We start from the raw sequence: 144,179 nt of genomic DNA on the forward strand, positions 1-144,179 counted from the left end.
ATGAACAATTCTCTGGAATGCTTTCTTCCTTTGTGGAAACTGCCTTCCCGGATTAGTCTTCAGCCAGGCTCGAGTAAAACTCACCTTCTCTCTCCTATCTATAGAATGGTTACTGGTTATTTTGCATGGACAACAGAATATAAGCAACATGAGACCAGAGTACTGTACTGGTGACATAAGACTCAGATAATTACTGAATATGTAACATGAAAACATGGATTTTGTATATAAAATTCCTAAGTAAGACAATCAGCCTATGAAGTCACAATTTACAGCACACATGGTAACACTCATTGAAGTTGCTGCTGGGTGTGGAAATTAGTACGTTATCCAAAAGGAAATTGACTATAACCCCATCTCCTTTTGACATGGCAATTCCACTAAGAAATCACTGAAGGTGTATGCAAACATTTAAGCATAGCGACATTCATCACAACTTTATTTCTAAGAGTGAAAAATTAGAAAAAACTTCTGAAGATCCAACAATAGTAAGAGAGTTGTGTAAACTGTTCACAGAATTCGGTGGGGCTACTGACTTGGTGTATATTTATTAACAGGCAAATGTGGATATTAAAAATAATGCACATATGTGCACAGAAATACTGTCATTGCATCACTGGGTAGTTGTATTAAAACTCATTTAAAATCGTTCACTTGTCTTTCTTAAATTGTTTAATGAAGTTCTTCAAAAGGCAACATAAAGCTTGAAAGGAAATACAATAAAATTTAAACTGCCAGAGCAAGATCGCTATACTGTGCACAGAAATGAATCCTGCTGCTGACTGGCACAGAAACCTAAAGGTTCTTGGTATAACAATTTCTCCTCTATCACTTTTGTCAATGGCTTACAAATTGTGTTGAATTTCTAAGCTGTTAATTTGCAAACCTTGTTGACCTGAACACTGGAGAGCTATGTGGACGTTTCGGGAGGGTCTTCTACATCAAGTTCAAACAGATTCTGAGATGAATGATCATAAGACGACAGTCACAGCTCCAGCAGTTTGTGTGTTCAACTGCGCAGTAATGAGGAGTCAGAGCTGTGTAGTGCAACTGCTACTGTGACCATCATTCCAAGAGAGTCGCAGGTAACATAAATTATGGAGTCAGGTTGCTTATGAACTCCTGACAAGATAAAAATGCCTGTCAGTTCAAAAACAGGCATAAATGGGTAACATCTTGAAGTTTGTACTTTACTTTCACTCAAATGTTAAAGACTTACAAATGAAAAGATTTTAGCTTCAGGCACAATTTCTTTAAGATGGCAGCAGCAAAACAGAATCTTGAATAACTAATGATCAGGCTGGTTTTGATTATCTTCCTCCACAAGCTAAGTTCTGAATTCTGGAATCTTACATTCTTTCTTGAAGTTGTGTTTTAGAACACGATACCCCACTTTCAGTTTTTTTCCTCTCCAACACAACTGAGGAATCTCAAATATTTTCATGTGCAGGTAGCAAAGGCAAAGAAACCAGAGTCTCATTTCCATTAAAATTTTCTGGGTTGTGCTGATCTAATCTTAGCCCCTTCCTTTGTTCTAAATCTCAAATAAAAACTAGACTACTATAAACAGTTTTGCACCTATTTCCCCTGAAATGTATTAAGACATTTAATTTTAATTAATAACATGCAACTATAATGGATTACAACCTGAAGAGGAAACTACCTTTATAAATATTAATTTCCAAACTGCAAGTCTTAATGTTTGGAGGATTCACAGGAAGGCTTACCCGGACGCGCATTCACACCGCCCCTCCTTACAATGCTTCATTCACGACTTCACGTTCTATTTTAATTTCCGTTTTGAGGAGCAGTATCTTTCCCTGCTCCCCCACCGAAAGCTGAACCAAGAACCGTTTAGAAATATATCAATAACAGAAGTTAAATTAAAATGTGCAGAAAATAGGTCTTTTACCACACCATACAAATAAGAAAGTACTCAATTTAAAAAATAGATCATGTCAAACAAGAGAGCACTAATGTCTAAGCTCAGAAAAACACCCTCAAAGAAAAAACCCCAAAGAACAAAAACAACACAACGACAAGACCTATCTGGACCCAAAATGGGAAGAGGAAGAGAAAGGAAAGAAAGCTCATTTCCTTTCATTAAAAATCAGAGTGAAACATCTATAGTTAAACACCTTTATTAACATCGTCAAGCAGGGATTAACATTCACATCTATTATGTCACATCATACAAATGTAAATACAAAATTACTACAGTACAATATATATTCTCTGCATGATCCAAAATATTTGGTGGCCCCAAAAAACTCTCTTTAAAATTCAGCAGCTTATCAAAAATTAAAACCGTATTCTATGTAAAATGAAGATCTGTTAGCACAGAGTTAGACTTCAAGAAGTGTCAACTGAGCACAGTTTGAAGTTGCAGGAGGATATGTTTGAAGGACACATTCTAACATAGTGTGGCAGGTACAGGAAACATCCGATTTAAAGCTTTAAGCATAACTCATACAACCTAAGTTGTCAGCAGAAAGATCCAGTTATTTATAACTAAAGCTAAAACTACTAAATTATTGCACCCAATGTTAACATGAATATTAAGTGTAAAACTGTTTTATAACATGAATTGATTAACCATGTTTAAACATCTCCTCTCACAGATGATAATCTATTAAGTAAAATTAATTACACAGTATTGTCTAATTATTATCTCCATAAAATATCATCCAATCTTCATTTGGTTACACATCCACAGAGGAAACAACAATGAAGCGATAGTGGAGAACACAGCGGAACCCCTCTGCCAGGCTGGTATGGGAAGGGACTAACACTGCCTTAGAGGCTAACCATGTCACAGGAGGCTTTCAGGAAGATAATCAGACTTGCAAAATAGCTAATTCTGCATAATACCAAGCCATAGTATAAGGGGATTCTATGGTAGGTGCACAAAAATTGTTTTAAAGGGAAAATACTATTTCCTTAATTAGTGATATAATGCTTGGCAAATAGATTTGGTTTGGTTTTAAAATGTACAACAGGTACAAAAGAAAAAAATCACCATTTGCCTTCCCTCAAAATCATGCATACATTTTTTTAAACACAATACATTCTGGGATACAAATCACAATAAACAGTTGCTATAATTTAAATGTATACCTTAAAATTAATATGCACAATAATTAGGCATAAAGATAAAGATGACATATTAAGTAACACCAACGGGGGCAAATCTACATAAGACTGAGAAAATGAGTTCTACGTCACCTGAAAAGTATTGAAGTGAATGAAACCTTCGTGTAAAATTTTATTTTTTAAGAGGCATTAGAAATATCCCCATATTTAATACAGTCTGAAGTGTACTAAGTAGGTATAGAATGCTCTTGCATGGTATTATTACCAGACAAAATTGTCACACAGCTCTCTATCAATCTGACCTTGCATCGAGATTATCCCAGACCCCTCACAACCTGAAGCCCAGTTTCTGAAAGATCTCCATGCCTACACTTCAATAACAGCACTAGTAGCGACAGTTAGTGTTTTCCCCCTTGGATTATTTGCAAAAGTAATTCAACAAGCAAAGCTGTGTGCATTTCAAATACTGCTGAAAGAAGGATTTAAACTGCAGTTATGCATGAGACACCCTTCCCCTGAGAAGGATGTTTTTGCACCGTTATCTGTTAATACATTCAATATGAATAATATAGATTAATTATATGAAGCAAAAAAACCACTTTTTTCTTTATGGCAAAGGATTTAAGTTAAATTTGGACTAAAGGGTTTTTAAGACATAATGAGTTTAATTCTGGCATTTCAGCTATGTAATATAACATAGGACAGAAAAATTTACACTTTCCTATCTTGAGGGTCTGGAGAAAAGGAGGACCAAATTGAGCTCACTCTCAAGGTAAACCTGCACACAAAGGGCTCACCAAGAGGGATTTATGCCACCCTAGTCCACTAGAACAGGGACTGGAAAATCAGACTAAATGGGAAGATTCTTCATGAATACACTAGAAAATAAGGAATATAAGTATGATGACCCTTTATAAGCATATGTCACCAAAGCAAGAAGGATACAAGAGTATTCACCTGAGATAAAACTTGTATCTGAATATTTTATAACTGAGTAGACAAAACATTTCAATAGAGGAAAGTCAGTTGAAATTATTTTAAAATATACATCTGATTCTATCTTACAATATATGCAATTTAAGCAATTAGATCAATGAAAAAGTCTTAACAAAAAAAAATCACAGTGTTTATCAATATGTTAATTACAAAATGTATGCTACGTTATTTTGTTTTTAAGATGTAATGGCTTGGTTAAGTGTTTTAAAATCTATTCTGAAATATAACTTGCATCACAAAATCAAGTAGCAATAATGTAAAGCATCAGAACTGGCTCTTAAAGATTATTTACATGTTGATTATTTGGGAAATAACCAACCAAAAAATATAAAAAAGTGATTTTTTTATACAGTATGAAGTTATTAAAGAGATCAGACAATACAAAAAAGAAACTCCTTCCTGAATAAATGAACATCTGTGGCACTAAGTTCACTTACTAATGGACTATAACATGGAACTGCCAAACATGCATTTAAATTATATTAAATACACTTTCTGTTTCCAACTTAGGTTGATCAGCAGCTTTTGTTCTGTTAGAATCCTTCAAAGAGAGAAGCTCGAACAGGAAAAAGAAGGCATATAGAAAACAGTAAACACTGACCTCCTGAGGTTCCTACAACATAAAAATATTCAAGTAGAAAATCGACATCACTGAGCAGCGGCTATCTCTGTAGCTGAGCACACTAACAGCACTTCAGTGTGTAAGGAGCAGATGAAGTAAGCCGTGCCTGAAGCATGCCAAAGGCAGGAACACTGGAATGTAACAAAGACAGACTCACAAGTTCATAGACATTCAGTCAACAGTCAAAACTATTACAACTACACCACAAGAATTTAGTCGCTTTATATATATCCCATGATGTATTAAGTTTTCAGAACAATAGATGCTAAATTGGAGCTTACCTCAAAAGATAACTTAAATGGCTTCTGCAAATTCCTATGCTATACTATGCATCTGAAATATACACTGGGAAGGAACAATAACTTTGAAGGAGAGAAACACAAAAGAACCAACCCAATCTCAGGTTGCCAGCCGTACATACTCAATTTTATTTTCTATTTTTAAATTAAATTTCCTTTAAATTTAAGAACAGGTTAAGTGACTTGAAAAATGGGCACATTCTTGTTACATATCTGCCTAACTGGAAACCAATTCTTAGTCAAAGAGGTGACAATACTGCTTTTCAGTGAATATAGAATTGTCAATTATAGGTCCAGATAACTTTACTGAAGGTTGTTTCTATGTTTGTTTTAAAGTGTTTAGAGAAGAATTTCATTTCTTTCAATTTAAAGTATTTATTATCTGTTCCAGAATATTAAAATATCTCCCATTCTAAATCCTAAAAGTATCCAAACAATTACAGAATATCACTAGAATTTAAGGATAAAACAGCTACCCTAACCAGGTTTTAAAGACTAACTAGGAAGCAAATTTTGAGCTCCCAGTGAAGCAATGGTACTGGAAAGCAAAATGCGACATACCCTTTGGATCCAACTTATAATTAAAAAAAACCCTGGACATTATAAAATATTATTTAACTTCAGGTTCTACAGACTGAAATTTGCAAAGCCAAAGTAGAAGAAAGAAAGTGAAAGGACATGTTAAAAAAAAAATACACACACACACAGAGTAACAGAAACCTTTCTGCATGCTACCATGCATTTGAAATTTCTTGAAACGGTATTTATAAATCCACACGCATACAGCTCAAACTTCAGTGCAATGGCTGTATCATTCAACACCTTTAGAAGAATAGAACCATGCAAAGAGGAGCAACTGCTTATAAAAATGGTTATTCAGAATTTATTCTGCAATGCAAAGGTGACAAACTGAAATATAAAAGGTTGTTATGGCTTAACATTTCTGTTGCAGATTAAATATGCAGCATTGAAAAATGGAAAGGTGTGGCTTCATCTCTGACCAGCAGAGTTAAAAAGAAAAATCTCTCCATTTTCCTTCATCATCATGGGATACACTGCTCAGGCAATCCAAATTAATAAAGACTTGCACTTTCATATGGACACAAGATCAAGTGTACCAGTTAGGTTTTCACATTCACAGTATATAAGAAAATACACATGGAAGGAAAAGTAAAGGGTTAACTTAACAAGGATTTATTCACAGGAATACATGTAAGTAGAGAAAAATAACAGAAAAGCTAAACAAATGAAATGAAGAGGATCCAAACCAACTTTCACTCTGTAGCTTTTTACTTACACCCTGTGTGCATATATCTAGGGCACAGAGGGCCACCAACATGCGCCAATACAGTGTAGGAACCCTGCATTACATCCATTAACTTAAACATATCTTTAAGATCATGCTTTGAACAAAAAAAGAAAGCTTAGAAGGCAATATGTTGAGTGGGAATAAACATTGAAGTATAGCAATCATGTCTTCAACTTCTACAATTGTCTTTATGTGCCAACTAACATTTATGCAGCCTCTTACAGATCTTTTACCATGTAATTTAAGTTTGAGAAGTTTCGATAAAATCACTAGTAGTATATAACCATGCAGAAAGCACATCACACTGACAGCACAGAGGCAAGGATTTTGCACAGGTATATCAGCTTTCCACATTGTGCAGGTTACACACAATACAATATCAATCTTATTCCTAACAGATCCTAAAAAGATATTTCAAGGCCTAGCTGTAAACTACAGTACTTTATATCTATATTCTTAATAAAAATAAAATCCACAAATCTTAAAAAGGAATTTTAAATGCAGGGCTATATTGAATCGGTCAACGGCAACACATACTGGCGCCCCAGCTAACTGAATGCCAATCTCACCCCATGCTGCGAGCACGCCCCCCCACGGATCAAAGGGCCCCATCACTGAGCCAGAACGCGTGCCTGAACCTTCAACTGCACTTTAGAAGTAACGTCCTGGCCTAGAAATTAAATCTAACGAAGTACAACCATCAAATTATATCCACTACATTAATGTTTTAATGCAAAATCAAGATGTCAATCTTTAGTTCGATATGCCCAGCCCCACTTCTTCCTCCCTCCCTGCCCACCCACCAAGGTCAAAGGAGTGACTCAGTTGGCATCTCACAGGGTGCTTCATTGTTTAGATTTGTTTTGTTTTATTTCCAACTTTTTTGGGGGTACCTTAAATTGTAACTTCCAAGAACCTGCTTCTACTATGGGTAGGCAAGCTGATTTTAACTCTATTAGCTTCATTTATGTAGTTCTTCATCAGCATGCAAAAACAAGGCCCCATCATGGGGGAAAATTTATCAAAACCTTTAAATTAAAAAAAAAAAAAAAGCTTCTTTACTGTCTGTATCCCCCATTCTTAGGTTTCCTTTATTGTGCGCTATAGAATTTTTTCTTTCTTATCCCTATGCGTCATTTATATGGTTCTTGTTTTGGTACAATTCCCCATAATATTCCAGAATGTACTGTTTTGTGAGTAGACTGAATAGGTTTGTTTTTTGCTTCTTCACATCCAGTGCGGAGTTGTAATTGGAGACAGATTTCCACCCACAAAGGCTCCAGATGTTAAAACTTTTCCCAACATCGACTTATACAGTGACGGCAACACCTCCCTCCCGCCCCTCCCAGTAGGGTTGGGTTGCACTGTGTTCCCTACTGGGTTGCCCTTCCCCCCGTAGAGGGTAACATTTTCCCTGGGTGCAGAGGCTCCCTCACAGTCTCCAAGACCGAAGGACCTGCAAGAAAACAAAACAATTTCAGACTTTAGCAACTGCTCCTCTTTTAAAGCTGGTGCCACACAGAATCAAGTAACCCTGCTCTTTCTACCTAAAGAAAACGGGAAATTGGACCGACTGCCTAAGATAATCTAGCCAATGATAACCCCTTGCTTCCTCTCTCCGACGGCTCTCAACTGTCACCTGCAACAGACACGAAAAGTGACAGTGAGCTGAGGACATGCAGAGAGTAGTGCAGCACTCTGAACAGAGCAAACAGGGGAAATGGGCCTTGCAGGATCCCATGAGCCTAACGCTTCATCCCCTTCCGCACACTGGGCCCAATGCAAACTGGTTATATTTTCATAAGCTACCTTACTTCAAAATTAAACAGCAGATTTTTTAGGACAATCACTTTGCCTAGTAAACATTAAAACACTATGCTTTTGCCAGTATTCCCAATATTAAGCAAACAAAAACCCAATCTAACAAAAAATAAAAGGAGCATTACTTATTTTTGGGTGTCTGATGTTTTAGCTTAGGAGGCACTAAAGGTGTTCACACTGCAGTAAGGTCACTACACTCAGCAAATATCAAAAAGCAAATTTTAACACCCGCCTTCTCAATGTTCCCGATAATTCCTCCGGCTCTATTTTACTCCATCACTTCCTATACTCTCAGGCGTCTTGCTTTTCCTGGTAAGGACTTTTTCAATGCCAGCACAGGTTTGATGATGAGAAGGACATTAAGACATCAAGGCAGATTACTGGGAGATCATAACTAGCACCTGGTAGTGGTCCTTCTACAACAAAACTCTACTAACCACTCAGGCCAAACTCTGGACACTGATGAAAGTTTGGGTGAATTTACAGAGGGTGACTGGCCCACCTGTGGAGAAGTACAAGTAACCCCTTTTCTCTGCCTCTGAAAAAGGGGAAGAAGAGTACAAGAAAGACCGGAACAAAAGCTACCAACGCACTTTTACCTCTAATTAGAAAACTGAGAAGTATTTCATACCTTGTCTTAGAACATGCTCACCACAGTTAATTCCTAATTGGTGATATAATAGAGACCACAGAGGTCATAAATCTGAAAGTGCTCAAGACTCAGTCCACTCTTGAATCTTTTGGCCCTTGATGATAAAAATCACTCTCACGATTTAACATAAAGTGAATCAAGCACTTTTCCAAAATGCTCAAGCCACAGAACAGCTACAGGGACCCAAGACCACAGTGGGACCAGACGCAGAAGACTGAGATGTTCCAGAAGCCGCGAGTCCGTTTATACGGCCTTCTAGGTTACACAACTGGGATGCTGAAATCTTCCCAGTTTAAAATCTAGCTCACAGTAAAGAAGCAAGCAAGCCGAGAAGAAGTCCGACATAAAGGGTAATTCACTGGTGTGCATCCTCTGGACATAGACTGAGTACTCTCTGGCCCTCCAGCCGTCTCAGTTCATGTTCAAAACCGAAAGAAGTGTATCCTGGTTCACATTCTTAACACTTACTGAGCCAACTTGGTGCGTTAGGCAATACACTAAGTTCTGGCATCACATATAGTACAGTATTTAATCCCTGAAACAACTCAATGAGGGAAGTGGGGTCAAGAGACCAGAATTATTCATTCAACTAAATAAAGAAAAACTCAGGGAACAAGAGTCCAAGTGGACTTGCCCCTCTACCACCCCAGATCAAACACAATCTTCCACTGCCCATTTCAAAACGCAGTGCTAGCCACAGGGTAGGTGCCCAAAAAGACAGACGTTGAAGAATGAATGTTAAATATTCTTATCTACTGAGGGCAAACCCAGTTCCAGTTTTACCTGGGTTTTCCCGAAGGCTCACAACACAGAAAGTCCCTGATACATCAGCCTACAAATCTGTGCTTCAAAAGGAAACCGTTTTCACCCCACCGCAGCGACCGTCAGTGACCTTATGGGGTGAACAGGAAAAAAGCACGAGCCGCAGCAGCGCTGAGTCATCTGACCAGCACGCCAACCTGGATGTCCTCCTGAGGATTCAAAGCGGGACCTGCAGCGTCTCTTGCTGGTTCTCTGAATGATTCTCCAGCCTCCACTTAAGTCACTGTAAAGTCCAGCATAGCTGGAGGCTGCTTCACTCGGCCTCTGTGGAACAGGCTCTACTCCATTTAGCAGCTTTCGACTGTGGTCCTAACTAAGTCTCTCCATCGTGGAAGATTCCAGACTTCTCACAACTTACCCTAATCACGGGACTGCAGCTTAAGCGCGAGATTAAACACCGTAAAAAGCTGCAAGACGCTCTTTTAAGGGAAGCGGAAACTGGTCAGAGAAACGCCTCCAATTTTCATCCCCAACTTGATTTTTAAATCCATGAAGGATCTGCAGAGAGTTAGAAAAACCATTCAATTATCAATAACAAGAGAGAAAACCTCAGATCTGCATAGCTTCTGACATCAAATATTATTGGTTTTATTATTCTAAAATTTTATCCTTTTAAGGTGGTAATTCTCACACATTGTTGGATTCTACGCCATTTCACGTCTTGCCTAAGAGCCCCTCAGAAAGTGTTCAACTCTGCCTTGAGGAGGTCGGAATTCAGCAAGTGTCCTCCTCACAGACGCAGTACTCTAAGCAACCTCTGAGTAACATGAATGAAAAAACCCCAGAAAAGGACAGAATTCACCCAAGGGATAAAATTTCTATGCCAGATTAAGTTTTTTCAAATTGGAAATAAATAAAGCTTTGGGTTTATGCTGCAACTGTAGTTCACTAATATTAGCGGCTTAAATGCGTCACAGCATTTTATTTCTCATTTTGTTATGGCTGAGTGCTGACGGGAGTCAATTAAAAGAGAGCACTACTAAAGCAAAGAACCAGATAGGTTTAACCCCGTGGAGAAAAATATCTTTAAAGTCCATGCTCTGTGGATACAGTCACTGCTGTATCTTAAGAAAAGATCAAGCCAACTCCTTTATTGATTCAGTATTGATTCGAAGACTCTAAGCGTCCTATGAAATATATAGTAAACTTTCCAACTAGGATGGTAACAGTCCCAAGATATACATTATAAAGACGACTTAGTTACCTTACAGAACATGTCTCTCAGGTCATCCTTTGGATTAATCCAGGATGCAACAGCATCACAAAAAAATATAAAATCCTGTAACAAGCAAAAATACATCTTAGGCTGATATATTTGTCAAACACAGCAAAAGAGCTATGCAAACTTCAGAATACATGTCACAATAGAATCCTAGCTTAAAAAGAGAAAACATTTTAAGAATCACCTATGATCATGAGGAATTCTAAGAGATTACTTAACGGATGCTGCTATTACTCCACCATCAAGGAACTACTGTGTATTCAGTTTATATTGGAAGTTAATGCCCTTTTGTATTTTACTTTACATCACAAAACCCGTCTAGTAAATGCTTACCATCAGCAAAGGACTGAAAGCATCAAATCAGCATCAATTTAAAAAAACCGTCACTTTTTTGGATTAAAGAATTATATAAATTCAATGATCTTACAGTTCTGACTAGCCTAGAAATAATTTTAAACTACTTAAGTGTATACCTAATAAGCTCAATTTGAAGTATTGTAATAGACCTAAATTCAAGACGTATCTTCAGATAGAAACTTAATGTCCAAAAGTGAGAAGAAAAACTAATTATGCCGTGACCAATAAGACCCAGCTCAACTCAAACAAAAAGAAGAAAAAGCCCAATGCTCAGACAATTACTCAAAAGATTACCAGGTTATTCTGACTACAAGAATAAGGCAACAACAGGTATATGCTTTAAATATTTCACTATTTTCCAATTTTGACTGTCATAATGAAACAACAGTCCAGTATACAACATTCAAGATATTGCTGATGTTCTGATATGTCAACTACTTTAAATTTTATTATTAAATTCAGAGAACTTCATTAATTTCAAAATTTACTAACATTAAAGTACATGTATAAAACACACATTTAGGCAAATAAAATGCCATGCGCCTAAAGTTCATGGTTTATTCAAATTATGATTACCTATGCCTTCCAAATAACGTGATGTTAAAAGTTAAAATATATACAAATCTAGAATTTGTGATTAAAAATTTAAATATAAGAAATAAGACATTTCCTTTTAACCGTACCCAAATAAGTATGTAAAAAGTAGAGATTTCTACCAACTCTAAAGTTGTACATGATCTCATGACCACATACATGTGTTACTTCCACCATCTTAAATGTTAATTCAATAAATAAACACACAACTAAAAAACCCAGAATGAAAAAGGATCCTTCTTAATACGGTTATGTCATCTCAGACACCTCTGAAACACATTTAACATGACACAAAAGTTCTTAAGTACTGCAAAAACAGAAAATGTCAGGAGGTTATTCTGCAACCAGGGCCATCTCTAAATAGTCCTGGCTTGTTTTCATAGTCAGACATTAAGGTTTTACAAAGGCGAAATTAGTCAAAAGATTGTTTCCAGTTCTCCTTTGTAAGTTTTCAAGGCCTACCACCTACATCAATTTGAATTTTATAAGCTGGTAATTCACAATGTTTCTAAACCCGAATTACCAAACACAGTAATTAACAGAAGACAGGAAACACCAAGGTCTCAATGACAGTGTTTGAAGCGCCCATCTCTTGGAAGGGCCAGGTCATTTTCCTGACCCTCCCATGCCGTCCTCTCCTCAAAGTTGGATCCAGAGGTGGCTCAGACTCATGTCTGATACTGTTGCCAAATAATTTTTAAAAAATGCTAAAAATGTCTAAACATAGTATGAACTAAGACAGGAAATGATAAGGATGAATCAATCATAAGCTCTCAGAGTTACAGCAGTTTCAATGGCTGATTTCATTTTCCATTTTATTCACTGCTGAGTCTCTAAGTTTGATTCTAAGTAACAGAAAGAGTACCCTATTTGGTCACTCTTTTAGGTGTAGATAACCTCAAACTCAGCAAACTGTTATTCATGGACAGGAGGCATGTACACAACAAATAAATGAGGTCCAAATGTGAATGGAAGCAGCTTTGGGTTAATGTAAGACAAGAATGTAACTGTTCTCCAAATCTGCCATTACTATGTTTTACGACAAAAAAAGATGTAGGAAATAAAAACAGGCATTATCATTTCAAAATATTAACAAATATACATTTTAATATATAATTTGTTTCAGTACCTCTAAAAAATGTTAATAAATATAATATTTTTAGGATTAAAGTGTTAAAATATTTCCTCCTTTAAAGTTTCATTATTCAGAACACTTGAAGTTAAAAGCAGAACCTTGCAAACACCTTACTTGGATCACGCCGCTGGGATTCACACTGATCATGGTACAAATCCCACGGAACGCTGAGTCCTTCTCCTCATTGTCCCTTATGTTTCTCAGAGAGGTGCACCTATTAAGTTATAGAACTGAGTTTAGTATGTAAGTAAAAAGCAGGTTCAATTACAACACTAATGGACAGTATTTAATGGAATAAGCACCACAGTATAATGTTTATATTCAAAGAATTTTCATAAAGCTTAAGTTTCTCCACTTCCTGTATGTTGGGCCCATCTAATCTCAACATAGTAGAACCTTGAAATTTACATTTTCTTATTAATAGACTGCATCTATGAAATGGACAGTTGATTTTAATCTCCCATTTAAACTATTAATGAGCTTGAGTCAGAAGTAAATTACCAATTTTTAAAACTGTATTATGACTTGTATTCCATTAAACACTACTAAAAATGACTTGAAAGATTATCAATTGAAAAGAAGCAGAACATAGGCTATACTGCCACAATATAAACTATTATTATACAACTTATGGTGTAGATGTTTAACTTTTACATTAACAAGCAAATAAGATTTTTATACATAACAAATTTAAACATGTATTTCTTAATGCAATCCAAGTTTTCAAATTAACTCTTAAAAAGAAACATAATGCAAAACCCTAAATTTATAGAATTTGCATGCATCTTTATTTTACTGGTGGATATTTAAATGCTTTTTATGTATAATCAAGCTTTTTAACACAGCAAGCATGTGACAATCTTATCCCATGCATCAATTAGTCGTTAGCCACAACATAAAATAAATATACATGACGATGCTACTGAAAAACCTCACAAACCTGATAGGACAAGATTAGTCACATGGTTGGCAATGATTAAGGATTGTGATTTTTGTAACCAACTGAAAATATATCTAAAAGTGAGATAGAAAGAGAAAGAAAGAGTGAAGAAAAATGAATTAAAAAAAAAGATTGAATAATACACACCAGGGTCTTATAAACTGCTGTAGCATGGGGGCCACCTCTTGAGGACAAACGTAACCAAGACGACCAATTGTTATTGCTAAGGTAACGCAATCACGGTTATACACCACCAAACGCCAACCAAGACATGAGCAAATGAGGGGGAGGAGAAAAATAAAGAAAAACAACAAATAACTCAGAAACAGAAACCAACAGAATTTGTGTATGATAATAAACATAAGATTTCACCAGTGCTGTTTATTACCACCCCCTAAAATAAGGGGCAGCAACATATACGGCATACTCTTGGAAAAAGAAAAACAAAAGGAATTAAAAAAACTTTAAAGATTGAGAGAACACCAAAAACCGTGACAAATTGCTTTTCTCGCTCAATCAAGTGTCAAGAATTTATCATTCTCTGGTAGCAAAAAGATGAGCAAGAAAAATGGATGGATTTAGAGATTCTTCATTCAAAGCCACTGGAAACGTCAGAATTTAATAATGAAATCTGTTTTTTCCCCAAGAAATACTGTACATATGATTACATTTCTGAATTGTCTACACTTCTCAGAAGTTAACATTTCTTTCTCACTTCTCTACATCTCTTTTTATAAAATTACCTACGAATTTAATCCAAATTTTGGTAGGTTTTGTTTTGTTTGTTAACATTTCCAAAACAAACCAGTGAATCATTTGTTGCCTGGTATCAGAATCAGCTGTCAAATTTAAGTGTTAGGGCATGCACTGAATGAATGGACTGGAAGATTGCTGTGCTATGTTAAATCTCATTCCAAAAACCCTCCAATGGTGACGGTAACAGTAACGGACATAAAAGCCCGCTAATTTCGAACCATATTTGACATAAAGGAAATTTAGACAGTCCACTTCAATGACACGTGATAGGTGGACTAAAAGAACAAATAGTTTGTCTTCGCCTCAAAAGGCATAGCCCAAAATAGATGATAAAACATTAGACTGATTACATGCTAATATTTTATTTTAAAAGATTTTGAAGTGGGAATTAATCAAACATATTCACCATCAAATTCAGGAAGTTCTTAAACTTACACTGAGCTAAAACAAGTGCAACTCAGAACTGCATCCTGCAATTCCAAGGTACGTACATATAAATACATTTATACACACGGGAAAATACAAACAGAAAACAAACCATAAGAGCTTTAATGGTGTTCTCTCAAAAACTTACAGGTCAACCTTTCATAAAAAAAGGGTGGGGGTAAAGAAAAATGTTTAAGGATTACTTGAAGCAAACTACACAGATAATACTAAAATCCAGCAGATTCATATGAAGCAAGAGAAAGAAAACCTATGTTCAAAAGACACAAACTATGCAACATTCTCATTAAACAGGCAAGTATGAACAGTCCAATGAAACATGCGATAAAGCAGATGATGGTCCATTGAGAAAGTTCAGTGTAGGATATACTAATGGGGAAAAGCAAGTAACTGCACACACTAAGGAATTGGCTTTATGAAACACCAAGATAATGGTAATTAAGTTGCTAAAATCTATAGACATTCGGCATTGACAATGATTTTACTTTAATAATTAAAACCCCACCACTCTTTCAGGTAAGGAACTAGGGAAACATTTTCCGCAGCCACTTGTGATAAGAGTAATCCAGTGAATCCCAAGTGTGTTTGTTTCTCAGTTGGATCAATTCGATCCGTCAACTTGATGGCCATTGTCAACGACCTTTTGATTTACTCATGGTAGCATCATACTTAGAATATAATCTTGTAAATAAAGCCAATTTGTTAAAGGAACTCTAACAAATTCATGAGCTGATATCCCACAAGAAACTTTAATATACATTACACTCAACATTTATTTGCAGTTATCCATTCACATTTAAAAATAAATAGGAAGTTTCTTTAGGTTCAACAGTAATTTTATAATGGCAAGTGTTCCAAATCTGAATGTCATGTATAGGTACTGCATTCTAACAAGATAAAAACCTGACAAGATTTCGTAACCATCCTATACATAGATTTCTGTACTTTTCAGCATGAAAATCTAATTTACTTTATGATATAAATAAACAGTACCCATACAGCCAAACAGCCAATATAACTGTTTCATAATTAAAAGATTTCCTTCCATACCAATAAACATAGCAATATTAATCACATTAGAATAAACTTTCTCTAACTAAAAAATAAAAAACCATATTTTGAAAACGAATTTTCTTACTTAGAAAACCTTGTTTTAATCTTTGTCTGGTATTTTGCTAAGACCCCCACTGACTATGAATATATTATTGGAATTACCTTAGAATATAAAGAAAAGGATATGCCTGATTGAAAACAAAATTTACATCTTTTATCATTATTAGCAAAAATCAGGAAGATGGAAAGGAATCACCCTGAAATGTGTTCTGTAGTATGGAAGGGCCTCTTTATTATAAACATGCTTTCTATAAATGCAAAAGAGAAACAAGCCTCCTGAATAAAACCCGACAAGGTACTGCTTAAGTTCCCAGTGTGAAGGAAAGTATACAATGAAATACAAAATACATCTGCCATCGTCAACCAATTAGCCACTATGCTGCAATCTATTTTTGGCCACATTTTTACAGATTAAAAAAAAATCATTACTTCCCAGCTCCCAGTTACTCTATGAATTAATGTGAAAGTAAAATGCATACTATTCAATAGCTATTTTAGCTGGGGTCCATTTTACGGAGTATTAAAACACCAGGATGGGAGAGAAAACTTTTTTAAAAGTTTCTGAAAACTAGTTATGGAATGCGGCTACAACAGAACACTTCATTACTGAGAATCCAAAATAGCTGTTAATAATAAGCCAGGTTTCTAAAGCTAGCTTTGCTTTGGTTTCTCTACGCATCTTAAGTGAAAATTAAAAGGCAAATAATTTTCTCTTCACCGTTAACAGTTCAGTCATATGGTACCTGTATTCTCTAACAACGTCTTTGGTGTGTTGGGTCTGTTAATGATTTCTACAAGCTGGTGCAACACCATAGGGATATAAGGCTGCATCTCTATACCTAGATCATCCCCAAAGAGAAAACAAAGAGAAAAATTTGAATGTTAAAATATCAATGGAAAATATTTTGCTCCCTTTATTAACTGTGACATAAGTTATAGAAAAATATATAAAGCTCACTTACATTAAAAAAAGGGCAACTACAAAAATACTAAGGCATCTAAAAATGTATACTTTTAAAGGGGAAACATCTTACCCATCTGGATGGAGATCTCTCCAATTGCCCATGTGGCATTATTGCAGACCGAAATGAACTCTGGGTTTAGGTTGGTTCCCAATATTGGCATGAAATCAGCTAGAAAAAAAATTTTTTAAGAACTATGTAGCAAACTTCTCAAGAGCAGTGTATTGTGCTTTACAGGAAATCTACTAGGTGGAAACTGAAATCTAGGCAAGAAACAGCCATGTTTTTAAAGGTGCTGGTAATACTTATCTTAAGAAACTGAAGGAGGCACTATGGCCACCGAACTTCATGTGAAGTAGCCCAGGACATGTAAGTTTTGGTTGATTTTAGGTGTCATTAAAGAGAGTTGGTCAGATAATCCCTCTTGCATTAGACTGAAAACATTCAAATTAAAAGTGAGGAAAATGTAATACAATAGAACTTCCTTTCAAAGCTAGTTTTTCACACACAGAAATTTTTTTTTAAATCAATGATTTTGGCTTTTAAAATAACTTTTGCCCTAGTGCACAGACTGTGATCTGTAAATATCATTTCCACTCAGAAGGAATGGAAGCTCTCAGAGAAATGTCTCCTACAGGCTAAGGGCAGGGAATGCACAAAACAGGCCTGGACAACGCTGTCATCCCAGAGAGGACTCAGGAGCTGACTGGGCAAGCTCCCACTGCCATCGGAGGGCAACGTAAGCATTCCGAGTTCATACTGACACTCAAAAACTGAAAACACACTACAGATACCTGTGGAGCATGCTGGAAAAAAATTCATCATTTTGAAAACTGGTAAATAAAGAGAGAGAATCAAGTAATTATCCTGCCTCTCCTGTATGATTTGTATTTTAGGTATAAATCATAAAATTTATTGATATGGGAAATGTCTCTACATGTGTGTTCTCACTGTTAAACAAAGCATTAGAATACCATCATTTTTTTTTTCAAACGCCCAATAAATTAGTGGATCCAAGCCTGGGTTTCTAATCTGGGTAATGCTGGTAACTGGGGCCAGCTCACTCTCGTGGGGGGTGGGGTGGTGGTGGGGGGGAGTTTCTCCTGTACTGCAGGCAGTTTAGCAACATCCTCTACCCACTGGACACCAGCAACCCCCAGTGGTAAACAGAACGCTCTGCAGCAGGGGGCGTGAATGGCAGCAAAACTGACCTGGGTTGAGAACCAGTATCTAGCAAACAACCATCATGGCTGATAACAGAGAAAAAAGAAACAACTACACACTGTGTGCCTCCTGAAGAAGGTACACGTGATCTATAAAGTTTTAAAATAAAACAGAAATGAAACCCTTTCACACAAGTTTAAACTCCTAACTACTAAATTAAATGCTAAGTACCTATAGAAGGAGCTTTCCATGAAACAAGAACTCATTACTTTCATTTAGAGGAGTGAGCTTAAACTTAATGGTTTAACACATCCTAATTAATGTTATTACTCAAAGTTCAGAAACACAGTTATTATTCAAAGCACAACGTGGAAGCATGTGAAGGGGGTCACAGGGACCAAGGTCTAGTTATAAGGTAAGTCAGTCCTGGGGATGTGATGTATTACCTGGCGGCTACAGCCAGGGATACTGTATACGTGAATGTGGAAGAGAGATCTTAAAACTTCTCATCACAAGGGAAAAAAACCTTTCTAACTACGTGAGGTGATGGATATTAAGTAAACTTACTGTGGTAATCATTTCACATTATATACATGTATCAAATCACTGTGCTGTACACCTTAAACTTATACAATGTTATGTGTCAATTATATCTCAATAAAACTGGAAAAAACCCTCAAACTCAAAAGCACAACTGTATCAAATGAAAAAAATCATTGAGGTCAATGTTTTAAAGGTTTATTAAATCATGGATCAGAAACAACCAAGGTTGGGTATAGAAATGAAGGAAAAATAACTGAAACCCCATTTAATCCATGGGTGCAACAGCAATTCAGATTACAGTATTTAAGGAATCCTTTATTGTGTTCACAAAAGGCTAAGACAAATGCTATGCTATTAAAACAGAAACAAACCATTATTTACTTTTAAAGTAAATTGTTTGAAAAGTTTCCTATGATACCTGAAAAAGTATGCTGGCTTATCATGAGAAAACTTGATTACTATTATTACTTCTGGGTACCTCTACCAAAAAGAGGCTATTCAAAAGGTATCCATGAGCCAGCACATGGTACCAAGGTCTCACAGGTGGCATGTCCTCCACGCTACAGGAATGCTTTTCCACCTTCTCTCCAGTCACACGGTGCCTACCAAAGGGCTGCACTGATGCGAGCACAGGGGAGCAAGAGACACGGGTTCCCATCCTGCCTGCCTCAATCAGTAGCTCTAACTAGTAGAATACACATTTATAAATGCCGGGATTCCATGAAATTTCAGTTTAATAATAAAAAACATAGCTGATGTAAACACCATGTTAAAAATCACACAGCAGTAGAAAATATTCATACCTATACAAGGCTTAACATGCTGAAAGCAAGCTTTTGTCAGGTCACCCAAGAGGGCGAAGGAACTCTGTCGAACTTCTGGCATTTTATCCTACAAGAAATGAGGAGAGATTAATCCGCTGTGACACAGAGAAGCAGGTTTCAGTCGGCTTTAATGTGCCCAGTCTCACCTGCATGCACTGATACATTAGCGTCAGAATGTTACTTCGGGCTACCAGCTGTTCGATGTTGCCGCCAAGTCCTTCGGCCAGGCCGCTGAGTAAATCCAGAGCCACTATCATAAAATCTTTATCTGGAGCCTCGTACTGATCTGGTTGAGCATTGTTCAGCTGAAATTAGACACAATTTTTTGAAAACTTACTTTGAATTAATTACAGAAAAAGTTCGTATACATTACGCATATCCTTAGAAAAATGTTTATGATACCAAGAAGGGAGATAAGTACAAATTTTTTAAATACCATGGCTTGTGCAAGGGTCTTCTGTACCAGATTTACACAACGCTGATACACAGGTTCACAGTACGGAAGGAAGCCAGACTGCAGGGCTGTGGCAACTGAAGACAGGCACTAGAAAGAATAAAGTACATGAAAACTTCTGGGCGTGCTTCAGATTATGATCAATGCCTCCACACTCACTCGCTAAGACCCTGAGCACTTAGGAGCCTGCCCTCCTTGCTGGCCACAGCAGGTCTATTTTCTCAAACCTCTCTTTTGGATGCCATTCCCTGCTGTTAAGTTTGCCAGCCTGTCAGGGGTGGTTCCTTGGGAAAAAACCAAGAAAGTTCCTATAATGAATGTTATCCTTCAACGACAGATTAAGTATTCCTATTTTTTTCCCTCAAATATAAGAGAGATATTTACTTATCCTCCTATCCTGATCGATGACATGGGTAGACTTTACTGGGCACATTCTGAACCCCTGCCTGAAAAGAAATCGATTTAACCATAATGATTACTCTTGTTTTGTAGGGCCCAGAATTAGCCACTGCTGTTGGTCACAGACGTTTTTACTTCACTGGCTAGGGACAACCTATGGCAGAAGTGGTAACCCCTCAAATGACAGTGGGAACAAGAGTAACAATGACTGAACTGGTTCTAGCAAGAGCAATTCATCCAGGTTTAAGTAACCACATCTGATTGTGTGTTATGTGCTATCATATAAAATTTCTTTTTGGTTAGAAAAAGTATTTAATATGCATGGAAAAAATTCAAACTAGACAGAGCAAAAAATAAAGTGAAGTCCCTCCTTATTAGCATCAAGTCCCAATGCTACTTTACATACATGTGTGAGTATATACGTGATAATATATAAAAGAATGACTATTAATTATGGCATAGCTAATATCTATATAAAGAAATATGGTAAAATAGACATATCATATGTAGATATGGAAAGATCTCCAAGATAATTTATTATCAATTAAGTAGAGAAACTTAGAAAACATATATAATCATCTCTACTTAAAGGAAAAAAAAAAGCGTTAACAGTCCATTATGCCTTTTCCATTCAACAGTGTTTCTAAGTATAGATGCACCATAATTAATGAGAGGTTACCTATTTACTCGGCATTTTAACAGAAATGGTTCAGACTGCAAATTTGTTAACACTTGACTTATCACATACACTCACTTTAGATTTGGACACTCACTTTAGATTTGGACATGAGTGTCTGACAAAACACACTGTCAGATTCACTACATGTTAGCAGCTCGGCCTACCTCAAGCAAAGGGAAGAGGTCTTTATCTTCGTCCTTTAACATGTTCCACTTCTGGATCAGCGGAGGCATTAGCATCTGAATATATTCCTATTTACAATGATGAAAAACACATAAAGCTCCACTATCATATGTAAATAAGTCCATTTTGAGTCTATGAAAATTAAAACCCATTTAGAGTAATTGTGTAAAATCGTTACAGAATGCATATTAAGACTAATTCTTTGTTCTACTTAGCACCTTTAAAAATTTTACTGTTTTGGCCTTTTAATTTACATGACCGTGTTCTGTTTTAAAGTCATCTTATATCCTTTTAGAAAGAAAACGTATACAAATATACCACTACATAAAGATTACATGAGCACAATCAGGGATGATTTGTCTAAGTTTTACACTCTAGCGACAATCTTTTCAGTCCTGGGGCCTGGGACATAATACTGGCTCTTGAGGCACCGTACGTTATAAATGACAGGTAAACTTACAGAGGCGTCTGTAGAAAAGGATTCATGTCCTTATTTAAACTGAAGAATCCATAAAACCAGGTAAATAAACACAGTGATCATGTCAACAAGGGGCACAGATTCTGAAGGGTCTGAGACATTTAGAAACCCCCTCCCAAAAACAAAACCAACATCAAAGCAAACCCACAAACCAAGTGCCCTGTACCAAGTTTTAAGTATAACCTAAAGACACGATTTTGAAGACTTTTCCTATAGCAATCATGAAGATGAAATCCCTTCAGCGGGGAGTTTTGAGCTCTATTAAAATTCTATTCCTTAGACCCTACTTAAACGAATCCAATCGCACCCTCCTCTTCCACCCTTAACACCACAAGAGACAGGGTCTCTCTGGCTCCTTAGCCACACTTCTTCGGTACCGTAGTGAGCATTTTTCACCTGCTACCCCAATTTCTAACTGTTTCATCTAGTGTACTCCCCACACTTGTGAGTCCGGTGAGAGAACAAAGCTGCCTAGGTCCAGGACTCTCAAGCTGCAGTGCTCCCCACACCTGTGAGTCCAGTGAGAGAACGAAGCTGCCTAGACCCAGGACTCTCAAGCTGCAGTGCTCCCCACACCTGAGAGTCCGGTGACAGAACGAAGCTGCCTGGACCCAGGACTCTCAAGCTGCAGTGCTCCCCACACCTGTGAGTCCGGTGAGAGAACAAAGCTGCCTAGACCCAGGACTCTCAAGCTGCAATGCTCCTCACACTTGTGAGTCCGGTGAGAGAACAAAGCTGCCTAGACCCAGGACTCTCAACCTGCAGTGCTCCCCACACCTGTGAGTCCAGTGAGAGAACGAAGCTGTCTAGATCCAGGGCTCGAAAGCTGCAGTGCTCCCCACACCTGAGAGTCTGGTGAGAGAACGAAGCTGTCTAGACCCAAGACTCTCAAGCTGCAGTGCTCCCCACACCTGAGAGTCCGGTGAGAGAACGAAGCTGCCTGGACCCAGGACTCTCAAGCTGCAGTGCTCCCCACACCTGTGAGTCCAGTGACAGAACGAAGCTGCCTGGACCCAGGACTCTCAAGCTGCAGTGCTCCCCACACCTGAGAGTCCGGTGAGAGAACGAAGCTGCCTGGACCCAGGGCTCTCAAGGTGCTGTGCTATTAAGTGGTAGATGGAAAACACTCGGAATAAAGTAACGAGGGAAATCCAGAGTATGAAGTCTTCATCCCTTTTCCCTTAGTCACCATAAAAAATGTTGGTGCATTCATGTGAGATGCTGCTGTAATTTCCTGTAATTTGCTGTAATATGAAGCACATATTTATTTTTTCATACTTTATAAAAGATAAATACACTTGCTGCCTTTTCAAGATCTAAATTCTTAAAGCACCAAACACTAAGTGTTCATATCTCCCTAAACATTTTAATTTCCGAATATACGTTAACCTATTGATTGTGACTATGCTACATATTTTTTCATCCTAGTTAATCAGAGATACTTACTGGTTTGTTTAAATGATGTCCTACTGAGTCTGCTAACGTTCCTATGGCATCGTACAGAATGAGCAGGTTCTTATGCTGGTATTTACTAAACGCAAAGACCAACGTATCAAGTATGTAAGCCAGGTAAGGAACAAGTTCTGTACAAGCCTCCTCTTCCAGGGTAGCAAAGGCACTGTAATTGTTAAAAAGAAAAAAAAAGGGAAATTACTGTTGCAGAAAAGGAACAGAATACAACAGAGATAGGAAACTAAGTTGAGAGAATATCTATTTACACTTTACACGCAGCACACTAGGTGCTTAGTTTTATTATTTCTTTCCCATTCCTTACCACTTCTTTCAAAAAGGCTGTCACTTATAGGCATCTGCTTAACTACACTGGTAAAATCTAAAACTAAAACGATGCTGACTCATATTTATTCGTTCAACACATTTATTTGGTGTTTACTATTTATTAGAGTGTTGGGGACAGAGCAACGAACAAACGATGTCCCTGTTCCCAGGGGTCTTACATTCCAGCGATCGTTTCAGACTGGTGAAATGAGAATGAAAATGCTACACTCTAACATACACCTTGCCCTTCAGATGCATGCCAACAGTCACAAAACTGTAGAAACATCATTGACACTTAGTGTGTTTGAGATGTGTAAGAACAGAGCAGTGTCACGACCGCTCACGTTTCTCCTAGTGGGAGGGGGACATGGGGTGATGTGGGTCAAAGGGCACACATTTTCAGTTATTAGAATACTTCTGAGGCTCTAAGGTGCAGCATGGAGACTGCAGTTAATAATTCGGTACTGAATACTCAAGAGTTGCTGAGAGGAGGTCGTAAGCACTCTCACCACACACACAAGAGTGAGTGACCTGCGTTAACCATGTGAGGTGATGGATGTGTTAACTATCCTGATCTTGGTAACTTTTCTACCATATATATGTATATCAAACGATCACGTGGTACACTTTAAATATACGCAATTATATTTGTCAATTATTCCTCAATAAAGTTAAAAAAAAGTTTCTCTAAGCCCTACACTATGCATTAGAGTGCACAGTGCATCTGTTACTATAAATCTGCATTATGTGAGGCTTGTCTGTTAGGACAACTGTGTAAGAAAGGAGAAGGTCCAGAGTCTCAGTGCAGTTACTTCAATTTAGACCTAAACTCGTCTGACTCTAAGGTATATCTGGCCCTTCATTTCTAAAATTAAGGTTTGTATTATTTTCTGTTCTACCCAGTTGAGAATTTCCTAAAATGATAGGCTTAAGCCAACTGTTAATGAAACTCCTGGTCATTAGCATTGCGAACCATTTCCTTCACAGCACTTGCCATTAACTGTAATTATATAGCTGTTCAGTATTCCCCACTAGCCTGTAAGTCTCGAGGGGGCAGGGGCTGTAAGCCCAGCTTTGGTATATGCCTAGCAATTAGTAGGGATCTAAAAAAACTTGCTGGATGAATAAACTGCAAGAAACTAAACATAATCTGTATCCTCCTCCTACTTAAAAAAATTCAGTGCTATCAATCCCCAAAGCCCCCTTGTTCAACTTTCATCTCATTAAGAATCAGAACTCTCCCAGATACTTTGCTTCAGACTTGGTAAAGTCCAACTCCATTTAAACTGACTTTCCTCTTTTTCAACAGTGATTTCTTCCTATTAACAAAGTCAATGGTAAAAGCAATTCTATTTGAGAAATTAAGAGCTATAAATGAAAGTGGCCCCTTTTAGAACATAAAGGTTTATTCCAGAAAACCAGAATATCTGTAGTAATGAAACTGACTGCTGGTCTGACATCTAAACAGAGACAGCCTCGAACACAATGGCCAGAGCAGCTACTCTAGCAGATGCACTAAGCGACAGATGACAGTCCCTATGGGACCTTCTGTGGAGTAATGATAGTTAACTGTAGACCAGTGATGGGAATCTGCTCAAACTTCTTACTTCCTGCAAGAGTAGGACCCTTGTCATCACCACTCCAGATGTCTGCGTGAATTAGAGTGAAAGAGAATTCTACTATTATCATAGCCACTGAGTGGAAAAAAATGAAGAACCAGTGAAGACTGATGTATAGTTAGTCACACCTGGATTTACAAAATCCTCATGTGAAAACTATAGGTACTAAAACTCCACCAATGGTTTAATACCACCATTCCACCACAAGGCTGAAATTAGTTTCTCATGGAAATACTCTCTTCCCCCACAATGCCCATTTTGTTATGAATTCATCCCACCTGCAGGCAGCTTCTTGCACTCTCTTGTTGCTATCCAGGATACGCTTTAGCAATTCTGTCATTAATGGCTTCAGGTACGTGTCTGGGGGTTGGCTGACTACCCAGTGTGCATAGCGGCTAAGAGTCCAGCACGTTATGGAACGCACAAGAGCCTTTTTATCAGAGAGGCACTGAATAAGGTGAGGAATGAGCTCAGGCAGGTATGGAATCATGCCTTGCATGCAACCTAGAAAAAAATAAATCTTTCAGAAAGTGCTAAAATTTGGTTACAACAAAATTATTTCAGTTAAATACTAAACCAACACACGCATCCATAAAAAAATATCCAGATCATCTCCACTGCAACAAATATACACTTATGTGCTGCCTAATGACGTTTTGATCAGTGATGGAGCACATATACGATGGTGGTCCCATAAGATTAGGACCTAGAGTCTAGGTGTGTAGTGGGCTGTACCCATCTAGGTTTGTGTAAGTACGCTCTCTGATGTTCACACAAAGATGCAGTTCTCACATGTCCCTCCTGTAAAGCAATGCATGACTGTGCTGTAATAATATGCCCCGAAATTGTTAAAAAAAAAAAAACTGAAATAGAGCTAACTGCCCCTATGTATCTTCCAGTAGGGTTAGGAGCTCATATTTTACGTCTGCTACACAATTGATGGCTTTCAGAAATGCTTGTAAGATACTTCAGTTTTTTGTACACAGGGGTATACAGCCAGGACAGAATAACAACCCTTTGTAGAGGATGATAACACTCTTGACTCAGCATGTTTCTTACACTTACCTATGGAACAAAGTTATTTTTTTTTAGCAATGGGGATGCTTCTGACATCTGAGGCCTCTCATTCTGTTCCCTTTAACAGAAGCATTTGCAAAATATCTGACTGGGGTTAGAAGTAAACCTACGGCTCTTTAATTAATAATAGCTAACTGGTTCAAAGTAAAAACTTATCCTAAGATGGCTTTTAGATTCAAACAGTCTTTTAAAGGTAAACGTGGATCACAGTCTTGTCTACCCCACATCAGCAACAGAAGAGCAAAGGGGTGTGTGAATTCAAGAGTGAACGGTCTTTCCCTAGAGAGTAACAATTCCTGACAGCAGCCTGGCCACAGCGGTGCCAACTGAGAACTCTACAGTTCAAAGGTAACTGTGACTTACCTTCAGCAATTGCTCCTAAAACCAAGATGCCAGATTCTTTAACAACCCATTCATGATGAAAAAGTAATTCTTTCAAAAGGGGCAGAATATGTGGCAAAAGCTCATCACGATAAACATTTGCAAGAACATCTAGGGCAGCAGCAGAACATTTTCCTAAGGAAATAGTTAATTCAAAAATATAACATTAACGTCTATTATCATTTTGTTATATATATACATAAAATGAGTATCTGTTGCATGTACACTTCATTCATACCTCTGCAGTTTCAAAGAACTCAATTAAAGAGGAGGCAGTCTGTCACATGAAAAAAATTCTATTAACAAGAATACTTTTTTATGACCAAGAATTACAATTAGCAAGCTTATTATAAAGACACTCTATTCTGTACATGCCTGTCATATGAGAATTCTTTTGTCTATATAGAAAATTAAAATCAATACTTTTCCACTCAATTTAATGCTTCTAGGACACAATGCCCACTGTTAGAATCCCACAGCACAATGTGTACGTTTATTATTTCTACTTAACATTCCTAGTGGTAGATCATTCAGAATCAAATATGTAATGACTTAGGTGGGGGTTAGGCAAATAAAATGGATCAAAAGTCACCAGCACGTGAAGCATAAAATATGCTCGAAAACATTCTTTACAGACAAAGGAGCTATTAACTATGGAATTATACATCAATTCAGATTTCATTTACTGTTAATTTAAAAAGAACAAAAAAATTGAAAAGAACGAAAATATAAGTATCCAAATTTTTCCCCCAATGTGAACTAGGCATAATAAACGGTTAGTCACAAACTAGTAGACAACAGTAAAATCCTTAGGGAAAAAAAAAGCTTTTACATTGGCCAGAAGTAACAGCTTACTCCTCAACAAGGGTCTCAGTTATACTGTATAATAGATCCTTACAAATGAATAGATTGCTATGAAACAGAATGAATCTATATGTGCAGACACAGAATTAGTTAAATGATACATGGAAAAGAGCCAGCAGAGTACATATAATCTGATTTCAATCTGCAAAGTCAGCCTCCCTTCCAAAAACGAAGATACACATGTGTTTGTCTGTATGTGCGCAGAAAAACTTACGGAAGGACATGTAAAGATGGGTGGGGCGTAAAGAGGAAGTAGTTTTCCCCCAATTCAATGTACATTATTTCTTTGGTAGTTACCTATATTGTAATCACAAACCCCTCCTGCTGCCCACATGAAAGTTGAAGTACACATAAGGTAATTTGTGTAGCAGTAAAGATTGTGGGTTCCCGTCCTGTGTGAGATTTGGGTTCCAACACTAGACGTGCCACCAGGACTGTGCTAACCATGGGCAAGTTTCTCTCTAGCTTCCTTACCTACGTGAGGCTGCTGGAAAGATTAAACGTGGCATGTGCACAAAGTCCCTGGCTCAGGGCAATGCATATCAGGCACTCTGAGCAACTGCTAGTTATAGGAAGCTAAACTGGCAACAGAGGAATGACCACTATTTAACCAAACCAACCACACAGTCCAGGCTGATGATTTATGTTCTTAACCGCATCATCAGGTCCTAGAAATCCCAACTCTGAATTACAGTGGTGGTTCTCAACAGGGGTGATTGTGTTTTCCAGGGGACATGTGGCAATGTATGGAGACACTGTGGGTGGTCACAACTGTGTGTGTGTGGGTGATGCTGACACCTACCGGGCAGAGGTCAGGGATGCTGCTCAACATCCTACAAAGTACAGGACAGCCACCACAACAAAGAATTACGTGGCCTAAAATGTCAATAATGCTGAGGTTGAGAAACCCTGAACTACAGCAGCAGAGCTTTAAAAACCAGCAAGCAAGCAAGTGAAACAGACGTGTCTCGGTTCCTCCCCAGAGTTATTTAATCAGAGTGCAGCCTAGGATGCCGGCTCAACAGATGATGTGGATTTGCAGCAAAGGTTGGAAGCTAACAGATTTAAAAAAGCATATTTTGTAAGTTTAATATGACAAAGCAATTTATGTTATTTTAGAATTATCCATGATAATCAGCTAATTGTCATGCAAATTATCACAAAAAATGAGTTTATGTTAGGAAAACAGGAAAAGCTTGTGGCCAATGTTTCTATTTTATAGTATCAAACAATAGATAGTCTTTTGAGAAACAGGAGTTTGAGGTAAGAAGTCTTCTTAAGGAATATAATGAAGATTAAACATAAGAAAAGCCCACCAGGAAAATGCAAACCAAGACCACAGTAAGATACCACTTCACACCCACTAGAAGAGCTGTAATAAAAAGACAGACAAGTGTTGGCAAGGATGCAGACAAACAGGGACCCTCAGACACTGCTGGTGGGAAAGTAAGTGGTACAGCCACTTCGGAAAACAGTCTGTCAGTTCCTCGAAAGGTTAAACAGTTACCATATGACCCAGTGAAAACATACATCTACACTTAAAACTTTATACAAAAGTTCACAGCATCTTTGCTCACAATAGCCCAAAGGGAGAAACAACAAAATGTCCATCAACTGACGAATGGATAAATAAGATGTGGTCTACACATACAATGGATTATTCTTCCATAATAAAAAGGAGTGAAGTCTTGAAATATGCTACTACATGGATGAATCTTGAAAACGTGCGAAGTGAAAGAAGACAGTCACAGAGGACCTCACACTATAGGATTCCATTTATAGGGCAAGTCTAGAACAGGCAAACCTAGAGAGAGAGAACACAGACTGGTAGTTGCTTGGGGCTGGGGGACTTGCAGAAAATGGGGAGTGACTGCAATGGGGATGCGGTTTCTTTTTGGGGTGACGGAAAAGTTCCAAAATTCATTGTGGTGATGGTTGCACCACTCTGTGAATATGCTAAAAACCACTGAATTGTACCCTTTAATGGGTGAATTGTATGATACGTGAATTATTTCTTGATAATACTGTTATCAAAGCAGACAACTCTGCTTTTCCCTCTCTGGCTTACTTAGATTCCAGTCAGAAATTGTATCGTCATCATCAATTTCATCGTCATCATCATCTTCCTCTTCAATTCCATCTTCATCATGCTGCTGAGCCACTGTCCTTGATCGATGAAAACGTGGCCTTATATCCTGTTCACTATCAGGAATTGTTTCATCTTCTTCAACATCACCCTGTTTTTTCAAAAGGGAAAATTTTGGTGTTATTCATTTTAAGCTAATAATAGGCACATGAGTAAAAGAATCAGAATATTCAGAGATGGGGTCATGCACAGGATTTTGAAGCCTAATCCTTCAATAAGAACCACTCCCTGTGCAGAGAACAGTTCCTGTGAAGGGAAGAAAAGACTATCATATAACACCTGTCAGGTGACGGGTACTTCAATTGCATTAGATTGCCTACCACCAGCTGGTATGATCCAGAGCACCCGAATCAAATTCAGATCATATTTACAAGATCTTTTAAAATAAACTCTAGGTAATCTGAATCAACAGAAAATTAAAGCTAAGTCTACTAGGGTCACCACTTAATTCCAATTAAGCTGGATCAATTTCCACCCAAATCCATTGTTTGCTTCTGTCTTTGAACTCTGTAGCACAGAATATACAACGGAAAGCTTATTGACATAGTCTATTCTAAATGGATGTTCTACTAGTCAAATTCAAAGATTTACTCAGTCAATAAAAATAATCTCTGTTCACAGAAAACCTTCCTTACCTTAAGCAGAATAATATCTATATCTGAGTACTTCATGCCATTCACTAACACAGGAATCAACCTAGAGGGAAAGGAATTCATGAAACAAAGATCTCAACACAGTTATTAAAAAGTCTTAACAACCATATGTATACTAGTAATATGAGGACACAACCACAATACGAGTGAGTTAACCTCAGCCAACACGGGTCTTGGCGCATATTCTGTGATGTCTGCCCTTCTCACATGATGAGTACTCCTGACATGCATCTCAGGCCTTTTATATATTCAGGCACAGACTTAATGGATGGAATCTTAGTGGGAATATGATAGCTTGTCAATAGTGCTTACGGGGGCCGGCCCCATGGCTGAGTGGTTACGTTCACACGCTCTGCTTTGGTGGCCCAGGGTTTCGCCGGTTCAGATCCTGGGGGGCGGACATGGCACTGCTCATCAAGCCATGCTGAGGCGGCATCCCACATCCCACAACCAGAAGGACCCACAACTAAAAATACACAACTATGTACTGGGGGGATTTGGGGAGAAAAAGGAAAAATAAAATCTTTAAAAAATATATATATATAGTGCTTAGAAATAAAAACAATAACAAAAACCCAGCAATTTCTCCCCTAAGAATTTATGCAAAATATACTAACAAACATCCCCCATTTTTTTTTTTTTAAAGACTTTATTTTTCCTTTTTCTCCCCAAAGCCCCCGGTACATTTTTGTCTATTTTTAGTTGTGGGTCCTTCTGGTTGTGGCATGTGGGATGCCGCCTCAGCATGGCTTGATGAGCAGTGCCATGTCCGCACCCCAGGATCCGAACCGGCGAAACCCTGGGCCACCAAAGCAGAGCGTGTGAACGTAACCACTCAGCCATGGGGCCGGCCCCAACATTCCCAATTTTAAAAGACCGTGAAAAAATAACAAAAATACTGGAAACAGTCTAAATGTTCATCATTTAGGGCTTGGCTAAGTTAAAAAAAAAAACCCAAACCAAAAACCAACAACCTAGGTGTAAAACACATATAGCACATTTCCATTTGAGTTAAAAAATACTGAGATTACACAGACTATCTAGGAAGGATATACAAGAAACTGGTATCTTTGGAGAGGGCAGTGAGTAGGCTAATAAAAGACAAAACTTCTCTTTTATTTCCAAATGGTGCGACATTTTTACAATGAGCCTGCATTCAGTATTTGTATTCCTTTTACTAAAAGAGATGCCAGCATTTAAAATGTAACAACACAGTAAGTCTAAAGGAATTTATCAAAAAGAAAAAAAGAGCTCTATGGACAAGGTTATTATAACCTTTGAGAAAAAGTCAGGGAATTCAAATTTCAGTTTCTTAAGAAATTAAGAGCAACTTAAATTTCCAGTAAGAAAATAGTTAAATAAACCAGCATATCATAGCCAATCTAAAGCATTATGTAGTCATTAAAAAGCTGAGCCACAATGTCTGTAAACATGGAATTCCAGGTATACTGGAATACTTATGATGTCTAGTTAAAAAAAAATACTTATCAAAACACATAAATAGAGGTCAAAACACTAACTTCAGTTCCTCTTGTGGCTGTAATAATTTTAAGCTTTGGTAATTTTTTTCTCACTGGCCCATCAAACACACATGAAAGAGTCTACTGAGGACAAAAGGTACCAGAACACTTTGTAAACGTTTAACAAAGTCCACAGTCCTCTGCTTCCAAATTCTACCTTTAACTGTCCTGGGAAAAGAGTGGAAGTATGAAGAGGCAAAAGAAACTCAGGCTCAGAGTGCCAGCTGTGGGCTGATCAACAGGCTCCTTCCTTCTAATCTAGTGATCCCCATTTTACAGAGGAGTAAACTCAAGCTCAGGGAGGTTACATTATCTCCACAAGGTCATAAGCTTTAAGTGAATGGGAGAGTCAGAATTCAATACCAGTTGGGCCTGACTCCAAAGACAATTCTTTCCCTACACCGGACACAAGAAACTCTCACTGCCTACACTGTCTTCAGCCTTTGTTGAGGCCTTACTTCAGTTACATGCTCTAACGTCAACTTAATAAATAGGTGTGAAACCACTTCTTAGCACAACTCTTCTATCAACGAGATAATTTTGCAAGCCTTCGTTAATTAAAGCACTACTAACAGGGAAACAGAAGCAGTGGGATTTAAAATCCCCTGGATAGATGTAAAAATGTGAGCCAGCCAAACTTCCACACTCAAAGTCCTTCTAAATTCTAAAAGAGAAAGACTAATAGTAATTTAACATTTAGATAGTATAACACAACTAAATAAAACGTATAATACATAGTGGGACCAGCCTGATGGCTAAGTGGTTAAAGTTCTGCACACTTTGCTTCAGGGCTGGGGTTCGTGGGTTCAGATCCCAGGTGCAGACCAGCCATGCTGTGGAGGCATCCCACATACAAATTAGAGAACTGGCATGGATGTTAGTTTGGGGCTAATCTTCCTCAAGCAAAAAAAAGGAAGAAGATTGGCAACAGACGTTAGCTCAGGATGAATCTTCCTCACAAAAAAAAAAGAACAAGAAAAAATTTATAACACATAGAACCATATTTTGTAAGCTACAGGCATTTTGTAGGACAACCAGGTCCATCTGCATCACCAATAGTTAAATCATTTACGATCTTTGTCGATAATTTCAGGGAAGTGCTGAGGACAGACGGCAGACTGTAAAGTACTGAAGAGCTAAACAGGAGGTGAGGTAAGTGAAGACAGAGCCTCATCTGTTCTCTGAATCTTTTTAAGATGGAAGAAATGGCAGCAAGTTAAAAAGTTATGGAGAAGACGCAACAGAAGGGGAAAGTTGAGAGAATACATCTTACCTGATGGAGTGAGGTCCCTGGAATAAGGAAAAAATCATGCCATCCAAGACCATAAATAGATTGGTTAGGAAAAGGATAACTCACATGAAAAGATATCTGTTAATTTTGGGGCAAGATGGAGGGTGCCCTGTTTCCCCTATAAACAGAAGTGCTCACACACTGAATGAAGAGAACTTCAGAAGAGGGATAAAGGTCTGAAACAGCTGCTCTGGTGAATGGAAGACAAAAGCTGATCTGGAACAGAACAAATTGGCAGGTGTGTGAAGGTCCACTCGGCGCTGAAGGCCATGGGTGCTACGGCCATCAATCCTCCCAGCAAGGCAGCTTTTCCCAACAGGATTGCACAAGAAGCAAAGAGAGTTCAATTAATCCAGAGCAGGGGAGATGCAGGGCAGCTGGAGGCTGATGGTCAGTGCAGTTGATGTGTGGATCACAATGTCTGTGCCAGAGAGAGAATAAAAGTAGATGTGCAGGAAATAAGGACCCAAACAGCTGGGCAAGTAAGAAAATGAGGCTGGGAAGAGATGCGGGAGTTAACTGTGACCATGTGGCAAGATGGCGTGTGTCTGCTGAATTCCAATCATGCAAGGCAGACTGTATCTTTGAAGAGGTCTAACTGTTAAGAATCATTCTCCTGAAGCCTAAGGTAGCCACTGAAAATAAGAACTTTCTATGCTACATCACGGAAGGGCAATAATGTTAATACCAACGATGAATGTTTACTCAATACTTACATATGTGCTGGGCATTGGGTTAATTGTTCTACATGAATTACAGGCCCAGGAGCTATCAATGTACAAGAATAAAGGTGGAAAAAAGTAAAAATAATTTTGGAGGAAAAAGAGAAAGGAAATGAAGACCTGCTTTACCAGGTAGCAAAAAACATTATTAAATGTTCAATAATTAAGAGTATACTACTGCTTAAAAAAAAACAGAGCAGACTATACAGCCCAGAAACAGAAAAAAGAATTTAATGTCATCCCTTGTCACATGAGTACTTTCTTTGTGAGTCCATATAAAGAAGAGCGATCTCATTATATATACAATTTTGATGCCCAGGCAAACCTTTTTTGCTCATCCTAAACAAGAGTCTGGTTAACAGAGCTATTTGGAAAAACAAGCTCTTTTATCACATTTTTTTTTATGTCAGCATCAGATACATGCTGATATTTTCCCATCTTCACAATGCATTATTTCAACTGAAATAAAAGCAGCCTTGTTTTATATAAAAATGGTTCCCAAAGAGTGGTCTGGAAGACATATAAATCAAACCCAGCTATGCTGGCACTGAGCTGTTTACAATGTTTGCACTAATTAATCAGCACAGCAAAAAGGGAAGTGCTGATTTTTCAGCCTGCTACCAAGTTCCCACCTGCTCCAAGGACGTTTAGATTTTATTAGTCTAATGACAGAGTTGGAGCATCTAGCTGTAATTGTGTACTATCGGTAATTATCTCCTAATGTTATAGCTTGGGTTTTCATTAATAAAATCTCTTTAGTTTTTATAAGAATTAACATCTCTTTATAGGATTTTTAGAATGATACAATCCTATAGTAAGAAACAAGCATATCATAAAAGCGACATCACAAGTTAGGGCGAAAAGGAAGAAAAATCAATACATTGACTTCCTGAAGGAAAAAATCCATTTAGCACATCACCTTTCACTTTACTCCCAAATAAATTCCAGATTGGCTGGAATAAAATATAGATGGAATTGTTGCTTTCCTAGTGGGAAAAGAAAAAGAACTCGCCTATATGAAAACGAGAACATCCAAGTACCGTAAACATCTGAAAAAAATATGACTCCACTAACACGACAATATATTAAAACAAATGGTTTTGCATACTACAAAGCTACAGTAATCAAAACAGCATGGTACTGGTACAAAACCAGGTGCACAGATCAATGGAACAAAATTGAAAGCCCAGAAATAAAACCACACATCTATGGACAGCTTATCTTTGACAAAGGAGCTGAGGGCATACAATGGAGAAAAGAAAGTCTTTTCAACAAATGGTGCTGGGAAAACTGGAAAGCCACATGTAAAAGAATGAAAATTGACCATTCTTTTTCACCATTCACCAAAATAAACTCAAAATGGATTAAAGACCTAAAGGTGAGACCTGAAACCATAAGGCTTCTGGAAGAAAACGTAGGCAGTACACTCTTTGACATCAGTATTAAAAGGATCTTTTCGGACACCATGTCTTCTCAGAGAAGGGAAACAATAGAAAGAATAAACAAATGGGACTTCATCAGATTAAAGAGCTTCTTCAAGGCAAATGAAAACAGGATTGAAACAAAAAAACAACCCACTAACTGGGAAAAAATATTTGCAAGTCATATATCTGACAAAGGCTTAATATCCTTAATATATAAAGAACTCTCGCAATTCAACCACAAAACATCAAACAACCCAATCAAAAAATGGGCTGGAGACATGAACAGACATTTCTCCAAAGAAGATATACTGATGGCCAATAGGCACATGAAAAGATGCTCATCATCGCTGATCATCAGGGAAATGCAAATCAAAACTACACTAAGATATCACCTTACACCCGTTAGAATGACAAAAATATCTAAATCTAATAGTAACAAATGTTGGAGAGGTTGCGGAGAAAAAGGAACCCTCATACACTGCTGGTGGGAAGGCAAACTGGTGCAGCCACTATGGAAAACAGTATGGAGATTCCTCAAAAAACTAAAAATAGAACTACCATACGATCCAGCCATCCCACTATTGGGTAATTATCCAAAGAGCCTGAAGTCAGCAATCCCAAAAGTCCTGTGCACCCCAATGTTTATTGCAGCACTGTTTACAATAGCCAAGACGTGGAAGCAACCTAAGTGCCCAGCAACAGACGAATGGGTAAAGAAGATGTGGTACATATATACAATGGAATACTACTCAGCTGCAAAACAGAACAAAATCATTCTGTTTGCAATAACATGGATGGACCTGGAGAGAATTATGTTAAGTGAAATAAGCCAGCGAGAGAAAGATAATCTGTGTATGACTCCACTCATATGAGGAATTTAAAACTATGGACCAAGAACAGTTTAGTGGATACCAGGGGAAAGGTGGGGTGGGGGGTGGGCACAAAGGGTGAAGTGGTGCACCTACAACATGACTGACAAACATTAATGTACAATTGAAATTTCACAAGATTGTAACCTATCAATAACTCAATAAAAAAAAAAACTGAAAAAAAAGAAAACAAATGGTTTTGTTTTTTGCTTATCCATTTTGGTAAGATTAGAGAAATTATAACTAATGGCTGGCAAAAGATGTGACAGGACACTGCTGGTGGGGTGTAAAGTGGCATAACTTCACTAGAGAACAATTTGGAATATTTACGAAGAAGCTTTAAAATGCTCAGACCCTAGGAGCTTGGTAAAAATCACTTCCAGGAATTCCACCTAAAAGAAACCACCACTTACGGACAAAGAAAGATGCTCACTCCAGGATTATTTATGATTCAGACAGCACACAAGCTACAATAACTGAAAAGAGTATAACCAAACATTTCAGCACTAACTATAGGTAGACGCCATGTTAAATGCTCTACATACTACCAAGTTTAAAAACACCCTGAAAACACGGTATTTGGTATACGGTACCAACACAAGGGAAAACAAACGAACATTAAAAGACAACACATCAAAAATACTAACAGTGAATACTCAGGGTGGTGAAAATCTAGGAGATTTTAAGTTCTCTGCATTTTAATTTTCTTCCACAAGCCTGTATTACTTTATTTTCAAAAGAAAGTAAGCATTACTTTTCAAATACATATGTCAAATTATTATGCTGTAGATACCAAACTAATACCATGTTTTAGGTCAATTGTAACTCTACAAAACTGGAAAAAACATTATTTAAAAAAATAACTGGGGCCAGCCCCAGCAGCCCATTGGGTAAGGTCAGCACATGGCACTTCGGCGGCCCAGGTTCAGTCCCTGGGCACAGATCTACACCACTCGGCTATCAGTGGCCATGCCGTGGCAGTGGCTCACATACAAAATACAGGAAAATTGGCAACAGATGTTAGCTCAGGGTGAGTCTTCCTCAGCAAAACAAAAACCTGATTTAACAGCATTCACTGGGTTAAAAATAGGATTAACAATAGATTAACGAAAAATTTCAGAGCATCACAACTAGCAGGAAATGATTTTTTTCAGAAAAAATCCCGACCAGAGTCCATGGTCAAACTATAAGGATTATTAAAAAAAGGAGCTGTGTCATGAATTACCCAAAATTAATTATGATTTAGAATAAACCATCCTCACATAATTAAAAGAAATGTAATTGCTTCTTGAAAACTCTCTCTACTTCTGCCAACAGTAAAATTAAGTCTGACTTCTTCAGAACTTCAGTCCCTGGTGGCAGAAGAATGCAACCTAAAAATATAAAAATGAAAAATCACTGTTAAATTTAAGAACAAAGGTAGCATCCATAAGAAGAAACACTTACTTAGGAAGATGCCTCACGAGTACATCTTTGCATATTGGTTGCTCAGCCAAAGTGAGCCAAAATTCACAGGCTTCCAAAGCCACATTTTCATCTTGATCTTGGGTCCTCTGTAGCATGTACTGTAAACAAAAGTTTACAGTTAAAATTAATCAATTCAAATCATACAATCAAAACAAACCTAATCCCATTTCAGCAAGATAAGGGTCCTCTGCCATGGCCTTGCACTTCAGAGTGGTTCTCAACCCAGGCTCTGGACTTGAAACAAGTTTCCTAGTCAGCTCCAACACGCACGCACACTTAGAACTACCGCTTTACAACTCTGCCTAACGAAAAGTATTCAACACGTGTTGTTTACCTGCTCCCGTACAGGTGTACTTCGTTTCATAAAACCACTGAGATGTTTAAAATGTATTAATAATCAAACATTAAGTCTTCTCAGAAACATTAAAGTAAAAAACTCCCTAATACCTTTCTTAAAATGAAGAATCTTTTTTACAACATAACCACTCAAACTGTCTCCTGTAATGGATATACTTTCACATATTTAGAGAGATACTGACATACACAATTACAAAAGTTAATTTTTTTTTAATTTGCAAAGTAGTGACATTTTGTAACGCAACTCTAATCTGTAGTTTCCAACAAAACAGGCCTATCATGTCCTCTAACATACCAAGCAAAATTCATTCTTTGTTGGAGGAACATCTGATTCCCCAATCTATCCAAAGACATAGTGTCTATCCTCCTTTAAAAAAGCCCTTGCACACAAAAACAAAACTGTATTTGTCAAAGGGACGTGTGTAATTTCCCAGTGTACCTTAGACTGGAATTGGGGTCAACGGACAAATTCTTCGTACCCATCCTCTGCCTAACTGAAACATCTCACACGACAAAGTGTGACGACACAGCAGCGTGACAGGCCAGCTGCCACCACACCCACACCATGTCCCACCACTAAGCTGAGCACGGCTGAAGAACTGCGGCATTATACATGAGGCTCCCGCTGTGACACGGCCCCAGCAAACGATAAAATGGCTGTAACTCTCGGGGTAACTCTAATCTCTCCTGCCAACTTTCAACCAGCTCCACTGACTCTTCACAACACTTCACAGAGAGAAGAGGCTCATCAGAGAAAACGTCACTTATCCCCATCTCATGCTGCTACATCTCCTCATCTCTACAATTATCCTTGCTAAGGTATTAGAATGAGAGCTGCTGCACATTACAGGTGCTAACTCTCTTCTCCCAGGTTTTAGATCCCATCCTTTAGGAAAAGACCTTCCCTCTCCACACCAGATGGCCTTCTGGAAGGGAAAGGGAGGACCTAGATAACGTCCTATTTAATACACTTGCAAAGCCATATATCACTCATGTACAACTACATCCAGTAACAGGCAAGCCAGGTGGCAGAGTCTGATGCAAGCAGTACTGAGCACTGCCCAAATTATTTTGTTCTAATAATAATTATACCTTGTTATCATGTATTCCTTCCTTTAAAAATGGCTAAACAGTGATCAATGTACTTAGAATTTCCTAGTAAAGTTATTTTAATTGCATGGAGATTGAAAGAGGGCCTTTTAAAATCTAAATGGTTTGCTGGAACTAACTATAATGGTTACATATTTTCTACTCAGAAATCTCACTGGGACCATAAGTCACAAGTTCATCAGATCAATTTTACCAGGAATGGTTAGAAAACAACTCTTTAAATTCTAAACTCCAGTGACACAAGAACATGCCACTTAATCTACCAGTTTTATGGATCATTTAGCCTAACCCATATCTAAAAAACACAATCTAAATATTTCCTAGTTATCCTGGTTAAAAGCTATCTACTCCTTTAAACAAGTTCTCCCCTCTTTAACATCTTAAATATCATCAAAGAAAAATCACCATAAAGATAATTTCTAACCCTATGACAATCCTATTTTTTATGTGTTAAATAAATTGGCAAACAGCGGTTTCACATCGTAAACTTTGTGCCCAGGATTTTTCTTGGGGGAACAACAAGGAGCAGGCCTTTAAACTGCCTGTGTTACCTCGACTATATTATGCATGTGAGGAAGCAGGCGGTCCATTCGCACTTCAAGCAACATCACAAGTGCTCGGCACACGTTTTTTCGTACCTCTGGTTCTTCATCACCAGCCAATGCAAAGAGATTCTATTGCACAAGAAATATTTTTTTGTAGTTAAAATATTCCAATATATTAGAAAGGTTTATATATAATAACCAGTAATCTGCAAGGTGGTAACATTTAAAGAAACCTAAGAAGATACAATACAAAGACTGAATAAACTGGCCTACAATATTAGGTTATAAAGTAAGGCAATTAAATGTAGGATAATTTCCAAAAATTATGATTTTGGTAAGCGATCTAAAGCCATTCTTTGATAGAGTATGATCAGTTGTGTTTTGAGGTAATTTTTAGTTTGTGAGAATAAAACCATGTCATTAGGACACAGGGGCATTCGTTCAGCTCACCCAGAAGTAGAGATAATCATTAAAAGACCATTTGATTTACCCTTCAAAATTACTGTCTGTCAAGAAATTATTCCTAACAACCCAGATTCTTTTCTTTGTTGGTGAGGAAGATTGACCCTCAGCTAACATCTGTTGTGAATCTTCCTCCTTTTGGTTGAGGAACACTGGCCCTGAGCTAACTTCTGTGCCCATCTTCTTCTACTTTGTATGTCGGACACCACAACATGGCTTGATAAGCACCCAGGATCTGAATGGGCGAACCCCAGGCCGCTGAAATGGAGCACCCAAACTTAACCACTGCGCCACCAGGCCAGCTCCTCAACTCTGATTCCTAAGTTGATTCCTAAGGTACAAGTTTTATAAAAGCATCAATAATGAGGAAACATATACCGGGTTTCTGACAACGCAACCCTAAGCTGTTGCTGTCTACCAAGTCAACTGAAAAAATAAGCAGCAATCGATCTTATGCTATTCTTAACAAGTTTCCCTACAAGGTTAAAAAAAAAAAAAAAAAAAAATCTCAGCATGAACAACTGACTATTTCGTTTAATCTTCACAACCCCAAGATTTATTATTCAATTTTACAGATAAAGAAACGGAAGTTCAGACAGTAAGTAACATGCTAGACAGCTGGGGATCAGAATCTGGTTTTCACAGACTCATAAATAAGTCCACACTCATTTCGCTACTTTAACAAGCCACCACTACAAGAACAAGTTGTCTCTTTGTAAGAGGATGCTAGTGGGATGTGAGAAGAAAAAGTAATAAGGTTCCCCATCTCACTCCTGAGGTTTTACTTTATTCACACACACAAACATACACCCATGCATTAAAAGCAGTGAAAAGATCATTTAAAAAAATAAGTAAAATCCCAGGGCCGGCCTGGTGGCGTAGTGGTTAAGTCTGCACGCTGTGCTTTGGTGGCCCCGGTTTTCAAGTTTGGATCCCAGGTGCGCACTTAGCACTGCTCATCAAGCCACGCACTACCCTCTATACCAAACCAGACTGAAAACATCTTGAGGCATAAAATTTACTTATGTATCCCTAGCACCATGCACAGTGCCTGACTCACAGTAGGTACTCAGTAAAATCATTCAAGACATGTTTGGTTTCAACTTTTAAATGGTAGAGGATCCTAATGGCACTACTTGTAGTCCATTAGTAAAAGATGCTCGGAAAGAAGCTTGTCAATTTAAGTGATAAGAAGAAAAACGACATTTTTTCCCCCTTTCTTATATTTCCTAACAGAAATACCAGCAGTTATGGCCTCTGAAGGACTTTTTTCAAGGACAGACGATAAGGAATGGACTACTTAATTCAATTTCACTTGTTGAAAATAAAGCAAAGTGCTTAAGGAACAATTCTTTCACAATTGCTGTTATCAAGCGGTAGAAGTTTTGAAAAGAAATTTATGGTCAGAAAATTATCCTTTTGTTGTCTTTCTGCTTTTATCAAGTTAAAAAGTGCCTTTAGAAAATGCACGCTGAGATTTAGGAGTCAATTTTTTCCCTGACACCTTTTACAACGGAAACCAATGGAAAAATAGAAGGACCTTCCTTTTAGTCTGTGCCTTCAGGTTCTTTATCAGGTTAAATTGATCCAACCTTACCAATGTTTCATGTTTCAAATACTGCAAATGAGCTGGAAGGTTTCATTTCCATATGCAATTTGAATAGTATATTGGAGCAGAAATTTTTATAGTGAAGATATTAAAAACACACACACTCCATAATCAATGTTTGTATCACCATACAAATAGAAAACTCAGTAACAGAGGAAAAGTGCTTTTCAGTTAAAAATTACAAAGCCAATACTGTACCCAATTTTAATACTATCAGAAATAATTTAACTAAATATTGACAGTTCATAATTACAAATTATTATAGCTATAAAACTACATTTAATGAGTATTTCCTAACTTTCTCAAAAACAAAGCAGGGGACGACAAATCTTACCTCAATAAAAGAATCAATGTGCAACATCAGAGCTTGAGTCCTACTGATGATAAACTGATTGACACATGCCACAGCATGAGACCTAGAAACAAAATTTAAAATTTAACATACAGTCATTGTAGCTTTTTTCTATTTATGAAAGATTGGCAAGAACTTAAAACATTCCTCCATAAAAAATATTATGGTGTGTGTATAGCCACATACACACACTCACCCCACTAAAAAGAATGAGTCAAATTTCTCTAGGTATTCACACAAAAAATGTGAGTGATATATTAAGTGAACAATGAGGGTTGCTGGGCAATATGACAGTGCTTCTGTGAAAGTGAGAAGTGTCTGAAAGGACATAGGCACATTTTTAACAGTGGATACCTCTGAAGAGTGGGGGCATGTGAGAATTTATTTTATATACTTACAGGTTTAAAAATAATGGGTATACATTCCTTGAGACTAAAAATGAGGAATAGTCTATAGTCTGTGTGTTCCAACATACCCAATTCAATCCCACAGCAATTCTTAATGGCACTCCCTGTAAAAAGAGAGCCATGATCCAATTCTTCTCACTACCTCCAGGTCCCCCCTCGTTCCACAGTGATCTCCCACCAGGATTATCCCAACTGGTTCTAACTCATTTCCTCACTTCCGCTGTGCCAAACCCCACTACAACCTGTTTGACACACATGAATACAATCACATCACATCCTTGTTCAGATTGCTCCAATAAAACATAACCTACTTTTTCTACAAGAGGTCAAATGGTAAATATTTCAAGCTTTGTGGGCCACATAAAACCTCTATGACAGCTTCATTCCCTCCCCTACTTAAACACAACCTTGTAAAATATAAAATCATTCTTAGCTCAAACGTTCACGGCTGGATCTTGCCCCATGGGTCACAGTTTGCTGACTACTGGCTTAGACATTCCTCTGTTACGTGGCCACTCCCAACCCTCCATCTTCATTTCCAACTATGCTACAAAGTCTGTTCTTCTGTCACTCTAAAAGGCTTGATCTTAACTCCAGGGCCTCTGTACCTGCTGTTCCTGTTGTAAATGTTCTTTCGCTTTGATCTTTCAAAGACTTGCTAGTTTACAGTGGTCTCCCCTTATCCAAGGGAGATATGTTCCAAGACCCCCAGTGGATGCCTGAAAGTGGGGACAGTACCGAATCCTTTCTATATTATGTTTTTTCCTACACATACATACCTATGATAAAGTTTAATTTATAAATTAGGCACAGTTAGAGATTAGCAACAGTAATAATAAAACAGAACAATTATAACAATATACTGCAATAAAAGTTACCGTAGATCCTAGCAGCCTCAGCATATGATTCTTTTTCTTATTAAGTCCAAAACTTTCACCTTTTCACTTAAAGAAAGCACTTGTCGGCTTCTCTTTGGCATATCTGAGTTGCCAGCACCACGACTCTTGTGCTTTCGGGCCATTATTCAGTAAAATAAGGGTGACTTCAACACGAGCACCGTGATACCTCAACAGTCGATCTGATAACTGAGACGGCTACTAAGTGACTAACAGGTGGGCGGATCGTGGCGTATACAGTGTGGATATACTAGACAAAGGCATGAGTCATGTCCCGGGCAGGACGCTGCGAGATTTCATCACGCTGCTCAGAACGGAGGGAAATTTAAAACCTATGAATTGTTTATTTCTGGAATTTTCCATGAAATATTTTTGGACTGCAGATGACCATGAGTAACTGCAACTGGGAAAATGAAACTGCAAGGCAGAGAAGGTGGGACTGAGGCAGTACTTTGCTCACGGTCTCTGCACAAACATTACCTTCACAGAGAACCTCCTATAAAAATACCTCTAATCACTGTCTAACCCCCCATTCTCATTATTTCTCCACAGAATTTAAGATGAAATTATGCTATTTATTTACTATTATCTGTCCTATCTACCTCCTCCTCTGATGATGCACTAGAAAAAAGTAGGAACAGAAAAAGGCACCGCAATGTACAGCCAATCAACAAAGGAGATGTTCCACATGATTAATGACTGAAGAGTAAACCATCAAGACCACAAAGGGATACCATCTTAGATCAATGTGACTGGCAAAAATTAAAATGTGTGACAATACCGAATGCCAAGTATGTGTACCCAGAGAACCTTCTGCTTTGTTAATAAAGAGTATACATTGATGTAACCAAATTGGAAAACAGTTTGATGTTATTTCTTTGATTTATTCATTCATGTGTCTTGCATCCCAGAAATTCCTTCCCAAGATTTTATATGTCCTCCTAAGAGAGATTCTTACAAATAGACAAGAAAAGCCAAGCCTACAAATGTTTTCAGCAGCATTATCCACAACAGCAAAAACTGAAGACCAAGGTGGGGGAGAGGATGCGACTAACGCATGTAACCGTCATGCAAAGGAATAGTATACAGCAGTCAACAGAAATGAGCTATGGTGACACAATATGGATGAATCTGAGCAACATGATATTAAATTTAAAAAGTCACCCAAGATAAATTCAGCATAATACTTTCTATAAAGTTAAAAACAAAGATATATATATGCACACATTTTACATATATATGCAATGAAATTGTGTTTTAAAAAATGGCAAGGAAGTTTTAAAGTTCAGATTCGAGGCGGGTTGTTGTCAAGGTCCTTAGCTTTTGTTCTTGGTAGTAGATTCCAGTGCTTATTACTAAAAAAAAACCCCTAATAACTAAAGACCAAATGGAAATAGGTTATGATGAGAACGTGTCACGTGCTAAGAATCCTAACCCAATTTTGTGTACCTCTAGTATGATTAAGAAAATAAAATGTCTCTGATTTTTAAATTGCTTAGTCATGTGATGGATAAAACTATATTTCCAAAGTTCAACAGTTATTTTGAGAGAGAAAAACACTTTTAGGGGTACATAGTAAACACCAGTTAAACTGTATTAATAAGGTATTCAATAATAATGTAGAATAAACCATATAAAGATGGAAGACATTCAGTGCACAGCAGATAGTCATTTACCCAAATATCCATTAAAATGAAGAGTAATTTTAACAGGATGTACAACACCGTCTCAAATGAGTAGTAACGAACACTCACTGAACAGATACATTTCTGTATCGCTGAACTCTACCTAGTTAAGTTTTAAACAAATGACCATCTACAAAAATGTACTAAAACTACAAAAGAAATTTTTATATCCAGCAATGGTGTAACCATTGTTTTTTGGATTTTTCTGTTGTTCTTCTTTCAATGGCTGAGAATTAGTTACAAGAAAGTGAATTTCTTAGAAGTAAAGAGAACTATGCCAATCACACTTTCTTGCATCACTTTAGTTGAAACGTTAAAAGGGGGAAACTTCTTAGGGATCGCGAACTCCTCTATCTAGTCAACTATGCCAGGGAGAGTGACAGTTTATTTTGAAAATGTTATTTATTTGTATGACACTACCACAAATAAACATCTATTAAGTTTCCATTCTGAGCACAACACTGTAAGATGAAAGTACAACACTTAAGATGAAAAGTAATTAAAATTAAATGTAGGTAAAAGACTAAGAACCAAATAGAGAATTTAAGCAAGAAAAAGATTCCCGATTTCCTCTGGTCTCATTGTTGGACACCATAATCTTGTGGAATACAGCTTGGGATCCTGAAGTACGCCCCAAAGGGCTCTGAACTGAGAGTCATGGCTGATGCACTCAAGTCCATGCAGTTGGGTATCCCTGAGTAACTGCCTCTAGGAATTGCATAATTTCTACTTTAAACAGTAATATGACGTTTGATCATTCCACATAAAAGCACGAGGCACTGAAAACTGGAAACAACAAAAAGCAAAGCAACTGAGAATCAGAAGAAAGAGCAATAACTTCCATAGAAACAACCGGCAAAGGTCAAGTTAGAAAAAAAATATATAATTGGAGAAGAAAAACAAAGAGTACCGAAGCCTGGGGAAGTTTTGGCGAAGTTAGAGTCTTGCCCTCTTCAACACTGATAAAGGCCACAGGACAATCACAGCTTGATAGGACAACTGATGACGATAAACTTAATCAAAGGCCAATTTAATACTCCAAATGGAATAGTATTTCAACTACATGCCAGGCACTGTTTAGGGAATATAGAGGAAAACAAAGCCTACCAGGTTAACTTGAGGAGCAGCCAACTAGGCCCACCATGCAACTCGAGAGTGTATTCAAAATCTTTCCACCTTCATGCTTAAAATCATGTAAAACTCAAGCTAAAATTACTTAATTTAGATGTCATATTGGAGGAATTGTTATTACACAGCTGCAAGCGAAGGTATTGGTATTTGGCAAGATTCATAAGTTAAAACAAAAGAAAAAAACAACCCCTAAACACAATGAATTTTAGCCTTCCATAAAGCAGCTTAAAAACATGACTGTTACCCACGACAAATGTAATTAACCATAAAGAAGGTAGAGAACTAGCATATTCAACGAAAATTTCATCAGACAACATTTCATGGGTTTTGTGATTAAAGAAGTAAATTTCAATTATCAAAGTTCACCTTTGTGGAACATCTACAACTTGTGCTAACCACAGTACTACTAGGTAATGCAAAATAAGGGAGTGGTCAAGCTTAAATCAGACTCTATAAATTAATTTAATATTGGCTAAAGAGATACCTTATTTTCGGACTACTGTGCTTAAAGAACTGCAAAAATTTGGGAATCATGATGTTGAGAGGACGATCTAAAACATCACTATCTAAAATCTCGGCAGAATCTTCACATATCTTCTGAAGGGCGCCAAACGCTCCCTGTAAAAGACGTTTAAATTATTAGAATTAATTAAAAATGAAGTCATTTTAAAAGCAAATTGAGGAAAATCGACTAATTTGTATGGATTAATGTTCTCTGTCCACGTAAAGTTATGCCTCATAAAATCTGTATATTTAATCATCAATTTTAAGATAGAAATCATTATACTTTAAGTTACCTAAAATTCAGTTTAAAATATAATGGTACATTTTCATTTTAGCATTAAACGACAATATTTTGGTTGGCAGGGATTGTAATAAATACTATCTAATTCAAAAACTTAACTTCTCCTGAAATATTCTTGCCAATTTTAAGTCAACATTCTTCTCTTATTGAACACCAGTGTGTTAAAACTGAATGTAAAACGCTACAATTATGTATTAAGCATGTTTAACCACTGCACCACTCCTCTTTTCAAACCACAAAAAGAGGTCTTAATACCATTAAAAAATTACTTATATCTAAATCATTCATTGGGTAATTGTGACAAAATCTGTTCAAAGGGCAGGCAATTCAAATTGGCAGCTATTTCCCTATAACCATTTTTACACCAAAGGGGGGCTCACCTGGAGCTCTTGTACACAATGTGTAAGCCAAGGTTACCGCCACCACCTACTTCACAGTCTATAATTCCACCAGCAGCACCTCAGTGCTTATTCTCCACAGCCGTTAATTTAAGAACACTGTCTTTCTTTCCCTTTTTTTTTTTTTTTAAAGATTTTATTTTTCCTTTTTCTCCCCAAAGCCCCCTGGTACATAATTGTCTAATTTTAGTTGTGGGGCCTTGCAGCTGTGGCACATGGGATGCTAGCTCAGCATGGGCTGATGAGCGGTGCCATGTCGGCATCGAGGATCTGAACCAGTGAAACCCTGTGCCATCGAAGAGTGAGCGAACTTAACCACGCAGCCACGGGGCTGGCCCCAAGAACACTGTCTTTCTGAAACATGACTTATGTAGTGGCGCCACAATTTTGCAATTACTGCAGTTTTTTTACTCTTGGCCAAGTGCTTGCTTAAAATTTTGATCTCCTTTTATGTTATTACCATTATACCAAAGCACTATTTAAATTTTAATCAATTGTTACTTGACGGCTAAATAGTATTTCAGGTTTTCTGTACTCAGTGTATTTCCAGGGCAGTATTTGGAGAATGTATATATGATAACACAAGATTTCTTTTCTCCTAGGGAGGAAGAAGAGTGACTTTAGAGACTTCTCTCCTCTCCCTAGCTCCCTTTCTTCCCCAAGTCAGATCTGGCAACAAGCTGCCATGTCAAAACACCACCTTTTTCTTAGGTTATGCCTGCCTGGCCTGGCGCCAAGCCTTTTTTTTTTTTTTTTTTTACTGAAGAAGATTCCCCCTGAGCTAACATCCGTGCCAATCTTCCTCTGTTTTTCAGTATGTGGGCCACCAGCACAGAATGGACACTAAAAGAATGCTATAGGTCCACACCGGGGAACTGAACCCATGCCGCCAAAGCAGAGTGTGCCAAACTTAACCACTAGGCCAGCGGAGCTTGCCCCAAGCCTTGCTCTTTTTTGAGAGGGAGAGGAGTCAGTGCCTTGGAGAGGCAGAACAGCTGAAATGGCTTCCATTTAAAACAGATTTCTACCAAAACTAGAAGCTGACTAATGGAAGAGATACTTAAAGTACTCATTAACAGTGAGAAACTGGAGGAGAAGAAATCCATAGACTCCCTCTCACCTCCTCAAATGGAAAGGTTGCTACTGACTGGATCAGCAGCAAACATCAAGAGGTGATAATTAATCTACACTTAAAACCAGACTAGACATACCCCAGACGTGTCGTACAATAAGAGGCACAAAGACAACTCAGAGAAGCTGAAAAAGTACTCATGGTTTGCAAATCTGGGAAATTCAAGACTATGTTCGAAAAGTACCACATCAATTGATTAAGCTGTGTTTATTACATACATACACCCCCAGGAACTGTTTTAAAATACAAAAACAGAAGATATTTCCTTCTGGAAAATATAGTAAAGAGGTTTTATAATTTATCAGTCTTTATAGATAACACTAAGATAAATGATGGCTAACGTAAAACAGAAAGGTAATTTTAGGCTTCTAAGTTTTGACACGGTACGTTTCCGAGGAAATATTTTTCCCCAAGGTTGCTAATACACAACCTGACAAGAGACAGAGAGAAGGCTTATATAAGCAGCAGGAGTCCTCACCTCACAGGTGTTGTAGTCCTCAGAGTCCAAGAGGCTGCAGAGCTTCGGTAAGAGGTCGGGCCAATTCTGCAGTTCTCCCTTGGAAGCTATGGTTGTAATCAAAATACCTAGAAAGAAAACACATGCCTTTAGGAAAGCTGACCATATCACGTTATATACTGTCGTGTCAACCACCACACAGGGAATGCGAGTGCAGGCTAGTGGGCACACATGCACACACACACACGTTTAAATGTCCCAGATTAGCCTAAGACTTCCAAACTATGTAGAAAAGAACATTCACCAAGACCCTCAGATCACCACGGCATATATCAGACCTGTTTCTAATCTTACTGTCCAACACTTCACCTTCCTTTGTATTTTCAACAAGTATCTGTACAAAAGACTATAACTTGCTCTTCTCCAACAAGACCAAGAACAGTTCTTCTAATTGAAATTACTCCCCTTTTGAACCCTCATACACTGCTGGTGGGAATGCAAACTGGTGCAGCCACTATGGAAAACAGTATGGAGATTCCTCAAAAAACTAAAAACAGAACTACCATACGATCCAGCCATCCCACTACTGGGTATTTATCCAAAGAGCCTGAAGTCAGCAATCCCAAAAGTCCTGTGCACCCCAATGTTTATTGCAGCACTGTTTACAATAGCCAAGACGTGGAAGCAACCTAAGTGCCCAGCAACAGACGAATGGGTAAAGAAGATGTGGTACATATATACAATGGAATACTACTCAGCTGCAAAACAGAACAAAATCATTCCATTTGCAATAACATGGATGGACCTGGAGAGAATTATGTTAAGTGAAATAAGCCAGCGAGAGAAAGACAATCTGTGTATGACTCCACTCATATGAGGAATTTAAAACTATGGACCAAGAACAGTTTAGTGGATACCAGGGGAAAGGTGGGGTGGGGGGTGGGCACAAAGGGTGAAGTGGTGCACCTACAACATGACTGACAAACATTAATGTACAATTGAAATTTCACAAGATTGTAACCTATCAATAACTCAATAAAAAAAAAATTACTCCCCTTTTATAGAAATTACATGCAAGAGCAGAAAGAAACTATACCACAATGTTGGCAGCACTTATTACTTGGTGATGAGTATGAGTCTGCTAGGTTCAAACAGGGAAACATCAAGAAGCTGAGAACAGCTCCCTGACTTAACCTAGGACCACAGCCATGGACCACAGTAGGGAGAGAGCGAGCAGACGGGCCAGTCATCGAGAACAATCCTACAGGTTCACTCTGCAACACTCCCCTCGCGTAGACAGGCCATACAGTCTAAGACTTCCCGCTTACTGGATTAAGATGAATCACTGGCAAGGTGATCTTGGATTCGGAGGCTGAGTGGCACATGCTGACTGATCATATCATTTCGACAGGATTATTTCAATTGTGTTGTGCAGTTTAGTTGTGACAGTTAATGGATTACGCAAACACATAAATATGTAACACAAAACTTTTGTGTTAACACAAACAGTAATAACACACAAGTTTTGTGGTAATACTTTTCTCTGCCTTAGTAAATTTAATATAAGTTACATAATGTACTATGCTTGGCGATTACAGATCTTTCAGTATCACAATTAAGTGTATAAACTCTGACAGCAGGCAAATTAAATGTACTCTAAGCTTTAAAATATTAGTTTGTAAAAATGAAAACAAACAAACAAACAAATAAAACCAGTGCTCTCTTCAGGGTTATTTTGAAAAGTCAGTGAGATATGCACACAAAATGCCTGGCATATGGTAAACAGTCAATGATTATTACTGAACAGCAAATTCCACTGTTTGTGTATATAACTTCTCTTTGAATTTTCCACTGCTAGTTTTGAGAAGGTTGCTCCTAATGGTAAAGAGCTAAAAAATGTAAAGAACAAAGCTGCTGGTACGCATATACTTTCCACTAAAAAAATTAAATTATATGGTAAGGGTCAATGTACCAATACAACCCTGTTAGAATAAAACAGCCTTCTGGGTAACAGCAAAAAGCAGCAAGACTAATAGTAGGTCTGTTCCTTTTTGCCAAGTACTCTTTCCTGAAGTTAAAACATAAAAGAACTGAGGGAGAGAGGAAGCTCTGGATCTGCCTACAGGAAACCAAGCACGTCTTAAAACAGTCAGTAACAAAAACTGAATACAAGCTAGAGCCTCACGCTAGCAGACCCCTGACAGCCATGACTTCTGTTGGAAGAACATTAAAGAAGTTGACAGACTGACAAATTCAAATTTGCCTGGCCCAAGATAATCTCATCCACTCCTGAAAAATCTTCTAATGCCTAGCACAGTTGCAAAAAATGAAAAATTGGAATTCTCAGTGTACACAACAAAGATGGAAGTGAAAACTGGTGTGCTTGGCAATACCTACTAAAATTTTAAATGTTCAAACAACACATTTTGACCCAGTAATGCCACTTCTATGAATTACTTTCCCACAGGTATATAAACACACATAAAAGAACGCTCACTGAAATAATAAAATTACAAACCAACCATATTATTCTTTAACAGGAGAAACAATTTTATATTCATCTAATGGATTACCACATAGTCATTGAAATGTGGTCCTTCCAAATATACTTCTTTGGCAAGACCCCCCAATATATACTGTAAGATTTAAAAATTTTAACAAGGCTGGCATAGGGGCCAGCCCCATGGTGAGTAGTTAAATTCGTGTGCTCTGCTGCAGTGGCCCAAGGTTTCGCCGGTTCGGAACCTGGATGCAGACATGGCACCACTAGTCCGGCCATGCTGAGGCAGCATCCTACATGCCACAAATAGAAGGACCCACAACTATAAATACACAACTATGTACCAGGGGGTTCTGGGGAGAAAAAGGAAAAATAAAATCTTAAAAAAAAAAAAAAAGGCTGGCATACACTCACCATTCTTTGTACCAGTGTCACAAGTTGGAAAAACATTAGGAGGGTACACAAGGATCCATCAGAATAACGTAGGGAGCCCCTCTTCTCAAATTACAAATGCCCTCTACCTTCCCCTCCAAAATCATGTTAATAACAGCAGCATTTGATACGTCAATATTTGGAGTAAAGTCAGAGCCTCTACCATTGAAGCAAGAGAAGAACTGGGTACTTGTCAAACCCACCATGAGATAAAACATACAAAAGTAAAGAACTTTTAATGAAAATAATTGACTCATGGAAGTTCTCAATTGACTTCCATTTAAGCAATCTGCCAGATTAACAGCAGCTTTCCAGGTCCTTGTAAAACCCAGCTGCTGAAGCCCCATGGCACACGGAGTGCTGCCTGTCAGCAGGCCCCTCCAGAGCACGCCTGCCCAGCTCCTCCGCTCCACCAGTGGAGGTGTGCATCCCGACAGTTGGTGTGCTTGCTCTCAAACCTATTTATACCTGTGACCATAATGAAACATCTTTTTTTAAAAGTAATTTTACTGGGATTATAATGGTTTATAATGTTGTGTAATTTCCGGTGTACATTATTGTTTATCAATTCCTGAATACACTTCATCGTGTTGCCCCCAGTAGTCTAATTTTTATCCATCACCATACACAGATGCCCCTTTGTCCCTTTCGCCCACCCTCCAACCCCCTTCCCCTCTGGTAAGCACTAATCTGTTCTCTTTATCCATGTATTTGTTATTAATGAAGCATCTTAATCCATTGCATAAACTGATACAAAATCATTCTTCCACTGAAAACTTTAAGTTGAACACCCTCAAAAGACTCAAAATTGCTGTAATTAAGTGTACACAAGGCAAATATTAAAAACAAGGGGGAAAACAGCAAAAATCTAAGGTCCCCTACCTAAGTTGTTTTACAAAGAAGTTTTTCTTTCCATGTTAAAAGAAAGTGAAACTAGAAATGATACCCTATGTATTACATAAGGAAGACAGAGAATAAGGAACTGAAAGAAAAGGCAGTGGTCCTAAATTAATATCATTCGTTAATGCCCCATTTTAACCACCCTTGATTAACAACTACCAGTGACCCTGGTTTCACTGGATAGGAAAGCTTTTACTGTAATCATTAACATTATTTCAAAAGCATTTATAAGTGGCTAAGAAAATTTCCCCCCTCACAATTCAACATGAAATGGATGACGAAAATTCCTATGGAAATGGTCTGTGATATCCAAGGACAACTCAGTTACAAACAGAATCAGCAAAATCTTAACACAGTAACTTACCTACAGTGGCTCTAATCAGAGGAGAGGAGTCACCAATATTGTTTAAACATTCACTCTTAATAAAGTCTGTCACGCCATTCGGGAAGTTCTGAAAATGAGCCTTCACATTATTCTTTAAAATGAGACCACTCAGTGATCTTGTGGGTTCATCTGTAATAAAAAAACAATAGTACTGAGCTTTAAAGTAATTTTCATTTCAAAATGTACCAGGAAAGTAACATAAAAATATTTATATTCAAAAATTGATTGCAACATTCCAATAATTTTGCTATAACCAGGAAAGAATATCATAAATAATTATTGAAAGATTAGCCCCATGATTTATAGCTCAGGGTTTCTCAACCTTGGCACTACTGACATTTTGACCAGAAAATTCTTTGTTGGGGGCTGTCTTCTGCACTGTAAGATGTTCAGCAGGATCAGTGGCCATAGATGCCAGTATCACCTCTCCAGGTTTTGACAACCAAAAATGTTTCCAGATGATGTCGAATGTCGGGGTAGGGGGAGGTCGGTGGCAGAAAAATAGCACCTGGTTGAGAACCACTGATTTAGTTTAAGAGTTAATTTAGTTTATATATGGTCACTGTACTCAAGCTTTATTGGAACCTGATATAAACATCAAATTATAGATCTGAAAGTATTAGTCACTAAAAATATCCTAGTAAAAAAATGAAGTGGACAAAGAACATATGGGATCACCTTTACATACAAATAACTGCTGTTCATTTATATCATGTTTTTCACTTGCCTCTGCGCTAAAAAAAAAAAAAGGGTAAAACAATGTAAAAGCTTCCAGAAGTATTTTAAAAACAGAATTTACTTAAAAAAAAAAATTAATCCATAGATAGTGTTAACAAATTTTCAAGAAGCAATTTAATACTAGCAGAAAACGACGCTTTACCAACAATTGAGCAGTAGTTAACGTCTTCTGGATGCTCGTGAGGCACTAAATGCTGCAGAGTGCTTTCCAAGTAGTCTGCATTTAATCCTCACAACCTCATGAGGCAGGAATTACCACCCCCACTGCACAAGTGAAGAAAGAGGCCTCTGCCCAAGTCACATGAGGCTACTCAGTGGGGAAGCCAAAATATCACCCTCAGAGTCTTACTCCAGAGCCTACACACAGCATTGCCCTGCTCAGGGCTGGAAGACATGATGAACTGGAGTGCCCGAATACGCTACGACGGCACTCGTGTTTCACATACCTTATTAAAAAATAAAATACCCCAAGCTTGTTCTAGTTGGTAGTGTGCTCCCAAAGTCTGACCAGCATTGAAATCTTCAAGGGGGAAGCACACGGAAAGCCAAAAAGATAGCTAAGTTTCTTTGCATGTAACCCCCTTCAAGCCATCAAAGCAACACAGCCTAAGAGCCTTTGTCACCATCCCACTTCTTTCCCCTTTCAGTTACAACCAATTCCAATGAGTGACTTAAAATGAAACAAAAACAATTCTAAACTCTCCTGAAAATTTAAAAGTGCCATAAAATAAATTAATAGCCAGATAGTTAACTTCCTCAAACAATAAACTTCTTTGTCTTAAGTTAACCCTTAATAATTCAGTCATGTAATTTGTTTTACATAGCATGTGTATTTGTTCAAAGAAACGCATTGTATTGTTTTTACAGTAAAAGTTACAAAATGAAGAGTTTCAATAAATCACAACAGGAGGTAAAATGATTTAAAATTAAAAATATAAAATATTTTATATTAAAATTCTTATTTTAATTAAAATTAAAAATACCCTTTGTCCAAAATCCATTTTAAAAAGCCATCAATTAACCACTTCCTCTTTATAAAAAAGCAAGGTTTTCCTTCACGGGGGTCTCAATTTGCTCATCTGTAAAGTGAGGGAATTAGCCAAGCTGACCTCTGAGGTTTCTTCCAGAGCTAAAACTTCACTCCACGATTCACTGTGAACAAATTCACGTGAGGAATGATAAAAAGATGACTAAACAAACATTTTCATTTTAAGATGTTCCTTATGTTTATTCTCTAATATGGATGCCACAACGCTAACAGTTTTCTGATAGAAAACTAGATGTACAGCAAACTTCTACCCAAACAAGTAAACACAAGAAGAAACATCAAGTCTTATACAAATGTAAAGCTCCTACTTTGACCGTGAGAAATCATGATTAATGAACAAAAGAAATACATTTCAGTCAGGGTCAAGAACACCTGAACAAAATGCTTTCCAATATTTTGTGGTTTTGTAATTAAGGGGTCCTTCTGGAGGCATTTACACCCAACTCTTGCTGCTATTTGAATTATGCTTGTTTGCTTTTTAAAATATTTCTGACAAATCCTTATATCCCAAGAAAACTTTAAAAAAAAGCCTAATATTGTCACAATCTTAATATTTGTAATTTAGGATTGAGGACATGACAGAGTAGACAGCTTGGTAAAAACAAGCTTAAAATGCTCAAGTAAAACAATTAGTTTAGAAACATTCATTTACTAAAGATTTAAGTTCTTTGAAAACATAGCACTGATTTATTACAAACTACTATGTGGGAGAAAAAAAATTTCGGTACTAAAAAATAATGTATCATAAGTATATTTATCAAACTAGGAATATTTTGCTTGTTTGTTTTGGTGAGGAAGATTGGGCCTGAGCTGACATCTGTTGCCAGTCTTCCTTTTTGCTTGAGGAAGATGGTTGCTGCACTAACATCCGTGGCAGTCTGTCTCTATTTTATGTAGGACACTGCCACAGTGTGGCTTGACTAGCTGTGCAAGGTCCACATCCAGGATCCGAACCTACGAACCCCAGGCTACTGAAGCAGAACTTAATCACTATGTCACCAGGCCGGCCCCAAAACTAGGAATATTAATTGATGAATTTAAAGACATGCTGAAGGAATTTCTAGTTTCTTAAAACCTAGATCTACAAAGTTTTAAATTACACCCCTCAAGAACAAATTAAAATCCCCAAAATTAACTAGAAAATTATTTGAAAATAATTCAAAATAAATCACTATACTGTGTATGGATTATCAGAATCTGAATAAATACAAGATTAGTGAGATTTTACTAGACACTAAGGCCGTTAATCAGCTAGAGCCTGCAGCTGAAACCTTACAGATGCTCTGGCGTCCTAACACAGGCGTTTTACAGCTGAAAGAGCAAAAGAGGTGGGCTGGCCCCATGGTTAAGTTCTAGCGCTCCGCTTTGGCGGTCCAGAGCCTCGATGGTTTGGATCCTGGGCGTGGACATGGCACTGCTCATCAGGCCATGTTGAGGCAGCATCTCACGTGCCACAACCAGAAGGACCTACAACCAGAATATATAATTACGTACTGGGGGGCTTTCGGGAAAAGAACGAGGAAAAGAAAAAAAAGAAAAAACCCAAACCCAAGAAGATTGTAAATAGATGTTAGCTCAGGTGCCAATCTTAAAAAAAAAAGAAAAAGAGCAAGAGAGGTGAAATGAGCGTCTCAGTCTCAGACTTATTTCCCAACTCCAAGTGCAATGTTGAAGGAACTGCACTAGGCTTCTGCTTTCTGCTAAGCAATGCTTTCATTTAGAGGCCAGGGAGCTGCTCAGTAAGTATCTGAGTGCTCTTTATGTGTCCAGCACTGTTCCAGGAAGGGAATACTCAACTCCACGAAGGACACCCCTAATGCAGGCTCCATGAGGGCAGAGATGCTCATGGACTTTGCCCACTTCTATTGCCCCTCACCTGCGAACTGCCTGGCAAAGAAGCAGTGCTCAATAAATATTCGTGAAATGAATAAATCTGGTGGGACACACTACATGTATTAGAAACAAACGACCACGTCATTTAAAAATCACACTAGTTTTCAGGTTTTAAGTTGTCCTAGAAGAAATTTAAATTTAAAATTGATGTAGAAAAACAGTTAATGAAAAAGTTTCATGTATACTGTTAGTTTTTAAAAAGTTGCAAGAGTCTATGAATAGAATGTTCCTACTTTTCATTAAATTGTGAAATAGTTTATAGCCATACAAAATGCATAGAATTAATCAAAAGATTAACAGTAATTCTCTCTAGGCAATGGGATTATAAGTGATTTTTCATTTTGGTTATACTAACTTTCAATTGTTTTCTATGAACACACACATATTCACTTAGTAAATCCTGTATTCCAACTGTGTATTAAAAGAAATCAACCTTCAAGACATTCATGTACAAGGACTGAAGCAAAACGCTAAAGCAGACTTTGCAACACTTTTCATTCAAAAAGAATGAGGGAAATTATTATAAAAACACCAAATTAACAACTGAATGCTTATTAAATATCCAAATGCTTCAAGTGGCAGTAACTCATCTCTGCTCACTGCACATCTGTAAAGGAGTTACTGCAAAATGAAATCCTCTGAAAGGAATAACGCCCAGCACATTTTAACAGGTCTTAAAGACACTTTTAAGTGGTTATCAACACAAATCCTACTTACCTTCAGATTTTAATTTTGTAAGAACAAAAATCAGGTAGTTGTTAAAATCTGGATACTGATTGAGTTGTTCCAGTTTCTAGAACAAACAGTAGTTAAGGAAACTTCTCAGTGTAATCTAAGGAAGAGATTAAGCATTTTTAATATAAAGTCAAGAATCCTTTTTGTGCTATTTTTAGGCTTACATTTTTTTTTTTTTTTACTAAGAATAAAGTTATCTTACTAAAACCATCAATACACTATTTCAAGAACACACCAGTGGTTATATTAAAACCTCTTAGGAGCTTAATGGCTGAAATATTAAACTTAGTCTTATCAATATAGTCAATACAACATTAGCCAAGTTCCACCTTCAGCATGCTCAACACAGCAAAAAACCTTTTAAAAATAGAATTCCTTTGATTTATTCAAACTTTAAAAACTCTAACTAAAAAGGTATTTAAGTACAAAATAATGACAAAAATTAAAAGCATTCCAAAGACATGAAAACAAGTCTTTCAGAGTTAAAGATTCAGGGAAATTAACTTTATAAAATGGCTTTTTAACTTAAAAAATAAAAGTGTTTTTATTAGACTCGTTTGCTCTTCAGAGTTCAAGAAATTAAAATGCCATTTATGCACAAGTCTATGCATCAAATCTTACTAGACGAAGTCAGTATTATGAAATTACTGCACTGCAATAATTCTACAATTGTTTGCCCTCACTGAGATTGAACATCTCCAGTGACACAAATCTGGAGGTCCTTCATTCTGCTGGCAACAGGGACAGGATGCTCTCCTATATTTCTCCACACCCTCTTAACCTCTAATATGCTGTTTAACAACACCTCTAATTGTTTTTTATTAGACACAAATATTCAACTGTTTTTACTCAATGGATCTACGTCTTAAAAACTGAAGCCATGATACAAAATCTAGGTACACTGTATTAGCTATTCATTACATACCAGAATAGCCTCAGTGTTCAGTGGTCAGAATGTAAGTTAACTAGCAAAATACATTCTCCAGAAAAATTTCAAAGTGTAACTACCTTCTTCGACCAAGAAAAACCCAGTGATTTCTTTCTTCCTCTAGGGAATAGCCAAGATTAATGGCATGCTGATATGCCAATATATTTTTCATAAATATTTCCTGACAAGGTTTACTTTCTTTTTCTTACATCTTAAGCTATCTACCCATACTATTATAATGGTATTTCATAAAGGGCTCAAGCATATACAAAAACAATAATTAAATACCTTCTTTCCTAAGGAGACACAAAAGAACAAGGTCATCATTAGGCACTTTGAAAATATAAAGCAGTGCGTATTTTTAAATACTGTTGGCCTCTACCTACTGAAATTTAATTTGTTCCTTACGCAGAGGGCATGCTATGCCCCAGGCACAGAGAATCAACTGTAAATTTGATTGCTAGCCCAAGCACAGCGGCAGGCATGTAAAACGTATTCAGTCAATAGTACTAAAACAAGAAATTATGATATATAGCACTGTAGAAGGAATTACGATATGGTTTTGGGTTTGGCTAACTTAAAAAATAACTGTGTCACATAGTACCCACAATTCCTCAAATATCAACTCCTAGAGCTATGACAACACAAATTAATACAGAGGCATGGCAGGGTTTCAGATACTAGCTCCAATACAGCCCCAACTACAGTCCTTTCCTCGGTTACAGCAGTGTTCAAACCAAAGGGCTTAAAAAAATCCAAGCACACATACATAATTCTCCCCTCCATTTTTAAATGAGCAGTATTCTGTTAACCAAGAAGCTAAGTACTTAATCACCCACTGAATGTTTGGAGTTACAGCAGCAAAATACTCATTCCAAACTGTTTTACCAGACGTTCTCATGAAACTGTATAACCTCAACTTTATAGTGTTTTAGATTTAAATAAGCCCACATTACACAACAAGAGCGAGTGGGCTTACCAATTTCACGTTAAGTGATTTGGCTGCTTCTTAACAATAAAAATCAAGACGGTTTTCTGCAAAAACACACCAATTTTTTAAAGAATTAACTTTTTCGGTATTAAAACAGATAAAAAGTGGATTTGTTTCCTGAACTAGATCCAGTAAGAACTCTCCATTTGTGCCCAGTTTAGGGCACGACAGAGCACAGGGTCTGCAGCTTCTCTCAACTCTCCTGTCCCTAAAACCGGAGCGGGGTACCCGGCACCGGCTGCCTCGGGCGACACTCGGGTAATAGAGCAGACAGTCCCGAGCCCAAGCTCTAAGCAGGCCGTCTCACGTGGGGGCCAGGGAGCCCGCAACAGGTGCCGGCCCGGGAAGCCCGCGGAGGCCGGGACCCCCGCTCCGGGCCCGCAGCCCTCTCGGGCCGCGCCTGGCAGAGCCCCAGGCCGCCGGGCGCCGGTTCAAACCCCGCGCCGGCTCCGCCCGCGGCCCGGCCCGGCCCAGGCTCCCGCGTACGCAGGCCGCCGGCCCCGCGCCGCCCCCAGCCCGGCTCGGCCGGCGGGCGCAGGCTCGGCCGGCGGGACGGGGCGCGGGTCGCGATCGCGGCGGGACGTGGCGCGGCGCACATGTCGCGATCGCCGCGCGGGCGGCGGCCGGAACCCGGGCCCAGGCCGCGTGCGCGGGCGGGGGAGGGGAGCGGGGGAGGGGCGGCCGGGCCGGGCCGGGGCGGGCAGCCCGGGCGGCGGCGGCGGAAGGATACTTGTTGTACGCTCCTCTGGATGGTGGTGTCCGGGGACTGGGACTCCTTGAGCAGCTGCAGGATCTGCTGGAGCCCCTGCTCGTCGGGTTTCCACTCGTACTCCATCTTGGTTTGCTGCAGAGAAAGCAACAGGAAGACGCGCCGCGTTACTCGGCGCAGGCCGCCGCGCCGCCGCCCCGCCCTGCCCCGCCGCCGACCTGCCTGCGAGCCCGAGGCGCGGGTCGAGGCCGGACGGTCCGAGCGGCCGCCGTCTGCTGCTGCGCCCAGCCCGGACCGAGCGACTGAGTCACCGCGAATTTGCAATCTGGCCCGGGGCCGCGCCGGGAGCCCCCTGGGTCCTAGTGCCGCGCAGATCGCTCCACCCACCCCACCTCCGCGCCTGCGGAGCCGACCCGCTTAAGGAGGGCTCGTCAAAGCTCGGGCCTTACCACCCCCCGCGAAACACTGCGGAGACCTCATTGCGGCTATTCGTCGTTTTCAGTTAGCGTGGGGAATTACGAAGAATGACTGAAATAGGGAAAAGAGCCTGATAACTCTCCTGACAGCTCAACAATACTTAGAATAAAAATGTTTACATTTCAATTTGATATATAAAGCACTAAATACTAATATTTAGTCTAAAATATTAAGCATGCATTGCAATCACAATCCATACCTCGATAAACACTAAATGTTGCATTTACATTTGCAGAACTTGATTGAAAAAAATACATTCTTTCATAAACTTCAACTTTTGGACTCAAGTGAAATAAATTCTATCTGAAATAACCACATTTCACAACTAAAGGTTTGAGACTGAAGGAAAAGCAAGAAAAATAATGCAATTTTACAATTAAATAGTGTTTATAGAAGTGCTTTCACATGCATTTTCTCCTTTGATTCTCACTCCAGCCTGGGAGGTAGTATTTGCCCCCTTGTGGCAATTATAGCAAAAAGATCTGAGCAAATCACCTCAGTTAATTAGTGAAGATTGGAAGAATATAGGTTTCTTAAGATACTACGAGTTGCATCTGCTACAATCAATTGAAACTAGTATATCAATGACAAGTTTCATTAAAAACTAAATACTTAAAGGAAAACAAAACCTAAGTATCAAGCTTGAATTATTTGTAAAAACTAAACTAAGCTTGCTAAAGAAGAGGATTCTTCTTTATGAACATGGTTGTACTACGCCAGGATGGTCTGACAGCTGAAATTAGTTCCTCAATAGTAGAGGCTAAAAAAAGTTACTGCACCTCTCTAGTTAGCATTGTTTTTTTTTACCTTTTCCTCTCTCCTTCTTCACCCTTATTTTCTGATTAATATCCTGTAATCTGGATTTGCTCACCACCTTCCACAGACTTTCTAAACAACCCAACGAACCATTAATTAAAACAAATAAAAACCCAAAAAACAAAAACCACAATCATCTGAACATAATGTCTATCAATAATATTGTAGTGTTTTTATTCCAGTCTTCATTCTGTGTGTTTATATGTACATTATATTGTATAATGAGATTGTCCTGTTTCTTGCCCAACGTCATATATCATTAAATATTAAAACTATTAAAAAAGTCTCCCATTGTATTGCTGTGCTATAATTTTAATAAACTTGTAACTGACATATACATAAACCTGTACAAATCATAAGCATACAATTAGATGGATTTTTACAAAATGAACATACACCTGCATAACCAACACCCATATCAATTATAGATCATTATGACTACCAAGGTTTCTCCTGTCCCATTCTGTCATCAACCCACCCCAAAGTAATCCTATCATTATAATTTCTATCAATATAGATCTCTCCGCCTTCCTCTTTTTCTTTTTACTTCAATTACTTTACTTCCAATGTTCTTTTTAAAAATTACCCAAACTATACTATTATAACAAATCAAACAACATGGTTGTACAAGGAAAGTTAATTCGATCCTACCTCCAAGCTTACCTCCCTAAGAGAATCAGTTTCAACAGTTTGATATGAATCCTTCGACACCTTTCTCGATTCTGAACCAGACACATAGTTCTGATTTGTTTGTTTTTTTAGATCACACTACATACTACACTCTAACTTTACAACTTTTTAACACACCACATAGTATGGTCATCACTCCAGGCCAGCACATAGAGATTTAACTCCCTCCCTAACAGATGCACGCTGGTCTTTACAATGGAAGAACATAATCTGCTCAGCCATTTCCTGACTGGCTTCCAGGTTGCTTCTACTTCTTTGCCACTGCAAACACCACGGCAGAAAAAATTCTTGTACTAATGTCTCTACACAGTAGTGGGAACCCAGCGAGATTATTAGGCCAAAAGAATGTGTATTTAAAAATTACTAACAGTTATATTACTTTTCAAAAACAGTTATGTAACTCATACCAACAATAGGAATGTTCCCAGATCTCCAAGAGCACACTAATTTTTGTGAATCTAATGGACAAAACGTAATTTCTCTTGATACTGGGCAGGTGTGTGTTTCCGGGGACCTTAGTTATGAGTTGGAGCGGCTACCATGCACATCCCATCTGTGGGAGTGACATCTGGACAGCCTACATAACTCTTTGGCTGCCCTTCTGAACCAGAAACTAAAGCCAGGGGCCAACAGCAGCTAAGGCATCTTCGTCATATCCATCCTAAAAATGGCTGCCCCATGATACTATTAGCATGCTTCCTTCTTGATCGCTGCATTCAAATAAATACAATTATTTTTCTTTCAAACACTTAGTCTTAAGAACATTTAATTTGATGGGATATGGAGAACTGAGATAAATGGCTCCCTCACACCTTACTCAAGTTATCCGGAACAAAAAGCTCTCAAAAATATTGATTGGTAACTAGCTGGTAAGAGATCTTAGGCCACTTTGAACTTCCATACCACACTTTTGTTATTGTGGTAAAATACACACAACATAAAACTTAGCATTTTAACCGTTCTAAGTGTACAGTTCGGCGGCATTAAGTACATTCTCATTGTTGTGCAACCATCACCACCTCTATCTCCAGAACTCACCACATTTTAATAGCCGTTAAAATTAGGAAAAATATTATCCCAGGGTAGCCAGAGAGATTACATGGTTATTCAGATAATGTGTGAAGTACTTCAGGCGAACCAAGCACACCAGAATTTTATGAGGTAGAAATTGTTTACTTAAACAGTAAATTACATCTATATTAAATAGAAGATCAAGATTAATATTGGGTTTTCTTAAAACAATTACTATTCTTTTTGCATGCTGAAGACTCAGATCTAAATGTTTCAAAAAAGGGAAGTAGTACTCAAAGTTTTTCTCTTTTAGAATACACAAATCGTGCTGATTGGTCCATGGCATTCACCACTTCAATACGCCAAGACAGTTGTTTGAACTATTGAGCTAGAGATGGCACCAGAATAAAAGGTAGTATGCAAGAGGTAAGTTACTGTAAGATACCATTTTGGGCTTTCAGAAGACTAAAACTTACCAAGAGCGCCAAACTATGAAGAACTTAAATTTCCATCACCAATATGAATTCACTACGGTTGAGGATGATGTGAGGCAAAGAAGCCAGACTGGTTGGAAAAGAGTGAAAATATTTAGTTTCTTCCCTGCAGGAAGGGCTGTAAATTTAGCTTAAAAAGCAGACAGGAGATCTGCACTCAAGTAACCTAAGTTTATATCCTAGTTCTTCCACTTAGCAGCTGTGAAAACTTGGGCAAGTTAATCAATCTCTCTGAGCCTCGGCTTCCCAACTGTAAGATGAGAATATATGAACTCTGTAACAGAATTATAGGTTCCTGCCTGGTATACATATGATTTGAAATACAGTCGTTTTAATTGTTCCATCAGTGGTTTTCTACAGCCTACAAGACAAAATCTCACTTCCTTCCACGGACAAGGCTCTGGTCCATCACCTCCAGGGACAGCTTTCTCTCCTAAGATTCAACCCCCGACTTCATGCCCAGCAGTACCAAGTGCACCTCCGCTACCGCTGAGCCTCTGAGCAGGGATTTCCTGTCTAGAAGGCCCTCTGCAGACCTGACCATGTGGCAAACTCCTTCTCACTCTTCAGAGCTATGCTCATCTACTCAGTTCCAAATATTCACTGAGAGTCTTCCTTGGCACTACAAATGATATTGATGTTGGATACTATTTGTCTTCTGTGACATTATTCCAGGACCTCCCCACAAGACTTAGGTGTTTCTTTCATTCCAGATCTATAGTTGACAGCAATTTCCGTTCTAGAAACTGTCATACTGTATTGTAACTATTTCCAGGCCTGTCTTAACGATAGACCACATGTTCCTGGAGAGCAGGGTCTTTCTGCCCTCTTTGCCTAGCAGAGTCTGATTCAATAAATATTTGTTGAATAAATACTACTGTTGCTGCCATTAACTTAACTGAATGAATATTAAGTTGAGCAACTACCACGTGCTCAGTGAGCAGGGAAGATTCAAAGGTAAGTAAAACTCCGCTCTTGCCCCTACTAAGTCCTCATCTGGTGAGAGAGGCAGACGTGCTGTCTACGAACGCAGTACGAATGACGTGCAATGGGAACAGAGGAGAAAGCGAACATACTCTGCCAGGAAAGGGAGAAGAGTGTTCCCCTCAGCTGATTCAGAGCTTTTCTTTTCTTCTAATCTCAGTTAAATTCAAACAAATATTTACACGTATCCACCCATATGGTGAATGACTACGAATGTGATAATGTGATAAATGCTGCCATCAGTGACACGACTTCCCCAAATGGTGAACAACTCTTGGTAGAGTTCCAGACAAAACCAGGTACAATCTTCCTTCAATAATACAGTTTTATTCCTGGAAAACTCAACATTTAATTAAAGTCCTACAAAAAATTCCATGTGTATATGTAAAACTGAGTCAGGCTCTAGGCTTTGACAGCTATAAACTGATTTCTTTCACCTATGTGACCATCCGGTGGGACATTCAAAAGTCATTCAGGGCTTCAGATAATTCTTAGTGGTGAACATCTAGCACTCCTCAGCCCCACTCACTAAATGGAAGAGCACTTGCCAATTATTACGACACCTCCAGGGAGCAGGACTGTCTCCACGGAGACAGACCGTGGTAGGAAAGCACAGAGGCTGTAGGGACACTATGCTGACCCACTTAGGAGGTCAGAAAACGCATTCCTTGAGTAGTGACTTTTAAACTGAGATCTAATAGGAATTTCCAAAAAATGGAAGTGAGAGGAAGGCAGGGGTTAGAGGACCTCTGAGACCATGGCAGGATATCTGGAGTCTGACCTAAGGCTGATTGAACGCTTGTGAAGGAGGCTATACATAAACTGATAAAAGATATGATCAAATAAAAATACGGAAAAGTTACTCCTCCTAGGAAGGAGAAATGGGGAAAGAGAAGTTCACCTTCTCCTGTTCAGTTTTTTATGTTAATTTTCACAATAAGCATAATATTTTTATAATAAAAATGTTTTAAAAGCCCCCAGGCCACACTGTGGGAAATCACCGGGGGGGGCGGGGCAGGAAGAGCCACAGCAGGCCTAAGTGTCCAGTGAGCACTTACAGCGGCATTCCAGTTTGTTAGGGGGAGGCTGTCAGGGTTCACGGAAAGCCAAAATACTACCAAAATTTCTAGTACTTAAATATTAAAGACTTGCACACACCTATTATTCTATCAATAATATTGATAGCTAATATTTTTTGAGTACTAGGCCATGTCCTAAGCACTTAGATGTGTTAACTGATTCATTCCTCATAACTCTGTCATGTGTTAACTACATTTTACAGATAAGTGAATTGAGGCACAGAGAAGTTAAGCTACTTGCCCAGTTACTCAGACAGTAAATGACAGAGCCATGCTTCAAACCCAGCTAATCTGGCTCCAGAGCACAGTCTCTAGGCCCCTGATATACTGACTTTCTAACATAAACATCAATTTCTGTTTACTGGGAAACTAATCATAAATAAAACTATTTGTAAACTAAAGAAATAACATGTATTTGATACCTTTATAATGAGATAAGTAAAAATCATATTTCCTTACTGTAAAAATTGTAACAGATCTATAAAAGCAGTATGTAAACAGTGTAACAATATAATGAAAATAAGATATTTCAATAGCATTGAGGAAATAAGTTCAAAACATTCTAAGTCTAATCTTCATGACATTCCTTTCTTGTAAGTAGGTGGCAAGTATTATCTTCATTTGACAAGAAGATAAATCAAAATACAGCTTAAGCAATTTGCTGAATCATTTGCTGAATGTGAATCAGATCTGTAGACTTACAAACTAAATGTCTCATACTGGTTTTTTACAAAAAGATGCTATGATGAACAAGGAAGACAAAAAACTAGAGCTATCCAAAGGGCTAAAAGGAGCACGTTATTTTTTAAAAAGATATTTAATAAAACTTTTATGAGAAATTGAACCAAAGTTCAGGTTTGAAGGGAAAGTCTAAGGCAACTGATTATGATTAACTTCTAAAAAATGAGGTTTTTTTTTAAAGTCAAAGAATCAAAACATGGACAGACTTGTTAAATTATAGCTATCAGTGGAACTAGAAAGTCCTTTAAGAGATTCTATAAAGTAATCAGAGGTCAAGGATCAAGAAAGAAGACAGGAAAAAGCAAAACCACCTGTTGAGCCCAACCTACTTGAGGAGACGAGCTCAGCTAGATGGGAGGGCAGAGACCACGGCACGTGGAGCCGTGATGTTATACAGTGCTGGTACACAGCAGGCTTTAAATCACCCTGGACTCACTAACGAGAGTGGGCACTCTAGTTCACCACCTGGAAGAGTTATGCTAAGAGGTTAAAATTACAGTCCTCTGGCATTACAACTTATTGTCATCTAAGAGCTGAAAGATTAACAGGAAGAAAAAGAAAATGGAAAAGACAGTACTAAGGAAAATTTAGACAAATGTATTCTTAGAGTGCCCTTTCAAGAAGCCCTTTGAAGATGACCAGCTATGTGACTCAAATGCTAAAGTTTACAAACATCAAAAAAAAAAAAAGGCTAGTATCAAAGTGAGTAGGTGATGAGAAGGGAGAAGGAAAACTCAACCCAATCTCCAACCAGGCATTTCCTGTATACTCCAGCTCATTTAATAGTCACAACAGCACTAGAAGGTAGACATTAACTCCACGTTCTGGTAACTGAGTCCAGCAGGTTGCCTGGCCACGTGTAGCAGATTACGTTTTCAAAACCAAATCTGTGCGATTCCAGTCTGGACTGTGCCTTGTAGTAGTAACAGCAAGCCCGTCATCCTTATGGAGCACTTCTATGTGCCAGTTATCAAGCTAAGTGCTTTAATTCCATGAGTAGGTACTATTATTATCCCATTTCACAGAAGAGGAACAGGCTTAAGAGAAGTCCAGCAATGTGTCCAAGGTCAGAGAGAGAGTAACAAAGGCAGGACTCAAGCCCAGATGCACCTGACTCCAGACCCTGTGTAATGAACTATGCTGCCATCTTATTTTCATTCTGCCACCTCCATGAACACGTGACTAACCCTTAAGAGAGCTCTGGGTAGACTTCTTGTGTATACTTCTCTTTTCCTTCCTATTCCATGCATCACCAAGAATTCAACAGCTCTCTTGATGAGTGTCTACTTTGTTCAGTTCAGGTGCGATAACTGTGCTTTGCTTTTCAGAGTTTAAACTTTTCCCCTTTTTTTTGGTGAGGAAGATTGTTGCTGAGCTAACATCTGTGCCAATCTTCCTCTATCTTGTATGTGGGACACCACCACAGCATGGCTTGATGAGAGGTGTGTAGGTCCACACCCAGGATCCAAACCTGCAAACCCCGGGCCGCTGAAGCGGAGCACATGAACTTAACGACTACGCCACCAGGTTGGCACCATAAACTTTTCATTTTCAGTCAAAGTAAAAGATTGAGGGGGTAATACTTCCCATATATTTAACTTTTGGTTACATCATTTTCATCATCAAAACACCAATTTTCTGTTGATTTCTACAACAGATTTAACTATCACAACTGGTTTCACTCTCCATGTATGTTAAGCTACTTAAACCACTAGTTCTCAACTCTGCACATTATACTCACTGGGAACTTTAAAAAAATACGATGCCTGTTCCCTGTACCCCCACTGACTCTACACAGGGGTGGGTCTAGGCACCTGGGCATGGGCAGCTTCAAACAACTCCCAGGGGTTTCTAATATACTGCCAATCGAGAATCATTATATTAATCCAATAAATCTGCTCCCAGCAATTTTCATTCCCTTCTTACTCTAATGAGCAGTAGTGTTCTAATTTAACTAGAAATGAGAGAAAATAGGAGAAAGAGAAATAGAATATGGACCATACTAATATGGAAACATTACTAACCACTAGAAAAATGTCTTTGATGAAAACTAAAACACAAGAACATACTGTTTAAAGTCACACATTTGCCTGTGTCTGGCTAGCTCAGTTGGTAGAGCATGAGACTCTTAAAGTCACATCATAATTTGCACTACTTGGTAAGGACTGCACGTGTTAGAAGCTATTAAGTGCAATGTTCATTTACTTTGTAGTTTACCAGTGACAGAGGATGGGTAAGGAGTTGCACTTAAGTTCCTAGAAATGGAAATTTGGGAAAAGTCAAGATGGGGGGAACAAACTAAGTTGTCATGTAAATTAAGTATGTTAACTAAACTATAAGTAAAATATGCTAGACAATTATGGCCCTTGATTGGCCAAATATGATTTAAATTCATAAATCAACTTATCTTGCCAATGATAACCACATCCTTCTTCAAATGGCAATATTAAGTCATTCCTAAATAATAAGCCCACACGTGAAAATACGAACATACACAATAAACACATCAGGCCTCCAACTCTCCTAGCCTTGTAAATTCAATAATGGGCTTTACTAGGGGTCTTCCCATCACTACATTCAATTGACCATTGCCAGTGAAAATGTCAACCTTACTCCAGCAGTCTTCGTTTCTCTGACATCAACTAGAAAAAAATGTTCTTTCCAAGTCTTCTCTAAGTATGATAACATAATTGTAAATTCGAGGTCAGAATGTTGACTGATCACTGCCAAGTGGTTTCAGGTAAATACAATGCTTAATAATTTTCAAAGTACTTCCATATGCTATCTCATTTAATTTTCAAAACTATACTGTGCGTTGAAGAAACAGCTTCAGTGATGTTCAGTAGTTTGCCAAAAGTCACTCAGCTAGTAAACGTTAAAGAGTTAGTTTCGGCGGTCGAAAACTTCCCAAACTGGAGGGGAGGAATGAACAATCAGATTCATGAGGCCAAAGGACCCTAAGTAGGCTGAAATCAAAAAGAGCTACAAGACATTATAATTAAATTGTCAAAAGTCAAAGACAGAGAGAATTTTTAAAGCAGCAAGAGAAAAGCGACTTGTCACAAACAAGGGAGCCCCCATAAGACTGTGAGCAGATTTCTCTACAAAAACTTTGCAGGCCAGGAGAAAGCAGAATGATATATTCAAAATATTGAAAGAAAAAACTGTCAACCAAGAATGCTATACCCAGCAAAGCTGTCCTTCAGAAATGAAGGAGAGAGAAAGACATTTCTGAACAAACAGAAGCTGAGGGATTTCATCATCACTAGACCTGCCTTACAAGAAATGATAAAGGGCATTCCTCAAGCTGAAATAAAAGAATGCTAATTAACATTGCAAAAACATATAAATGCGTAAAACTCACTGGCAACAGTAAATATATAGTAAGACACTGATTCTCCAATATTGTAATGCTGCTGTGTAACTCACTTATAACTCGAGTTTAAAAACAAATGTATTAAAAATAACCACAGCTACAATACTTTGTTATTGGATAAACAATATAAAAAGATGTAAATTATATATGGATAACCTAAAATGTGATGGAGGGAGAAGTATAAAGCTTCTGTATGTTATTGAAGTTATCAGCCTAAAATAGGATGTTATAAATATTTTATGTAAGCCTCATCATGGTAAGCACAAAGGAAAAATCTATAGTAAATACATAAAGGTTATGATAACGGAGTCAAAGCAAACCACTACAAAAAGTCACCAAATCACAAAAGAAGACAGCAAGACAGGAAGAAAGGAACAAAGAGGCTACAAAACAGTCAGAAAACAACTATCAAAATGGCAACAGTACATCCTTACCTATCAATAATTAGTTTAAATGTAAACGGATTAAATTCTCCCATCAAAAAACAGAGAATGGCTGAATGGATATAAAAATAAGATCCAACGATAAGCTGTCTATAAGAGACTCACTTTATCTTTAAGGAAACACACAGATTGAGAGTGAAGGGGTGGAAAAAAATATTTCAAGCAAATGGTAATCAAAAGGAAGCAGGGGTAGCTATCCTTATGTCAGACCAAATAGACTTTAAGCTAAAAATGGTCTAAAGAGACAACAAAGTTCACTATATAATGATAAAGGGGTCAATCCATCAAAAAGATGTAGCATTTTAAGTATTTATGCACCCAACACTGGAACACCTAAATATATAAAACAAATATTAACAGAACTAAAAGGAGAAATAAAACAATACAATAATAGTTAGGGATTTTAATACCGCACTCTCAACAATGGATATAGATCATCCAGATAGAGAATCAATATGCAAACAGTGGACTTGAACAACACTATAGAGCAAATGGATCTAACACACAGGTACAGAACATTCCAACCAACAGCAGCAGAATAAACATTCTTCTCAAGTGCACATGGAACATTTTCTAGGATAGATCATATGCTGGCAACAAAATAAGTCTCAACAAATTCAAGATAAGAAACTATACCAAGTATCTTTTCTGATCACAATGGTATGAAACTGGAAACCAGTAACAAGACGAAAGCTGGAAAAGTCACAAATACATGGAAATTAACACACAGAAATAACAAAGATTAGAGCAGAAATAAATGAAATAGGGAATACGAAAACAATAGAAAAGATCAATAAAACCAAGAGTTGGTTCTTTGAAAAGATAAACAAAATTGGAAAACCTTTAGCTAGACTAATCAAGAAAAAAAGAGAAGACCCAAATAAAATTATAAATAAAAGAGACATTGTAATTGATACCACAGAAACACAAAGCATCATAAGAGACTATTATGAGCAATTATACACCAACAGATTGGACAACCTAGAAGAAATGGAAATCCCTAAAAACAGAGAAGCTACCAAACTTGAATCATGAAGAAAAAGTAAGGAGAAAGAATCAGATTGAATCCCAACAAAGAAAAGCTCAGGACCACGTGGTTTCACTGGTGAATACTACCCAACATTTAAAGAAGGATTAACATCAGTTCTTCTCAAACTCTTTCAAGTAATTGAAGAGGAGGGAACACTCCCAAACTCATTTTACAAGGCCAGCATTTCCCTGATACCAAAGCCAAATAAAGACACTAGAAGAAAACTACAGGCCAATATCCCTGACGAATATAGATGCAAAAATTCTCGACAAATTACTAGCAAACTGAATTCAATAGCACATTAAAACAATCAGACACCATGATCAAATGCAATTAACCCCTGGGATGTAAGGATGATTCAGCACACACAAATCAATCAATGAGATATATCACATTAATAGAATGAAAGATAAAAATCATATGACCATCTCAATAGATGCAGAAAAAGGATTGACAAAATTCAATACCCATTCATGGTAAAAACTCTCAACAAATTTAGTATAGAAGGAATATACCTCAACATAATAAAGGCTATATATGACGAGCCCACCAGCAGAATCATACTCAATGATGAAAGGTTGAACGCTTTTCCTCTAAGATCAGGATAAGAGAACAAGAGTGCCCATTCTCACCACTCCTATTCGACACAGTACTGGAAGTCCTCACAGAGCAATCAGCTAAGAAAAAAGAAATAAAAGGCATCCAAAGCAGAAAGGAAGAAGTAAAACTGTCTCTGTTTGCAGATAACAGAATGTTATACATAGAAAATTCTTAAGAGTCCAAAAAACACAAGTAATGAATTAAGTTGCAGGATACCAAATCAACATACAAGAATCAGTTGCATTTTTATATACTAACATGATTAATTTGAAAAAGAAATAAAGGAAACAATCCCATTTGTAACAGCATCAAGAAGAATAAAATATTTAGGAATAAGTTGAACCAAGGAGATGAAAGATCTGTACACTGAAAACTGTAAGACATTGATGAAAGAAATTGAAGAAAACAAATGGAAAGATATCCCATGTTCCTGTGTTTGAAGAATATTATTAAAATGTCCATACTACCCAAAGCCATACTGAGATAACACAATCCGTATCAAGATTCCGATGGTATTTTTTACAGAAATAGAAAAACACAATCCAAAAATTCGTATGGAACCACAGAAGATCCAGAATAGCCAAAGCAATACTGCAAAAGAAGAACAAAGCTAGAAGCGTCACATTTCCTGATTTCAAACTATATTACAGAGCTATAGCAATCAAAACTGTATGGTACTGGCATAAAAACAAACACAGAGACCAATGGGACAATTGAGAGCCCAGAAATAAACCCATGCATGCTCAGTCAAGTAATATTTGACACGGAAGCTAAGTCTACTTAATGCAGAAAAGACAGTGGTGCTAAACACTGGATATTCACAGGTAAAAGAATGAAACTGGACCTCTATCTTATGCCATTCAAAAATTAGCTCAAAATGGATTAAAGACTTGAACGTAAGACCTGAAACGAAAAAACTCCTAAGAAGCTTGGAAAAAGTTCCTTGACATTGGCCTTGGCAATGATTTCATAGATAGGGCACCAAAAACACAAGCAATGAAAGCAAAAATAAACAAGCGGGACTACATCAAACTAAAAAGCTTTTGCAGAGCAAAGGAAACCAACAAAACGAAAAGACAACTTATGGAATGGGAAAAACGTATCTGGTAAGGGGTTAATATCCAAAATATATAAGAAACTCATATAACTCAACAGCAAAAACACAAATAGTCTGATTACAAAATGGGCAAAGGACCTAAAAAGACACTTTTCCAAAGAAGATATTCAAATGGCCATCAAGTACATGAAAAGGTGGTCAACATCACTAATCATCAGGGAAATGCAAACCGAAACCACAATGAGATATCACCTCAAACCTGTCAGAATGACTATTACCAAAAAGAAGAGAGTTAAGAAGTCCTGGTGAGGATGTGGAGAAAGGGAACCCTTGTGCATCGTTGGTGGGAATGCAAACCTGTATAGCCACTACGGAAAACAGTATGGAGGTTCCTCAAAAAATTAAAAATAGAACTACTATATGATCCAGCAATTCCACTTCTGGGTATATATTACAAGGCAATAAAATCACTATCTTGAAGAGATATCTGCACCCCCATCCACGTTCACTGCAGCATTATTACAGTAGCCAAGACATGGAAACAGTCCACATGTCCACTGATGGATGCATGAGTGAAAAAAATGTACACACACACAGGAATACTGTTTAGCCATAAAAAGAAGGAAATCCTGACATTTGTGACAACATGGATGAACCTTGAGGGAATTATGCTAAGTGAAATAAGTCAAGAAAGACAAACATTGTATGATGTCACTTATATGAGGAAGGAAAAAACCTCCAAACTCATAGAACCAAAACCAGACTGGCGGTGGTGGGGGGTAGAGATGGGTGAAGGTGCTCAAAGGGTACAGACATCCAGTTATAAGATGAATACACCCTGGGGATGTAATGTACACCATGGGGACTATAGTTAACAACACAGTACTGAAAGTTGCTAAGAGAATAAATCTTAAAAGTTCTCACCAAAAATTTTTTTTAAAAATTGTAACTATGTGAGGTGATGGATGTGTTAACTAACCTTACTGTGGTAATCATTTCACAATATATACATATATTGAATCATTATGTTGTATATCTTAACCTTATACAATGTTATATGTCAATTATATCCCTATGAAGCTGAAAAATTTTTTTAAATAAATTTAAAAAAAGAGTTGGGTTGGAACATATGTCCTTCTATTCCTGGTCCAAAGTTTCCTCTACTCCAAACTACTTCTTTACTTCACAGTTCATAAAATCGGTTACGTATCATCCATTAAAAGAGTAGCTTGTCTTAAAGTAACATTGTTCTACACTGATTATTGACTTGCCGGTTTAGGTGTGAACATATATGTAAGATGGAGACAAATCTGTATATGCCCTAGCAAGGTTAGGGCAGCTCTTGGCAAAATACTGGTATTGAATGATTAAAAATACATCTGCACCAAGCAAGCTGCACTTACTATATTTAAGGTGCTGATAAAAAGGGATATGATGTAAATAGCCAAATATTTTCCTGTGTAACACATCTGAAATTATAAACTAAGTCAATAATAGGTATAAATCAATACTTTACAATCTACTTTACATGTTTACAAAGTGAGACATGCCTGTACAGTTGACAGGAAGCTAAGCTGATAGTTTTTTGACAAGTTACACAGCACATGGGGATACCATTGCAGATCATTTTGGTAACTACGAGTATACTGTTTCATTGCAGTTAGATTGCTCTTAAAGTTCTAACAGGGCCCTAGCAATCGCTCATTCATGTCCAAAACTATCCTTGACTGCTAAAGTGCAATGTGTTGATTCAATATTTCACATTTCCAGGTGCAAACTGAAAAAGGAATATAGCACTGTGTTCACTGGCAAGGGCGGAATTGGAAAAGGGTCAGAGAGTTTAGACAATAAAATAGAAAGGTGATAAATGGTAAGCAGTTACTAGCTTTTATCTAATCTTTCCTTTGTTTATTGAAATCGCATTCACATTGAAATTACAATAGAGGCAAATGTCATTCAGATTTCAGTTGTGGGAAGACAGACCCAGCATAAAAAAACTTAAAAAAAAAATCAGTTTTTACAATTTTAGCTCCTGAGCTGAATACCGTTCTATGCTATTTACTGCTGGCAACCAGGATGACAGAGCAGAGGAAGCATGGCTTCGGAGTCACATATACACTGGTTCAATCCCAGTTCTTTCAATTGTCTTTTTTTAGGAAAGTCATCTAGCTTTCTGAGCTTCAGTTTCATCATCTGTGAAATGGGGTTGACGAGAAGACTAAAAAAGAATGTCAAGTGCTGCAATATGAGGCACCTAATGTTCCTCCCCTTCCCACTTCAACCACTAAAATAACTATTCAATGATTATTCAAACCTAGACGCTAATAGCAGTTTGTAACATCAGACAGACTTAAGATGAAGATTACTTAAATTACTTTTGTAGGATCAAAGAATACGCAACAAAATGAGCTGTTTGACTTGTCTTTTAAATGAGGTGATATTCTAAAGAAATAGAAAAATCAAGAAAGAAATATTGGAGGAATAAGAGGAACAAAGAGCAAAATCAGAAACCAAGTGGTGAATATTAAATCAGATATGAATATAATCAGTGTGTAAAAATTTTACAAGGGTGAAAATTAAGTAGCTGATTGAGGGGAGTCCTCATAGCGTGCAAAGAGATAGAAAAATAATATCACAAAGTAAACTCAACAGAAATAGCCCCCAACTGGAAAAAAAAATAGGAGGAAATAATGTTGTATGACAGATGGTACCATACAACTAAACATTTAATACAAAAAACAACAGCACCACATATTCTATGAGTGTTGAAGTCTGTTTTTCTATTACTGTGACAAAGAAACACGAAACTCAACCAAGATTGAGACATAAAAAAATTAATATAAAAACCTAGAATGAAATGTGAGGTGGTAAGGAAATCTGACCTCATACTGGACACAAAAGATAATGCTAATCTACTAAAATACTAAGAAAGAGTAATAAGAATATACTGTTAAAACTCAATCTTGGGTTAAAACCTGATTGTTGTCTTAGCGACATTAAGTTATCAGTCACTGACTATCATGTCCTTATAATCATCTATCCCCCTCATCCTATGAAACTGGAATTTATCAATTTAAATGTTCACCGTAATTAGAGAATAGCAATCATAACATCTTCAGAAAGAAAAGAGGATTACACAGCATCTATCCAATCTCTTATTTAAAAAAAAGGGGGGGAAGCAAGACTCAGAAATCAACATTATAAATTAATTAACGGGAAGAATTTGATTTCTATTTTTAAAGACATAGATCATCCAGTTGTATATTACGAGGTTCTTTCTCCTCTTCGGGTAGAGATGAGTGGAGAGTAAACCGAGTAGGAAGAACAGAGAAAACCAAGATGGAAAGCCAGCTGCCGGCTTTGCACCCTCTTACAGACAACAGGATTCCTACCCATCCACTTCTACCCCGCCTCTCCCTTCCCCTGCCTTTCCAAATTGTAGTATTTTGGTTCTGAGCACTGGCAATCACTGCCCCTGCTGCCATGGAGGGAAAAAGTGCCTCACAATATTCCTTTTGTTACCACTTTATACCAGTGGGAGATGTCGGAACAGTGGCGATTTGCCCTCACTATGATGCCAACTTCCAGGTAACACAGCTTCCTTCCCAAGACTCAGACAGCCTGTGTCGAAGGACCTGCAACATGGCTTACGAGGCACTTCCGGGAGGCACCACTATTTACAAATATGCTGGATGAACACATGCTTTATTTGAACAAATGTAAAAGGGAGCTCCTGGTATTTCACAGCAATACAAAGCCAGACAATCCAATAAGATAGTAAAACATTAATGACTTTACTTACTGGAAAACCAATTAAGAATCAATAGATAAGACATGAAAGAAAATTCACAAGACGAAATACAACAGTAAACAAATAGGAGAAAACGCTGAACTTCACTAGTAATCAATAAACATGATACTGAAGTAAAGTTTGTAGACTAATTAGCAAAGATAATTTTATAAAAATAACACCCTATGCTGCTGAAGATAGACGAATCAACCTAACAAATTACTGATGGTGGTGTAAACTAACACAACCTACTGGAAATCACCTCAACAATCTCTATTAAGAGCTATATGCATTTTCATACACTTTGTCCTCAGGATTACACTTCTGAGACTGCATCCTAAGAATCTCAAATACAAGAAATAAAGCATTACTCTCAATGATTTTATCCCAGGATTATTTCTGACACAACAATAAAAATATGGGTAAATAACACAACATCCAACTGCTGGGCTACTATGCAGCCATTAAAAAAGATGGTTAAGGGGCCAGCTGGTGGCCTAGTGGGTTAAGTTTGCATGGTCCACTTCAGCAGCCTGGAGTTTGCCGGTTCGCATCCTGGGCGCGGAGCTATACACTGCTTATCAAGCCATGCTGTGGCAGGCATCCCAAATATAAAGTAGAAGAAGACAGGCACAGATTTTAGCTCAGGGCCAATCTTCCTCAGCAAAAAGAGGAGGGGGGATGGCAGAGGTGAGCTCAGGGCTAATCTTCCTCAAAAAAAAAGAAGATGGTTAACTTCTGTAATGACATGGAAAATGTTTATGATTAGAAAATGATAAAAGTGATAAAATGTATCTAGAGAACAATTACAGATAGACAAAAAATATGTATAAGATTAAACATGGAATTATTAAATGAAAAAGACTGGAAAGAAACCAGGAAAAGCTAGCAGGGTGTTAGGATTGTGGATCCTTTTTCTTTTCTCTTTAAAAAATTTTCAATATTCTGGTTATGTTACCTTTATAATGAACATAAATAATAAAAATTTCCAACAGTATAACTGTTTGAAGTCATACCTAGGGCAAGGCAAAAGAGCCCAGAGAACCCTACTATATTAGGGTACAGCACTTGCTATTCATAACAATGACAAAATCATCAACGAGTTTAAATTACATCTTTTTTTTTATTTTTTTTTTATTAAGATTATGATAGTTTCCAACCTTGTGAAATTTCAGTTGTACATTATTGTTAGTCATGTTGTGGGTACACCACTTCACTCTTTGTGCCCTCCCCCAACCCCCACCTTTCCCCTGGTAACCAGTGATCAGATCTCCTTGTCTGTATGTTAACTTCCACCTATGAGTGGAGTCATACAGAGTTCGTCTTTCTCTGTCTGGCTTATTTCACTTAACATAATACCCTCAAGGTCCATCCATGTTGTCGTGAATGGGACGATTTTGTCCTTTTTTATGGCTGAGTAGTATTCCACTGTGTGTGTGTGTGTGTGTGTGTGTGTGTGTGTGTGTATACACACACACACACACACCATATCTTCTTTATCCAATCATCAGTTGACGGGCACTTAGGTTGGTTCCACATCTTGGCTATTGTGAATAATGCTGAGATGAACATAGGGATGCATGGGACTTTTGGAATTGCTGATTTCAGGTTCTTAGGATAGATACCCAGTAGTGGGATGGCTGGGTCATAAGGCATTTCTATTTTTAACTTTTTGAGAAATCTCCATACTGTTTTCCATAGTGGCTGCACCAGTTTGCACTCCCACCAACAGTGTATGAGGGTTCCTTTTTCTCCACAACCTCTCCAACATTTGTCACTCTTGGTTTGGGATATTTTTGCTGTTTTTTTTACTTTTTAAGAAGGCAAGACGGTGTGAAATACAGTTTAGAAAGTTTTTTGTGAAATGCTTAAAGGTAAGGGTACCTAAAGGGTTAAGTTTTAGCTATAGAAAATTGAGGTACTTGAACAACTTGTTCTCAGATTTTGCCATCAAATGAGTAGACACAATGATATGAATATTGAAAAATAAAAAATCTTTATGGTAATGGAAAAAAACTGTTTCAACTTTTGCAAAGTGAAAGTTATACCAAGAGTTGTTTTATAATCCCAGAGACCTAGGCTCAGGGACACGCCCTGAAAATCAGAGAACAGAAGTTTCACCTTTACCTAGCTAATGGAGATTACTATAGATTCTACATATGTGATTTTTTTTTTAATAACAGTTTTAATACCATATATATGGAAATAATTTTTAATATAACAACAAATTTATGTTAGATTTATTTAAATGTTTAAATGAATTACTAAGCAAAGATAGACAGAAACAGTAAGACTACTATAAAATTTAAAATACCAAAATTTTAATATTAAAAAAATTTCAAGCATCTCTCATTAACTTCCTAATTTTTCAAAACATCAATGCATAATTTCAGAAATATCATTTAAGAAAAAAATCAATCAATAGCTCAATTAAACTGTAAGTTGAATTAGAAGGAAAAAAATCCCACAAAAATGTAAAAGCCAAAAGCAAATTAAAATGGATTTTAGCTTAGAAAAGAGGGCCTACAATTCTTCTACAATGGTTCTTGAGACTTCTGTAGTAGTATGTTCTATAGATTCTCCCAATAATCATGACTATAAATATTCTAAGCAAAAATTACTCATGTATAAGGAAATTTCAACTGCAGAAATAACAAGCACATATCACAAATAATTTAAATTTGTCATTTAGCACATACTGAATTCAAAAGGTTAGTTCTAGTAATTTTCATTTTTGCTAATCCATCACTTGTGTCATATACTATTTTACAAAATTCATAAATCATTTAAGTTTAAAATTAAGACCTTAAGAAAATAATGAATGAAAACTTTTTTAAGATAAAAAAATTATATCAGCATCATCAATGGATTCTTAATATATTTTTCTGTCTAAGGAAGCTAATGAAATAACTAAGAAGGATGTAAAGAAAATGTATGCTTACAAATTAACTGGAAACTAAAGGGATAGTTCTGTGTGCCTACTGAGCCTAGGAGGCAGGTACCACCCACGACCATACACTTATAATTGATAGACATGGGGGTCTACTGAACTGCCTCAAAAGCACACACTATTTTCTTCAAGCTAAACTGATTCTTAGAAAAATAAATCCATATATTACAAAATAAACTTTTCCTGGAGTAGTGTTGGGGACACAAATAGCAAACCTTTGTCTTAAGTCACATGAAATGATATTTTAATTAAAAAAGTTTTCATGCAGCAATCCATATTAATTACAGTTAATAAAATATATAGTCTCCAGTCAATTCTTCATTATACATTCTTTTTTTCTTGAGGAAGATTAGCCCTGAGCTAACTACTGCCAATCCTCCTCTTTTTACTGAGAAGACTAGTCCTGAGCTAACATCCATGCCCATCTTCCTCTACTTTATATGTGGGACGCCTGCCACAGCGTGGCTTGATAAGCGTTGCCATGTCCGCACCTGGGATCTGAACCAGCGAACCCTGGGCTGCCAAAGCCGAACCTGCGCACTTAACCGCCGCATCACCGGGTCAGCCCCTCATTATACATTCTTACAGGAGTAGTAAGCATATTCTAGAAGGAAGAAACTCCAGAAATTAATAGGCAAACATTTATTAGGCACTTGTATAAGTGAGATTTTGTAGTTAGAAACTACAAATACAATGTAGGAGAAGTCTGGAATGAGAGGGATGAGCTAGGAAACTTCTAAGATTTCTTTACATTATTAAATTCAACAATTCAATATGTGTCTAGGCATTTGATGAACCTGACTCAAAAGCATCTGAGACGGACGGACAGGAGTTTGTATTTCCCAGAATCAGAAAATGATCATTTTAGCTGAAATCACCAGTTTGTCCTGGCTGCTGAGCAATTCAAACTCTACTAGAATCTCATTGGGGTGTGAATGTGTAGATTCTGTTTTACAAAGAAAAACTGCCTCCTGTGCACCTGGTCAGCAAGTACCAACACCGAAACAACAGCCTCCAGCCCACCGGGACTCAGGTTAAAACAGAGCTGGGATTTTTATTAGAGCATTTCTTTTTTTGTGCCTCAACGTTTTTTTCTCTACTGGCTCTTAAGCTTCCCCATCAAATTTCTACATTCAATCTTAAACTACTATAGCAGTCCCCCCTTATCCCTGGTTTCATTTTCCAAGGTTTCAGTTACCCATGGTCAACCACACAAAACATTACATGGAACATTCCAGAAATAAACAATTCACACGTTTTAAACTGCATGCCATTCTGAGTAGCGTGATAAAATTCTGCTCTGTCCCACAGAGGACTTGTTTAGCATACCCACACTCTATGTGCTACCTACCTGCTTGTTAGCCCTTTAGTGAGGAAAAAACACAGCATATATAGGGTTCCACACTATCCACGGTTTCGGGCAGCCACTGGGGGTATGGAACGTATCCCCCTAGGATAAGGGGGGACTACTGTACACCACACTCTTGATACTGAGCTTACTATGTGTGCTACAATAAGACTCCAGAAAAACCTCCTACCTTCAGTTTCTCCACTATTTCATCCTTGACTTACGGGGGAAGGGGTCAGGCCAGGGGAAGGATGATATTTGAGGAGGCGACACACACACTTTGACTCAGAGCCACGGCCTTTCTGAAGCTAACAAACTCGCCTAACTTCACGGGGCTTTCGGACAAACTGCCTCCGTCTGCGAGTCTTCAAGCCTTCTGTGCCCGGAAGAGCTGAAATAACATCAGGAAAAAAGGAGTGCCAGAGAGCTGGGGCTCTTGTCTCCGTTCTTCTTGGCACACAGAAGAGCTGGCTGGGCATCCTGTACAAATCACTGATACTCATGTGGGTCATTTCCTCATCTACAAAGCAATGAAAGACCCTGGTGCTCTCAACTTCTAGAAGTAAAACATTCAGTCGACTGTAAATAATAAATCTGGTCATAATCCACAGGAAAAAGCTAGCCTCACTACTTCTCTTCATTCTTGCTCCTGAAACTCTCCAAGCCTTCAGGGAGACTTGTATTGCACTCAATTGTTCAAGCGCAGTTCTGGGACTGCTGAGTTACCTGAGCGAGAGCTACGTGTGCCTCGATTCTTTCAGCAAATGCCTGGGCTCCTGTGAAAGGGGACAGTACCGCACCAAGCTGGGTCACTTCTCACAGAAGTCACATTCGACAGTAAGAACAATCTTTAGTTGAAAATGTTAAAGAAAAACTTTCATCATAACTCAGGTCTCTATCCAACAAAAGTCTTTACCCATTATCCCCTCAAACTGTGTAACAGACAACTGTGTAAAACATTATTGAACTAGAAATCCAATGGAGCACTCCAACACCTGTTCTGGAGCACCTGTGGCTTCAATGATTCACTGTTTTCGTTTGTTCGTTTGCTGAGGAAGATTCGCCCTGAGCTAACATCTGTTGGCAATCTTCCTCTTTTTTTCTTTTTTATGTGAGCCACTGCCACAGCATGGCTGCTAACAGACGAGTGCTGTAGGTCTGTGCCTGGGATCCGAACCTGGGCCGCCAAAGCAGAGCACGTTGAACTCAACCACTAGGCCCCCAGGGCTGGCCCAATGATTCACTGTTTAATGCTCTTTTCCTAAATTAGGTCCCATAATATTTTCTCATAAAGATTTGACAAGCAGCATTTTACGAGCTGAAACAAGCTCTTTTTGAAACATAGATCAGGACTCTTTAGACCATGTCCATATACTGCCAACTAAACTCACCACAGAATTAATCCAAGTATTTTATTTTACCTTTCTAAACAACTCCGAAAACATCATTCACGCCAAAGTCTGATACATTTTACACATAAAGTTTAAATATCTTCCCTTCCCTTGCTCTTCCTCTGCCCTAATCCTCCTCAGAGTGACAGGTTAAACTCTGATCTACCATCACAGAGAGTTAGAATCCAGGTCTGGAAATTTAAAATCAGCCTTTCGATATAAGGGATCATTGCCTGTGAGCTCTATATTTGACTTATTTGTCCACTTCAAAGAACGAATTTCAGATTTTTCCATGCACTACATGGGAGTCACTGGAGCACAGAGCTGAAGAGCACAAACCCTGGAGTTTCTCTGCTTGACCTTGAGTTCTTGCTCTGCCATATATTAGTCATGGGAAGAAAAATTAACTTATGATCTATAAAGTGAGTAATTAATAGTACTCCTATCTCATGGGGTTGTTATGGTGAGAAAATGGCAAAGTTCCATGAAAAAAACAAAACTTCTGGCTAAAAAGACAACAACTTAGGGTAATATAAAATCCTAGACTGGATCCTATACTGGAGGAAAAAAATGTTATAAATATGTTACTGGGACAAGTGACAAAACTGTAATACAGACTGTAAAAAACTAAATTTCCTGAATTTGATGACTATACATCGTTTCAGAAGAGAATATCCTGGCTCTTAAGATACACACATTAAAGTCTTAAAGGGTAAAGGGACAATATGCATGCAACCTGTTCGTAAATGACCAAAAAAATAATTGTGTGTGTTGGGGGTGGGGGGATGTGGCAAAATGTTAAAAATCGATGAATCCAAGCAAAGTGTATATGGCAGTTCTCTGAATTATTCTCACAACTTCTAAGTTTGAAATTATTTCAAACTAAAATCTTAAAAGACCATCTTTGACGGCATTCACCATGACTCCTCAATCTCTCCACTCCCTTGCACTCAGAGACATCCTGAAGCCTGCATAAAGTTACCGGCTCCGCTGCTTCACTCCACCCCATTGAGATTGAGAATCCCCTGGTGCCAAATCCAGTGATTTCTTCTTGGCTTCATCAGAACTTCCCCACAGTGCTGAACACAGGCAAGCGCTCTTACCTCTCGGCCGGCAGCATCCCACCGCCCTGGTTTTCCCTTTACTTCACTGGTTGCTCCGTCAGTCTCCTTTGCTGGCTCCCCTACCCCTAAATATCCCACCCCTTTTCTTTTCTCTATCCGCATAATCTCATCCAGTCTGTGCCATCCAAGAGTACTCTGAATTCCAAACTCAAGCATCCAATGTCTAACAAGACACATCCACTTGTCTGTTAAGTGGGCATCTCACACTTTGCTGGCTAAAAAAGAACTCTTGATTCCTTTCCCCATCCAGTTCAAAGCTGCTCCTCCTCCAGTTGCCTAATATCACTAAATGTCACTAGTGTTCATCCCGTTGTTCAGGCCAAAATACTAATGGGTCATCTTTGTCTTCCCTCATATCCCACATCCAAACCATCAGCCAGTGCTGTCAAAATATATCCTCAAAATACACCTTCAAAACACACTCTGACTACTTCTCACTTCCCCCACTGTCTGCCCCAGCCCAAACCCCATGTTCCACACAAACACGGTCTACTGTAGGTTTCCCAGCCTTCTCTTTTGTTCCCTTACAGCCTGTTCTCTGAGACAAAGCAGCAAAAATGATCTTGTTAAATCTGCAATTAAATCATGTCTTCTCTCCATCAAAACCTTCCAACGGTTTCTCACCACACTTAGAATAAAACCTCACATCCTTACCAAAGCCTACAAAGCCATCCCTAATCTGGGCTCCTGCCTGCCTCCGAGCTACGTCCTAGCAGTCTCTGCCCCCTTTGCACTACGCCTCAGCGCCACTGGTCTTCCTGCAGCTCCCTGATGATGTCAGGCTTCTTCTCACCTAAGGGTCTTTACTTTTGCAGGCCCCTTCTCCACCTATTCATATTGCTCACTCCTCCTCACTCGGACTGTCGGCCAAATGTGACATTTAAGAAAAGCAATGTTCTCTTTCCTCTCTCTCCACCCATCACTCTCTATTTCCTCTCACTGCTTTAGTTAGTACCTATATTTTCCCCTTTCTCTTCATTAAAAAAAATCTTTAAATGAAAAACTAGTATGTGACTGCTTTCATTGTATTAAAAAAAAAAGGGACACAATATGGATAAAATTCCAGCTGTCTTCAAGTTTCTCTCCTGATCTTGTCTCCCCCCCAGAGGTACTCTAATACTCAGCTGATGCATATCCTTGTAGAGCTGTTTTTTGTGCATTTAAATACACATGTTTCTGTACAAATAAAGAGTTTTATTTTTGGTCTATAACAACTCATTTAAAATGTCTTAGCTTTCCTACTCATTATATATAGCTCTGTTTCATTACTAACCACAGCACAATTTATTGATGAACACAACCTATTTACCATTTTGCACCATTACAAGCAATTAATTCATTGAACAAATACTTCCTGAGTGCCTACTATATTCTAGGCCCTGCTCTAGTTGCTGCAGATACAGCAATAAATAAAACAAAGATCTTGGCCCTCCTGGAGCCTACATTCTCGTGGGAGGAAAAAGAAAATAAACAGAATATACAGTGCAAACTTTTTCTGCAGAGAGTCAGAGAGTTAATATTCTAGGCTTTGCAGACCACATATGTCTACTGTATATTCTTTTTGTTTTATAACCCTTTAAAAATGTAAAAACCATTCTTAATTCACAGGCTGTACAAAAACAAGGCACAGGGCAATGGAGTATAGCTTGCTGACCTCTGATAGAGTGTGTTAAAAGATTGTATGTGCTATGCAAAAAATAAGAATCCAGAATAAGGGGGATGGGGGAGGGAAGGATGCAGAACTAAATAGGGTGTTTACAGAAGGTGAAACCTGAGCAAAGACCTGGAGGTAAGGCCAGCAAGCCAAGATGATCTTTGGGAGAAATACATTCAGACAGCTGAACCAGCTAAAGCAAAGGCCCTGACGTGGGAACAGGACTGCTATGTTTATGATATAGCCAGGAGGCCAGCGAGCAAGGAGGGAAGGGTGGTAGGAAACAAAGTCAGGAGAAAGGGGAGTGGGCTGGGCAGATTATGTAGAGCCTTGGAGGCCATTCTAAGGACTAGATTTTCTCTGACTGAAAGCAGGAGTCACTGCAGGGCTTTGAATAGAGAAGTGGCAGGGACTGTCTTAATTTGTAAAAGGCTCATTCTGGCTATTATATTGAGAAAATACTGTTGGGAGGGGCTAGGGTGAAGTAGGGAGACCAGGTAGTAATCTACTTAAGTAATTCAAGGAGATATGACGGTAATGACTTGGACCAGGGTGGTGGTCTGGAGAGGTGAGGCACGGTAAGATGTAAGATTCTGGATATATTCTGATGATATAGAAAGAACAGTCTGTCCTGAAAGAATGGATTAGAAAAGTCAAAGAGGAGGAAAAGTTAAGAATAACTCCAAGATTTTAGCCTGAGCTACTGAGAGGATGGAGTTGCCACTGACAAACAGAAATGAGGAAGTCTATGGGGAGAGTAGGCACTGGGGAGGAAGTTTAGGAGTTCAGTTTTGGACATGCTGAGTTTGATGTCTATTATTAGACATTTAGGTACAGATGTTGAATAGGCAGTTGAACATATGAGACTAGAGTCAGGGAGAGAGGCCATAGATCTAAATTTGGGCATTGCTGGCATTTAGATGGTATTTAAAGATTTGAGACTGAATGAGATTACCAATAGAATATAGAAAAGAAAAACAAAAAACAAACACAACCAAGGACTGAGACTTGGGGCTCTCCAATATTAAGATGTCTATGAGAAGAAAGGCAACAGAGAATTACAAGGAACCAGTACGGAGGTAGGAGATAACTAGGGGTGTGTGGTATCCCAGAAAGAAAGAGTTCCAAGGATAAGTGAAAAAATAGCTGTGTCAAACGTTGCTGACAGGGCAAGTAAGATGATCAGAATCAATGGCATGTGGTATCTGGCAACATGGGAGTTACTGGAGAACCTGAGGAGCTGTCTCAGTGGGAAGGGTGCAAACAAAGGCCTCACTGGAGTGGGTTTAATGGAGTATGAGAGGAGAGAACTTGGGAATAGCAAGTACAGACAACTCTTTCGAGGAATAATGCTGCAAAAGGAAAATGAGAAAGGTGAAGAGTGGATCAAGTTTTTTTTTTAAATATTGGAGAAGTAATAGCATGTCTATTTGCTGACATGTGGAAGGAGAGAAGCCGAAGCAATGTCCTTGAGCAAACGAGAGAGGATGGGATCTGGAACAAAAGCAGACAGAAGATGATGAACAGTTAATCTAAGGTAACGAGCGGGAAGACAGTGTGTGCTGACAGATGCTGGCAGGTACATGGGCTGGTGGGGGGTCTGTGGAAGTTTTCTGACTGCTTCAATTTTCTTAGCAAAGTAGGAAGCAAGGTCATGAGCTGAAAGTGACGATGACAAAAGAGATATTGGAGGTTTGAAGAAAAGATATGAAATAGTCATTTACAAGAGCGGGAGAGTGAAGAGACTAGGAAAATACAGTACAATCAACAGGCAGCATTAAGGACCCACTTGAGGTATGTGGTCATGTGTGGATGTGTGTTTTCTTCCAGCCACACTAAGCTACATAGGGGCAGGTGCAAGAAAAGCAGTTGGTTTTAACTAGGGATGTGGTTCTACCAAACAAGCAAAGAGCAAGGGAGCAAATGCAAAAAGAGTGATTAAAATGATTAACCATGGTATTTAAGATGAGTAAGAAAGCAAGGGAAAACATCAAGAGGGTGAGTGGCAGGGAAGCAGGGGTAGGATGAATGGATTGGAGATTCCATGGGGGTCAAAGACGGTTCCGGCTGAGACACTAAGTAGGAGTTAACTTCCCCAACAGGAAGTGGGTCACAGAATGGAGCACATGAAACGGAAACTGCGGATGGACTGCAGTTATGGATGAGGCAAGAGGGGATGACGACTGGAGTGAGCAACTGAGAAGGGCTGGATGGGAGGAGCGCTGGAGAAAGCTAAGAAACGAGAGCCCAGGGGACTGGAGAGGTCAGTGATGTATAACCTCTTCAATTTCAAAATAAAGACTGAGGTGGTACTGGAAAGAGGGGCAATGAGCCCAGGGCTAAAATAATTGAGAAACGAGGAGCAATGACCTGGAGGGTAGTAACTGATAGCAATTAGGAGGGGTAGTGGATTACATAACCTGAAGACACAACCCCAAACTGAGGATTTTTAGGGAGAAGGGAGGAAGAATAGCTTGAAAGCAGCAAACACATGCATGGCAGATACCTTCCCCACCTCTAGCACAGGGATAAGGAGAGCTATGGGGAAAAAATAACAGCCCCAAATGCACAGTGCACAGGTTCCACAAGAGCAACAAAGTGAAGGGAATACCAAGAATAGGTTGAGACTGGATTTTGAGGATGATGGGCTGTAAATTCCAGCAAGGCACATCAGGAGAGCATGAAGAGTTGGGAAGGGGTTAAAAAAAAGGTAGACAAACACAGACCCTTTTATGAACCGGAGGGAAGGAGATGAAAGGTGACCTGGAAGTCTGGAGGTTCTGTGGCTACTGACAAAGACAATCTTGAACACACATGACTCCTGATACACCCATTTCTCTGGGTGTGTCAGAGAAAGAAAGGGAAACTGCTGGGTCAAAAATGTTTTTACTTTCAAAGTAAAATGGTTGTACTGATTTATTCAATGCATGAGTCTTCCTACAACCTTGTCAATACACATTAGCAAAACTTTTTCACTTCTGTCAATATGATGGGTAAAAAAGTCAGTTTTACTTTGCATTTCCCTATTGGTGAGATAGAGCATTATTTCATGTTTATTGCATAGCTGCATTTCCTCTTCTGTGAATTTGTCCATTTAAAAAATTGTTTTCTCTTTTCTTATTGGTTTACATTGCTTAAAAAAAAAACCTATCTTTCTATTTTATTCTGCTCTTCACCCCAATCAATGTTGTGAAGTCCTCATTTCAAATCTCTCAATGGCTCGTGCTAGGGCGACACACAGCTCAGCAGGTCCTCCCTTCTTCAAACCCCCCACCATATCCTAGTGGGCCCACCAGTCCAATCCAGCCACACCCACTAGTCTCCACTGTCTAGGACTGCTTTTGCACTACCATGGCCCACACAGCAGAATATATTTACTGTCTGGTCCTTTGCAGAAAGCTGTGGACTCCTGCTCTACACCTTTTAGGGCCCCTCAACTGCTTAGAGTTACAATAACATAGTAGGTCCTTATCTTTGCTGACACGCCCTCTGAAGTGCTGCCCCTTTTCCCCAGAAAAGCCTGAGCCATTTCTCCCACCCTCCCCACGGACTCTATTGCTAGCCCTCCTGGGCGCCTCCAGATTCGTATCATAAAAGCTGTGCCTATTCCACTGCACTTTTCTGTTTACGTATCTCTCCTCCACTAGCATGTAAATCTCTTGACAACAAGGGACAATCCTAGCACTAATAAATCTTTAGTGAATGAATAAACGGCACATGAAGTCCTTCCTAATTTGCCATCTTTCTCTTCAGTTCCCTGTTTTCCTATGCTCCAACCAAAGTAAACTATATTTTTACTTCATTAAGTATTTTTTAAAACCATTATTTCTAATGGCAGCATAAGGATCAATGTTTTATATTTGTTTCTTTACAATTCTGGTGAATACCACCTAATCATTTACTCACACCTGTTTAATACGCTCACAATTTGCTGATTGCTGAAATATTTCTCTTCTCTAATTTCTTCCTTAGTAAAGACAAAAGCAATGCTTTTCTGGGATCCTCTACGGCAGTAACTTCTTCATCTGAGGATTAAAGGGCTCCAGAGATGATTATTTTACTAGTGGCTTCAGAGTGCTTCAAAATCAACTGTAAAATGCAACTCAAATGGGTTTTTTTTGCTTTTATTTTCAGTATAAAATTAATCTCCCACCCCTTACCTTATTCTCCTTATCTAGAACACCTCTTAATTTTTGGGGGGTATCTCTCTATTAAGACTTTAGTTTACTTTGCCAGGGGGTTTACTAAGCGTATTTTTCAATTTAGTTATTTAATGGGCCTTTGTCAGTTCTCTTAACCTCAATTTCGATGGATTTCTCTTTTTTTCCCTCCCCACCTGTGCCGAGGTCATTATTAAGAGTGTTTTACCCACAAATGCTTGCTGCATTCATTTTACAAACCAGCTTTATATATTCACTACCAATTACATCTCATCCAAGTAAGGGTTTTTTTTCCCTTTTCTAAAATGTATGTGGATAGTTAAGCCCTATCTGGTGTGACTTTGTAATTTATCCATTCATTACTTCCAGCTCAGTTTCACTGTCTTAAAAATGTGATCTATGATTAATAGTTAGTAGATTCACTATGCTATGGTGAATTATAAGATTCATTATAAGGGGCTGGCCCCGTGGCCAAGTGGTTAAGTTTGTGCATTCTGCTTCGACAGCCCAGGGTTTCACCAGTTCGGATCCTGGGCGTAGACATGGCACAACTCATCAGGCTATGCTGAGGCGGCATCCCACATACCACAACTAGAAGGACCCACAACTAAAATATATACAGCTATGTACTCGGGGGCTTTGGGGAGAAAAAGGAAAAATAAAATCTTTAAAAAAAAAAAGATTCATTATAAGATTTTGTATTCATTCATTATATATATGTATTCATTTTAAAATTCTGAATACTTATATTACATAAAATTTTACAAATAAAAGAATATGTGCTTTGCAACCAGGCAGATCCAGATTCAGATCCAGCCTTGAACTCTGAGTCTTCAGGCACTTACCTATCTACACTTCACTTCTCCCATCAGTAAAATGGAAGTAACTCCCACATGTAATACAAGTCTATGATAATGAGCATCACATATGTAAAAGTAACCATGTATGCTAACTGCCTACAAATAATGTCTAGTATACTACACGGAAAAAATGTTAATTCTCTCTCTCTCCTCCCATCTCAAGCAATAAGGGCAATAAACATGTGCTCCTCAGTTTAAGTCCTTTATTTCCCTTAAGTAAAAGCAATTTGGCAACATGGACCTTGACCTCTGAATGTTCATATACTCTGACCCAAGATTTTCACTTTGGGGAATCTATCTTAACGAAATAATCTAAAACACAGAAATTGTATTATGTACAAGGATGTTCATTGTAGTGTTCTTATAACTGCATAAAAAAGTTAGAAACTTGCTAATTGTGCAACAGGAAAACGTTTAATTAAGAGAAATTCACACAAACATGTGGTCATTTAAAAAGATGCTGACAAGAGTCAGCCCTGATGGTCTAGTGGTTGAAGTTTGGCGCTCTCACTGCTTCAGTGGCCCGGGTTTGTCTCCGGGTGGCAGAACCACACCACCCATCTGTCAGTGGCCAGGCTGTGGTGGTGGCTCACATAGGAGAACTAGAAGGACTTACAACTAGGATATACAATCATGCACTGGGCTTTGCGAGGGGAAAAAAAGAGGAAGCCTGGCAACAGACGTTAGCTCAGGGTGAATCTTTCCCTGCAAAATAAATAAACAAATAAAAAATAAAAAGACGCTGACAAAATCATAGCAGGAGAAAATGCTTATGGTACTGGCTGAAAAAAGCAGAGTGGAAAATTATTCAGCTAGTAAAGCCTCAACTATGTAAAAATCAAACTAAAAATACTGAAAGGAAATGCATCAAGGGTTTACAATAGTTACCTCATAGTCCTGATACTAGTGATTACTATTTTATGGTTGTTTTCTAAAATATCAATAATCATGACGACGATCATACTAACAGCAGTTATTAATTACGGAGTGTTTACTACACACCAAGCCTAGTTCTAAGAGCTTATTTATTGTACAAACTCATTTAATCCTCATTACATTATGAGATGAGAAAACTGAGGCACAGTGAGATTAAGTAACTTGCCCAAAGCCACGCAGATAATTATGAAAGGTGCCAAGATTTGAATCCAAGAAGTCTGGCTTGAGAGCTCCTGTTCCTAACTGTTACGCTACACTAAAAAGATCTGCTTTGTTTTTAAATTTTAACCAGTAAAAAGACCTATTTCAATTCAAATCCTGCGGTCTTTCCTTGAGTTATCAGCTTTCTTTCAGTTCTGAGTTCAGATATTTGCTCTAACATCAGGTACCATCTTGGAGTAAGATGTAGCCACCATTGCTGTATGCATTCTACCCACTCCAGAAAGTTCCAAGACAAATCTGCACCCCTGTTTCCTGTTCCAATATCTCATTTCAGCATTAAGACTCTAGAACTCTAACATTCTTACTTATTACACCTACTGACAAGTACTTCAAAGAATTCTAGCAAGGAGGTCGTGGAGCAACAGAATGTGGCATCTAGGAACTCTCTCCTACACTCACACCCATGCACATAACTACAAATTCACAGTCCCACCCTTGGAAACGTCTGTCTTCCACTGCAGGGTTCGCCCCCTCTGCAGCGCAGGAGACCCCTCTGACGAGCCAATACTCACCAGGTATCTACCAGGGCGCTAACTGAATGGGACCAGCTAAGAAAGATCCCCAACATCTTGGGAATTTCAAGGGCTCTGATCCTTCCTTTTTGAAGGTGGCATTATTCTCCACCATTTTTGAAAACTTCATCAGTTAACCAGTCACTTTAATTCTCTCAGCTTTCTCACCTGTTTGCTGGTAAACCGAACAGTTTTATCGGGAACAAGTTCTTTTTGGCACCAATATGTATTCAAATATCAATGCCAGGAAGAAATATTCATAATCAATGCCCTGGGCAATAAAAATAACTCCCACGTACTGCTGTGCTCCTCCCTGCCGTTTATATTTGATAAACTTATTTCAGTACATATGTCCCTGGGTTTGCCTTCCTTTATAACCAAATTTCTTAAAAACAGTATTTGCAGAACTCAACATGGTTAAATGCAAGCAATTCTCCTCAGCTTAGTACAGTGACATTTCAAAGCAGTTCATTTACCATATGTAGAAAAACTGAGTTCACGCGACAGCTTCAAAATTACATAAAGAAAAAAAAAAACAGTCATAAAAACAATGAATACCATAACAAGTCTGGATGATGGGAATATTTACAACCAGAATCATACACATTCTTACCAAAACCTTATCCTGCTCCCAATATATAATGGTAATAAGCCTGATCACTTTGAAAGATTTCGTACTTATTGCAGTGGGAGGAAGTCAGTAATTCCCTGCACGCCCAGGACGAAGATGTCCGTCCATCAGGGCTGACGCGGGGAGGGCCCCATTTCGGAAAAAGACAACGAAGCAGCCCAGTTCACCAGGCCCAGAGGAAACCAGGGGAAGGACAAGCCGCACCGCCAAGCTGGAGGCATTTGTGCTCTGCGCGTGCACGGGAAGCAGACAGAAAGCGGCTCCTCGGACGCACAGCCCCTTCTGCAGCTGCTGGTTTTCAACTCGGCGGAGCCGTTCTCTAAGAATGGGGTGCAGGGCCGGGGCAAAGCGGAATCGTTTCCCAAAAACCTGCCTCCCCCGCCCCGCTTCGCTGAGCACAACTTCCCTACCACCCCCATCTGAAGGCCGGATGCCACAGCGAAAAGTTAAAATCCCAAGGAACTCCTGTCATCCCCGCAACGAGCACGTCGGGACCCCATCTTACACCCCTGGATTTCCAAATACCTAATCCACCACACAACTTGTATTTCAGAAACGCCCTTCCTTTAGGGTAAAAGGAAGTCCCAGCGCTGCGCCGTCCCCGTGAAGGCAGGGCCGCCGGGAAGCACCTGAGGACAACTGTCCGCACCGACCGCGGGCCGCCGCCGGCTGCCAGCCTCCACGTTTCTCTCCGCGGACCGCCCGCCCGCCCTCCGGGCGAGTGCAGCCGCGCTGACGGCCCGCGGCGGCCCGGGCGCGGCCGCGATACAAAGGGCGCGAGGCGGGCGGCCGCGCACAGCCCTCGCCGCGCGGGCCGAGGCGGCGGCGGCCGGGCCCCAAAGCCGCCGCGGCGCCGGGCCGGCGGGCCGGCGGGCCGGCGGGCAGCCCCCGCCGCGGCGTGACGGGCGGGAGGGGTTCCCGGGCGTCCCGCCGCCGCCGCCGCCGCCGCCGCCGCCGCGCAGGCCCCGCCGCGGACCCAGAGCCGGGCGCTCGGCGGCAGCTGTTGGGCTTCGAACCGCGCCGCCCGCGGCTCCAAACCGCCGGCCGCCCCGGCACCTCCCCGCGGCCCCGGCGGCCTCCCCGCCGCTCCGCCCCCGCCCGCCCTCCGGCCGGCCGCGCCCCCGCGCCACCTACCCGGTCCCACACCATCCCAGAGGCTCCGGCGCTCGGGCCCTCAGCCGAAGCGGCGACGCCTCCGCTCCCGGCCCGAAATGGCTGCGGAACAAAGAGAACTCGGGCGCCGGCGAGCGCCGTCCGATTGGCCGAGGGGCGGGGCCGCGCGAACGTTCCGCGGCGGTCGCCTAGGCAACGGCAGCGGGCCCGGCGGCTCGGCCGGGTCTGTGGGGCCGGCGGCCCTGCGCGCGGCCGCGGCGTGCGCGCGCGCTGCAACCTGGGCCCTGGGCCTCTGGGCGCGCCGGCCGAGCCTCGGGCCGGCGGAGGAGCCGCGCCGGGAGGCCGCCGCCCGACGGACGCTGCACGCGGGGCCGCGGGGCCTCGGGGCGTTCTCCGGCCCGTCCTGGCTCCCGGGCCTCGGGGCCGCCCGCTCTGGGAGCCGCTTCCCCCCACACTCCCGCGGCCCGGCGCCCCGCTGCGGGCGGAGGCGGCCCCGGCGGCTCAGGGCGGCGGCGGCGGGGCGCACGGTCGGGGCCGCGCGGGGCGGCCACGTGGCCAGCTGTGCCCGAGGGGACGGCGGCCTCCTGCTGTGGGAAATGACCGGCCCTCCTCGGCGTCGGCGGCCACCGGAAGGGAAGGTGCCCTCTCTTTCTGAACGCGGAGTAATTCAAAATGGGCGAGGCAGGCGTTTTCCTGCTCGGTTGCAGTAATGGTACTGAGGAGGGGCGTATCAGTTCCCCTCGCGTTAATCTTATGTATAAATTTTCCATGTATGAGTATTTCCCATTTGCAAAGCTACACGATCGTTATTTCCTAAGGTGACGATGCCGCTGATAATGTTCTTCCTCACAAGATGGATGTGTGTAAAAATGCCCGCAGTTTGGCATTTTGGTTACCAATACCCTGTTTGCAAGTGCAGTGTATATTGTTTTGAAACTGTGTAGCGGTTGTTGCCTTCCAGGCGTAATCTAGATAAAATTTTAATACCAATGCTAGGAAGTGTTTTTTTATTTGTACTGACACAGCTTATTTATTAATAAACTTTTAATAATTTCCATTTGCAACAACATTTTACAAAACAGCTAGTTTAACTTAAATTTTGAGTACGAAAAGACCATTTTTATCATTAGGAAATTGAACATAGCAAGAAAAAACATTTTAAATAACTAAAACATTCATAATTATGATTTCAATATTTTCTGTTCATTTGATAGCAGTTGGATACAGTAGTGTAAAGAAAAAAGAAGCCCCCCAAATAAGAACAGTTTACTAAGGAAAAAAACCTAATGCAAACCTTCCTAAATGATAGTTTAGTGTATCCACAAGGAAATTTATCCAGAATACATGTATTTATCCAAATAACAAAGAGGGCTTGATTCTGTATTTGAAAAGTTCTGTCGGGGAATAGGGAGCTGTGATCTGTACAAATCAGGGGATGTGTGGTATCTGCCTTCTACTTTGCTAAAGAAGACTAAATGGAATCTTTCTAAATGTAAAGGGTTAGCAAAGAATGACAGATAGAAAGAACTACTGACTAAGCAATTAGTAAGGAATTCACCTGATTAATAGTTTGGAAATATTTGCAATGAAGTGAAAAAAAGCAAAGTATTATTCAGTGTATGTAAGGGGAGTTATTGGCCAAAATCTTTTGAAAGAAAAAAGTATTCATTATCAAACGCTGTGGAATTGAGATTAGGCAAATTAAATATCCATTCTTTCATTAAATTTAAATGAAAGTGAATTAAAATTTTAGTATAAAATAGTTCTGCATTGAATAAAGAGATGCTTAGACGTAGCCTTATTGTCTCTATCTTCTAGGTTAAATTAAAAATGCATTTTTTAAACAGTAAATCTTACTAGTAACATGAATTTATTAACACAGCTTATTTTATTTTACTTTTCCTATTATTTTGTCTTTACAAAGTTTGCACATGAAATAGCAACTACCCAGTAGTGTTTTCTCTTTATACCCAAATACAATACAGCAGTGCTTATGTGGTTAAACTTTGAAGAATTGGCGTTGTTTTTTATGACAGATACTGAAATTAAAAACAGTAAATAGGGTGCCAGCCCCATGGCTGGCTGGTTAAGTTCGTGCACTCCCTTTTGGCAGCCCAGGGTTTTGCCGGTCCGGATCCTGACCACGGACCTAGCACTGCTCATCAAGCTGTGCTGAGGCGGGATCCCACATAGCAGAACCAGAGGGACCTACAACTAGAATATACATCTATGTACTGGGGGGCCTTGGGGAGAAGAAGAAGAAAAAAAAAGATTGGCAACAGATATTAGCTCAGGGCCAATCTTTTAAAAAAGTAAATAAATTTTGATTTTTAACCTCAAAACCCTTTACAGCTATCTTGTATTTTAAATTTCTGTATTAAAATTTTTTTCTTAGATGAAAAATTGGCCAAGATAAAAATCAAAGAATGGAAGAAATGACAAAATAGCCTTAAGGGAGAAAACATACCTATAAGCTTTCACCTTGGAAAGAAAAGGTGCTCACTCTGTCAGACGTAGCAACGTCAAAATAAACGTGAAGCTGGGGGGCAGAGGCCTGTGTGTAGATTCTGGCTTTACTACTTACCAACGCTTTCAGTTCAGTCTTTCTGAGCTTCTCTTTCCTTGTCTTAAACAGGATTAAATAAGACAAAATATAATAAGAATTCTTTAGCAGAGTGCCTGGCAGATAATTAGAGGGCAGTAAAAGATAGTATTACTAGATATTAATATGTATAAAAGGACAGATATTTGAAAAGGAGGAATGGTTATTGAAAAAAAGTAATATGTCTGGAAATCCAAACATTGTTAAATAAATATTTTTAGTAGGCAATTGTTGGTGAGTATATGGAAACTCAGTAAGAGAAGTGAAATAATCTTTTAGATACAGGCAAGCTTCTGAAATAGAATACTTCTGAGAAATGTTTCCATGTTATACTTCTGGAAAGACGTGGGAATTCTCATTATATTCTTTAACACTAGACGCTTTAAGGAATTGCCTTCCATCGAAACATCTTCAGCTTGGCATTAAAGAAAAAGCATTTTAAAAAGTAATTATTTAGAAGAATTTAATTCAGATTTTGAAAGAGGACAGTTATAGTCAGTATTAGGAAATGTGTAAATAATCTGTAGGCGTTTCTCATTTAAAGCAAGCCCAATATATAGTTTGAATGTCCAAAAAAGATAAATTAGGGGCCGGCCTGGTGGCACAGCAGTTAAGTGTACATGTTCTGGCTTTCTCGGCCCAGGGTTCGCTGGTTTGGATCCCAGGTGCATGCGGACATGGCACCGCTTGGCAAGCCATGCTGTGGTAGGCATCCCACATATAAAGTAGAGGAAGATGGGCATGGATGTTAGCTCAGGGCCAGTCTTCCTCAGTAAAAAGAGGAGCATTGGCAGCAGTTAGCTCAGGGCTAATCTTCCTCAGAAAACAAACAACAAAAAAATTAGATACTAATTATTAACTGGGAAAGGATTAACTTCAAAGTTCCTTTAACATTAGTATGTCTAGTGATTAAAATATGATTCTATTTATAAAAAGGTCTACTTAGACTTCTACTTATGGGAAGATGGAATAGATCTACTTTTCCCTGTTCCTCCCACTAAGTACAACTAAAAACCCTGAACGCGACATGTGAAACAAACATAAGAAAACTCTGAAAGGTGGAGGGATGACAGATTAGCTGGGGCCCTTGAGACCCAAGGAACAACATGATGGTTAGCTCCCTGGCTTTTCTTTTTGCCTCGCATATCCCAAACTTGAAACTGAAGAAGCTGGCGATCTGGAAATGCCAATGGTGCAGACGAAAAAGCGCCAACAGAATACTGCTCTCTCTAGCTGAAGGGCCAGGAAAGGCAGTATAGCAGGCAGAAAACATTTAGACTAACTGCTCTACTCCAGCCACAACCTACGGGAAAAAATTGTGCCCCCCCGCCCCCCACCCCCCGCCACATTCCACTCATGCCAGCAAAGGCCTGGTGGAGAGCCTAGACTCTCCCCCTCACCAGGCTGACACAAGGTGCCCCAACTCCTCCTGCCCTCTGGTGTCAGAGAGGGTTAAGTTGGGAGCTAGGACTTCCATCCCCACTGGCCAGTAATGAGGAGGCTCCCATCTAGGGCATCAGTGGGGGCCAAGTGGGGAACGTGGACCTCTCCTCCACCCTGGCGGTAAGGAGGTGATTCCTGCTCCCCACGCCCGTGTCCACTCCCAGTGCTGTGTCAGGAAAAGCCAGCTAAAGCAAGATTTAAATGAGACCCAAAGTCTCATTATGTGATACCCCAAATGTCTAGATTTTAATAGAAAATAGCTAATCATATCAAGAAACAGGAAGATCTCAAACTGTATTAAAAAAAAAGACAATAGATGACAAAACCGAGATGACAGAGATGTTAGAATTATCTGACACAGATTTTAAAGCAGACATAAAAATGGTTCAATAAGCAACTCCAAAAAGACTTGAAACGAAGCAAAAAAAATAGTGTCAGCAAGGAAACAGAAGATATAAAGAAGAACCAAATGGAAATTTTAGAACTAAAAAATACAGTAATCAAAAGAAAAAACTAAGTGGATGGGTTCCATGCCACAATGGAGGAGACAGAGGAAAGAATCAGTGAACTTGTAGGTAGAACAATCGAAATTACCCCATCAATAATAGAGAGAAAACAGATTGAAAGAAAAATGAAGAGCATCTCATGGAGCTGAGGGACTATAGCAAAAGAGCTAACATTCACGTCATCAGAACCCTGGAAGGAGGAAAGAAAACCACTGGGGCTAACAAATACTCAGAGAAATAATGGCTGAAAACTTCTGAAATTTGACGAAAGACAAACACACAGATTTAAGAAGCTGAGCAGATTTCCAACAAAGGTGCCAACACAATTAAAGGGGAAAGACAGTTTCCAACAAGTAGTGCTGGGCCATCTGAGTGTCCACATGCGAAGGATAAAGTGGGATGCCTACCTCATACGATATACAAAAATTAACTCCAGCTGGATCACAGAACTAAATGTAAGGGCTAAAATGATCAAATTCTTAAAACATGGAAGTGAATCTTTGTGACCTTGAACTAGGAAAAGACTGCTTAGATGTGACATCAAAAGCACAAGTAACTACAGAAAAAACTAGACAAATTGGACTTCATCAAAATTTCAAACTTTTGTGCTTCAAAGGACACCATGAAGAAAGACGGTGAAAAGACTACCCACAGAATGGGAGAAAATATTTGCACATCACATGTCTGATAAGAGGCTTGTGTCTAGAATAAAGAACTTTTACATCTCAATAATAAAAAGACAAATAACCTATATCTGACAAAGGCTTAATATCCATAATATATAAGGAACTCTCACAACTCAACAACAAAAAATCAAACAACCCGATCAAAAAATGGGCTGGAGACATGAACAGACATTTCTCCAAAGAAGATATACTGATGGTCAATAGGCACATGAAAAGATGCTCATCATCGCTGATCATCAGGGAAATGCAAATCAAAACTACACTGAGATATCACCTTACACCCGTTAGAATGACAAAAATATCTGAATCTAATAGTAACAAATGTTGGAGAGGTTGTGGAGAGAATGGAACACTCATACACTGCTGGTGGGAAAAAAGACCAATAACCTAATTAAAAATGGGCAAAAGATCTGTATAGACATTTTTCCAAGGAAGATACACAAATGGCCAATAAGCTTATGAAAAGATGTTCAAAATCTTTAGCTATTAGGGAAATGCAGATCAAAACAATGAGATACCACTTCACACCCACTAGGATAGCTATAATAAGAAAGACAGATAATGACGAGTGTTGGCAAGGATGTGGCAAAGTTGGAACACCCATTGCTGGTGGGGATGTAAAATGCTGCAGCTGCTTGGGAAACAGTCTGGCATTTCTTCAAATGATTAGACCTAGAGTTACCGTGTCATCCAGCAATTCTCCTCCTAATGGAAATGAAAACATATGTCCATACAAAACTTGAGCACAAATGTCCATAGCAGCATTCTTGAACTGAATTGAAAATAATGCTAATTCTACTAACGTTACTAACAGTAATGATAGGGGAATGCAAACTTTTTCTTTCTTTAAAAATGTGTCAGTTTGTGTTATACTCTACCAAAGATAAAGATGAGTTGGGCAGATTGTCTACTCCCAAGAAGGCAGAAATAGTGGCAAATAGTGGCAAAAAAATAGTGGAACTATTGTGTTGACAGCTTTTCTGTTGTCTTGATTGGGAGGAATAGCCATGGCTCCTGGTGTTCTGGGCCCTGGAAGGGGTTATAGGGATGGAGGTGGGCCGTCTCATTGTTCATTATGCCTAACTCTGATTGGTCCTTTATTTTCATTTTAGTGCCTTAGCCGTGCTCTCTGCTGTGCCTGGACTCCTCAAGTCTGGCCCTCTCTGGTTCAATTGCTCCAGAGAATAAACCTCCTAAGGTGAGACAACAGTAGCTACCTGGCTTCATAGGGTGGGTTGCAGTGTTCTTTCCAACCAGTTCTCCTGTGTGGCCAGTCCCACCCTGCATCTCTGCTTTTCTCAGGACCTCCCAATCCAGAGCCCGTCCTGGGTTCTCTGAGAGAATCAGCTTGCTTCAGTTTCGTGTTAGGCATTTAGATATCAGGTTTCTCTGCTCTGCTAAGCCAGTTTCCACTTCTTCATCTGCTTTCCATCTTCACAAGTTTGTTAACGTTCCTTGTCTGCTGTAGTGTCTTTCCAGCTCCCTTTGTGCTTGTGGATTTATACCTTTAATAATTTTTCCTTTGCCATCATTTTCAGGGGATTTCAGAAAAGAGAAGAGAGAAAAATATGTTTACTAGCTTAAACCAGAATTTTTGATCCTACTTTTAAAAAGTAGCTGTTAGATGACATACCGGACATGATTTCATTTCTAATTCTGAGTAAGAAAGAAAGTATTTCAATGTATGTAATTTTGAGTCAGTAGGTAAGCAGTTGGGAATTAAATGTTAAAAAAAATAAATTTGGGCTTCTTTCCACTGATACCTTAGGAGTCAGTGTTATGATTTTATTATAGCCCATGGGGAATTACATGAAACTGATCCAAATAAACTGCCATATAATTTTTCATGTTTTGTATGTCATGAAAATTCTTCCCAAAATTAATTTACAAATGAATCAGCATCTTTCCTAGAACAAAGACATTCAGTCCAGAAAGATTTATATTTTTAAGCACATTTATATTTTAAAATATAAATATGAAATTTGTAATACATATTGTTATAGCAAAACTTACAGATTAAATATATATACATATCTTTTAAAATAAATCATCCCTGGAGACAGAAAATAGGAAAGGCTTTTTCTAACTTTTAATTTCTGCACCAGAAATTCTGGGGTCATAATACCCAGGCCTCCAAAGCATTCCACCAAACCACAGGGACTCTCTGCTTGGAGAGGTTTACGCATCAATTTTAAAGCAATAAAAGATTTCCTTATGAAGTTTTCCCTCGGGGCTCTGAAGTTGCATGTATGCTGGGCTGGCTCCTTTTACCCCTGTTTTCTCTGCATTTTTAGTTCACTTTTCAAGCGCATCTCTCGGCTATTACTTTTGTTTTGTCCTCAGTGTTCACTCTTCTTCCTTTAAGAGTCACTGGATTGGCAGTTTGTCAAAAGACCAATTTATGATTCCGTGTTTTGTGCTTTTCCTAGCACTCCTGTCAGGGAAGATTTAAAGAATTCTGAAACAAGGGCTGTCTCTTCTCTAGTTGGCCCGAAGTGGAAGTGGTAATTTGGATCTGCTTTGCCTATACTGGTAATGACTGTACAGTCAGAGAAATGAATTTTAAGGCTTGAAAGCTCTGCCTCCATTTCATGAGACTTGTGTTGCCTGTGGGGGAAGCCACATCTCGTGGTCGCTAAGGACCAAACAGAAACAAAGCTTTCTAGTCTTGGAATCGGATTTTTCTGATGGGATGCACATTCACATAAATGAGAAAAAAAAACATTAGGGAATTTTATTCTGAAGAACATGTAATCCCATAAGACATCTGAAAAATCAAAACAAAGGAAAATTTCAATAGTAGTTGTGGATAAGCTATTAATTTATATCCCTTAACACCATTCTCATTTCCTCATTGACCCTTTTGTCTATGCTGGTTAGTAATATTTTTCCTCAAATAATTTGTGTTTCCTCCTCAGAAATATGTTCCAGTATAGGGAGTACATAATTACATTGTTTTTTTTTTTTTTAAAGATTTTATTTTTTTTCCTTTTTCTCCCCAAAGCTCCCCGGTACATAGTTGTAAATTCTTCCTTGTGGGTCCTTCTAGTTGTGGCGTGTGGGACGCTGCCTCAGCGTGGTCTGATGAGCAGTGCCATGTCCGCGCCCAGGATTCGAACCAATGAAACACTGGGCCGCCTTCAGGGGAGCGCGCAAACTTAACCACTCGGCCACGGGGCCAGCCCCTCTTCATAATTACATTGTTACAAATGGATGTAACACTGGAGTTTGGATTGCTGAGGAGGCAGGATGCCATCACTTTGCTATTTTCATGATTTACTGTGATTCTAGTATAGCTTAAGTTGTTTTGGTTCAAAGGATTATTTATTATAAAGTATCACACATCCTTTATTTTTTTTTCTGACTTCAAGATCTGAGTAGATGAAATTAAGGCCCATAAGTGCAACAGAAATATATATATGTATATGTATATATATATATATATATATAGTTTACTGACCTGTGTCTATAGAATTTTCTTTTACTGCAAACTATGGTACTTTGTGTAACAGAATCTGAAGGAGAAGGGCTGGGAAGTGAAGGAAACAAGGTGAAAATCTCTCTGAGTCATACAGGTCAGTTTTAGCTGGAAAAAGTACATCTTTTTCTCGTTAAGTTAATGGAAATCTTTCAATTTAAAGAAAGGAGTAATGTGAGCAGAAAACTCAAGGCAGCATTATAGAAGTCACAGAGATGGACAGGGCTGTGAGAGAAGTAATACTCCCTGGCAGGGAGATTATCTGAAGAGGAAAGATTTCAATTTATTTCGATAGAAGTTGTGTTACTTTAGATTGTTTTAGAGGGGGAGGGAAGGCAAGAAAATCAGATTCTGGCCAGCTAAAGCAAAAGAAGAACTTATTGGATTTAGACGGGGCTATGTCTCAAAGAAGAGTTGAACAGCCTGCTCTGGGGATGGGAATACAGCTCGTCTGTGGACCAGCAATGTCGGGTCCTCTGTTTGTGTCTTGTTCCTACAGACCATCTTTCCCAGGGGGAACGCGGCTGCTTGGTATACCCAGGGTTTACATTTTATGACTTCAAGCATTAGGGACCAGCTCTCCATCTTCCTTCCTATCTAAGACCCAAATTCCAGGATGGGACTCACTCGCCCCAACTGAGTGAGGTGCCCAGCTTGGACCACAGGTAATTAACTGTGGCCAGAAGGAAGGGCCACATTGCAATAAGACTGTGGCTGCATTGTAGTGGGAGTGGGAAGGAGAGAGAGAGGAGCAGTTTCTAGAATAAGCAGAGGGCCTAGGGAGATTACCTTAGAGTTTTCCACTGTTAAAGCTCATCTCCAAATCACTTGACTCATGGGATTTAATTGAAGAGATGATCTGATGTTCGGATGCAAAAATCGCACTAAGCTGCCATCATATTCTGATAAGAGAGCAGGACCTGAAGGTTTACCAAGGTGTTGACACAATTTACCAATAACCATTCTGAAGATAGGAGAGAGAATGTGAGTTTTACTTGAGCCAGACTGAGGATTATAACCCAGGAAGGCAGGTTCCACAAAGGAAGAAAGCATTCTGGAGAAGCATGGTTTTCAGTACAGTTTTATACCTTTTTAGAACAAAGAACATACATTAAACATAGCCAAGATACATATTCATCAAAATTTCAAAGGGCTGTTCAGTTGCAGATTAGCAGGTCAGCATGACCCCCGTGTCAGGAGTACTGCTATGGTGTTACCCAATACTGGTGGGCGTATGAGGGGAATTATGCATTCTTATGTTAAAAGAGTGCGTCCTTTTACTTTGAGTTAATGTTTAGCACCTCCTTTACTTTTGTGGTTAAAGCAGATGTACAGTGTGTGTTTGATGGGCCGTAAGTCAGACTTCTTTGGTTCAAGCCGAATCGGTTTTGACCCAGGATAGCTACTCCATACCTCAATATGTGAAAATCTCTTGTCAAAGCTTATTTTAACAAATTAGATATAAAAAGAGTAGTTTATTAATATTAATTTTATAAATTTTCTCCAATAAATTATTCATTTTGAGTTGCAGCTGGAAGGCATTTATAAATCTAACTCAGTTCCCTCATTTTACAGAAGAGGAATCTAAGAGGATGAATAACTTGACCAAGGTCACATGGTAAATAAGTGAAAATACCTGGGCTGTAATCCAAGTGTTACTTCTAATCTAGTGCTGATATCTTGATATTATTAGATCTTATTATTTGCTTAGAAAATGGTTTATATTTTGCTAAAAAAATTTAAGGATGGTGGGTTCTTATTTGCACAATCTCTGAATAAAAGTGTATATAAATCCCTGGTGTCACTGTGTCCAGGGGCAGCAAGACTTAACAGCAGGTCAGAACTTTAGCTCAGAAATTGAGAAATGTCAGTTCCACGCAGTGCTCTCTCCTGAGCGAAAGGCCACTTCTGCACAGAGATGTCTTGCAAATAGATCTTCAGGAAGAGCCAGGATTTAGGAAGCAGCTTTGGGTTCAGCTGGATATCAGCTTCGAGATAGTCCTGTAACGCCAGATCAGGGTCTATCACAATTTAATACGGCAATGATGATCTGACCATTAAGGATGTCAAAGCAGCAATACCAGTAAGGGCCCTGTGCATAGGGGACAGGCAATAAACATGTAAACAAACAAGACTATTTCAGATATGACTGCCCTGAAGAGAATAAGATGGGCGTGTGATAAAGAGCAATGGGAGGCTACTCAAGATTGGAGAATCAGGGAAATTCTCTCTGAATTAATGAATAATTCAATCAAAGGGAAACTGTCAAAATAAAAACTACATATCCATAACTTCAATAATAGAACCATATAGTCATATCAATAAAAGCCCCAAAGGATGTTTGATAAAATTCAACATCCAGTCTTAAACCCCTTGAAAGTGAGATACGGGTTTTTCTTTCTTAACATTAAAAAGGAAAAACTAAGAATTTAAAATTAAGAGTTGATTTTATAAATGGTAGAGCAAATCTAGCAACATTTCCCTTTAAAAAATGAACAAAGCAAAGGCGTTCTTTGTTACCATTATTTTCCAATGTAATGCTGAAAATTATCTTTATCACATAAGGATCTCCAAAAGAAATGAAAACTAAATCTTGGGGAAGCGGGAAGGAAATAAAAATGTTATTTGAAGAAATAGAAGACCCAAATGAAGCCAATTTCACCCTCCACAAAACTATTCGAGATGTTAAAAGCATTCAATGAAATGGGCAAATGTAATATAAATCTATATACACACATATCTTTCCTAAATATCAGTAAAACCCAACTAGAAAAGATAATTAAAAAGAGATCTTATTCACAATGTCAGTAAATTATAAAATATATGGAAATTAATGTGGAATGTTCACAGCACAGAAGTGAGCTATAAAAAACCTTGAATGAAAATTCAAAACACCAAATGAGTGCCGAGATATAGCGTGGCTGTGAACAGTAGAAATTATATTTCCCAAATTAATCTATAGATTTAACATATTCCCATGAAAACCCAAAGAATACTTTATAGAGCTCAGTAAAATGATTCTAAGACTGTTTTGGCAAAACAAATGGGCAGAATTATCAAATGGTACTCTACAGGGAAAAAAGAACAATGAAGAGGATCTGTCTTTGCTGGGTACTAGAATTTTGAAGGATATGAAATGATACGGCATGAGTTCAGAAATGAAGTAAAGGGAAATTGAACAGAAAACCTGGTTTACATTTAATCTATGAACTCAGTCTACCCAAATAATGGAGAAAAGAGTCATGACTTAAGAACTAGTAAGAAAACCAGGTATTAATATGACGAAAGCTTAACTTAGACCTTCAGCTCACACTCCATTTTTATCCCTTCTGCAAGAGGCTGCCCATCAGGACTTCACTGTTTTTGAAAGTTGGCATTAAATCACTTAAAAGTTGCCAGCTGTTTTCTTCTTATAGAGGTGGAGTCATCAATTCATTTTTGAAGAAGACCTTCTTTGTTTTGGAAAAATCTCCAGAATGGACCTTTTTGATTACAAAAACGTAGAGCAAGTACTCCTTGCTTCTTTTGGAGGAAATTAGAGTCTCCAGTAAGCTGACAAGTTTGGTTTAGAAACATAAATTGGATTTATTGGCTGGTGTATGTCCTTTCCGAATCAGAGGGGAAAAATATATTCCTGTGTCTTAGTCTATCCCGGCTGCTGTAACAAAATATCAGACTGGGTAGCTTATAAACAACAGATATTTATTTCTCACAGTTCTGGAGGCTGGTAGTCCAAGCTCAGGGTGCCAGCATGGTCCAGTGACGGCCCTCTTCTGGGTGGCAGACTTCTCATGGTGGAAAGGGCTGGGGATGTCTCTGGAGCCTCTCCCATAAGGCACTACTCCCATTCATGAGGGCTCCACCTTCACAATTTAAGCACCTTCCCAAAGGCCCCTCCTCCATCACACTGGGCATTAGGATTTCAACATAAGAATTTTGAGGGGACACAAACATTCAAACTATGGCACCCCAGAATATGTATTTAGGCTGACCTGTCCTTGCAAAATACTGTTTGTTCATTTTGGATGAGATAGTTAGACAAAATGTGTGTCTGAGTTTTGTCCAATTACAGGTAACTGCTTACAGGAGATTGTCATGCTGGACCATGCTGAGAGGGTTGTCTAAGCTTGATCTCTTTATGCTGGAGGTGAAAAGTGTGAAAGGGAATCAGTAGGACTGGACTTGGTACAATAATACTTGGATTGGACCGTCGGTGCCTTTCACTTAGTGTTTCTTTCAGACAGTAATGCAGAGCCGAGAGATGCACAGCTGACCCTTGTCATCGCCTTGTCTGAGCCGTGGGAGCCCGGTTACAGCCTGCGTGGGTGGGTGTTCCCTCTGTCAACTGTTTCATTTGTTTAACTCAATCTTCACAACAGCCATATGAGGCAGGGCAGGGATTTGGGGAGGAAAGCTGTCTCTCTCAAGGTCTCTGTCTCTCTCTTTCTCCCATGTGTGCGTGCACGCACACATGCACATGCACATATGCATGGACAGGTACACATTCACAGGGGTTCTCAGGGCCAGTATTCCAGAGTGTGGACATGCCCGGAGAGTCTCTGTTGGTGGAGTGAGCTGGCCACTGATGCACGTTGGGTGTTCTGAAAGTAACTCCTTCTAGCAGTAGTTGTAATCTACACTGTGCTGTTGTTAGTTCATCCTCACATCTGCAGTACGTTTTTGTTAATTGTTTTCTTCTTGTTACCTGTGCCTTGGAGAATTAAGGGGGAAATCAGTGTCCGCGCTGGGAGAGAAACTGGTTGGGCAGATTGGTATGCAGATGGCGGGAGTGACCCCTGGACTCCAAGAGTGGTGACAAGTAATCACGAAGACGGATTCAGGGCAAGGTGTAAAAGGCCTGTGGGAGGGAAGTTCCGAGGGAGAATGACTTTCGTGCAGCCTGTGGAACGCAGATTCATGGTTTTGTACTTTGGCTATTAAAGGAAATGCCACCTTGTTGTGTAACCCTAGCTTTGTGTGGTCTGTGGCCTACTGAGGCCAATTTGCTTGTTCCTTCACTTACTCATCCATTTTACGAATGTTTATTGGTTGCCCCCTCCATGCTGGGACTGCACTAGCCATGTAGATACAACGATGACTAACAGAGTCTCTGCCCTTTAGGAGAAAACTCCTGGAAGTTAAATATTAACAAATCAAATTGTAAGAAAATAAGAAGAAAAATAGGAGAGAAAACAGAGAAATGAACAAAATAGAAGCTGGATATTTATGACTATATAAACATTTTAAATCTCTGTAAAATGAAAATAAAGGAAGCTAAAGAAGAAAACAGGCTGAGAGAATTACTTGTACTAAATGTGACAGATGAGCTAATGAAGTTTTAAACGTCTCAGTCTTTAGTCAAAGCTAAGACTAACACCAAACCCTTAAAGAACAAAAGAACATTAATATTCAAGTAAGAGGAGACTTAAAAAAAAATGCCTTAAAAGCAATTAAATAAATTCACATGAAAAACAACAAAAAGGTAATAGCTCACACTGAATGAATTTAAAAGTATTAAAAAACTCATAAAACTATGAATGAGGCTGTGGAAAAATAAGCACCCAGACATTGCTATTGTCGGTATGAATTGATGGAATACAGTAATTCCTGAAAAATGACAGCATTAAATATTGAGAATATAAAAATATAAACGCCTTTAAACTGAAGAGTCATCCTAAGACAAAATCTCACCCTTTAGCAATTACCTCCTAGAGCACTTAGTGCGTGCCAGGCCCTTCTCTACATGCTTTACATCCGTTAACCCATTAAATCTTCACAGCAGCCATAAGACGTATAGGTACTTTTATTATCCCCATTTTACAGATGAGGAAACTGAGAGATGCCAAGGTTAAATGAATTGCTTAAGATCACATGGTTGGCCAATGGCAGAGCTGAGATCGAAAGCTTCTGGGTCTGGACTCATAATCACTGCATCACGCTGCTTCAGTGGAAGAAAAAAGTTCTGTATACAAAGCTGCTTGTAGCATCATCGTTTATAATGTAAGAAACAATTGGGGCAAACTACGTGTTCCACAAGGGGAGTGGTTAAATATGTTACAGTCCATCGATTCAATAGATAATTATTCAACTAGAATTGTTCAGACCTTTGTTTTCTTGGGGTGTCATGGTATGGGACACCAACTTCACAAAAGTATTACCTGTCCTTTTGCAAGTCATCTCTGTGTCCCTATACCTTTGAGCTATTCATGAGGATCAGGAGGCCCTGTCCCAATTGGGCAATCCATTATTTTCCACTGCAGCAGCCTTTGGCTCCACATATCATGTCACTAGATGGACTGAATGTGGCTGGAATGAAAGTTCTTTAGGAGTATAAATTACCATCTTCCCTGGGTACTTCGGCCACATTTAATGAACTCAAACATTTCTTTGACCTCATATTCCTACCCTTCTTTCCTTCCCCTACATAAAGATGTTTCTTATCGTGAATATGTTAATGTAGTTATCAACATATTTCTTACCTTCAAGGGCTGTGAAGGCCTAAGTAGCGTTTTGTGTTGTAAATGTTAGGAAAGACTTTCAAAATATTAAAGTAATTTTTATTTACACAGAAACAAAATTGAAACAAGAGAAGAAAAACACATAAATTATATATTTTAGCATGTCTCGTCATATTTTTTTCCTATTAATTACAAAAATAATGCATCCTATTTGTTAGATGGCTACTATGTGTCAGGAACTATGCTAAGCTCTCTACATAATTTATTGTTTTTAATCCTCCCAACAGCCATATAAAGTAGGTATTATTTACTCTCACCATTTCATAGTGGAGAACACAGAAGCTTGGAGAAGTTGAGTAGCGGGCCCCAGGTCACACAATTAAAATGGAAGGGCCAAGAGGTATACCCAGGTCTGTCTGAATCCAGAGATCCAGCTGTTCATCATACTGATGGTATCTTTTCTTCCATTTCTTTTCCAAAAACAAATTTAGAGTGACTCTCTCTAATGCTTACTTCTATAATGAAGTCTAACTCTGTGGTTACAAATAACATTATAACCAGCTGCCTTGGAAATGAAGAGGGTGTCATAAATTAAAACTGGAAGTAACTTATACTATTGAATATGAAAAAAAGGTGAAGTTAGGATGTTCTTTGAAGAGAACTTTGCTGTAATGATGAAGTAAAGAAGAAAAACCAAGCAAAGGAATGGAAAAGCACAATATGGAACACAATCTCAACACATTTGCATGTATGTTTTACAAGTGTATTTCCTAAAAAGGAATACTGCGTACAATAAGTGTTAATGCCAGGAGGGAATGAAATTGTGAAATTATCTAAATATGTACTGTTTTCAACTACAATTCTGCTTTCAGAAGTATCTGTTTTTTCCTTCTTCTCCTGGCTCAACCATAGAAAGTAAGCCATACACACAGAAATCTCACTCATACTGAAGACTTTGTTGTCTAACTCAAAGGCTGACACCTGTCCCCAAAATTGTACCATTTTTGATACCATGAGTAGCTCCCAATATTTCTCTTACTTTTTCTTCCTTCCTTTATCTTATTTTTGAGCTTGAGAATAAAAAAAAGTTCTCACAAATGTAGGAAAAGACTGGTTATTCTGAAGCCATGTAATGAGTAGCCACAAGAACTGGTTTGAAACCTATCAAACAACAAGTCTCTTTGATAAACACAGTTTTACAAGCTAGGCGCTCTGTCAATCTCTGGCTTCTGAAAGTCAGCCAATCGGGGACAGACTCACTCCAATAGCATGCCTCTGAGTGGTACCCAACCAACAATAGTCACACCTGAGTACTGTGCTTCTACAGATGATGCCAACTCGCTTATACCTCTGAGAGTCCACTAATTCCTGAACTTCATGCTTCCCCCAAACTCTATGTGAGACTGGCAATTTGTTCTGCTTGAAAAGACTGTGTCTGGCCAGCATCTCTTACTATAACATGCAATAAGTTGGCTTTGTCTTTTTATTCCGGATACTGAGTGATGGTCTCATTGGACAGTTTTGGAAGTTCCGCCAAGGTTCTTTTGAAAATCCTCATTTGGTGGCATTCCAGGGGACCCTGAGGCCAACAGATGTGCTCACTTGGCATCTTGTGCCAAAATTTTAATTTTCTCTTCAGATATATTGTTAAGTGAGTCAGTCTCAATAATCTGATCTGTGACTAGTTTCGCTGAGTTCGCATTACTGAATTAATCCTGTTATTCCAGGATTGGTAACAACATGGGCCTTTGTTTAGGTCTAGACTTTCCTGTAGAGCAATTAGGTCTTTTGGTTTAAAGGTGCACCATTTGGTGAATAATTAGATCTATGTCTTTGTGCAAGATCTTTAGACCCTTTGTTTTGGAGGTAAGCCCTTTGAGAAATGTTTTTGCCATTAACTTGCTTATTCTCCTACTGCTTGCGTGTTTTTGCTGCTGTTTATCTATACGTACTGTCTTGTTTCGTGTGTTTTTGTTTCATCCTGGGTTGTTTTGTTTCTTTTGAATGTATAAGGAAGTGTTCTATAGAGAAAGAATGGAAGCATAAGCATTCAACTCAATGCAAGCCAGCCTTGAGGGCTAGTGGTTGGAGGTCTGGTAGACCACAATCAATTTGTGAAAAAAGGTTTGTCAAACTTTGTCTAGGGTCCCTATAAAACCTTCATGAGAATACCATCTTTCTTGTTAATTTTGAAAGAGGCTCACTTTGTTTTGTCCATACTCAAGGGTCAAGTTGACTGTATGGCCCCTTCTGAGTCTCTGCTTGGTTGGGGAACCCTTCAAAAGCCTGCACTATAGACTGGCGAGTGGCCTGTCTTTCTTGTGTGTTATGGGTTTGTCTATGCCAAAGTCTCATCCTTCTCCTGGAAAAGCTTCTGTTTCCTTTAAGAAGCACTGTAATTCTAACTTTGGCAGTTTTCTTGGGAAATGGCAAAAAAAATTTGACTTAAAATAATAATGTCATATTTGACGTGTCCAAATCTTTAAATTAATCTCATTTAGAGGAACTCTAAAAATATTAGGAGACAAAATAGCAAATAATCAGTAGTCAGCTCTTTTTGTGTGTGTGTGGGGAAGATTGGCCCTGAGCTAACATCTTTTGCCAATCTTCCTCTATTTTATGTGGGATGCCGCCACAGCATGACGAGTGATCCTGGGTCCGTTGCCCCAATAGTCAGCTCTTTGATTGATATGCTAAGGCCTCAAAAATATTCTGACTCAAGACAGTCTCTCTCAAAGACTTTGTATCCTTTTGAAACCTATTCACTTTGTGTTTCCCTCTTGTTTTCCACTCAGCTTTCCTTCACCTTCTAAATGAGCTATTCTTTTTTCAGGGTTTTCTCAGGCAAAGAACAGTTATATTGTAGAATTTCTATACCAGAAGGTTGAATTAACATTCTTGTCTAGAGCCAAGTTAAGGGACACAACTGAGGATTTTCCTAAACTTTCAGAGTACAGGGAGAAGTTTTTTACAGAATTTAATGTTTTGCTACATTCCTAATTTCCTCTACTATAGATCTGTACCAACTAGTTCAGCTAATGCTTAGCCTCTCAGGGAAAATGCTTAATAAACAGAGAGATAGGAAAGAAAAGATTCAAGTTACCAGATTATATAAACTTTTAAAAGTTGTCTTAAAAGAGCAATAAAAATAAAAAATAGACTACAGTGAGGCAATTTAAGAAACAATTATTTTAAGGGAAAAACTGTAAAAAGGTTCAAACTGTAAACAAACAAAGATGAAGACTAGACTTCAGGAAATATTCTAGAAGCTGGAGTAAACACAACCAACATGGAGAGATGTGTCTTCTCTTGTTGAAAATGGGATCAAACCAGAAATAGGGAATTTAATAATAAAGAAGAAATTGAAATGTGAAATTGCAATCTAGAAGATAGCCAATGTGTGGCTAGATATTTCCAGAGCCTTAGGAAGTAAATAAGCTGAAACAATAGAGTATTTGGATCTCTAGTTAAAAAATAACAAAATAGTCTCTGTTCTCCAAAAATTTTGGAGCCTATGGTTAAGGATACGTGTATATATTGCAAATACAATGAAAATTGAAAGACTCAGTGTTCCATACTGGCTAAGAAACAGAAAGACAGTGATCTAAAATGTGTCCATTGATGTTGCTCCAAGGGTGACATTAAGCCTCTTCCCTTTCCTTCTTCTAAACTCTCAAAGGACTAACACAGTTTTCTTGTTGCTGTGGGAGCCACTATACCTACCATTAATCTCTCTACTATAGAACTTCACATCCCTCGGAGTTAAATCTTAAACTTGTTTGAAAACCCAGAAAGACTTTCAATAAGAAAAAAAGGAAAAAAAAAAGAGAGAAATCTTATCTTAAAGTAAAAATGACTGGTTATGCCAGATGGTGAAAGAAGATAATAAAAGACAAATTTGAGGGTATACGGTAAATTGTGGAAGGTGTGAGGAAAAACAAGCTTTATTTGCCTAGGTTTACTGGAAGCACTAAAATTATGAAAATTTCTACAAAGCCTAAGACCTTTCCCAAGTTCCAACCTGTCGCTGCCACTTTGGAATCATGATCAGAAGGACATTCCCTTCTTCTCTGTGACACAACTGCAGATTTAATAGGAAGGGATTTACTTTACCAATGCAACTGCCAGATAAACTGTACTGCAAAAGGATTATTTTTTTAAATTCCAGAAATGTTCTCACACTCGACAAAATTATAGCTGATATGGCTAATAATATACCTACACTATGTGTGATTCAAGAAATCACTGAGGAAATATCTGTGGTCCCCGAATCTCAATGGGCAAAAGATTCCACGGACACAGGCAGATTAATTAGAATAGAGCACTTAAAAGTTTTCCTGGATTATATAAATTCTTCTTTTTTTGTACAAACATGAGAAAGGTAGGCCATGCTCTAAAGGTTTTAACTCACCAACATGACACACACTTAAGACCTATTGCCTCTTAAAGCAGATCCCTTAAGTCAGTAGACAAAGCTTAGTTTAGTTGCCTCAGAACAATTATAGGCCTCAACTAAATAAGTTAAAACATCTTCACATCTTATACTGTGATCACCTTTAAATCTGATGTTATCATATATAGTAACTCCTTATTGCTAATGAGAAACACTCAGCATTTTTATAGTAGTCAATTAATCATAAAATACTGACACTCTCTTCATCTCATATTATCATCCACTGGTGAAAAACTCTTATTCCGACAACTCTATTACCCTTATCCAAGAAAGGAGAATTTTCTGATTGTGTTTCTATAATTCCATGGCTAGAGCAGAATTTTTGGATATTCCAGTACCAACTGCTGACTTAATATTCTTTATTGGTATGATATTAAATGGCTGACAGTATTGTTTGTTGATGGGTCTTATATCTAAAAAAGAAGACCAACAAACAGACCAATGGACTAGAATAAAGATCCCCAAAACAAACCCCCACATATATGGTCAAATGATCTTAAACAAGGGTGCCAAGACCACTCAGTGGGGAAAGGACAGTGTCTTCAACAAATGGTGTGGGGAAAACTGGATATCCACATACAAAAGAATGAAGTTGGACCTTAACTTTGCACCATATACAAACATTAACACAAAATGGATTAGTGACTTTAATGTAAGACTAAAACCATAAAACTCCTAGAAGAAAACGTAGGGGAAAAGCTTCATGCCATTGGACTTGGCAGTGGTTTCTTGGATACAACACAAGAAGCAGCACAGGCAACAAAAGGAAAAATAGACAGATGGGATGACATCACACTTAAGAACTTTTGTGAACCAAAGAACACAATCAACAGAGTGAAAAGGGAGAAAATATTTGCAAATCATATATCTGATATGGAGTTAATATTCAGAAAATATAAAGAACTCTTACAACTCAACAACAAAAAAATCAAATAACCCAATTTAAAAAAATGGGCAAAGGACTTGCATAGACATTTCTCCAAAGATGATAAACAAATGGCCGATGAGCATATGAAAAGATACTCAACATCACTAATTATGATTATCACAGAGAAATGCAAATCAAAACCACAATGAGATATCACCTCACATCCGTTATGATGGCTAATATAAAAAAAAACCCAGAAAATAAGAAATGTTGGTAAGACTGTGGAGACATTGAAACTCTTGTGCATTGTTGGTGGGATTGTAAAATGGTACAACTGCTGAGGAAAACAGTATGGAGATTCCTCAAAAAATTAAAAATATAGCTACCAGATGATCCAGCAATCCCACTTCTGGGTATATATCCAAAAGAATTGTACATAGGATCTCAAAGAGATATTTGCACACCTATATCATAGCAGCGTTATTCACAATAGCCAAAATGTGGAAGCAACCTGAGTGTCCACTGATGGATGGATGAATGTATAAACAAAATGTGGCATATACATACAATGGAATATTATTCAGCCTTAAAAAGGAAGGAAATCCTATCACATGCTACAACATGAATGAACCTTGAGAATATTATACTAAATGAAATAAGCCAGTCACAAAAGACAAATCCTGTATGATTCCACTTTTGAGAGATCTAAAGTAGTCAAAGTCATAGAAGCAGAAATTAGAATGGTGGTTGCTAGGAGCTGGGGGCAGAGGGAAAAGGAGAATTGTTGTTGGGTGGGTATAGAGCTTCAGATTTGTCAGATGAAAAGTTCTGGGGGTCTGCTTCACAACAACGTGAATATACTTAACTCCACTGAACTGTACACTTAAAAATGGTTAAGGTGGTAAATTGCATGTTGTGTGTTTTTACCACACAGAAAAAGACCAGGCTTGTTTTACAACAGGTAGACCATTCTCTCTTAGAAAATCTAACTCCTTACCAAATTGTTCAGATGACTGAACTGTGGTCTTCTCTAGGGCATTTCAAATTACTAAAATAAAATAATATACGAATTAGTAGCCGGTATTCTTTTCAAATAGTTCACTTTTTAAAACTGCTATAGAAAAAAAGATTTTAAAATCTTACTCAAGTACTCTTTAAAAATAAACAACAAAGAACATATACATTAATTACTAGATGCCTTAATGATATCTAAAATAATTGCTGTAATAAAAGCAAAGACACATTAAAATAGGTACTATAGAATCGAATTCACCAACCTGTATAAACTATAGAAATGCTTTAGAATACTACTGAAATATTAGCAGAATAGCACGCTGAATACACCGACTAAAGTCATTATACAAGGACCTCGTCTAAACAACAACAAAATAATAATAAATTCATGGAGAAGTTCAAGAATTCCATGAAAGATACACAAATTCTGTACTCCCAAATTCCTAAAAGAAACACTGGGAATGATTTGGTGTGAGATCCATGGGGATAAGATCTGGCAAAAATAGTTCTTATAGCACCAGAGGAAACTTCAAATTGACATTTGCCAAAGTTCTCCATGAAACAACCCAACACAGTAGGGACAAATTTGCCATATTGGAATAATTTTCTGTATAACTGGTTTAAGATATTCCACATCTGGCTTAACCTATCTTATTCCCCTTACCAGTAATAATGACTCGCCTAAGCCTAGAGCAAGCTTGTTAAAGTACGGCTTGCAGACCAAATCTGGCCTGCCACCTATTTTTGTAAGTAAAGAGTTATTGGAAAACAGCTACACCCAGTTTTTAGCATATTGTCTGTGGCTGCCTTTCTGCTAAAACAGCAGAGTTGATTAGTTGTGACAAAGAATGTATGGCTCACAAGGCCAAAAATATTTAATATCTAGCTTTTTACAGAGAAAGTTTGCTGACCCTAGGTCTAGAAAATTATCATCATAACTCTATAATTCAGCTCTTCCAAGCTATTTTCAGTTCAGCCATTTTAATAAATGATGTAAGGGTATATTGCTCTAACTTAACCGGTAATGATACACTTTGCATGCAACACATAAATGAAGGGAAATGTCCTTGCACAGGGAAATTACAAAATTCAAGCAATAACTGTGTCAGATAATACTCAGAGGCAATACATTCGCAGCTCCACCAAAGTGAAGTTATCTCATGTACAACTTTTTGCTCTTTTTCCTATAAAAGAATCAGGCTCTTTAGTGCCAATCCAGGACCAAGGTTAATTATTCTGTTGAATTATTAGCCAGGCCATTCAAAGGTATGATTCCTGCAGTAGCCAGTCTCCAAGATGGCCCCTGATGACTCCTGCCCTTGGCATTCATGCCCTTGCACATTGCACCCTCCCACGTTGTATCAGGGTTGGTCTGTGTGACCAATAGAATATGGTAATAGTGAGGATGCATTGCTTCCAAGGGGAAGTTATAAAAGATGTTGTGATTTCTGTCTTGCTCTCTCTCATATCATCCGCCCTAGGGAAGTCATCTGCTGTGTTGTGAGCAACCCTATGGAGAGGCCCATGTGGCAAGGAGCTGAGACATCCTTGTAACCGCCAGTGAGAAACCGAGGCCTCTTGTCAACAGCCATGTGAGTGAGCCTCCTTGGGAGCAGATTGAGCCCCATTCACGCCTTCAGAGAACTGCAGCCTAGGAGAGATCTTGACTGCAACCTCAACTTGAAATACTGACCAGAATCACCTGCATAAGCTGCTCCCAGATTCCTGACCCTCAAAACAATGTGAAATACTAAATATTCTTGTTTTCAAGCTGCCAAGTTTGAGATACTTTGTTACAGGACAATAGATAACTGAGACAATCCTCAACATCCTAAATGGACTGGATCTCCTTTCAAAGAGTACAAAGTATAAAATCTTTTACAGGGCGAGGATCTGAGAATAATGATCCTATTGGTAGGAGTTAAACTACTAGAGGAACTCATCAAAAATTTGTTCTATTCCTCTGATGACATAGTAAATAATACAGACCAAACTATAGGTTTCAACAAACCAGTTTCAATTCCTTAAATCAAGTAGTCAGAGATAATAAAATGGCCTTGGATTTCTTCTTGCCAACCAGAGAAGATTCTGGACCACTGCTCACACTATATACTGTACCTAAACACCACAAATGAATTGGAGTAATCTACACCTAAGCTAGAATAAAAGACGACATAGGATCTAAAATAGACTCGGAGAATCTTGGAGACTTGTTTTCATGACCCGATCTGGGAATTTGGGATCATGGTTCTGAAATGCCTTCCAGTCCTGTCCGTTTACACTCGTCTCACTGTTGCTAAAGGTGTATTTTCTAGAGTCTTAAATGCTTTTGTGCAGCCACTGTCCTGACAGAGGATTCAACAAATGATTCAAAGACAATAAAAAATGGGATAAAATCATGCCAGCAGACGTGTACACTGAAAATAAAATCTCCATTGATGAAACCTCACCTTCAAGGAAAATCAACAGCAGTAGTAAGGATCTTCACAATCCTCGAAGGTCTCTCCTGCAGCTTAGATTGAATGAGGATCAAAAGGAGGGACTGAAAATAACGAAGTTCCCATAGACTTAGGAAAAGACTGATTTTTGCTGTAGCAAAGGTAACAAGTAGCCACAAGACCCAGTTTTAAACCCGTTCGGTCGATCAGGAATAAGTTTCGTCAGTAAGCCCCTCACGAAAGTCAGCCTCTCAGGGCAGACTCAGTCCAAGAAGCACACGTCTGCGAGCCAGCTGATGAACACAGTCTCACCTGAGCAGCCGTGGACCACAGATGATGTCAACCCACTGACACCCCTGGCAGTCTGGCATTTCCCGGCACTCCATGCTCCCTCCAAATGAAGACTCTCTGTAAGGGCTACAGTTTGCTCTACTTGGAGAGGCTGTGCCTGACCAGCATGGCCCCCTTTGCTGTAGTAAACCATACATTGAGCTTTGCCTTCTTATGTCACGTGTTGAGTGGTGGTTTCATCATCCTCTGGCAAAATCTCCTGATTCTTTTAACATTTTTTTAACCTCTTCGGTTAATAGCACTAACAGTGATAGTGATGATGATGATGATTTTAACCCCCTCTTACTATCCCCCGTGCACTGTGTTAAGGGCTTTACATGCATTATTTCAATAATTGAGGACTGCCGGTAGTATCTGGCTACCGGCACTTTTTAGATTTTCAGGTTGCACTCAGACCTGAAGAAGTTGTTAGCCCTGAGCCAGTCATTTGCTTGTTTGCTTTCAAATCCGCTTCTCACCCTTTCCCTGCTCTGCTCAGCATCGCAGGGGGCTGACTCCTGCAGGCTCTTCTGTCAGTTGGCTTCCAGCTCAGTTCTGCTAAGAGGAACCTGCAGTGAAGGATGGAAGGCAGGAAGGAGGGAGGGAGGAGGCAGGCTCTCTCTCCCCTTTCTACTCCCACAATAGCTGCGTTGTCTCTGCTGCCCCAGCCCCTTTGAACACACCAGCCTTCCTTCTTCTTGGTGTTCGTCACTCATATCACTCTGCTTGAAACAGCCAGAGCACTTTCTGATTTCCTGGACCCTTAGAGATAGAATCAGAAGGAACTGGTGGTAGAAATTGTACCAGGCAAACTAGTACAACTGGAGAGACTTGAGACTCGTCGTAAATCTGTCTCTAAATCACTTGTGACCTTGAAACGATCACAGTTTGGTGCCTCGGTTTTGCTATCTATATAACGGAATTGTTGATCTTTAAGGTCCCTCTACCTGCCCAACTGGAACCTCTATAATGCTGGGCTTGCAAGAATTGATTGAACGTTACTATAAGAGTTATAACTTTTCCCTCTCCCATGTAACAGTGTTTAGAAACTACTTGAAAGGCCTTGATTATATCTAGAAATATAGCTGTTCTCCTAACCAGATGAAACATATAAAAACACTTTTTTATGAACATAATTTGAGAGGCTCAGTGCAAAATGAAAATGCAAGGCCCTTGTTGAAAAAGCAGGAAAGAAGTGCCATTAAAAGTATTACAAATGAAGCTTTTGCTTTAAAAATATTTTGTTACTTATAATATACAACAGGGGTAATAGTGATATAAACTAATAATATACCTCACAAGGTGCAAAAAATATTTTTGGTGTCATGATTGTATATAAATAAATAATACTTTATTAATCTGATGTCTTGATTAATTGTGATTTTTGTGGCTTGTTTTTCTGCAAATTCATTTAATAGGTTATTAAAATACATATTTTTGCAATTTTATTTTCAATTGGTACTTGAAAGAGATGCTAGTGGCTCTTGGAAAATGAAAGATTGCAAATAATCTCTGATAATTTTAAATTTTGACAAGGATCTTTCTGCTGATGCAAGTGTTGTTGGAACTGTTAAGTATTTCATAGGCTGTGACAACATTTGGGATACATTTCTGAAAAATTATTTTGAAATAAAAATTTTAGTATATGTAGAGCTGATGATTCTCATGGAACAGTTTTTCTAAGAGTATTTCATTCTTCATACAAATCAGTTTCGTGTAAGTCAAAATTTAATTTTAAGTGTAAATTTATACAATGGCATTTTAATGTTTCCTCTGACATTTCCTGTAACTTTCGGAGCTTCTACAAGAAACCAAATGTGGCTTCGTAGTTTGTGAAAAATTCACAGTGCTGGTTTATGCATTATATCAATGCATCTTCAAATACAAGGAAAAAATTTTTAATTATCTTCCTCATTGATAATTGGATCATCTGAAGCTTCATATGAAAATAACGTAGTACTGGTCTGTCAAATGCCACAGTCTCTAAATTTATTGTCTATTCTAAGTGTGTGGATGTGTGCTTTGCAATGTTGAAGTAGTTTTCAAAATCTGAGATTCTAAACTCTTTAAAGGATTAGAATGACTCCATGACCTGCTTTCTTGCAGTGCCCATGTGTACACTTATTTTGTGATAATTTACTGACAACGTTTACTGCCTGTGCTCTGGCAGTCCTGTCTCAGCCTCCAGCCAGTTATTTGTGCCGATGCCACAGTCAGGCTCCAGGCACGGATGGGCAAGGCCGCCTCCACAGTGGTCCCTGCGGTGCCTGCGTGCAGAACCCCTCCTTCCTCCTGTGGTTGCGACCACTGCTGCCCTTGTTGCTGCTTTTGGGCTGTTGTCACCATCGCTGCTGCCAGTTTGAGCCTAGGTCCTGGCTAGGCTGGCAGCCTTGGTCAGGTAAATATCAGACTCTTGTGTGCCTAAGGCCTTGAAAAGATGGGCAAAATACTGGGGAAGAGGAGCCAGGGTGTTTGTCTTCTTTATAAAGTTATGTAGGAAATGTTTACAGCCTCACATGCCAGGAACCTGGTAGCTGAGACTTGCAGCACCAAGTCTGAAATCCAGGGGACCAGATACAGGGCAACAGATGCCAATAAAAACCTTGGCAGTGCCAGGGGACCCATGGGAATGAGCATGACTGTTTCCAAGATGTTCCAACGACATAATTAGTATTATAGGTGACTGAGAATCTTCCAGAAGTGATGATGCGTGAAGATTGGTGTGTTTGGAGCCAAATCTGTCCAAAGGTGCATTTTTGGATAAACAGTAGAGATGAATGAGTTTGTATTGACCTAAATGTGTACTTCCTCTAGGCTATTGTGTCTTTCATCTTGAAATATCTGATCACCTTGAAGAACGGGAGTTTACTTATATGCACGCATACCATCTCTAGCACTTCTTGAAGATTCTACAGGATTTATTCATCTTAGGTGTGAAATATTTAGTGGTACTTTCCACAGTAGTACATTTAAAAAAACATTTTGTTGTGGAAAACTTCAAACATACACAAAAGGAGAGAGAATAGCATAATGACCCCCTCCTTGTGCATCCCTTCACCAGCTTCAGTACTTTCATGACTGAGTCCTGTCTGTACCTCCACCCACTTTCCTCGGTCCGAGATTATTTTGAAACAAATCCCAGGCATCATATCATTTTATCTTCAAATATTTCACTAAGTATCTTTAAAAGGTTAGGTATCATTTCACTTAAGAATTTAACGATAATTCTTAATGTTATAAAATAGTTAATTAAATTTCTCTGTCTCAATTTTTTTTCTCTGTTTGAATCACTGTCCAAACAAGGCCCACACACTGCTGTTGCTTGGTGTGCTTCTCGAGTCTCTTTTAATATACAATTAATTGTCCCACCTCCCCTTTTTCCTTTGCAGTTTATTTGTTGAAGAAACTGGGTCTTTTTATCCTGTAGAATTATCCAGATTGGATTTTTCCACTTGCATCCCTAAGTTGTTGTTTAACGTGTCTGCTGTTCCTCATGTCTCTGTAGCCTGGCATTTAAATGTGGAAGTTTAAGAGATTTATGTTTGATTACTTGGCATATGGCTACTTCAAAGGTGGTCTTGGGTACTTCCAAAAGGACACAATAATGTCCCTTTTTTTGTGATGTTAGCAGCCATTAATAATCTTTTCTCAGATCCATTATTTCATGAGGGTTTACAAAATGGTTATATGTAAATTATATTATTCTTTACTTATTAGCTAGACTATTTCTATAAAAAGAAACTTCTCTGTATAAAGGATGATTGTGGCAGTCTAAGGTATGATATGCACAAAAAAGACGGGACTTATACTTGATTCTTTCCCTGTATTACCCGTTTCAAAATAATGGATTGTTTCTCTAGCATTCTCCAAATGTGACCAATGAGGGTTTTTTTTAGTATCATTATGAATTCATGGATTTAAACTTATTTATGTGTTTCCATCCTTGTGGATGCTCAAATTGTCCCATCTTTGGCTAGTGGCAGCATCTTCAAGTTGGCTCCTGAGTCCTTTTGACAGAACCCTGTTACTCTTTTATAGCTGCCTGGCTTGTGGTATGATGTGCTATTCCAGCTTCATCTGGTCCATTTTCTGCCCTAGTCCTGGAATCAGCTGTTTCTCCAAGGAGCACTGTGTTTTTTAGTGAAAATATATTCTGGAACTGCAAACAGGTTTCTAGCCTTTTTCAATTGACAAAGCTAGGAAAAAATATTTTTTTTAAGGTAAAATACATGATGAATTCATACTGATACTTCCAATTCAAAAGCAGGATTAGAGAGTTTTTATTTAACATCACCTGTTTCTCCTTTCTCCCACGCCAAAATTGGTTGATTTCTAAGACACCAACACAATGACTCATGTGCTTTGTCCCGCAAAATATAGCCAACAAAATAACAGTATCAACCCTATACCAACAACATGTTTGCTGAAAACAATTTTATGATTATTTGTATAGGTCTTTTTTGTCTTTAGGGTTTATCCTACTGGGATTGTATGATTAAATTATTGGTTGTAAAAGTCACTTGAAATAATTTTTGATTCACTTTTAAATTTTGTTTTTGTTTTTAGGAACTAATTTTTAAATTTAATTTTGTTTTATAATTACATAAAATATTTACATAGCCTCAAATTCCAATATACAAAATAAAATATAGTTGGAGTAGTATAACTTTTGCTTCCACTCTATTCTCTCCCTCTCTTATAGATAATTTTTAAAAATTTTGTTTTTTGGTTTATTATTTGGTTTTTAAAGATGTGTATAATTGGCCAGTCATTAGCAAACTATTTAAGTAGCTGTGACAACCTGAAGCCGCAGAGTCTGGGGATGAAGACGGCAAAGGACGACTGGAGATGGGTGTTGGGCTCCTGATTGGCAATGGATTCAAAAAAGTATGTTGTTCCTTGTTTGGATAAACAAAGGAAAATGCTACATGCACTTGGGAGAGTATTGGGAAAAATAGGATGACAGTGAGAAGCAAGGCAGAGTGAAGATTTCTTCACTCAGTGTTTGTGGAGGACCTGCTGTTTTCTGGGAATGGTGATGGGGGCAAGACCAACCAAGTTTCAGGAAGGTCCAATTTCTCAGTCAGCATACGTATTTGTGATTATTTGGGTTCTCTGATGTCATTCACATAGTAGCAATACTGACAGAGGTCCATTATATTTGGGGAAAGCACTTGTACATAAGGTATTGCAATTCAATACATTTCAGCTAAAATAGTACGACTAATATATTTAAGATACTTTATAAGATGCTGTGGGGATATGGATGTGCAAAAGATATGGTCCTGCCTTTTAGGACTTCAAAGCAAATAGGAGAAGTGAAAAGAGACAGAGAGCTCTCCTAAAAGCATAATTGTGGCAAATAAGTACCAGAATGGAAACAAGGCTGAAGGGTCGTGGAAACCCAGTAGACAAAGGTTGGTTTTGAGTTGGGGATATCAAGGACTGTTTCAGCCCAGTTCTAAAGTTCTGTGGTTTCTTGGTTCATTGGATGGCTCTTTGGTAAGAATTCATCAGAGGGAGAGGCAAGGGGAAAGGGCATTTGGAAAGAAAGGGACAGGTGACCAGTGAGAGTGCAGGTGTGTTTGTGGGACTCCTTTACCCATGGCTGTCCTCATATGAATTAGTTTTAAAACCAGGACTTGGACCAAAAACATTCAACCTGTCTAGGAATGTTTGATGATTTGGCAGAACCAACCCGTATGGTCTGAGTGGAACAGTTTAAGGAGAACATTTTTCCTCTTATAGAGTTGCATTATCTAGTTAGCAATTAAGTATTTTTAAAAAAACAAGGCCTGTCTGTGAAAAAGAGCCCTCTATAAAGATCCTGTTATTTCACAGAAATCTCACTTGTTCTTTTCACAGCCCTAAAAGTGGAGTTGTTGGTGAAATGTTCTCAATTTGGGCAAAATTGTTCTCAGTGGTTCTAAATGGTTGTAAGGCACCATCTACTACATTGCTGCTTCTACTTTTGTTTTGAGGCTTGTCAGGTTTGTGAGAGAATAAAATATGCTCTTAGACATTGTGGTAAGGGAAAGACGTTACTGCATTTCGTTGAACTTAAGATGCCATTTACTGTAAGATGAACCATTATTTTATGCACCATTAAGAAAGGGAAAAAAAGGTTGATTAAACTGTGATACAGTATAAGATTCACTCCAGTTTCAGAGATGTTAAAATGCGAAAATGAATGTGCATTTTAGAATCGATGATATATGGCATTTATTAAGCACCTGCAATATACCAGATTTTGTCCCTGATCCTTGACAAACGTTCTCTCTTAAAAAACCCTAGTGACATGGGAGGGATTAATGGAGAAATGTGTGTAGAGGAGGGTTTTAGATCTCCTAGATTTGTCAATGTAAAAAGACCTACCGCAAGGCACATAATAGTAAAGTTGGCAAATAGGAATGATAAGGAGAGAATACTCAGGGAAGTAAGGAAAAAAAAGAGAATAACCTATAAAGGAGCCCCTATCAGACTGTCAGTGGATTTCTCTACAGAAACCCTACAAGCTAGGAGAGAATGGAGTGATATATTCAAAGCTTTAAAGGATAAAAACCTTCAGCCAAGAATACTCTATCCAGCAAGAATTTCCTTCAGATATGAGGGAGAAATTAAATCTTTTCCAGACAAACAAAAGTTAAGGGAATTTGTAACTAAAAGCCCTCCATTACAAGAAATCCTCAAGAAGGCTCTCATACTTGAAAAAAGAAAAAAGGGAGAAAGGGGACACAATCCACAGACTAGGGAGACCGATGGATAGAACCAGAAAAGGATAGCAAATATTCAATTATAGCATTAGGGTAAAAGTAAGGAAACTACCAAAACAAGGACGATCTTAGCACTCTAACTACAAATTACTAAGACGAGTTGGAATAAAAAATGAAAATAATTATTTAGGAGGGGAAGAGCAAAGGGTCTAAATCAGTATTGGTCAAGTAGGTAAGAGACCACCAGAGAATAGATTATATTATACACAAGATTCTAAATACAAACTTCAAGGTAGACACTAAAATAAAGTACAGAACAGAGTCACAAATCATAGATAAGGAAAAATCTAAGAAACCCAGCATAAGAAATTGCAGTATTAAATGGGTAGTCTAAAGCACACAGGAAGAGAAACACAGGAAAACAAGATAATGAGCGACAGATTGACAGCATTAAGTCCACATGCATCAATAATCACTCTCAATGTGAATGGATTGAACTCTCCAATAAAAAGACACAGAGTGGCAAAATGGATTAAAGAACACAATCCAACAATTTGTTGCCTCCAGGAAACACACCTCAGCCCCAAGGACAAACACAGACTCAGGGTGAAGGGGTGGAGGACAATACTTCAAGCAAATAGCAAGGAAAAAAAGGCAGGTGTTGCAATTCTCATATCAGACAAAGTGGATTTCAAAATAAGACAGGTAAAGAGAGACACACAGGGACAATATATAATGATCAAAGGGACACTTCATCAAGAAGAAATAACGCTTATAAATATCTATGCACCCAACACAGGAGCACCAAGATTCATAAAGCAACTATTAACAGACCTAAAGGAAGATGTGAAAAACAACACAATAATAGTAGGGGACCTCAACACCCCACTCACATCAATGGACAGATCATCCAGACAGAAAATCAACAAGGAAATAGTGGAGCTGAATGAAAAACTAAAACAATTGGACTTAATAGACATATATAGATCACTTCACCCTGAAAGAGCTGAATACACATTCTTCTCAAGTGCACATGGAACATTCTCTAGGATAGACCACATGTTGGGAAACAAGGCAAGCCTCTACAAATTTAAAAAAATTGAAATAATAACAAGCATCTTCTCAGATCATAGTGCTATAAGGCTAGAAATTAATTACAAGAAAAAAGCTGAGAAAGGCACAAAGATGTGGAGACTAAACAACACACTACCGAACAAGCAATGGATCATTGAAGAAATTAAAGAAGAAATAAAAAAATACTTGGAAACAAATGAAAATGATAGCATGCCATACCAACTCACTCATATGGGATACAGCAAAAGCTGTATTAAGAGGAAAACTCATTGCAATACAGGCACATCTTAACAAACAAGAAAAATCCCAAATAAGCAACCTTAAAGCACACCTAACTGAACTAGAGAAAAAAGAACAAATGAAGCCCAGTCAGCAGAAGGAGAGAAATAATAAAAATCAGAGCAGAAATAAATGCTATTGAAACGAAAAAGGCAGTAGAAAGGATCAATGAGACAAAGAGCTGGTTTTTTGAGAAGATAAATAAAATTGACAAACCACTAGCCAGACTTACAAAGAAAAAAAGGGAGAAAGCTCAAATAAACAAAATCAGAAATGAGCGAGGAGAAATAACAACAGACTCTGCAGAAATACAACAGATTATAAGAGAATACTACAAAAAACTATATGCCAACAGAATGGATAACCTAGAGGAAGTGGATAAATTCTTGGACTCCTACAATCTCCCAAAGCTCACTCAAGAAGAGGCAGACAATTTGAACAGACCAATCACAAGGAAAGAGATTGAAACAGCAATCAAAAACATCCCAAAGAATAAAACCCCAGGACCAGATGGCTTTCCTGGGGAATTCTACCAAACTTTCAGAGAGGATTTAATACCTATCCTTTTCAAGCTATTCCAAAAAATTAGGGAAGATGGAACACTTCCTAACACATACTATGAGGCCAACATCACGCTGATACCAAAACCTGACAAGGACACCACGAAAAAAGAGAACTACAGGCCAATATCACTGATGAACATAGATGCAAAAATTCTAAACAAAATTTTGGCAACCAGAATTCAGCAATTCATCAAAAGAATCATACATCAGGATCAGGTGGGATTCATACCAGGGACACAGGGATGGTTCAACATCCGCAAATCAATCAACGTGATAGACCACATCAACAAACTGAGGAATAAAAACCACATGATCATCTCAATAGATGCAGAGAAGGCATTTGACAAGATCCAACAGCGATTTATGATAAAAACTCTGAACAAAATGGGCATAGAAGGAAACTACCTCAACATAATAAAGGCCATATACGACAAACCCATAGCCAACATCATACTCAATGGGCAAAAACTGAACCCCATCCCCCTGAAAACAGGAACGAGACAAGGATGCCCTCTATCACCACTCTTATTTAACATAGTACTGGAGGTCCTGGCCAGAGCAATCAGGCAAGAAAAAGGAATAAAAGGAATCCAAATAGGGAGGGAAGAAGTGAAACTCTCGCTGTTTGCAGACGACATGATCTTATATATAGAAAACCCCAAAGAATCCATTGGAAAACTGTTAGAAGTAATCAACAACTACAGCAAAGTTGCGGGGTATAAAATCAACTTGCATAAATCAGCAGCATTTCTATACTCCAGTAATGAACCAACAGAAAAAGAACTCAAGAGTACAATACCATTCACAATCGCAACAAAAAGAATAAAATACCTTGGGGTAAATTTAACTAAGGAAGTGAAGGACCTATATAATGAAAATTACAAGGCCTTTCTGAGAGAATTGGATGATGACATAAGGAGATGGAAAGACATTCCATGTACATGGATTGGAAGAATAAACATAATTAAAATGTCCATTCTACCTAAAGCAATCTACAGATTCAATGCCATCCTAATCAGAATCCCAAAGACATTCTTTACAGAATTAGAACAAAGAATCCTAAAATTCATATGGGGCAACAAAAGACCCCGAATTTCTAAAGCAATCCTGAGAAAAAAGAACAAAACGGGAGGCATCACAATCCCTGACTTCAAAACATACTACAAAGCTACAGTAATCAAAACAGCATGGTACTGGTACAAAAACAAGTGCACAGATCAATGGAACAGAATTGAAAGCCCAGAAATAAAACCACACATCTATGGACAGCTTATCTTTGACAAAGGAGCTGAGGGCATACAATGGAGAAAAGAAAGTCTTTTCAACAAATGGTGCTGGGAAAACTGGAAAGCCACATGTAAAAGAATGAAAATTGACCATTCTTTTTCACCGTTCACCAAAATAAACTCAAAATGGATTAAAGACCTAAAGGTGAGACCTGAAACCATAAGGCTTCTGGAAGAAAACGTAGGCAGTACACTCTTTGACATCAGTATTAAAAGGATCTTTTCGGACACCATGTCTTCTCAGAGAAGGGAAACAATAGAAAGAATAAACAAATGGGACTTCATCAGATTAAAGAGCTTCTTCAAGGCAAATGAAAACAGGATTGAAACAAAAAAACAACCCACTAACTGGGAAAAAATATTTGCAAGTCATATATCTGACAAAGGCTTAATATCCATAATATATAAAGAACTCTCACAATTCAACCACAAAACATCAAACAACCCAATCAAAAAATGGGCTGGAGACGTGAACAGACATTTCTCCAAAGAAGATATGCTGATGGCCAATAGGCACATGAAAAGATGCTCATCATCGCTGATCATCAGGGAAATGCAAATCAAAACTACGCTAAGATATCACCTTACACCCGTTAGAATGACAAAAATATCTAAAACTAATAGCAACAAATGTTGGAGAGGTTGTGGAGAAAAAGGAACCCTCATACACTGCTGGTGGGAATGCAAACTGGTGCAGCCACTATGGAAAACAGTATGGAGATTCCTCAAAAAACTAAAAATAGAACTACCATACGATCCAGCCATCCCACTACTGGGTAAAGAGCCTGAAGTCAGCAATCCCAAAAGTCCTGTGCACCCCAATGTTTATTGCAGCACTGTTTACAATAGCCAAGACGTGGAAGCAACCTAAGTGTCCAGCAACAGACGAATGGGTAAAGAAGATGTGGTACATATATACAATGGAATACTACTCAGCTGCAAAACAGAACAAAATCATTCTGTTTGCAATAACATGGATGGACCTGGAGAGAATTATGTTAAGTGAAATAAGCCAGTGAGAGAAAGATAATCTGTGTATGACTCCACTCATATGAGGAATTTAAAACTATGGACCAAGAACAGTTTAGTGGATACCAGGGGAAAGGTGGGGTGGGGGGTGGGCACAAAGGGTGAAGTGGTGCACCTACAACATGACTGACAAACATTAATGTACAATTGAAATTTCACAAGATTGTAACCTATCAATAACTCAATATAAAAACAAACAAACAAACAAAAAAAACCCTAGTGACATGGGTGTCCCCACCCCCATTTTACAGATGGGGAAAGTGACGCACAGTGAAGCTAAAGGTGTTGGCTGGCCATCACAGAGCTGGTTAAGTGGAACGAGCTCTTCATGGCTTCCTCTTCTCAAACTTTTGTTCTTAGTCTGTGACTCTTCAGCTAAGCCACGTGTCGACAGACTGTGACGCTCCTGGGTATCCACAGCAGGCGGCCTCTTTTCAGCTTGGGCACTTTTCGCTTTGGCAAACACTTATAAGGCCTTCATGGTGAGGCAGAGCCTCATCCTGCCCTAACTCAGATGGGCTTGGCCATGAGGTGCATTGAGACTTCATGAGCCAGGGGAGGGGAAAGGCAGGGCAGGTTGGCCTGGACCCAAAGGAGTTGGCTGTTGGCCAACATGCAACTTCCGAGAGGTCAAAGCAAATAATTCAGAACAGACATAGTCAGAAATCCTGGCCCAAAGGGCTCCTCTGATGGATGGGGCAGCATAGCAGAAGTTTCAAGTCAGTGGCAATATTCAAAATCTTATAAAGGGCCATGTATGGGTTCAAGGTGGCCCATCTGGTGCCTTGGAATCCAGGGGACTGATTCAGCCACCTGCAGGGGGTGAGTGCGCTGAAACTCAGGACAGGCCTCTCACCCCAGCAGGGAAATGAGTAGTTAGGAAAGCCCAGCAGAATCCCAGTTTTACAAGCTGAGCAGTGTGGTGGAAGCAGGAGGGAGCTATAGCTCAGTGGGTCTGTGGCTGCTCAGGGCTTGAAAGCAGGTCCACCAGACACTGGACCTACAATGGCACACCAACTCCATGAGCCTGTCCTCCCTCTCACTGTTTGCTGGCCAGGGTCCACCCTTCTTGGTGGCTTCGGGGACTGAGGCTGAGCCAGAAGGGCTGGAGAAGGAAGCCCTCACCTTCCCCACTTAGGACAGGACCAGGTGAGGCTGGACCAGGCAACAGTGAGATTCAGGTTGGACAATACCGTTCTAGCTGCTTTCCCGCATAAGCTCTCTGAGCCATCTCTCCTGATTTTAAGTCTCACTCAGGCTCTTATTAGTAGTGTGGCCCCAGGACAAGTCACTTAACCTCTGCTATCCTCAGTTTCCTCTACAGTAAAACAGAAATGTCTAATTCGAGGATTGGTTGTGAGGATTAAGAAAGACAAAGTAATTACAAAGTTGGTCTCAACCCAAGTCGATTTCTCTTCCTTCTGGCTTTCCCAGGCTGTGTAGTAAATGCTGTTTGTACAATTAACCTTATCCACCCTCCTTCCGCCTTATCAAGGCAATAAGGATTATAATTTACACATGGTCTATGGTTTCCTAAAATTTGTTCTATTCATTACCCCATTAACCTTAGCTGATTTTCTCAATAATCCATTGAAATAGCTGGCTAAATATTATTTTTTAAATTTCAGTTAAATAGTAACATTTAACAGTAACAAAAAATATTTTTTAAAATTTCCTATTGCAGAGAGGAAAGAAAAAACTGGACATATTGGTGGGAAAGTCTAAACTTGTCCAAACTTGGCTGTCTAAAGCAGAGGGGAATGTTGGGAGTATGACTGAAGGCCGTTTGAATTGTTCCCTGGGTGCTAGGATACTAGGAATGCAAGGATCCCTGAACTTCTAAGTTATTGCTAGAATAATGTTAATACAAGTCTCTTTGGGTACACATTTGAGTGCCAAACAGTTCTTGACCATCCAAAAACAGAGTCTCCTTGGTTTCTACATCAGGGCTGTGGTTCATATGTCTAACATCTCTGAAAGAGTTTCTGGTCAAGGGGTATTCAATGCTAGTAGAATGCTAAAATGCCTTTTAATGAGACAGTTGTTTACTGCTTTTACACTGCTCTGGGCTGTTTCCATTTTAAAGACTGAGGCAAGCACTTAAGGAAAAGCAAAGTGTGCTGACGGCATCTGGTGGCGAGCAGAACTCTGAGGAAACGAGACACTTGATGGGTCAACATTTGTCCTCAGGGTGAGACTTCCTTTGTTTGAGGATGGACCACATGAGTGAATCTTTTTAATAACATATTTGTAAAGCAAACACCTATCCATTTTTCTCAGGCTAGCCCAGAAAGGAGGGTAATAACCCCCAATGCAAAAGCTGCAGAGTAAGATATTAAATATTCTGTTTAATAATGTAAATGTAGTACATTGGCAAGTTAATTTAAAAAATTCCCCTGTATCTGAATTTAGGCTGTCCTTTGCTTGGAAATGATTGTGTCGGTGGAGTTCAGTGTCTTTTTATCCAAGCAGTGTCCATATAAGACTGGGAACATGGCAGGAAGATCATGCAGGCCTGGGCTTCCGTTCTCCTCGAGGCCTAGGGAAGTCTGTGCTGTGGATACAGACCAGCTGGAAGCAGCACTAGGTGGATGGATCCATTGGTGTCCTACGCAGGAGTTAAGATGGGCTAACTTGGATTGGGGGCAATGTTTGAGGATTCATGTGATTGTCCCGGGTGTGTCTTTGAGGCCAGGCCAGCATCACCATGAAAGTAATGGGTGCTCATGCACCTGCTATCCTGAGCGGGGAAAGAGAAGGGCCTTAGCCTGGGGAGAGAAGGCTTCCCTCCTTCTCTAGGGTCAAAGAGGAAATTGAGCTTGGACTCTGGAATGTGGGAGTGTCTGAAGATTCCCGTGGATGGGGTGCAGCTGGCTCCCACCCCCATTGGGAAAAGACCTGTGGGAGCTAGGGGGAGAAAGTGAACTTGTGTTGGGGCTGTGATTCTAAGAGCAACCACCTTAGTCACAGTCGGGGCTACTTGTTGTATTTCTGTTCTCCCTAATCTCTCACTCAAACCTTATTTAAAGGGACAGCCCCTTCTTAGATGTGCCTTGGGGCATCAATGGAGGGGTCTATGTTCAGGCTTGAGGCCAAAGTGAAACTGAGAAAGCAGAAACAGCCTGGGGCGGCTGGTTAGGTGTGAGCAGAGATGCTGTGCACAAAGTAAAACAATTACCCAGAGACAGCATCTGGCTGGGGGAGCCTGAGGGTTTGTGGAACATGTCATCATTCCTCAAGTTTTCACGGCTGTCCTTGAGGGGTAACCCAATGAAAGAGGAGACTTTCTATTTTTACAGGAATGTGGGTCAGGGCGTTTGGACGTGAAAGAAAAGTTTGACCCCTGGAAGCCGGAGAATTTAGGAGAATATCTGAGTTGTACAATCTTCAATACTCAACTCAGGTATCTTCTTAAAGCCTTCTCAGCCTCGTGTCTGGGTTCAGCATCTTTCTTAGTCTTCCCCTAGCACCTGGGTTCTATCACTTACACAAATAAACAGCAATGACTCGCATCTGTTACGTGCTTACGTTGTGCTGAGCAGTGAGTGAAGTGCTTTACATGACCTACTGCATTCGGCACTTTGGTACCCCCATTCTTCAGATGAGGAAGCTGAAACTGGGAGAAGTTACATGATGTGCGTCAAGTCCCAAAGCTGCTCGTTCACGGAGCCAGGATTCGGACCCTGATGGTCTGTCCCAGAACCCACGCACGCAGGAACTGGAACGTACTCATTTTATTTCTCCATTTGTTCACTTTTAAAAACAACTGTGAGTCTCCTTAGGATAGTATCTGGTTTTTATCTCTGTATCCCTGTCTTTCAGCGTAATTCTAGGTTCATCATAAACACTTGACAAATGGTGATGGAAAGGATGAATGAATGACACAGCCTAAGAGCAAAATGTTAAGAAAACACACTGAAGCTCTTCTTATGGTTTATGAATAAATAAGACAACGTGCTCAGCTCTGCCCCGGGCACATAATAATCACTCAATAAATGTTAGCTACTATTATCATTACTGGAAATAAAAATACATTTAGAAGAACGGCTGTTTTTGCATAGGAATGCATCATATGCCTTAAAATTTTCAAAACGTTCTTTGCTTTAATTGTGTATTTCTATACAATTTTAGGAAAAGGTGAGGATTTAGTTTCTATGCAGTGTTTTGAATATATAGAGGTTAAATATCATTTTTGATAGTTTTCCCTTGAAATTTGAGCTGTGTTTGCTTGAAATATGAACACAGTTAAGAAGAAAAGATTGCTCCTGGTAGCTGAGTTTAAGCAATCTGCAGTGTGACAGTGTGAGAATACAGATGACGGGAAATGTAAGAGGGTTTCTCATCAAGTGCTTCCGCCACCACAGCCTGAGGACAAAAGCCAGCTGCCCAGTTAGATGAATATTGTGATGTTAGTATAACACGAAACTCAAGTTTTCTCCCTTTTGGCTTCATAGTCAATCCATTTTCATTATTCCTGCTACGAAAGCATCTAAATCGATTTTACTTTAAAAATTCTATAAATAGAAAATTGTACTATGGTGCCAATTTAGTTATGGCATTGATATAGCCCCTGATGTGGATGTCTTTGACAAGGTAGGTAGATTGAATGGATTATTATTATTATTATTTATCCTTTACCCATTTTTGGCAGAACCTGCTAGTTGCACACCGCACCGTCCATTATTCTCCTCCTCAGTAACCTAACCATTTATATGCGGACAGTGTACCCTGCTAAAGGACTTAGTCCCTCTTGCAACCAGGTGTGAGGATAATTACGTGATGAAATTCTGCTCAATGATTCATAAGTAGAAATGTTATGAGTATTTCTGGGAAATCTTGTTAAAAGGGAGAGAGTAGACCCTTCTTTTCCTCTTCCTTCTTCCTGTTGCCTGAGAAGTGAATATAACGACTAGAGCCCCAGCAGCTAGCTTGGGCCACGCGGTGACTTTGCGAGTGGAGGCCATGAACGGCAAAGCAACAACGCGGAAAGATCTCAGGTCTCTAACACCGTGAAGACTCCAGACTAGCCTTGACTGCCAGTTTCTGGCCATCGTGTGAAAGAGACACAAACTTTCATCTTATTTCCATTGTCATTTTGGATCTTTCTGTTATATGTAGCCAAACCCAATCCTAATAAATATTCTAAGGAAGGAACAGAAACTTTTCAAGAAAGTTTTATCTCTATTTCTATCAGCATATTAAGGTCCTTCCATTGTGTGATGTTTGTTTCTGCTCGTCTCCAGTTTCTTAGTCCTATCTTCCCTCCTTCAGTAATCTTTTCAGCTTCCCATTCAGACGTCAGTTGTTTTGAGGACCCTTATTGCTATTCTCCTCCTTTCAATATCTCTGTGAGGGTCTTATAATTTCCTCAGTTCTCATCTCTCTCTTCTCTAAAATCCTGGTGAGGCCCCAGGATAAAATTACAGTTATATCAGTGAACACAGAGGTTTCTCATTAATTCAGAGGGTAGGAACTTGTGGAAACAATTGTTCTAAGTGACTTTTTATTTAATAAGATTTGTGGAAACTAATTTTTAGATAGTGCATCTATGATGACAGATTAGCAAACACTGAGTTGAACACAGGCAATCTTGATTTCACCCAAGTGTTAGATAGTCTCCAGTGAGAAGCAGTGAGTAGAAGGAACTCCAATCAAGCTTAGACTCCCGGCTCTGACATTTATTAGGTATAAGAACTTGGAAAAGACAACTCCTTGAGCCTCAATATCCTTATGTATAAAATAAGCTGTGATAAAGATTTAAAAAGATAATACACATGTAAAAATAAACATGTTTTTGTTAACTCTAATGTACTTTGCAAATATAAGACTGTTTGGATCAGTGGAAAAAAATCTGGGTCCAGAACTGAGTATACACTTGCCAGCCGTGTCATTTTGACAAAATTAGTTAATGTCTCTGAGACTGAGTTTTCTTTTCTGCAAAATGAGAAAAATAATGGTATTGCCTTACAAGGCTGTTGTGAGAGTTAAATGAAATAATGTATGTGAAGACTCTACAACAGTACCTGGTACTCAAAAAAATGATAAATACTACTATTCTTGTGGTTGTTACTGTCTTTATTACTTTCTTGGGGATAAATGGCGAACTATGGCTTGTTGACCCTTCAAGTAGCTAAGTGGATGGGTGGTTGAACCATACTGTCAAAAGAATGCCCATTAGTGGCTTTATGCCAACCTAAAGGAACATGTTAGGTAGAAATCTGCAGGCTCAGGCAGTGATTTTACTGGTGCCATGCATGAGGGTAAAGTTTGCTTATTACATTCGATGATAAGGCAAAGTTGGGAGGGATGGAACCATGAATGTGGTATGATGGGAAGGACACGGACATAGACGACTGAAGACTTGGCTCTGAGTCCCAAAATTTAATCATTCGATGACTCAGTTTCCTCACCTGCAAAATGATAACAACACTAGCAAGAACACCAGGCAGATGCATTTTATGAGTAGATGTTCTTAAAGATCTCACATAATTCGTTACTCATTCTGAAAAATGGTAATGGACTTGCTTGTTTCCTGTCCAAAGTAGTCCCAATAAATGACAATAATATAAGCGTAGTTAACCAGCTTCAACATTATACAATAATTGACAATTTCTTAAAAACGTAGTGAATTTGAACTAGTTCCTATTGTATGTACAAAGTGTGCCTTTACTTATATTTCAAATTTATGTATTTAAAGTTAGCATAAAATGGAAACAAATTAATTAACCTGGGCTGCTACCCGGGAGAGGGCTGCATTTTGGGCATTCTGAGGCCAGCTTGAATCATTGGGAAGACTTGAGAAGAGCAACTTGACCAAGTCCTGATGATTGTTCCTAAAAAAATCAGAAAGAGCACTGACAATAAAAATCCTTCATCTCTGAGACAATGGTGCTTTCCTGGTATTGGGCGAAAAGGCTGGAACTGCCTAGGTAAGCTAGATTTATATATAAAGTTGAATAAACCTGGACTTTGTAGCTATGCTGGACACCTGTTATTCTCCTGATTGTCATTCAGACTCCAAGGCTCTATCCACAGATGTCAGCCAACACTGGCTGCACTGAATGCATTCTCTCAGCCTCACCTGAGCCTTAAGGCCTTGGGTTTTATGGCTTTGTGATAGCCACTGTGGTGAAGGACTCCGTGTGAGTTCTGAGACTAATGCCCAGAATCTCTGGCCTCGTTTCCAGATTTATGGGAAGACCTATGCCATAGGGTATAGGATGCAGTTCCCTAGTGGTTGCTCAGGGGGCCACAGCTTGGGTGTTTAAGGGAATAAACTCCTCATAGACCAAACTTTGATCAGTGGGAAATGAGAGTCAGGATTGAGCTAGCAGATAAATTCGCTCTCCATTTTCCCCTACAATAGACTGTTCTGAGTCATGGTTTTTCCATGTAATCAGTCCAGACATGTCCTGCATGGCCAAGTGGGAACCCCAGTCAAGCACTTGCTTGTTATGGCATAGCGGCCAGAGTGGGTAGTGCATTACCTTGTATTTTCTTCCTATCCTCCTCTGACTCAGTTGTCTTTTCCTTTACTCATGCTGCCCTGGGATTGTACCTGCCAAATAAAGTCTTGCTCCAGACTAGTTTTTTTCTAGGGAACTCAGACTAACTCACCGACTGTGGGCAGTGGATTGAGCTTGGTACTGAGTCCCTGCCTTCCAGAAGCTTACAATTTAGGCCAAGAGACAGATCCATGGGGCATGAACCACAGTACCAAGCTAGGCACCGTGACGACTCACAGTGCTCTTTGAGACCCTCCAAGCCGTGAGCAGTTGCTCTGGTTCTGGTTGTCGTGCGTGTGCTGACTGAGACATCTGAATTTGCTTGCGCCTTTGCAGTCAGTCCCCTGAGATTTATTCTGGCTCCTCACTTTCTGTAGAGGCCAGCATCTTCCCTGGGATGTCAGTAAGATATTTTGAATGTGCTCATGTTGCTGTTGGCATTTTGCTTTGGAAAATACACCATTCTGCTTTTCTTTAATAATAGTATTTTATCATAGTTCTCTTTTCCTAAAATCAAATTACTTCAGATTTTCTGGTTTTTGCCTTCTCTCTCCAGTCAGATAATTGAATGTAATGGTGTTGTTTACCCATAGATATTGTCTAGACTAATTTTTGCCTGCTTTTCTAAATTAACTTAGCGGACTTTTCAGCCTAGCTGGCTACCTATATGGCCCTATAAGGGGTAATTTGGACTTAGACCTTAACATTTAGGATCGTTGTTGTCTCTAAGTGGGAACAAAAACGTGACTGAATTTGAAAAGTGCCAGAATTTGCTTTAGTTGACTAACGGTGGGAGATAAAGCCTGTTGTGGGGGCAATCTCTTTGTTTTGGGAGGATTACTTTCGTGAGTTGTCTTGTTCATGTGGATTTAAATTATCCCCAAACTTACAACAGTAATACTAATTTATTATTTCCTCACATTTCTGAGGCTCTGGAATTCAGGAGCCACTGAGCTGGGTGGTCCTGGCTCGGAGTCTCTCGTGAGTTTCCCGGGGCTGCCGTCGTCGGGAGGCTAGACTGGAGCGGGCAGATCCACCGCCAGGGTGGCTCCCTCGTATGGCTGGCAAGTTAATGCTGGTTGTTGGCAGGACACCTGTGTGCCTCGCCATCTGGATCTTTCCATAGGGCTGCTTTGATGTCCTCATGACAGGGTGGCTGGTTTCCCCAGAGTGAGTAATCCAAGAGAAAACAGGGAGGAAGTGGCAGTGATTTTTATGACAAAGCCCTGAAAGTCACACACTGTACTTCCGCTGTGTTCTACTGGTCACACAGACCAACCCTGATACATCGTGGGAGGGGAGTGCACAAAGAAAGGAATACCTGGAAAAGAGAGTCATTAGGGAGCCATCTTGGAGACTGAATACCACATTAAGTAGTATTGTTTCTTTTTCTTGAAAGCCTTTTAATTGCGGAGTAATCCACATGCAAATATATTAGACTGGGATAAAGGACATTTTGTCTGATAGTAAAATTCTAAAGGCTGAGTTGATTGAGGATCAGCATGCAGCTCTGCGGAGAGTAATTTGATGTCAAGTGATTTTTCTGCCTCCTCTGCTGGAGAAACCACGAGAGGACCGAAAAAAGAGATGCCCATTGGAAGGACTTACAAAGGTGGGGTAAAACCTTGAGTTCTTTCCAGTTAAAACCTTAGTAACTCAAAGTTCCTGTGACTCACCCTCTGGCAAAGTTCCACACAGAAATTTCTCTGATTCTCCCAGGGCGGCCTGGCTTCACATGTGCCCATGAACCAGTCCGTCTGGAACAATCGTCTCAGGACACTGCTTTGTTTTCCCTCTTCCCCTCCAGCTTTTCGGGGTGCCTATCTGCAGCCTCCATATTGGGATTCTGGTCCCAGGGCAGAGAAAAATGGCCCTTTCTCCATCTCTTGCGTCCTACTTCGTCGCCTGGGCCCTGAAGCCGCACAGTCTGTGCCCAGACCATCGCAAATTCCTCCCTGAAAACAGGTCTTCTTTGCCTCTGAGTGACTCTCCGCCAAGAACACAAAAGGGCAAGCAACAGGTTTATTTTTCAGGATTCTTTTCGTCTTGAATGTAACTGAATAACCTTCCACCCTGACTTACATTTACAGGCGGCTACTTTCTCCTCACATATTTACATAGTCTGCTGGTTTCTCCCCAGACTGTCAAATGTCTTCCAAAACAATCAGCTGTCAGAGCTAAGAAAAATCTGTCAACACGTTATGTGGGCACAGCTCAAGGTTGTGATAGAAACTGATCACAAGTATTGAAAAATTCAAGCTGTCCTCTTCCATCTAAGCTTTAAACAAGTGCTGATCATCGGCCCCAAGATCATTTGACTTTTGCCAGGTGCTCTGCACTTTGAGCACTCTTGTGATACCCCACACGTGGCTGTTTGCAAAAGCCTCTTGCCTACTGCAGATATCTTAGTGGAAGTGCTGAACAAGCTGAGCCTCATGTCTTGGCTCTCTCCGTTGTGTCTCCTGGGCCAGATCCCTGGGAATCCGCAGTTGGCTGTTTCTCTGCTACTGCACACATTGCACGGATCTCCTGGGGATTCTGCCTCCTCGGTGGCTTCCACATCTGTCTCTTCCTTATTTCCACTGCCACTGACTTGGTTCAGGCACTCCTTTAGTCCTTCCTGGATCACTCCGATAATATGCAAACTTTTTAATTCATCCTCATTGCTGCCGCTGCAATAACCTTTCTAAACACAAATGAAATGGCATCTTTCTCCTGCTTGAAGTCCCTCCTTGGGTCTCCCCAGAGGTACTGGGGTGGAGTTCCAGTCATAGGTCAGCCCACAGATTTTTGCCTACCTCTCTGACATTTCCCTCATCCCTCTTCCTGTGCTTGTTGGCAGCCATCCAGCTTTCAATTATCTTCAATTTATGCTGTGTTTAACGCCCTATGCTTTTGCAAATATTGTTTCTGCTACCTTGTTGCATTTTCTACTCATCCTTCAAGCCCTAGGTCAGGCGTCATTTCCTGTAAGACACTTTTCCGTTCTGGCTTAGATGCCCCTCTACGTTCCGTAGCATCTTCTGCATCTCTCTCCACGTGAGATGCAGCATGCGTTGTACTTTGAGTTTTGGATTCTGGAGCGAGAGTATGTGGGTTTAATCACATGTCTTTTATTACTAGCTGTGTGACCTCTGGCAAGTGTCTTAGCCTTTTTTATGCCTCAGTTTCCCTGACTGCAGAGTGATAATAGTATCTCTCTCATGTGGTGCTCTGGGCTTTATATTGAGTTGACATATATGGCGTATTTAGAGAAATGCCTAGCTCAGAGCCCAGACTCAGTGTATGTCAGCTGTTCCCAATAGTTTATTTTACTTTCAGTTTGTGTTCCATAAGATTCTAAGCTTTTAAAGGGATGTAGCTTGTCTTTGTTTTCTCAGCATCTGTCAGAAAGATGGCATTTCTGTGCATGCATAAATGAACTATTAGTACCACACGTAAGGTATTGTACTTAATAGCACTTTCCCATTCCCCGGTACTTTCTGACACATTTAGTTCACACAGGAACAAGCTAGAAGTGTGCATAGCAAGTCTTTAAATAATTATAGTGACAGCATATATTTATATGAGATTACATTATTCATTTCCAAAACAAGGTTTCTAAACCCAGAGAAAGTTAATCTAGTTTGCTAGGATTTTATTGTTTGGGTGATTCGTATTACAAAATCAGCACTGTTCTTTCTCATTGGTGCAAGACATCTTTTATGATACCATATACCTCTAGATTCAAATTACTACAGAACCCATGACCCATGGTCATGTCGTTGGCTCAGTTAGAAGTGCTCTTTACTATCTTCTTGGAATCTCTCATGTATTTTTGTATTTTAAGTAATGTTTCAAAATCACATTATGTGTCCAGTTAGACTAATAACAGACGAGCTCTTGCCATCTGCATTACGCATCTCTGAGAAAGCGTTGCTAAATAGCATGAGATTTCATTTTACAGCAACATCTTCTGGTAAACACACAAGACATTCATCATCCTTCATTTCTAGAGTAATATGTTTTTATTTAATAAGTGTATAATCATTTTGAGACCAACTGCATTGTTTAGCAGTCAATAATCTTCTGGATGTCCATATTAGAATTAGATTTGACTATGAATGATAGAAACCCAAAATAACAGTGGCTTAAACAAGTTAGAAATTTATTTCTCTCTCATGTAAACATAGGCAGTCCTGGGCTGGATGGCAGTTCAGTCATCAGAGACCAAAACTCTTTCATTTTTCTGCTCTATCATCCTTAATATACAGGTTTCAACTCCTAGTTTAAGATGGCTGCTCCAGCCCCAGCCTTTACATCCTCAGTCCAGCCAGCAGGAAAGAGGAAAAGGGAAAAGAGCACTCTGCTGGTATTTAAGGCCACTTCCTGGAAGTTGCATATACCTTCTCATTCATCAGAACTTGGTCACATGGACACATCTAGTCAAAGGAAGGGTTGGAAATATAGTGGCCATGAGCTCAGCTAAAAATTGGGGGTCCTGTTTCTGAGAAGAATGGGTAAATGCATATTAGAGGACTATTACCAATGTGTGTTACTTATTGTCTTACTCTCATTTAACTGTCTCAGATTACTAAGGTCCAAAACTGAAAAAATATTGGGTAAAATGACCCTCTTGATCTCAAAATTATGCACTGAGATAATTTTGACCCTTTCTTAATGTGTTAGCTAGATAGAGACTATTTTTAAATTTTAAAAGCTACGTTGTCTTCATGAATTGACTCCAAAATTTAAAAATATATGTGGTTAATGTTGCAAATAACTTTCTCATAAAGGAGCAATAAAAAAATATAAAATGATACATGACACCAAAGGCACAGACAACAAAAGAAAAAACAGACAAGTTTGACTTCATCAAAATTAACTTTTGTGTATCAAAGGACACTATCAACAGAGTGAAGAGGCAACCCATGGAATGGGAGAAAAATATCTGCAAATCATATATCTGAGAAGGAACTAATATTCAGAATATATAAAGAACTCCTACAACTCAACAACAAATAAACAAACAAATCGACTGAAAAATGGGCAAAGGAACTGAACTGACATTTCTCTGAAGAAATATACAAATAGCCAATAAGTACATGAAAAGATGCTCAACATCACTAATCACTAGGGAAATGCAAATCAAAACCACTTTACATCCATTAGGATGTAAACAAAACAAAACAAAACAGAAAATAGTAAGTGTTGGCAAGGCTGTGGAGAACCCTTGTACATTGCTGGTGGGAATGTAAAATGGAATAGCCACTGTGGAAAACAGTATGGTCATTCCTCAAAAAATTAAAAATAGAACTACCATATGATCCAGCAATCCCACTTCCGCGCATATACCCAAAAGAATTGAAAGCAGGGTCTTGAAGATTTATTTGTACACCCATGATCATAGTGGCATTATTTTCAATAGCCAAAAGGTGGAAGCCACCCGTGTGACCACTGGTGAGTGGATAAACAAAACATGATGCATACATACAATGAAATATTGTTTAGCCTTAAAAAGAAAGGAAATTCTGACATATGTTACAACATGGGTGAACCTTGAGGACATTATGCTAAGTGAAATAAGCCAGTCACAAAAGGACAAATACTGCTGGATTCCACTTATATGAAGTACCTGGAGCAGTCGGATTCATGGAGATAGAAAGCAGAATGGTGGTTGCCAGGGGCTGGGGAGAGAGGGGGAAATGTGGAGTTATTATTATTATTATTATTGGTGAGGAAGATTGGCCCTGTGCTAACATCTGTGCCTATCTTCCTCTATTTTGTATGTGGGATGCTGCCACAGCATGGCTTGATAAGCGGTATGTAGGTCCATGCCCAGTCTCTGAACCCATGAATCCTGGGCTGCCCAAGCAGAGCACGCGAATTTAACCACTATGTCAGTGGGCTGGCCCTGGGGTTATTATTTAATGTTTATGGAATTTCAGTTTGGGAAGATGAAAAAGTTCTAGAGATAGATGGTGGTGATGGTTGTGTAACAGTGTGATATACTTAATGTGACAGAACTGTACACTTAAGAATGATTGAAATGGTAAGGTTTATGTTATATATATTTTACCACACTAAAAAATGTTTAAATTAAAAAAATTGTGGCTATTTTTACACACACACATTTATATAATCAGACTGCAGATTCTAGAAAGTTTTTGTCAAGTATCCTGGTCTTATTTTGAAATTCTATGAAAATATTTCAAAACATACACAAAAGTAGAGAGAATAACGTGTGCAGAACTCCCCAGTCCCTGTCTCCCAGCTTTCCCACCTCAGTTTGTAGTAAACCCTCTTTGTGAGTGGTTAGTCCGTCACCCCAGTTGTGGAGTTCCATGTGAATGTATTATCCTTACGCCAGTGATCTGAAAAGCCAACTGTACATAAACTTCTCATTTTTGTGAATTTTTTACAGGTGTCCCTTAGGAAACCTGGCTTATTACACACCCTGCAAAAGGAGCAGCGTTGTGTAGACCAGAAGTTGGAACCTTTTCTCTGCAGAGCCAGATAGTAAATATTTTAGGCTTTGTGGTCACATTTTGCTGTTAGTGCCCTCGAGTGGATTCCCACTGCCGCGACCCTGTGGACAGCAGAGTGGAACCTGGCTCGGTCACTCTGCACCATCCTCTCCCCTTCCAGTGCTATGTCAGACAATGCTCCACTGCTATTTGTAGGGTTTTCGTGGCCAGGCCTTTCTTCCTTGTCTGTCTTAGTCTGGAAGCTCTGCTGAAAACTGTCCACCGTGGGTGACCCTGTTGGTACGTGAAATCCTGTCGGTGTAGCTTTTAGAATCCAAACAACACACAGCTGCCACAGCATGACAACCGACAGATGGGTAGTGTGGCTCCCTGACTGGGACATGAACCCGGGCTGTGGTGGTGAGAGTGCCGGATCTTAACCACTAGACCACCAGGGTCAATTAGCCTTGTTGAACATTCTTGTTTTTTTCGTTCTTTTTAAATATCCCTATAAAGATGTAAAACCCTTTCTGAGCTTGTGGGGCTGTATGAAAAAGGTCTACTTCCAGATTTGGCACAAGGGCCGTAACTGGCTGACCCCTGGTAGACCTTTGGGGCCCTTCTGATGCCGACCCAGAGCAGAGCGGCAGATGTGGGCATCTAATCCATGTTGACGAAAATAATCCATAACCAATCTGTAAATGAAAATTTGGGTGAGTTTATTCTGAGCTGAAATCTGAGGACCATGGCCCAGGGCCTTTCTTCCCAAAGGAAGAAAGGGCACTGAAGAAGTGGGGTGCACATAGTGGTTATATACCCCCAAACGGTGTTTCACATAGGATTGAAATGTCCCTCCCACAATAGTCACAAGATTGCCCTGTCGGCACAGCGCTTGATGGACACAGCAGGTAGTAGGTCTGCTATCTCGGTGGGTGTAGCAGGAGGCAAGTCTATTGTCTCGAGCTGGGTGGTCACAGGTGAGCGCAGCAATCAGTTTCTAGCCTAAGGAAAGCTGCTTAATCCTTAAGGAGACGCCAACGTTGGGAGGGGCAGGGAAGTTGCACCTTTACCTCAAGGGCCTTTGTTCTTGCCATAGGGAATCTCTAAAGCAGATATACAATGCATGCTCAACGGCCTTGGTCAGGCCCTTTTGGAAAGACAAGGTCAGGCCGAATTAGGTTTATATCAAATGGCTTCCTCATATTCTCCAATATATCCTATTGCTTGCCATTTTTATTTGTCAT

At 39.1% G+C, this 144,179-nt stretch overlaps 2 protein-coding genes across 9 annotated transcripts; one reads left to right on the top strand and one right to left on the bottom strand.

Annotated features, from left to right (window-relative positions):
- Positions 1–2,125: 2,125 nt before the first annotated feature.
- On the bottom strand, positions 2,126–94,073 carry TNPO1 (transportin 1). Of its 8 annotated transcripts, none has more exons than XM_070569866.1 (25): positions 93,786–94,073; positions 60,297–60,410; positions 57,630–57,705; positions 53,213–53,362; positions 49,038–49,144; positions 46,709–46,842; positions 42,088–42,169; positions 39,689–39,811; positions 37,650–37,768; positions 30,360–30,420; positions 29,647–29,815; positions 26,697–26,849; positions 25,535–25,760; positions 23,308–23,479; positions 21,365–21,451; positions 20,105–20,212; positions 19,815–19,973; positions 19,648–19,735; positions 17,210–17,308; positions 16,919–17,014; positions 14,010–14,085; positions 13,037–13,136; positions 10,819–10,893; positions 9,973–10,112; positions 2,126–7,775 (listed from the first exon to the last, which is right to left on the bottom strand). In XM_070569866.1, exons 1-24 carry the CDS (start codon positions 93,798–93,800, stop codon positions 10,005–10,007), a joined length of 2,697 nt encoding a protein of 898 aa, XP_070425967.1. In that variant the 5' UTR covers positions 93,801–94,073; the 3' UTR covers positions 2,126–7,775; positions 9,973–10,004. The 8 variants fall into 8 exon arrangements, 6 of the variants coding, with proteins under 6 accessions (XP_070425967.1, XP_070425964.1, XP_070425968.1 ...); XM_070569863.1 differs by lacking the exon at positions 93,786–94,073 and adding an exon at positions 93,177–93,482; XM_070569867.1 differs by lacking the exon at positions 93,786–94,073 and adding an exon at positions 93,281–93,477.
- LOC139075218 (collagen alpha-2(I) chain-like) lies at positions 93,863–119,403 on the top strand. Its single transcript, XM_070570005.1, has 2 exons — positions 93,863–94,402; positions 116,754–119,403. The coding sequence occupies exons 1-2, from the start codon at positions 93,863–93,865 to the stop codon at positions 116,811–116,813; spliced, it is 600 nt and encodes a 199-aa protein (XP_070426106.1). The 3' UTR covers positions 116,814–119,403.
- Positions 119,404–144,179: the final 24,776 nt, after the last annotated feature.

Source organism: Equus przewalskii, chromosome 13 (assembly GCF_037783145.1).
Source record: "Equus przewalskii isolate Varuska chromosome 13, EquPr2, whole genome shotgun sequence".
NCBI classification, from domain to species: Eukaryota; Metazoa; Chordata; class Mammalia; order Perissodactyla; family Equidae; genus Equus; species Equus przewalskii.

Coding starts and splice junctions, on each gene's coding strand:
- LOC139075218 (XM_070570005.1), top strand. CDS start 93,863: ATGGCTGCGGAACAAAGAGAACTCGGGCGCCGGCGAGCGCCGTCCGAT. Junction 94,403..116,753: donor GGCGGCCACCGGAAGGGAAG/GTGCCCTCTCTT, acceptor CATCCGCCCTAG/GGAAGTCATCTGCTGTGTTG.
- TNPO1 (XM_070569866.1), bottom strand. Junction 30,421..37,649: donor CTCGTGAGGCATCTTCCTAA/GTAAGTGTTTCT, acceptor CTTTCCCTCTAG/GTTGATTCCTGTGTTAGTGA. Junction 19,974..20,104: donor AGACCCTTGCACAAGCCATG/GTATTTAAAAAA, acceptor GTCTAATTTCAG/CTGAACAATGCTCAACCAGA.